Source organism: Arabidopsis lyrata, assembly GCF_000004255.2.
Source record: "Arabidopsis lyrata subsp. lyrata unplaced genomic scaffold ARALYscaffold_8, whole genome shotgun sequence".
NCBI classification, from domain to species: domain Eukaryota; kingdom Viridiplantae; phylum Streptophyta; class Magnoliopsida; order Brassicales; family Brassicaceae; genus Arabidopsis; species Arabidopsis lyrata.
Genome location: NW_003302548.1, coordinates 18,541,079 through 18,647,660, shown reverse-complemented (window position 1 = coordinate 18,647,660; position 106,582 = coordinate 18,541,079). Strand labels below are relative to the sequence as shown.

Genomic DNA, 106,582 nt, shown 5'->3' with positions numbered 1-106,582 from the left:
GCTTAGCTAGTAGAGCTGATTAAAAAATCTGGATGTCCCTAAAACCCAGCCCACCAAGATCCTTAGGAAGACACAGTTTTTCCCAGCTTTGCCAGTGAATCTAGTTCCCATGCTCAGAATTACTCCACCAGAAATCTGCCATAGCACTAGATAGAGTAGCACAAGTAGTCTTAGGTAGCTTAAAGTAAGACATGATGAAGACCGGCATCGCTAGAGCCACTGATTTTAAAAGAACTTCCTTTCCTCCTTGAGATAGAAACCTAGCATACCACCCAGAAAGCTTGGCTCTTAATCTGTCTTTGATAAAGCTAAGGAGTTCAACCTTTGATCCACTGAAACACTCCGGCATACCTAAATAAGTCCCTGCTCCACCTTCCTTGATGATACCCAAACTAGCTTGAATACTCATTTTAAGGCCAAGATTGACCTTAGAACCAAAGGTGATGGAGGACTTATTTAAGTTGATGAATTGCCCTGTAGCCGCCCCATATTTGTTAAGAGTCTCCTTCAGAAACAAACACTGATCTTCTGAAGCTTTACACATGAAGAGACTGTCATCCGCAAACAATAAATGGTGAATCTCCGGGCCTTCCTCATTGAATTTAATCCCCTGTAGCTTTCCTTCCCGCTGCCCTTTATTAAGTAGATGTGTTAATCCTTCAGTACATAAGACAAAAAGAAAAGGGCTTAAGGGATCTCCTTGTCTTATGCCTCGTTCAGGATTGATCATTCCAAAAGGTTGATCGTTGATAAGCACTGAAAAAGTGACAGTGGAGACACAACACATCACCCATTCAATCCACTTAAAATGAAACCCCATTGCCACCAACAGAGCTCTAAGATAACTCCACTCAACCCTGTCGTATGCTTTTGACATATCAGTCTTCACAGCCATGTAGAGGGAAGAAATCTCTGGATGAGTATTAAGACTATGCACCACTTCATGCGCTACCAGAATATTATCAGTAATCAATTTTTCAGAAACAAAAGCAGACTGATTTATTGAGACTATCTGAGGTAGAAATGATTGTAGCCGATTAACCAAAATCTTGGATATAGCTTTGTACAAGACAGAACACAAACTAATAGGCCTTAAATCAGACATCTCCAAGGGATACTGAACTTTTGGCAAGAGACACAAGTAGGTGTAGTTCCATTCTGCAGGGAAAATACCAAATTCAAAAAAATTCTGAATCTCTTTAATCATCTGAAGACCAACAATATCCCAGAATTGCTGAAAGAACAACGCCGTCATCCCATCAGGGCCTGGAGCACTTGATGCCTTAATGGAAAAAACTGCATCTCTGATCTCTTTAGGTGAAACCGCAGCAATTAATACTTCATTCATATCAGTCGTGACCATAGCAGGAAATCCTTCAAACCAGTCCAAGAAACTCTGAGGATTGGAAGATTTAAATAGAGAATTAAAGTAGACAGATGCTACTTCACCTTTGGCAGCCTCAGAATGCTGCAAAATTCCTTGAGAATCTTTTAATTTCGCAATCCTTTTTCTGGCCCTGTTACCTTTAACTGATCCATGAAAGAATTTTGAATTCCTATTCCCAGCTCTTAGCCATTTTTGCCTGCTTTTTTGGCGCCAGTAAGCTTCTTCACTTCTGTAAGCTTTAGCTAATTCTCTCTTCAACACATGCACTTGAAGCAGATTAGGCCACATTTCAGACTGAGCTTTTTCCAAAGCTTCCTCACAAAGATGAATTTTCAACTGAGAATTCATATTATTACATTTCTTCCAGGAGCTCAACGCTTTTCTGCAAGCTCTTAATCTGTTGGATACCAAAAATCCACGAGAACAAATCCCAGCCTTCCAAGCTTTCGCAATCGCTGTCTTCACCTCAGGTTTGTGAAGAAATCTCCTGTCAAACCTAAACTGGCATTTGTAAGAATCTTGAGAAGCCAACAAACAAATAAGCACCGGTCTGTGATCTGATCCTCTCATGTCTAAGAAGGCTTGATTGGATGCCGGAAAATGATTCAACCAATCTTTGTTTCCAAAAGCTCTGTCCAATCTGCATTGAACCCAATGATCACCTCTTCGACCAGCCCATGTAAATCTATTACCACTGCTAACTAATTCAACCATGTCACAAGAGTCCAACATCTCAGAAAAAGGTTTGAAGAAGCTTCCATATCTTCTGGGACCACCATTCTTTTCCCCATTATGAAGATAAGCATTAAAATCTCCAACCATGCACCATCTGTCTCTTCTTCCAACCCCAAACCTACTGAGTCTTTCCCAAACAACACTTCTCAAACTGCAATCCGGATCCCCATAAACGCAGGACAAGAAAAAGTTGAAAGAACCAAACTGAACCAACTAGCTCCACCGTGAAACGGGTGTAAAATAAATAAAATAAGAGAAGAAGAAATTAAGAAAAGAGAGAAGTGGGAGTAAAGACTAAAGAGGAATAATCACGTGAGGCGGGACCAACGAACAAAATGATTACTGTAACATTGAAAAAGTACAACCAAAGCTATAACAATACTAGTATTGTTTAAACTTATTCAGATCGCACTTATTCAAATCGAGTTTAGTGCTAACTGCTAACAAAAAGGTAGGAGTATTTGACAACTTTTTTTTTTTATTACCACAAATGCTCTAGCTAAATTAAGTTTTTCTCGGTCTATTATTGTAGCTTATTGTTTGTTAAACAGGCTAAATTCTTTATGCGCACATTCAACAAAAAGATGGGGAAAAAATTCTGATTTATTTGGAAAAAAAAATAATAGGGGAAGAGCCAAAAGGTACAGAACTTATAAAAGGTGATAATCTGGTTAAAAACTCAATAATTATGGATTGATGGTGGTACAACAAAAAGGGCACGTGGAGTGGTGGGTTCTGAAAAGCATCACGTGTCACCACTTTGACGAAAGCTAAAGATGAAATGTCTCCTTCTTCCCCCGATAACCAATATACGGATCATGTTCTTTTTTCCACATATACGTGTTTGTTGTATTTGTGGGTCTATGGATTCGCTTTGTAACGGGCCTAGCATTCAGCCCAACTCGTATAAAGCGTAGACTTATGGAACTGTGGTTTTGCAATTTGTTACCCCTCTCCAATCCTTCTTTTAATATTTGGGGTTTTGAATTTGTTATTTTGTTAGTTATCAAGGTACTAATATTGTATTTGTGATTGTATTATCAGTGCTTAATTAGGTCTCTTTCATTACAAGTTGTTGTTATTTATCAAATAGGAATCTAAAAGTCCCTGTCAAGTGTTTTTTACTTTCAAATCTGTTGGTTTTTGACTTTTTGTTTACTACACAATGCCTTTTACAAATGGTGAAAAATGAGCGAGATAATATTTTGCTCTATATTGAAGGGCATTACTTTCGGCCTAAAACAGACAAAAGAGATGGGTCCTCAAGGGCCACAACAACAAGTATCAAACCAAACCTACACGCACCCTTCCCCTTTATGTTTCCAACAGTTCATAATATCACCATTATGATCATTACATACTATAATATAATTACGATTTTAGTGTTACAATCTGAATGTACAATATGATCGTACCATATAAACGCCAAACTTAGCGTGAAACGGCGCGGAGCAATGTGTTATGGATATGAGAGAAGTTGGGGCGTTTGGAGGGGGAGTTGTTCCAGCAATTGATCATCAGAGTTCCCAGGGCTTGAGGGCATTCCTTTGGGATATCCGGTCTTAGGCCACAAGCCGCAATCCCAACCGCTGCCTGCACGGGCGAGCAAGATGCATAAGCTGCCTCTCCTGTCACCATCTCCCACAGTACCATCCCAAAACTATAAGCATTGCTCATCCAAGTCTCTGTCGTATTTTCCGGGTCACCAGCTATGATCTGCTTTCAACCATGTCATACAAAAATAGGTTCATCACACAAAATAAATTTAGTAACTTCGTGTTCAGATCCAAGATTTGAACTAAAGGCTGACTATATAGAACTAAGAACAAGTGTGAGGATCCAATAACTGCCCAGACAAATAGAAAATGGTAAATCAGATATGGCCAAAACCAAAAGCAAAGGAACTTATTTGTTCAAAAGGAAAAAAAATCAAAACAAGATGCAGTGGGTCATATGGGGACAGTAGAGATGAAGCACATAGGGCCTGCGATTTGTTTCAATGAGAATTATGATATGGGGCAGAGAAATTTATGAGCAAGCTTTCAGGTGCCTAGTTTTCTGTATCAATTGACTTAGAGGTAAAGAGGATCAGAAAATGGCAAACATGATGATGCTTAACAATCTAATTTTTCAAGTAAAATGTTGAACAAAGACAAGACTAAAAAGAACACATACCTCAGGTGCAAGCCATCGATAGCCATCAGTTTCGTACTCCACAGCTTCACCAAAGCTCTTACAAGCGGTGACTATTCCGATATCCCCCAAACATGCATTGCCATGCTTATCTAGTAGTATTCTTTGTGTGTTAAGGTCCCGATAAGCAACACCATGATCATTCACGAACTTCAGCCCTTCGGCTATGTCTATAGCAATTCGCAGTATCTGCTTGGTTTGAAGCTTCTTACTCTTCAACATCAGTTCATGGAGTGACCCGCCTTCCATCAGTTTTGTCACAACGCATAATCCATGGTTCTCATCAATGCAAACGCCATAAAATTGCAGAATGCTCTTGTGTCCACAAGCCATCAGCTCCAAGTAATCTTTTCGGAGCTCAAACTCATATGAATTCCCCTTATCACAACCTTTTAGCTTCTCAATTCCCACTCTTTTTCCTCGGAAAATTCCTTTGAAAGAAGTTGGTCCAATCTGATCACCGAACTCAAAACTATCAGAATTCAATAGCCATTTTCCAATCTCACTGCCACCCGATTGGATAGTTTGCCATTCATCTACTGATACAGCAAATGAAGAACTCAGAAGTGGAATGTGAAGCTGGATCGTACTATTCAAATTTTCTATCCCTAGCCTATTACTATGCTGAATGGATTCTTCTTCAACACCTCCAAGTTCCCCTACACCGCCGTTCTGTTCTTGACAGCCACAAAGCCCAAAAGGGAGCTTAACAGAAGTCGGTTTTGGCTTTTTGGTTGCAACCTTGAGGGCGTTTTCTACCCGGGTTTTAAAGAAATTATGTTGCCCAGATTGATCCAGAAGAAGCACAACCCCGAGAGTCAACCCCTTCTTCTCGAAAATTTGTATCTTCTTGCAACAAATCGAAGCACTATCAAGAGCGCCAGACATAGTTGACCATGAAAGAGAAGAGTTACAGGCGAATGTGAGTCTGAGGACTGAACCCCGAGGTTCCTCAGCAGATACTTCTTGAATCATAAACACAGGATTGTCATCTCCAGAAGCTTGTTCTATCAACTTGACGTGTAGAAATACTTCTTTCATATCCAAATCAGCCTGACTATAACTATTGAAACAACAAACACCAAGCACAAAACCAAGTTACCTAGATTGCTCCATGATTCACCAAATATATCCAGATTCAAACTCACACACGCTTACACTATCTTTAACTGTCCATAAGTAGAAATTCAGGTAAATCAGGTATACCTGAAGGGCAAGGAATCGTAATGCTTCTTGAGATTTGATACGAGCTTCTCCGGCAACTGGCTACCAGGATACATTCTAGCAAGGTTCCTCACTACAGTAGCCCAAACGAGCTTCCTTCCGCCGCCGCCGCCACCGACTTCCGCCTTAGGCGTCGTAGCTCCGCCGACAGTCTGATTATCCCGCGCGGAATCGAGATTAAGCGAGTTTTTAAGCGACGCAATCGCCTCAGACACGTTTCGGCTGAGACGCTGAAACCGCTTCTGCATAGCCGATGAGCTCTGATCAAAACCCGCCGTGGAACCTTCAACCTCCAAACTCGTCTCAGGCAGAGACGTAATTAAGGACTCAGACCTGTCGTGCGTTCGCATGAGTACCTGATCCACCAGATCGTCGTCGGGACCGCCACCACCTCCGGCACGACTCGACCAGCATTCCAAGGCTGCAGCCATTGTAGGTTGTCGTCGTCTTCGTCGACAATGAACTATGAGCTCTTGAGAGAGATGAAAATGGAAGTGTGCTTTGAGATTTCAGGGATTTTTAGATTTCTTCATGTTTGTTTAGCTTTAGTGAGGACGACTTCATTTATGTAAAGCAAGTACGATTTTCACACTCTCCTCTCGATCCACTACGCTCCTGTATTTTATTTTTATTAATTGTTTTTGCAAATTATCATTAATTTGTTATTATGTGTTGGACCAATTTCATTTAATTTCTTTCTGATAATTATCGTGGATTGTGGTCCCTGTATACATAATTGTGTTTTAAATGATCACAAATACAGATATATTCCAAAAGGTTAAAGTAATTCCGATTATTAAGAAGTTAGATAACAACAAAAAGATTAGATTAGTACTACTCTTGAATTTTTATTAATCATGTGAGTATGTGACTACTTAAATTTGACTATTGAGAATAAAGTAGTAATGGGCCAATATGTGGCCCATTTAGATTATTATTGGCCTTTTTGTCGTCGGACAGAGAAAAACTTCGCAAATAGAATGCAACCCGTTTTCTATCAAACCAAACGGCACGCGTTGTTCTTGCCGTTTGTCAAAGTCTCAAGTCAGATTCGAACGACGACGTTTCATCTGTAACTTTACCATCATCGTCGTTGTTCTTTACCCGAAGCGGATCTCTTCGTCTGTGTGATCGGAGGATCTGCAAGAGTTCCTTTACCCAGAAGAACAGAGAGAGAGTTTCAGGCACACAATGGTGGAAGACCAACAGGGGAAGCTGCTGCCCCGGCTGAGCTAAAGATCGAGTAACGACCGACTCGATGGTCTCTTCCTCTTCAGCTGCAGATAATCGTTGACAATTGCTTTGAGACGCATCGGAACCGATCACAAGTGACTTTCCCGGGAGTTTCTTTAGTATCTCCACAATGAGATCCAGAGGAAGTTGCAAATATTCTTCTTCACGGTAATTCTTTTCTTCATTTCCTTTTCTCATGACCTCTGTTTTTCTCCTTCTTTTGTAAACACTAAAACGTGACTGTAATCTAAGAAACATAACTGAAACTCACAAGAGTTGTGAAATATCGAGACGGCCAAGAAGACGATTAATATAGAGATGGTGTTAAGGACTTTAGGGTTTTGTGTATATAAAAAAAGTTAAGTTTCTCTTAGAGATAAGAATCCCAAAACCAGAAGTAATCTCAAAACGATTACGTCACAAGGACAGAGTAAAAGAACTTCCAAGAAGACGATTAATATAGAGATGGTGATATTGAAACTTCTTTATAGTTCTTGGATCATTATTTCATAAACTATACAAATATAGAATTCAAGATCTCACCATTTTCATCAATATTTACTAGGAAATACTGAAATTAACATTATCAAAAGAGACACAATATATCTTATAACTACATATAGTAATTAATTTTTTTTATTTTCTTGTAAGCCCTTTAAAATAATTATAATAAAAAAATTTCTGTGAGCAGTTATATTAACTAACCTTCCAGTTTAACTATGAAAAACAAATGAAGGATCGATTGATATTAACCTTACTGTTTAACTATGAAAAAAAATATTAAAGGAACTATTCATATTAAAAGGTTTAAAATAATATTACAACCACATTGTATTCTCGACAAAATCATGAATGGCAAATACGCGAATAATATCTCTAGGTTGTTTTCTTGTCTTTAGCCTAGCACCTTCTATTTCAACTCTTCTGTAGCTTTTTTGCTTCACGTTATAATAATGAACATACAATGGCATAATACAAGTATAACACATACTTTGAACAATAAATATCTCACCAGCAGGAGTGATACCTGAGAAAGTTCTGAAATCACCTCCAGGGTATTCAAGCAAGTCAAAAGTAATGTTGGACCATTCTTGTTTCTCAGCATTCTCCATAATCCACACACTTGTATTGTTTTCGTTATTACTTATGCATCCTAGCTTCCCTTGGTGGTTGAAAAGAGCTCGATCATTCCACTTGGGACTCCACAATGCTTCAGGAGTGCGGACATGATAAAATATTTCCGACCTCACGTCAAAACTCAGCATTATAGTTTCACCATAGTTGAACATTTCTTTTCTTCCAACTGCTACGTAATAAATAGTTCCGTCAATGCATACCCCCGCTTGGCCGTTTGGAATGAGTTCCTCATCAATATTGCCTCGGATTGTCCTCCATTGTTGACAATCTTTAACCAATGTGAAAATGTGAAAAGTTTGCGTTAACTCTTGTGAGTCAATAACCATGGCCAACACTTTGTATTCATTCATGACATGGTCGTATCCAAAGTAACAGTTTTTGTGTCTCTTTGGTGACGGTGCCATTGATTCGATCTTGGGTAAAGGAATGCATTGCCTCGTGGTAGGGTTGTATACCGTAACCACATCATATACTGGTGAAGAACAACAGATAAAGCCTTGGATGTATTGATACCTGAACGAATAATAGTTGTTTGGTCCAGGCATTATTGATACTTTGGGTTTTGTGCTTAGAGAGAATGTAGACGACACGGTGAAGGAAGTTTCAGGCGCACACCGGTGGAAGATGAAGACCGGAAGCTTATGAGGCGGCTGTCTCAAAGACCGAGACATGATCGAGTCAACGAAGTCTCTACGGTTGCTTATAATGGATGACCATTGCTTTGAGACACATCGGAACCTCATCAAAGATTTTGTCGGGAGTTTTTTGAGTATCTCCACAATTAGGTCAAGGGGTAGTTGAAAATCTTTTAATTTTGACAAAAGAAGTTGAAAATCTTCCAATCTTCTTTCTTCTTGTTTTGATGATCTCTGCTTTGTCAAATATCTGATAGATTTAGCAATGGACAAAAAGAAAATAAAGACAGAGAAGGCTTGTGTTCTTTTATTAACACTAAACATGGAGCCGGTGGTCTATGAAAACTTAAACTCAAAAGAATAATCGATATGTCATATGTGGAATAGAGGTGGGGGAAAAATGAAGAGAACAGCGTGAAGAATGAAGGTGGAGGAGATATAGGAAGTTATCAAAAAGGCGAAGTAAAGGATGATATATATCGTGTTAGAGAATTAGGGTTTTGGTTACCAAAAGAAAAACAGATTAGGGTATAATGTGTATATTTTTCAAAAGGTATAATTCAAGAACTTAGGATTTTGTATTAAAAAAAAAAAACTAAAGGGGTGTTATTGGTTTGTGATTGTTTATGACTTTTAATGACTTAAAATGTTATGAAAAATCTTTTATTATTCAATTAAGATTTTTTAAGACTCTTAAAGTTTGGTGTTATTAGTTTTGGATTTGTAAAAACTAATTTAAAATCTTCATAAATCTGGAGTTATTGGATACATATTTTAATAAAGTCATTGAAAATTTTGTGTTATTCAATTAAAACAAAAGTATCTTTGATTGTTAATTAATGATTTAAATTATTATGTTATTAGTTCATGATTTTAATACATTTTTCTTCACAAACTAAATCATGAAAGGCATCATAAAAAAATAGAGATTATGAATCATACTAGGATATGACCCGCGGTACACCGCGGGTTAATTATTTGATTTTTTTATTTTTATAAATTGATGAATTTATTGTGTATAATATTTTTTGTTGTATACCGCGGGTCACATGCGTTGTATCTAAAATAAAAAATTTTAAGTTGTATTTGTTTTGTTTAGTGTTTAAGATTGTATAATTGTATTTTGATTTGTTATTTATAGGATTTCACATGTGGTATATTGTCTCGTATTAATATTGACCCAAACCCGTCCAACCATATAATCTAAAATGAAATTAAACATCATTTTGTTATTTTTTTAATAACACTTTTATTTAAATGTCATATAATTCGAATTAATTTGAAAGTTGCTTTTAAATAGTTTCCATGTATATTTTTAAATTAGTGTGTTTTTGGACCAACCCGTAAAAACAATTTATAATTGTATCTTAAAATACTAATTAGGATTTCACCCGTGATATACTGTCCCATTTTAGATAATTGTAAAAATTAAAGAAAGATCCGAATGACTTAATTTTGGGTCTGAATAAAACAACGACATGATTAAATGCTCAATTTGTTCTTAAAAATGTTAATATAGATTACACACATATTTTTATTCATCGATTGAGTAATATATGTCCGTTTTAAAAAATTTGAATTGTAACATATGGAGAAAAAAAAAAACTAAAATTTACTAACTATTTATATATTTTATAATAATTTAAAATAATATAAATATAAGATCAAATAAAAGTGAAATAAGAATCATATATTTATGTTTAAATTAGGTAGAGAGGTTTTAGGAAATTAGTGCAAATTTGTTATATTAGCATTAAATCATCATATTTGATTTCTTTATCTATAAAAATCGTGGAGAATATACCATAAATAAAGCGTTTAAATATAGTAATTAGTTGAGAAAGTATATATATTTTAGATTTTATTAATTATTTTCGTTTTTTAATTTTGCCAAAATTTAAAGAAAGATCCGATTGAAGATTTCCGGGTCAAAATTAAACAAATTTGACCCGATTTGGGTACTTCAAAAACTGCTGCAAAAACTGCTGTCTCGTCTAGGAAGAAAGATATATTCCAAAAGGTTAAAGTAATTCCGATTATTAAGAAGTTAGATAACAACAAAAAGATTAGATTAGTACTACTCTTGAATTTTTATTAATCATGTGAGTATGTGACTACTTAAATTTGACTATTGAGAATAAAGTAGTAATGGGCCAATATGTGGCCCATTTAGATTATTATTGGCCTTTTTGTCGTCGGACAGAGAAAAACTTCGCAAATAGAATGCAACCCGTTTTCTATCAAACCAAACGGCACGCGTTGTTCTTGCCGTTTGTCAAAGTCTCAAGTCAGATTCGAACGACGACGTTTCATCTGTAACTTTACCATCATCGTCGTTGTTCTTTACCCGAAGCGGATCTCTTCGTCTGTGTGATCGGAGGATCTGCAAGAGTTCCTTTACCCAGAAGAACAGAGAGAGAGAGACCGAGAGATATACGCTACCTAATTTATATGGCTTCTATAAGCAAATCGAATCCCCTCGAAGAAGCTGATGATGCTGAAGAAGAGGTATGTCAGTTACTACCTCCTAAAACTTTGTGCTCTTCTTCTTCTATTCGTTTTTGTATTCATGGATCAGCAATTTTTTTGCAGGTTCAACATTTCGATGATTTCACTCTAGCTTCTTCCTGGGAAAGGTATTCATTTATCTTCACGATTTGAATTGCTTGGATTCAATTACTGCGTTGTTCTTTTCCGTTCTAAATGTCACCACTGATCCCGTCGCTTTAGGTTTATCTCAGACATTGAAGCAACTTGTCGTCAATGGTTAGCCGATGGTCCCAAAAACCTGGTGGTACGTTTACTTTTCCAAATGATCTCATCCATCTTCGAAATCTATAGGTGAACTCGTTAGAATCCCATGAATGCGTACTCTTCGACTTTACTATTTTGAATATTATTGATGATCAAAGATGGAGTTAGACGTATTTTGTGAAATCCACTTTAGTTTCGTTATCTGCTTGACTTCTTAGGCGTTGCCTGCATTGGGTGAGTGCAGGAAAAGGGTGCTGTTGCAGTGGAGGATTCAAAGAATCTGTTTACGGTCAAAAACGAACTTAAAAATGTTGCAAAGAGCTATTGCATGGAGTTCTACTTTCAAATTGAAAATAATGGTAGCCAACAAGGTATGTGATTTCACATTAATGCGGTTTTTCTTGGTGAAACTGCATTTTCTGTTTCATGATTCAGTATCTGACTGATGCAGCTGGAATTGGTAATTGGAACAGTAATTCACATGATCTCCAGCTTTGCTTTGGGGTGAAGGATTTTCTGGTACACTCTAAATCCACATTTTCTTCTTGAAAATAATTCATGCCCGTTTACATATCTGATATTTTATTGATTATTCTTGCGTCTTCTAGTTGATTGCTCCACAAAGTGCCAGTGGGGTGCTTCTTGATACACCAGAGTCTAGCAAGCTTTTGAGTGCGGTTGCTATTGCTTTGTCTAACTGTGGCAGGTACGATGTCTTAGCCATTAACGTCACTTTAGGTTTAGCATCGTCAAGTGAAATTCTTACAATCCACTGTTTCTTTGAGTTGATCCAAATCACCCACCAATTACTCCGAAGTCTTGGTAATCAAATTTGATAGAAATGTGTTATCCTTGTCTTTGCTAAAGAGATAATGATTAGGCGCATATTTGGTTGAGTTTGTTTTAATAATGTTTATACTACTTTGGTACCTAGCTTGTGGCCAGCCTTTGTCCCTGTGCATGACCCTTCACGCAAAGCATATATTGGAATCCAGAATATGGGCACTGTTTTTACGAGAAGATTTGAAGCAGATCGTATTGGCAGCCAAGTCCCCGTGAAACTCATGCACCTGGAAGGGCTATATGAATTGTTTGTTTCTAAATTTGTAAGTCTCTGTGGCTCCTAATTATTGATGTCCTTTAGTATGGTAATTGCTAATCAAAACGGACCTGAAAACTTACCAAGCATTAGCCATCTCTGGTGAAAAGCTTGTTTCCAATCTAGTTGCTCTTAATGTTCTTATATCTTTTTTCAAATACTATATTGCAGTATGTACTTTATACAACATGCTTCAAGCTTGATATTAGAAGAGAATGACAATTTTTAATGTTGCTTGAGATCCAGCTCAACGAGGCTTATTCTGTCATGTGATTAGATTTTTTTGCTAGATATTGTATTTATCGATGACGATTTATTGTTTGAAGGTTTATTCAGGAGTGGACTTCTCGATGCATAATTTCAAAGTCCATTTTATGATGAGGCTAACATACCAAACCTTCCCATATGACGAGGAGGATGAGGAAATTGATATGGATGAGCTTATGGATGACAAAACAGACGCTGCAGAAAACTATGGTTCTGAGTCACGCAACAAGGTGCTCTGGGATGATGACTGTCCTTGGAGTGAGTGGTACTCTGCTGAAGATCCACTTAGAGGTACATCTGTGCATCATATGAATAAAATTTAATCTTTTTGGTCTACAGTCAAGTCAGTACGGTACTTTTTGAATTTGTTTTTTTACCTCTCAGTCTTACAGATTAGTTAAGGCCATGTGTAATTTTCCGTGATTATATAACTCAGTTATCTAATACTAGCTACTCTTTACACCTGTACTCCAACACACGCACAGATGATAATTGATGTGTGATGACAATTCTGTATCGTTCTTCAAGCATAGGCTGGTCTTTGCTGTTGGTATATGCGATTTAAGGAATTCATTTTCTAACTTTGTGGTTGATATGGACAGGATTCGAATTGGTGGTCACATGGGCTGACAGGACTGTAGAAAGCACACTTGAGATGGCTGAACTTGAAAATGCTTCACCCCATGATGCTGAAAAGTGGATTTTACACCCAATCCTCTCACCGTATCTGTAAGAATGCTTCTCATAGTTTCTCAGTCTAAGACAGAATAGTAGTTTGCATGTCTTGTGGTGTATTATTTTTCCCTTTCAGTTTTATAACAAATATTGCTTTACCAGGGGTGATCCTTCACATGGGAAAAGAATTGATTTTGCTTCCCAACTACTTTGCTTGGTTGAAGCATTGGATACATCCTTCGCAGCTCAGTTTATGGAGGATTTCGTGTCAGGTCTGCCGCAATTTGTGCTTTTATTTTTTCCTTATGTTTCAAACACATGTAGTTAACGTCCACTAGCAAGGGATTGAGTTATAGCATATAATAATTTACAGCATTAGCTTTTCCTGACATATCCACTGTATAATTTTTTTTTTTTTTTTTATCTCTCGCAGTGGAAAATCCAAGCTCTGAAAATTTAAAGACCTCTGTGGTCATACCTCCTCCGTCAGTTCTTGATCGGGTGATTAAAGATCTCTTTCGTGAGGGTATACTTCCACTAAATTATGTGTGAACATAGGTGCATGTATACGTTCCTATGTCTACGGTAGCATAGATATAAGCTTGTGTTTTTGTTACACAACATTGGATATTGAATATCATTGCTGGTTCAAGAATTCGAGTTACCATATAGTATTATTCACTTTGAAACCTTCTAGAACTTGATTCATTAATTTTTAAATTTGCAGCTAAAAGGATTTGAAAATCCAGTTATGTGGTATTGTTTCATCTTTTTCCAATCTATTCTCGCAGGATCTAAACTCCCAGATTTTAATAAAGGCGAACACAGGCTTTCTCGAGCTCTCAAGGCTGCACCTCTTGAATCTCTTTTTACACAATTCTGTTTGCACTCACTGTGGTTTGGCAACTGCAATATCCGTGGTAGGTGCCAGTAGATCATGCCACATTTGGTCAGCCATGCATCATTATAAGCAAAATGGATTAAACTGCCAGTGCCGGGATGAAAGGAATTATCTGATTAATAAGATGTGATTGTGTTTTTCTTTTGTTTTCTGCATCCCATTTCTAGCCATTGCCTTCCTATGGATAGAGTTTGTCCGTGAAGTTCGATGGTGTTGGGAAGAGACACAGCCGTTGCCGAAAATGCCAATTGACGGTCCTATTGATTTGTCCACTTGTTTGATCAACCAGAAGTTGCACCTGGTAATTCTCTATATATCCTTAATAGGAAATGTCAAATTACTTGTAAATACTAACAATTTCTTCTATGTTGATCAGCTTGCAATTTGCATCGAAAAAAAACGTGAAATGAATGAAGAGTTCCTAGACTGTATAGGAAGTGATGACAGTTCAGACGCTTCTGTTTCTATGGAGGTGATTGGCTAAGTTTTTCTGTATTTTGTGCATTTGTTGTTGTGTGCTGCCAGTATGTGTTTCATTAAATTAACAAAAACAACGGAAAAAAAATAATATAAAAATAACTTATAAGGAGTAGGAGTTCCAAAATTCTTCAATAAACCCAGTAGAATTTCCTAACTCCTGCAGCGCCAGTGTTGTTGGCTTGAAACATTTCTTTGAATAAATTCTCAGGAACACCGTAAGGTTGACAAGAGAAGAAATGCATCCTCAGAAGCAGATCTGCAGAGGAAACGTGACAGGTGAACTTAGCAAGTGAGAGCTCTTAAGTTCTCGTTGTTATTAGATAGATGAAACCCTAATTGCCTAATATTACAAATACTTGTTCTCTTTCTTCTTTTCTTTCGTTTTCCATTTTAAATGATGATAGCTCTTGATTGATGTTAAATCTCATAGAGAGGAAATTTTGACTAAGGGTGTCTAAATCCCTTTTACTTGGATGCAGCTCAATTGCAGAAGATACATCTAATCGACTCAGATTTGAGAGGAAAACTGAACGCACAAATTCTGTGAACCAAAGCCCAACAGATGCCATCAGAAGAGGTTCAGCCGGACCAGTGGGGACCATGATGCTCCTGAAGTCACGTCAGCAACTCCATGCCCCATTTACCCAGGTTAGTATTCGACTTGACCTCGGCTGTTTCGTTTCTTATCGGTAACAATCTCATATTTCATGAGTTATGACGACAGGATCCACCTCTTATGACTGAAGACATGCATGAAGAAAGACTCCAGGCTGTTGAGGCGTTTGGTGATTCCCTTGTAAGCTTAACATCTTTTCCAGTAGAAGTGAATATGGTTTGGTTTTCTACAAAAAAAAAGTTTCTATAAACATAATGTTTCATAACAAATGTGTAGATGCATTACCTAGCTATATATGAATTTTTTTTCTATATGCTCTTGTGTTATACGTAGATCTTTAAAGAAAAAGAAAAAACATGATTGATTGCTTTTTTTGTTAAGTTCATTTTGTTGTTTGTCTAATAAAGAACACATCTTTTGTACTTGAATTTCAGAACGTTCCTGGCCAGTTGGAGAAAGACATCTTATTATCTGGTGAGGTTTAAAATTCTGTCTCTGTTGAATATAACGGAGAAGAACTGTTCATTAAATTTCTCTGTTATCTAATTCTAAGTTTGAGTAGAATGGAAGAGAAGGATAGGTGCTTATAGTTTTGTAAACCTATCATCCATACATCCCTTGCTTCTTATTTTCCTGATTTTCCAAAGGTGATTGCAGACATGTCAGCATTCAAAGCGGCAAACCCAGATGCAGTGTTTGAGGACTTTATCAGATGGCATTCACCTGGAGATTGGGAGAGCTTTGAACCTAAAACCACTGAACCGTCAGCAGGCCCCAGAACCGAAGGCTCTAAAGATGAATGGCCTCCTCGTGGCCGCCTTTCTCAACGGATGTCTGATCAAGGAAACTTGTGGAGAAAAAGTTGGAATGATGCGCCCGCTTTGCCAGCCGATGATCAAAAGCCTCTCCTAGACCCAAACCGAGAGGGAGAGAAGGTCTGTGTCTCATCCATGCTCATAACCTCTTGCGAGAGTTAGGTTTGACCTCAATGTCTTGAAAAATTTCTCAGATTGTTCATTACCTGGAAACAGTACGACCACATCAGCTTCTTGAGCAAATGGTCTGCACTGCCTTCAGAGGATCAGCCGACACTCTTAACCAGACAAACTTCGGGAACATGAGACAAATGACCTCTAAATTGGAGCAACTCTACCTCATCATCAAATCTACTTTGGGGGCTCTACAACGTAATACTTTTGTTTCTCCTTAATTATACCCTTTGAACCATTTTCTCCTTCCGTCCCTCTTGTTAATATATAACAGATATTTGGATGCAGGCAACAATCTTCCGGATAAAGCAAAGACCGTCAAAGACCTGAAACGTCTCTGCATGGTCTTTGAAAGCGTGGAGAAGTTGGTAGCGGTTGCGGCATCGATTCACAGAAAGTTCCTGGACGCATCACGCCTTGCTCAAGTAATATTCAGCGACTTCTACGGCATTTATGCTCCAACAATGGGAATGAGCACAAATGATGAAGAGAACAAAAGCAGAACGGTGAGTCGTCGTTAAAACCAACAAGAATTTCTCTGATTGGAATGTAATAATTGGCTAATGTAACGTAACATGTCTGATCATTTGAAACGCAGGAGATGGAAGTAAGTAGACAGGAAGTGAGTTTGAGAGAGAGACAAGTGGTGTCGAATCTGTTCTCGCCTCCATCGGCGAACCAGTCATGGAGAAAAGTGCTGAGTATGGGAAATCTTCTAAATGGACACGAACCCATTCTCAGGGAAATCATTTTCTCCACTGGAGACGATGTCAACAACGGAATCCATTACGCAGCAGCTGCTGATGTGGCGGCCACAAGTGACCGGATGGGAGAAGAAATCGAGACACACCGAATGTATGTGTCTGGAACATCTAACGATCTCCGGGTGGGGCTCTCTGTTACTTCTTGCGATTGATTCTTTTCATTTTTAATTTAACATTACGATATAACACATTTGTTCTCTAATAGAAAATTAGCAAATGAAGTTCTGCTTGAACAAGTTTCTAAGCGTAAATTTTTGCATTAATAGACAACGATCGATTTGCGAATCTGTGTGTTTTTCTTGAAACAAAGTCCCAAAGACTGAGAAGTATGTTTTATTTTTGCATTATCTAAAGATTCAATTAGATATATGGGCACAGAGAAGTCGGGACGACGTAAATGCAATGAGATCTCTCATTTCTGACGTCATAATTAAGACGAATCACGCAACCAAATTTTTAAAAGACGAAAAGAAGATTAGTTTTGTTACTTTTGCATTATAAAGGGTAACCATGTGATGATGCTATCTTTCTAGAAGCATTAGATTGAGTGGTCATTAAGATTATTTGTGCAAAAGAAAAAAGATAATGTATTTTATTAAGCTATACAGACAAACTGATCTACATTTGTATAGCTTAAGATGAGATCTTATTATATGTTGTACTTGTACACCGTTGTGAGAGTATGATTATGTTGTAGGTCCAAATAAGATTTAGAAGAAAACAAATCATCTGATGCGACGATGGTGAATTATGTAAATTTTTATTAGATTGATGATATATATACTATTGTTGTTATTGGTAGAGATGACGTTCTTATTATCTTGTTTCTAAATTTGATGATTGGATTGGATGTATATATAAGAAAATGATGAAGAATTAAGAGTTTTGTGCTATAGATTTTAATTAAATAGTTGCCATGACATGATCCTGCTACATACAAATAATTGTTTTCTCCATCCTAAGTTATACATATAAAAATAGGAGCTGGTGTGGGACTAAAGTGAAAAGGTGTGACAGTATAGGTATGAGACTAAGCACTAAACATTATAAAGAATGTTAAGTAAATGGCGATCGATTGAGTGATGAAATTGCGTGGATTAGATTATTAGAAATCAATGGCCAACACCTTTCTTCATTGATTCTTGACCCACTACCAACTCCTCACTATTTCTTTTCTCTTTTTCATTTTTCTATTTTATCAATTCCATCGCAATAAGTATATATATATTTGAAAAACTTGCATATATATTACCAAACCATATGGCGATTCCATGATTTCCTCAAATTGTGGACCTAATTGTACCATTTTATTCTTATCGCAACAATCATATAGAATGTTTAGTTGAAAGACTGATAGATATAAACTGAGAATTTAGCTTGCATAATCTTTGAGTCTCTCTATATGGTAGTTGGTGGTTCATTTATCATGAGTTTAATTGTTAAATAATTTAATAAGTGTGAATATTGATACTCTTTTTAGATTAAGACACAACGAAAACGATAAATCATTAAAGAAAATAAATAAACAAGAAATTATATTCGCCGTCAATAGAGCACTAATAAAGGAGCTTGTACATTTAACTAGACTCTTTGGTATAATCTTCGATGAGTGAACATGACAAAGAAATTAACGAGTTTCCATGAAACTGAAAGGGACAAAGTTGCATTTCCTATAATGGAATAAATATTGGACCGACGATCCATTGATATGATTTGATGTATCAACAAGAGATATATAAAGTTATGTACGTATAAATGATTAAATCCAATGAATCGCGGGATATATAAATTATACTATGTAGCTTTTGAATGATAATCACCTTAACGTCGTTAACTTGATGACTTCCCTTAATCATAATACTACTACTATACACTTCATGAAAAATATGTCCTTAACGCCGTTACTACTATTTCTGGATTCAAATATAAAATAGATGTGATTCTTTACTTAACAAAACGACCCAAAACAAAAAAAAAAACAAAAACAAAATCATTTAAAGCAATCAAAGTGAAAGCTAGTCTAATCAGAAATTAGTTGTATCTCGTTTTCCATTTTCTCTTATTTATTTTCTTGTTTCCCAGGTAAATAAATATTATGATGGGACGTAAAAAAAGTGAGAAACTACAATATGAATAATCAAATCCAACTTGTAGCTTCTGACGTGTGAGTTGTGACTGAACATAAACTCTTCCTCTCTCTCTCTCCTCTCTTTCAGGCACACGATCCATCCACACACACACAAAGACTTATAATAAAATCAAGAACCCTAATATCTAAAGAACGTCAGGATCAAACATGGAGGGAGAAACCGCAGCCAAAGCAGCGGCTAGTTCCTCCTCATCCCCAAGCCGGTACGAGTCACAAAAGAGGCGAGACTGGAACACTTTCCTTCAGTATCTAAGGAACCACAAGCCACCTCTGAATCTGTCTCGTTGTAGTGGCGCACACGTCCTTGAGTTCCTTAAGTACCTCGACCAGTTTGGTAAGACCAAAGTCCATGCCACGGCTTGTCCCTTCTTCGGACAACCTAACCCACCGTCTCAGTGCACTTGCCCTCTCAAGCAAGCTTGGGGAAGCCTCGACGCTCTCATTGGCCGTCTTAGGGCTGCTTTCGAGGAAATCGGCGGTGGTCTTCCTGAGTCAAACCCTTTCGCTGCCAAAGCTGTTAGGATCTATCTTAAGGAGGTCCGTCAAACTCAGGCTAAGGCTCGAGGGATTCCTTACGACAAGAAGAAACGGAAACGACCTCATACAGCCACAGCAACTCCAATCGCCGGTGATGGAGACGACGCCGGAGGAAGTGGTGCTGCTTTGGTCGTAACCACTGCAACTACGGTATAATCGAGAATATCGAGATACGCGACGCTAAGATCTTAAAAGAATTACGGTATAGTAATTCTTGAGTTCTTTACTTTCTAAAATTCGTATTTATAGATTATATATTTCGTGTAATTAATTATTCGAGATGTAAATTGCAATTTATATAGATGGAAAAGACGATCACCGATTATTAGTAAGATGAGATCTTAATATATTTAAAATCTTCCATTCATTTATTTTTCACCGTGATTGATATATAGATACATCAGTAATATATAGCATCACCAACGGTGAATCTCTAAAAATCAGATTCTTATATTTGATTTAATGATATTTTAATGCAATAATATTATCTAATTAAAATTTATTTTTTCTCAAAAGTATAAACCAATCAGATAATGACAAGTCAGTTGAGAAGTTTCTCAACTGTTTCTCACGGACTCTCTCTAAAGAAACTATCTCTCTATGAGACTCTCTTTTTCTTCACTGTTTTCTTTTTTTCAATTTTTTAATTCCTGAGAAACCCATCTATAACCCTCCATTGGGGCTGCTCTATAACCCTCTTTTTTTAATGGTGATGTGTGGATGTGCCAAGTCTCGGGTCTCACGTGAGTCGTGATTTCTCTGAAAAGTCATAAATCTTCAGGTGCTTTCTTTTAAAAGCTTTAGGAATGATGATCAACATCGAAAGAAAAAGAAAAAAAAACGATGATGATCATCTTCTTACTTTCACTTTATTTCATGTTCTTCTTTACATATTCAACCACTCAATTAGCTCCCTTCGATTGTTTCGATTTAGAATACTTTTTATACATTTGGTAGGCGTAGAAATGGGGACTATTTTTTTTTGTTTTTGTTTTTGCATTTACATGAGTGAAAAAGATTAGTGATATGAACTTACAAATAGAAACAAACTAACAAAAGAGGAATAATGGTACAAGCTCAAGAATTCATTTATCTTAGAAATAGCAATAACAACAAATAATAGTGGGTGGTCTTGATTAATCATACAAGTGCAAATTTGAAAAGGACTAGTGACCAACCAAGCATTAATTCTCTTGGTAACCAATAGTCCAATACATATATCTTCATCATTTCATGAAATCTGAAACTCAAAGGCAAAGCACTTCTTAACAATAAGAAACAGCTAGCTAATTAACAAAGGCTGGTAGAAATGATTACATGATCTTCAAATCCAGTGATACTGCTTTGGAACTTGCAAATTAGTAAGATGGTAGGCTGAAATCTTAACCATGCTGAAATTTTAATCATTTATTTGCAAAAGAAAGAGACTGATTTTGAAAATTCTTATAGTTGATAATTGATCATAACAGAAAATAAAACTTAAATATATTTTTGTTATTAAGAAAACTATAGAAATTTTATTTTAAATTCAACAAACATTATAAAATAAAAAACAATGCTATTTTTTTCAAAAAAATGCTAAAATTATCCTGGGAGGTAATTAAAGCAAATCATAAATGAGTAAGACATAAACGTGTGTATAAAAGGAAAATGGTAAAAGAAAACAAAATAGGATCGTCAACAGCAGGATTCGAACCTGCGCAGGCAAAGCCCAACAGATTTCGAGTCTGTCTCCTTAACCACTCGGACATATTGACATTTCGATACAAATATCACACTAAATTAAGATAGCCGCAAAATAAAACACCTAAAACACAAAATGACAGAAACATTAAGCACTCTCATATTTAAGAATCTTAGAGAGATTATCTATATTATTCACATTTCACACCATGATAAAAATTAGTTGGATGTCCATAACATAGGCTAGCTTATTTTTTACAAAAGCGTAAATCGTATATCATATGAAATGATTCTGGTTGCCTCCGTAAATTTTGTTCATTGCTAAAGTAAGCAGATAATTTAAGAGATAAATCCTTTGCTTTTAAGACTCTCCACACCTTCCTTGATGATGTCCTCCATGGAACTGAACTCTAACCCCAATTCCATCAGCTTCTTGGCTGCATTCTTAGCTCGAAGTAATCCTAGTTGAGTCTCTCTCGGTAACCTAAGAGATTTTTTCAATTCAAGTTATTAAAATCTCTCCCTCTCTCTCTCTCTCTCTCTCTCTATATATATATATATATATATATATATATATATATATATATATATATATATTTATGATGTGTTTGATAAGAGAGTTTGTGTCTTACTTGGGGACACTGTAATTGGGATAGAGCTCAGCAACTTTGGCTACAAAATCACCGTAGTGAGAGATGGCCTCGACGCACAGATGCCTTCCTTTCGCAGATGGATTCTCGTAGACAAGAATATGAGCTAAGGCCACATCCTTGAAATGCACAGACCCCATGAAGAAGTTCTCGTATGTCTCCGTGCACCCTAAGCATTCACGTCTAAGCAAATTCTAAGATGTTCCAAAGAGCTTAAGACAAATTCAATCAGCATTCATAGAGAAGAATATACCCTGAAGAAGGCGTAGAAGCATGAGCATGCTAGCGTTTATAGATGGCGGAATCACAGGCCCCATGACGGTGCCTGGATTCACCACAACCACATCCAATCCCTTCTGCTCTGCAAATTCCCAAGCTGCCTTCTCAGCAAGAGTCTTCGACAGTGGATACCATAACTACCAACAACACAAGAATCACACATCATCTATAAGAAGATAATCAAGAAGATGTTTGTAGTAAATCTTAAATTAAAGAATACATACTCCATTTTGCTTGCAGTAGTCTTGATCAGCCCAACATTCCTCATTCTTGATCTTATCGGCTGGCCAGTTGGGACTTGGAGTTATGGCAGATATCGAAGACGTCACAACAACCCTCTTAACACCGGCTTCTTTCGCCGCAGTCAGTACATTTATGGTCCCTTTAACCGCAGGGTCAAGTAGTTGCTTCTGTGAACACATATGAAGTGATCAAATTCACTATTGGTCCTTTTAAAAGCTAAGATTTTGGGAGTGGATATAAGAACCTGGGGATCTTGGACTTCATCGACGATACAGGGCGATGCGAGGTGGAATACGCCGGAGCATCCATTGACGGCGGCGGAAACGGTGTCGTATTGTAGGAGATCCATCTCGAAAAGATGGAGGCGTGTGGCAGCACCTTCAAGAGCTTCTAGATGTTTCGTTTCTTTCTCATCCTCTGCAACACAGATTTGATATATGTAAGGCAATTAGGAGGAGATATGGTAACCGGAGGCGTAATCGAATAGAGGAATTTGTAAAGATTACGGAGGTTTTTCACGGTGGCGTGGACGGAGTAGCCGCGATGGAGGAGCAGATGGACCAGCCACGAGCCGATGCAGCCACTGGCGCCGGTGACACAGACTACTTCTCGTTCCGTCGACATTGATGATTGATCAATTAGAGCTCTGTCTCTCTCTCTAAGTTTCAAAAAAATTCTATTTCAGACAAACACTACTACACTCTCTCTCTGTGTGGCTGTCTGAAACTCGAGATGATCCCACGTGGCCAAAATGGAATCAGGCAGAGATGATTCGTTTATGCGTGATGATGGATGTGAAGCCCAAATAGTAAGATAAAGCCCAATTTTAAACACCATGTCGTCTTTGGCAGACAGATAACAGTGGGATGCTGAGTCGTGAAACGGCACGCAGTCTTTTATTTTTAACATTGAATTTTTCGGTCCGACATTATCGTGGAACGAGAAGATTCACTGGATTTGATGGCTCGTCGGCTGTTTCTCCTCCTCCTCGCCGTGACGGTGGAGTTGAGCTTGTCGGGAACAATCGTCGTAGCATTCGGCGTAAACTGGGGGACGGAGGCGTCGCACCCTCTTCCTCCTTCAAAGGTTGTAGAGCTTCTGAAATCCAACGGCATTGCCAAAGTGAAGCTCTTCGATGCCGACCCAAAAGTTCTCCGAGCTCTCTCTGGTTCTAATATCGGGGTCACTGTCGGAATCCAAAATTCGATGCTCAAGAGCTTGAATGCATCCGTAAAGGTAGCAGAGAGCTGGGTCCATGACAATGTCACTCGTTACTTCAACGGCGGAAACAGAGTTCGAATCGAGTATCTTCTTTCTCCTTCTCTTCCGTTTATCTAGATTCTAGATTTGAAGCTGGAAGTTTCCTCTTTAGATCAATTTCTTGTTTTGTAGTGTTTTTCCCACGATTAGGCTTTGTATCTTGTGGGTTTTGTCAAAGTTAGTATCTTTCAGTTTCACAGAGAATTTACAAGCAGCTGCATAAAAGTGGAATGAGATTTCCTCACAATGTTTTGAAACTTACATTGAGAAACACATTATTTTCAATGGCAATCTTGGTGCATGTGTTTTTAACTTATAGAATTTGATGAGTCGGATTGTTTCAATGCCAAATTGTCAATCTTCTTATTGTGAACTATATCATTAGAGAAAAGAATTGTTTCTCACTTGAATTGATTTTCAGGTACGTAGCAGTTGGAGATGAGCCATTTCTCCAGAGCTATGGCAATCAGTATAGGCCTTTTGTCATTGGAGCAGCTATGAACATCCAAAATGCTTTAGCAAAGGCGAGCTTGGCAAATGTCGTCAAGGTTGTAGTCCCCTCAAGCTTTGACTCCTTTCTTTCTGAATCCGGTCGACCTTCATCAGGACACTTTAGGGCTGACCTCAACAAGACGATGATCGAACTCCTCTCCTTTCTCACAAAGCATCACTCTCCTTTTTTTGTCACAATATCTCCTTTCCTAAGCTTTCACCAGAACAAGAACATCTCTCTCGACTTTAGCCTCTTCAAACAAACAGCACAGGCTCACAAAGATGGGCGTAAAACCTACAGAAACAGCTTTGATCTGAGCTACGACATACTTGTCTCTGCATTGTCCACAATTGGGTTCTCAGAGGTGGATATCGTTGTGTCAAAGATCGGTTGGCCTACAGATGGAGCAGCAAATGCCACATCACCGACTGCTGAGACGTTCTTCAAAGGACTGATGGGTCACTTGGAGAAAAAGACGGGTTCTCTCCCGCGCCCTCCCGTTGAAACCTACATTGAAAGCCTGTTGGACGAAGATCAGAGAAACTTATCTTCTGGGAACTTTGAGAGGCACTGGGGAGTGTTCACATTCGATGGTCAAGCCAAATACAATTTCAATTTCAGCCATAACCCGAAGAAAGTGGGAAACGCGCAGAATGTTCAGTACCTTCCTCCTAAGTGGTGTGTGGTGAACAATAACAAGGACTTGTCAAACGCGTCAGCAAGAGCATTAGAAGCTTGTGCTGTCGCGGACTGCACATCGATACTTCCTGGCGGGTCGTGTTCCGGCATCAGATGGCCAGGCAACGTGTCATACGCGTTCAATAGCTTGTATCAGCAAAATGATCACAGTGCAGAAAGCTGCAACTTTGGTGGACTTGGTTTGATCACTACCGTTGATCCTTCTGAGGATAATTGCAGGTTCTCGATTCAACTTGACACTTCTCATTCAGCTTCGCAAATTCCTACTTTCTTTCAGAGGTGGCCTCTCCTCATTGTTCCTACTGTCTGGACTCTTTTAAAGTTGTAGTTATAGCAAAATTTTGGTGGATTTTGCCTCTAATTTCTCTCAAATTTGAAACTGTTATTGGGCTACGTAAAAAAAAAACTGCTATTGGGCTGGGCCTTCGATAAGGTTGGATGATTATGGGCCTTTAGAACCACGTCGTCTTATGATAAAAAAAGCAAGTCCAGTTATTTTGGGAAACCGGTCGGTAAAAGATAAAGATGTAAGAATTTAATATTTAAGATAAATGCAATAAAAAGGAAAGTCCACTAATTTATGAGAAAAATATAAATACAGCGAGATTTTTATTTAACGTCTAAAAAAGGGTCTCACACAATTCGTTAAGAAGTTTTGGGTCTGTTTTATCGCAAACCCTAGGTCATGGCTGGGATGTACAATCAAGACGGCGGCGGAGGTGCGCCTATCCCGTCGTACGGTGGTGATGGTTACGGCGGAGGTGGAGGTTATGGAGGTGGTGATGCTGGATATGGAGGGCGTGGTGTCTCTGGCGGTGGCGGTTACGGCGGACGCGGTGGTTATGGCGGTGGCGGTGGTAGTGGTAGAGGAAATCGAGGTTTGTGTTATAGATTGTTCCAGATCTGATTAATATACCCTTACGATTCTTTAGATTTCTCCATTCCTTGCTTATCTGCTTTTGTTAAATCTTTATTTTCTAACTATTTCGATGATTCGATCTGATTCAGGTGGTGGCGGTGGTGGATATCAAGGAGGTGATCGCGGTGGAAGAGGAAGTGGTGGCGGCGGCAGAGATGGAGATTGGCGTTGTCCCAACCCTAGGTAATGATTGCATATTATTTAGTGCATATGTAATGAAATTTGATTAGCTCTCGGGAATTATGTTTTGAAGTTGTTTACTCTCGAAACTGTTTGTATAGTTGTGGGAACGTGAACTTTGCAAGGAGAGTTGAATGTAACAAGTGTGGTGCACCTGCTCCTTCTGGTACTGGTGCTGGTTCTGGTGCTGGAGATCGTGGCAGTAGTGGATATAGCCGAGGTGGAGGTGCCAGTGATCGTGGGGGTGGTCGTGGAGGTAGAAACGATAGTGGTAGGAGCTATGAGAGTAGTAGATATGATGGTGGAAGTAGGAGTGGTGGTAGCTATGGTAGTGGTAGTCAACAGAGGGAAAATGGTTCCTATGGTCAGGCTCCTCCTCCTGCAGCTATTCCATCCTACGATGGTTCTGGAAGTTATCCTCCACCCTCTGGTTATGGAATGGAAGCTGTGCCCCCGCCTCCAAGCTATTCTGGTGGCCCCCCGTCATATGGTGCTCCAAGAGGAGGTTATGGCGGTGATGCACCAAGCACTGGTGGTCGGGGTAGTAGGGGTGGCGGCTATGATGGGGGTAGTGCTCCTCGACGGCAGGAAGCTAGTTATGAAGATGTAGGCACTGAAGTCAAGCAGTGCGATGCGGAATGTGATGATACTTGTGATAATGCTAGAATATACATCTCTAATTTACCTCTGGATGTGACTACTGATGAACTCAAGGATCTCTTTGGTGGCATTGGCCAAGTAATAACACTGGTCTTTTACTTCTGTTGTTTTTTTACATCTTGGGATAAGCTTTTGCGTTGCCATAAATTCTTGTTAATGTACATGTTTATTGGCGTGCTGATTGGGTGTGTATTTCCTGTTGGATCTATTATAGGTTGGAAGAATTAAGCAAAAGCGGGGTTACAAAGATCAGTGGCCCTATAATATTAAGATTTACACTGATGAGAAGGGTAACAATAAAGGTGACGCCTGTCTGGCCTATGAAGATCCTAGCGCTGCACACTCTGCAGGCGGCTTTTTCAACAGTATGTACTATGGAATTGCTGTTTAGCTTTCAAATTGTTTAAAAGTTCTGTTTGGTGAATGGTGGTTGATTGTTTTGTAGATTACGAAATGAGGGGGAACAAAATTAGTGTAACGATGGCAGCGAAGTCTGCGCCCCGTGCTCCTACCTTTGACCAGAGGTAGATCTTTTATCAGCACTTTACATTTTTTTGTTACCATTTAGCTGTCACCACTACTCCACCTTATAGGTTTCTACTCTAGTTATTTTAGGCTTTTAGCTGTATAATTTTGATGAGGGAATGAGTTTTTGGTATGCTAAGTTTGTAGAGACTGTATGGGACTTGTTTCCTACTTGGGATCTGCTTTGTACACTCATCTATGACATAAAGGGTAGGGAAGTTTGTTATGTCATGAAATTATGCCTTAGGTCTATGTTCATGCCATAGGAATTAAATCTATGTAGTTAAACATATCTTCTAACATTTAGCTGTGGTTTCTTTTGATTGTGAAGAGTAAAGTTTTTGTCCATGTTTCTTATAAGCTCCTAGTAATTCCCCATAGAAGTTGCATTATTAGCTGGTTTTTCGTGCTTTTTTGATGACTCGCCTTTGTTATGTTTGAGACACTTCATCTTCAGTAGTAAGCTGGTTTTAATTAGATGGTCTTTGTCTGATGTAATAATGTGGTCTTTGTTGTGAATGGCGCAGAGGCGGTGGTAGAGGAGGAGGAGGAGGAGGAGGGGGTGGCTATGGTGGTGGTGGGGGAGACAGAAGAAGAGATAACTATGGTTCAGGGCCAGACAGAAACCATCATGGGGGAAACCGGTCTCGTCCATATTGAGAGAAAGAGAGGAATCAGTGAATCAGCTATTATGTGTTCTAAGAGTTTTGTGTGTTGAGGGGGGAATTTTAGTAAAATGTTCTATGAGTCATCATATTGGAGATACAAAAAAAAAAGGTAGGTTTTTGTTCACTTTGACCTTGAGCAAAATTACCCCTTTTTTTCTCCCTACTTGTTCTGTTTCTTTGGGGATCTATTATTTATGCATCTGCGGTTTATCCTTCTTTTAGTTTGTTTTTTCACAATGTGAAATGTTTGTTTTTGTTTTTTTATTGAAGGAAGCTGACATTTAACTGCAAAATGCATTACAAATTGGTGCTATGATGATTTCAGGTGAGTGCATTCATCTTGATTACTTCTTTCTGCTGAACCAGAAGTCCCTTTATTGCTTCTCTTCTTCTTATTTTTTGACTCTGTTCAAGACAAACAAAACCAGTCATATGTTTCCATGTTGTATTGTGTATGCATTCATTTAGGCAAACTCACTTCCCTTCACAATTATCGGAGTTAGTATCTTTTTTTTTTTTTTTTCTCTCAAACTTCCTTTTAAAGCAGCATATGTTCCACAAGAAATGGCAGGAGTGGGGGATGGCTAGGCACTCGTCTGATCAGTTGTTCTGAAGTCTGCAGTGACATTTCAAAGATTAACTTGATTGCCAACATACTCGCTGAGGCTTTTAGTTAGGTTCTCATGAGTGGCCTTTTTTTTGGATAAAAGACAAGGTGATCATCGTTCAATCTAGATCCCAAAGACTAAAGAGAATGTGTCTCGTAAAAGTCTAGATGTGTTTGCGACCAATGATTTTTGGTTGTGCCGTTGAGGGTGTTCCCTGTAATGAAATTTTATGTCTTCATTCATGTAAAAAAAGAAAAAACCAAGCCATTTTTGGATGTTTCCGTGTACAGAAACTTCCAAATGCAAGTCTAATACATCAACAGAAATGATTGATGCCAAAAATCCCAAAAACATTTTATTGAATGGTTGTATGTAGAAAATGTGGAGAGACGAGAAAAAGAATCCTGGAAATTTGGAATCCTCTAGCATTGGTCTTCAAGATGCCCCTTTTCAATACGACATAGATCTATCTTCTAACATTGCATCTTCTAACATTGCATATTCACCAGTTCAATCGCTGGCTGGCTCCACTAGCACATGGCGATGCTACTTATTTACCATCTCTCACCCACACATATTGGGTACAAAATCGGATAATATACCTAAGAGTAGCAATGACTATAAGAATCAGCATAAACTTTACAACTTTTCAACTTGTAAGGCTTGTAGCAATGTAACTCTAAAACAAACTGCTTAGATGTGTAAAATCCAGATACGATTATATCAATCATGTGTGCTTAAGATCAAATTGACCATACCTGTGATTTTTTTCTCACTTTCGACACAACTTCTTTACGATTTGAACTCCATTTATAAGTCCCGTCTTATTATATAATAAAACTAAAGTGTAATACATACAAAGGACGTACTTACCCATTACCGTTTCTTGTATACACAAGTTGCTCAACGGAATGAAGTAGGATACACATATAAGCAAGAAGAAGCTATGGAACTCAGGATGGATAGCGCCAACAGATCTACATGCATGTATATACAAAACCTACAGTATTGGTGATTCATGGCGCTATCCCTCCTGAGCTTTATAGCTATTTTTCTACTATTCCAATCCATAGATATGCATCTTCCTCTACATATGTGTTTTGAATGTATGTTATATATATGTTGAAAAGTTAGGTACTTAAAGAGGAGCTTCACCTGGGATCACATTGCTGTATTTATAGTCTCAAGTGTCCCCAAACTACATATTTCGAAAATAGTGTACCAATTTTTATATATTCGGCACTTTTAATGCATTCCCATACCCACAATAAATGGATTTCTTTCTTTATTATTTACGTACATGCATTAAGATTTATGAATTGCCCTTTCAGTTAAAACTACATATAATAAACGTCGATTATAACTTATAACTTATAAGGTTAAGTGGACCATAGTACACTAAGTCGGACTATATGTCAATGATTTGCGTCTAAATATATAGTGTTGTGCGACTGCGTAAGATAGGATTTTATACGATACCGGGTTTTCGTAGCGAAAGTTTTGGTTTGCCTACGACGCAAACTCAGCAGGGCCACAAGTCTCGGCCTCTCCGGTTAGTGAAAATGTAAAAAAGTAAGTGTTGATGATCGATTAGTGACAATGTAGGAAGATAGAAAGATACATAAAATAATTGAGTATGTGGAAGAACGTAAAAAGCGGTGATGCATTCAATATTTGGCGTAGGTGGGATCTCCATTTCTCTTTTATGTCAAAATTTATTAGTACGTAGTGACTATTTTGTAATGTTATCATTTACAACTTACAAGATATAGATATATGTCCACAACAACAAAATTTCATGAAAATCTCTCCATTTCATTAAAGATGGGTTTCTAGTTTTTGCTTTTATTTCATGAATATTAATATTTATTTCTATGTATTCTACATTGATGTAAATGAAATGTGAACTACAAAAATATAAATGTAAGATACTTGAATTAATAAATAAATTCGTTGGTTTACAATTACAGCTATAGAGAAGTGTTTTAATGTGAAAAATGGTGAGTGTATGATTATTGTGAAAATTAAAAAAACTAAAAAGACATATATGAAATGTATTTTAATACGTAAGAAATTTTTTAAAACCAATCTTCAAGAAATATAAATCTTGTGTAAAACAAATAGAGAGAGTGGAAATAGATGCATGGGAGTTTGTGTTAGCCAGCTACCATCGCCGTACCTTGCACGTCCCGGCGGTCCCTTATGTTATTGCTTCTAAATTCATCCATCATTTTTTTTTATCGACTAAATAAAAATACTCATCCTATATAATGTAGAGCAACACATTTATTGCAAAGGAGTATAGCAAAATTTAAGGAATGAAGTGAGATTATAATTTTCCGACATATTTGACCTTACATGTGATTCTTAACACTGTAAAAACAATAATATGAAAGCTAGGAAATCGGTGGTCATATTCCCACATTTTTGTTTTAGTTTCTCATTTTTATCTATATCTCATAGTATAAACATACATACTTTTCATTTTATCAAAGTATGAATATATATATAAATAGGAGATATATTTTTGAATCATATTAGATAACAAATCTAATTTTAATCAAAGAGTATATATATACCTTTCTGTTAGAGAAAAAAAATGGTTCTTATAAGGTGTGTCACAAAACAAATCGTATAAGTTATATTTTTAATGAATTCTCTACTGATGAAAATATGCGTTTTTAAGAAGAGAGCGGCTATGGGTTACGCCGTAACTCATAACCGCTCTTGAGAAACAGTTTTTTTACAGTTACGCCGTAACTCATAACCGCTCTTGAGAAACAGTTTTTTTACAGTGACTGTTTCAGGCAGTAATCTCGATCCAAAATCGCCTAGTGTCCTTTCTTTTAAAAAGGTGAATGAGAAACAATTTTTCACGGTGACTGTTTCAGGCAGCAATCTCGATCCAAAATTGCCTTATTTGCAAACCTAATTTCGCCTGATGGCACACATAACGTGAGAAGTCTAATCGTTGTTTATACTAGCATCTTATGTTGCCACATCAATTTTACATCTTTCTACCATAATCATTACTACCGCCAATATATATATATATATATATATATTGGTTTAACTATCGTGAATATTAACTAGTATTGTTTGGTGTTGTTCTGTTTTATGTTGCTATGAACTTTTTTGTGAAAAGATGTTTCGTGAGTTCGTGTCTAGTATCTATGCTGTATAGGGATCCTAAGTATGTTAAGTGTTAACGTCAAAGAATATTTAAATGAGATAATTCAATTGTTTTTTTTCTCTAATGAACCTGATCACTGATGCGGACACCCTCTTCTTCAAATGGCCAATTTTCCAAAATTGTGTTAGAAGTTTTAGAAAGAGTACTAAAAATCCTTCGAAGGGAATTTAGATAATTATATTAAAATTGTGTTTATAACTCTTTTAATGTCTTATACTCAAGTTTGTATATTCCCAATTTATTTTTTATGAAATAATTATTTTTTCAAGTCGCCTTACAATAAAACCAGAGATATATTTCTCAAAGATGTAAAATACAATAGTATGATGCCGTTTTAGTCAACATATATACCATTATAAAAATATCATTAAGATACATGATGAATGGTATACCATTTGTTCACGTTAACATTTTTAAAACGTGTTTCTGCTATTTTTTTACCATTCGAAAGATTCATTACTTTTTCGCATTTTCATCTTTTGGAAAATGATTCCGCTATATACCATCTGCATGTTAAAAATATAACCAAAACAGACATAACACGTTTAATCTACTTAAGAGTTAACTTTCCAATGTTTTATATTTATTTTAAGAAAATTTTATCCATTTGAATTCGTTTGTTAACAGTTATTCTGTTATTTATCTGACATTACCAGTCAAACTCAAAGTAATACTACGTATTATTGTAATTACAGCAAGAATCAAGTTTTGGTCAATATACAACGATATATACCATTTGATACTATTATCTATTATCATCACTAAAATTTACTATAGTTGTTTATTTTTTTGGTGAATCTAAAATCTACTATAGTTGGTAATGGTTATTCTTATCGTGATTTACAAATAAAGAAACAGAATCAGAGGAATTTCATTAGAGGATTTTTTCCTTGATGGTTTAGGCATGAGTGTACTATTTATACATAAAACAAATTTGAAAGTTTATAGTAATTAACCTTTAAATCGTTTTGTAAGAAAGAGATGGCGAAAGGAGCAGATTTCTTTTGTCTCCTTGTCTTGTTTTTGAGTTCAGTCTCAGCAATCATAGATGATCCTCAATATAAACAAGTGAGTTCTCATAAGATTACCGAGTATATTAATCTCTATATAATAATTATCAATATATATTGCTTTTCCCTAGTAAACGATCCATCATAGCTAATGATAATCCTTGAAGGTGTATGTTGTCTACATGGGCTCACTTCCGTCTCAACTAGAATACACACCAATGTCGTATCATATGAGTATTCTTCAAGAAGTCACCGGAGAAAGGTGCGATTTAATTTATTCATTCTCTAACCATTGATTAGTTATAATAAGCTTACGTTATAATAACCATTGTGTGATATATACGTATGTACACTCTAGTTCGGTGGAAGGTCGTTTAGTGAGAAGTTACAAGAGGAGTTTCAACGGTTTCGCTGCCCGACTCACTGAGTCAGAACGAGAAAGAGTAGCCGGTTAGTGTTCTTTGATCGAGACATATTTTATGTTGAGATGTTTTTAAGGTTAAAATATTTGAAACCCTTTTGTGTTGTTACTTGTTAGAAATGGAGGGAGTTGTGTCTGTGTTTCCGAACATGAACTACAAACTCCAAACGACGGCGTCTTGGGATTTCTTGGGGTTGAAGGAAGGAAAGAATACAAAGCATAACTTAGCCATAGAGAGTGATATTATCATCGGCGTCATCGACTCTGGGATTTGGCCGGAATCCGATAGCTTTTCGGACAAAGGCTTTGGTCCTCCTCCTAAGAAATGGAAAGGTGTTTGTTCCGGCGGCAAAAACTTCACTTGCAACAAGTAATTCACTAAATTTCTCTAATATAAGATTAGTATTGTTTTAAGCAGAGATTGATGTGTTGACAATGTTTCAGCAAGTTGATCGGAGCAAGAGACTACACAAGCGAAGGTGCTAGGGACCTCCAAGGGCACGGTACTCACACAACGTCCACAGCTGCTGGAAACGCAGTTGAGAACACAAGTTTCTATGGAATCGGTAATGGAACGGCTAGAGGCGGTGTTCCAGCCTCTAGAATCGCAGCTTACAAAGTCTGCTCAGAGACAGATTGTACCGCGGCATCTCTACTGTCTGCCTTTGATGATGCGATAGCAGACGGTGTTGAGCTCATCAGCATCTCTCTCTCGGGAGGCTATCCCCAGAAGTACGAAAAGGACGCGATGGCGATTGGGGCTTTTCATGCTAATGTCAAGGGGATTCTTACTGTGAACGCAGCCGGTAATTCTGGTCCGTTTGCGGCCTCAATCGAGAGCGTAGCGCCGTGGATGTTATCGGTTGCAGCCAGCACCACGAACCGTGGGTTTTTCACCAAAGTTGTTTTGGGAAACGGTAAGACACTTGTCGTAAGTATTCAAGTAACACTCTTATTTCTTGTCATCATTGTAGCTCTGTCCCTGAAAATATCCTTTTGTCTTGACAGGGAAGACCAGTGAATGCTTTTGATCTGAAAGGAAAGAAGTATCCTCTTGTCTACGGAGATACTTTCAACGAATCTCTTGTGCAAGGAAAGATCTTGGTTTCCGCATTCCCAACTAGTTCAGAAGTAGCTGTTGGATCCATACTTAGAGACGAATTTCAATACTATGCTTTCATTAGCTCCAAGCCCTTCTCTCTTCTACCACGAGAAGAATTTGACTCTCTCGTCTCTTACATTAACTCCACAAGGTAGCTAACGGTCTTCTCGCTAAAATCTCTATATTCTCCTTCTTTGTCCTGATACTCTGTGCTTGTTTTCTCAGGTCCCCGCAAGGGTCTTTTCTTAAAACTGAGGCATTCTTTAATCAGACAGCTCCTACAGTTGCTTCCTTCTCTTCTCGCGGTCCAAACACTATTGCAGTTGATATTCTTAAGGTATAATATTTTTTATGCTCTTGATTCTGTTTTTTTTTTTCTTTCCTGGCCTGAGAGACAATGGTTGGTGGATGGATTGCAGCCAGATGTATCAGCACCAGGAGTGGAGATTCTCGCTGCGTATTCACCTTTGAGTTCACCATCTGACGACAGGATCGATAGAAGACATGTAAAGTACTCTGTTCTGTCAGGAACTTCGATGGCTTGTCCACACGTTGCAGGCGTACTTTTCATCCTGAATGGTCTCCTTCCGTGATCCAATCTGCCATCATGACAACCGGTAGACAAAACTCATAATCAACCTTTTACTTTTTTGTCCCGCTAGTAACCTCTGTTTTAAACTCTGTTCTTATAAAGTCTCTTTATTAATCGTTGCAGCTCGGCCAATGAATCCTAATACACCTGGCTTCGCATCAACCGAGTTTGCTTATGGAGCTGGACATGTCGACCCAATAGCCGCTATTAATCCTGGACTCGTCTATGAATTAGACAAAACAGACCACATCGCCTTTCTTTGCGGTTTGAACTACACTTCGAAAACCCTTCAGCTCATCGCCTGTGAAGCCGTCGTCACTTGCCGTGGAAAGACCTTACCAAGAAACCTCAACCGTCCTTCAATGTCAGCTAAAATTAATGGATATAATAGCTCCTACACCGTGACTTTCAAAAGAACCGTCACCAATCTCGGTACCCCCAACTCTACGTACAAATCAAAGATCGTCTTAGATCTCGGAGCTAAACTCAGTGTCAAGGTCTGGCCTAGTGTTCTTTCTTTTAAAAGGGTGAACGAGAAACAGTCTTTCACAGTAACTGTTTCAGGTAACAATCTCAAATTAAATCTACCTTCATCTGCAAATCTAATCTGGTCTGATGGAACACATAACGTGAGAAGTGTCATTGTTGTCTACATAACGTGAGGCATTATCAGTTCACCATAGTCATCATTATCATAATATTGTCGCCGATGTGTTTCTTTATTCTACATTTGTGTTTCTATCTTTTCTGATGATTGGTTTTTGTGTTTCTTAGTTCACAGTTTCAGAGCTTTGCTTTTATTCGAACTAAATTCATCCACATATCCTAAAATAAATAAATTAATTGATTAATTTAAGCTTTCTGTATCTAAGAGCATGTACATGGGTGATACCCATATAGTATCATTAGGAATTTTTTAGTATTATTTATAATGTTTGTTTATTATTTGAGATTCTTTATGATACTCCTAGTAAATATGTTTGCATTGGTGATACCGGTTTAAGTATCATAAAAAAAAAAAATTTACAAAATCAAAAATTAATATATTAAAACATAAGATTACAAAAGGTAATATTACAAGAAAAAAAAAAGTAGAATATACTTAAGCAAAATAAAACATAAAATTCAAAAAAAACTGAAAAAACATGATGAAAATAATAATTTAGTCGGTTGTAGTCAATTACCTTGGCCCCATTTTTGCCAAATATGTTCAATCAAATCTTCTTTCAATTGTCGATGTGTTTGTTCATGACGTATTTGAGCTCGATTGGCCATCAAATTGTTCACATTTGTAGCTGTCTCTGTAGAAAAAGAGTTGTCTACTTGAGAAGTCCCGCTTCCTTCGCCTTCTACGAAATCAGATAAATCGAACTGAGTATTTTCGTCTCGTTCATCTTCTACAATCATATTGTGCAATATGATACATGCTCTCATTATCTTGCCCATTCGCTCTTTATCCCAAAACAGACCTGGGTTTCGAATAATAGCAAACCGAGCCTGCAAGACTCCAAAAGCACGCTCGACATCTTTTCTCACTGCTTCTTGACAACTAGCAAATAATGATGCTTTCGGTCCTTGTGGGCGGGTAATTGATTGGATGAATGTTGCCCACTTCGGATATATACCATCTGTGAGGTAATAACCCATTTTGTATTGATGTCCATTGACTTCGTACCTGAGTTGTGGAGCTCGACCTTCTAATATATCATCAAACACCGGTGAGCGGTCAAGAACATTTATATCATTACACGTACCTGGAGCCCCAAAAAAAGCATGCCAAATCCATAAATCTTGTGATGCCACGGCCTCTAAAACAATAGTGGGTTTTCCATGTCCGCGTGAATACTGTCCTTTCCAAGCCGTAGGACAATTCTTCCACTCCCAATGCATACAGTCAATGCTTCCTACCATTCCCGGAAATCCGCGTTCCTTTCCAGAATGAAGTAACCGTTCTAGATCCTCACGTGTAGGCCGCCTCAAATATTCGTCTTGGAATAAATTTATTATGCCATCTACAAAATTCTCTAGTGCTTGGCTCACAGTGGTTGCGCCCATGCGGAGGTATTCGTCCATCGCATCGTTTGCAAGACCATATGCCAGACGCCTAATTGCGGCAGTACATTTCTGTAGGGCAGATAGTCCTTGCTTCCCAGTAGCATCGTCCCTTTGTTGGAAATATGGAAATTGAGAAAGACTTTGAACAATACGAACGAACAACGGCTTGGTCATTCGAAATCGCCGTCGGAACATGCGATCATGGTAAACGGGGTCATCCGAAAAGTAATCGTTCCATAATCGAATATTTCCTTCTTCCCGATCTCTCTCTATATTAGCAGCCCTTTTTTTCTTTTTTTTTCCCGCTATACGTCTACTGTAATTATCTAAACCATCTTCAAAACAATTTTCAATCCTTTCCTCTATAATATCATCAAAAGAGTCATGATCATGAGAATGTGATGCCATTACTTTTTAAGAAGCAAAACGTCCAAAAAAACTAAAAAGAGATTTGTGTTTTGAAAAGGAAAACAATTGAAAGAGAATTGGTTTTAGAGAAGAAAAACAAATAAAAGAAACTTGTTTATAGAGAAAGAAAACAAAGAAATATTTTTAGAGAAAGCAAACAAATAAAAGAGACTTGTTTTTAGAGAAATAGAAGAAAGACTTGTTTTTAGAGGAATATGAGAAAGAGGAAGAATCGTTATGAGAGTTGTATTGAGAAATATGAGAACACAAAGACATATATATAAGAGAATATAAAATCATACATTGTGCATCATACAATATAAAGTAAAACATTGCCGACCATACATTGTCGACAATAATACATTCATTCATACAATACAAAATAAAAACAACTAGGTTCTGACCATAGAAAAACAACCACTTGCGACCATACATTGTGCCATACCAAAACAAAAAACAAGTGGCTTCTGCTTACAAAGTACATCCGAGTAAAAACAGACACAGTACACTACAATAAAGCAAAAGAACCACTCAATCCATTCCTTGCCGACATCACTAGCTTCCAAGAGGAGGGCCTGCACATAATTAAGCAAAAGAAAATGAAATCATACGACATATTAAGTAAACAAAACAACTTAACTAACAACACATACCTAAAGACCAGAATATTCATTCTCAGAAACAAACACATTGCTTCCAGACAGATACTCTTTGATAAGAGTGTTCTTAAGTTCAATTTCCATCTCACTCAATCCATCAGACCTTCCAAGAAGGCTGTCAAGTAGCTTCTGCTTGGAGAGTCTCTCTTTGAAAGCCAAATCTTTCTCTTTCACTTCCCACAAAAGCTGAAGTTCAGCAGCAGAACCAGCGTCAGCTCCTTCAATCTTTCCCTTACCTTTGGACTTGGCTAAAGCCTTGGCTGCCTTGACCCCTATTGGCCTTTTAAGACTATCTTCTTCTACTTCAGAAAGTTTAGCTTTCTTCTTAACAGGAAGTTTTGTCTCACACCAATTGCACCATTTCTGATCAGTCTTGAGGATTCTCCATACATGCTCAAGACTGAACTTGGTTTTTTGATCCTGGTGGTACAGCTTGTAGGCAAGCACAAGAACGTCATCTTCAGTCTCTCCACTGCGAGGAGTCCGAGAGGCAAACTCATAACAGCCTGCAAACTTCATGACAAGCTCATTCATTTTTTGCCATTTCTGCTTGCAAGTGTTGGCCTCTCGGATGGTGAGCTTAGAGACAGCAGGACATGCAGCATAATATACTGCAACCCTATCCCAAAAGGCAGCAGATCTCTGCTCATTCCCTACAACAGAGTCTTTGGATGTGTTGAGCCAGGCACTTGCAAGTGCCTTCTCTTCAGGAACACTCCATCTCACTCTAGGTTCCCTAGCTACTGCTGTGGGTGTTTGGGATTCAGAACAAAGAGGTTGTGAAGGACTGAGAGGAGGAGGCTGTGAAGGACTGAGAGGGGTTGGGTTTTCTTCTTGGCTAAACAAGAGATTGGTAAAGGATTGAGAGGAGGAAAAGTTCAAGTTGGAAGCCATTTTGTGTTTTAGTTCAGTTTAATGGTTTGTTTAAGTTCTCAGAAACTTATTATAAAGACAAACACTCATGACAAGATCAACCAAATTTGTATTGAATACGAGTCATTATAGTTCAGTTTAAGTGTTTGGTTTACTAATTCAACTCACTGAGACACTTCCCATCTCATAACTTCAGTTAAAAAAGCTAATGTCTCATCATCATTTTAATTCCCTTTAATTTTAAGTTCAGACTTGCATTTAATACAACCTCATCACCAACAATATCTAGATCATTAAAAAGACTCTATACACAGAGAAAATATTCTTATACAGATGACATTAAATTCACTCTCAACAATATCTACCTAATCACTATTAAATTCAACTTATCAGTTTCTAGTCAATTCAATTGTTCAAAATATCAATTCAAATCAATTGAATTCATTTAAGTTTCAATTCATTGTTCCTAATCTCTATTCAGATAGGATGCAGCTTTAACACACAGAAACTGGAAACTGATAAGTTTTACCTTTCACCTTTGCAGCTTCTCATCGTTTCAGGATCTGACAATTCTCACCATCCTTGAGTGACTCCACAGCTGCAAAACAATATTTATAAAGGTCAAAATAATGATCCTGTGATCAAAATATTGATCCTGTAAACCAAAATCTTAGTTTACCTGTCCATCAACAATTATGAGAAGAACATGGTATTGCCCTCCACTTTCTTCCACAATTGTCATCGTCCTTTCAATAATGGGTGCAAAAGAAGTTGGCCTTGTGACAGAAGCAACCATTGCTCTTAGTGACATCAATACCAACAATCAAATTCGATGACTCCAAACCAGTATGAGAAAGAGCACCTATAACCTATAAAAACACAAGAATCTATAAAGAGCACATTCAAGAAACATAACCAACAAACACAAGAACTCACAAGAATCTCATAAACATGACCAATCTGTGGAAACTTCTTCTTGCCTTGATTCTTTTGCGGAAGAAAAGGCGCCTGAAACCCAGAACTGTATGATGAAACAGGAGCCGGTACCACAATCCTTTAATGTAACCTATAAAGAAACAAGTTTGAATTTTTCAACGCAAATATCAGAAAATAATCTAAAAACTGAGGAAAGATCCAATCTTTGTTGACTTGTTCAAATCAATCAAGAAATTTAAAGCCCTAATATGTGTTGAAGAGATAAAGGACGGAATATAGCTCCTTCAAAAAGGATTAATCATAATCGAATTGAAGCAGATCTTACAAAAGAAAGTCTCACAATCAATTTCAAAGAGAATCAGCTCATTTTTCAGTAGATCGAACGAAGATCGGATGAAAACCGACAGAGCAAAATGAGAAATGATGTATAAGATGAAGAATAACCTCGGAGAGAGACGGAGTTGGAGCGGTCACTGCTTTCGCCATTGAAAGTGTGTGGTCAAGAGAAGCTCGAAGAATCTTCAGATGACTGGAGAGCGACGAGGATCGGAGACAAGAATCTGTTTTTTTTATGATGACACTCTGAGAGAAACCCTAGACGGCCGGAAGAGAAGAGTAGGTACCGAAAGCAAGATCGTGAAGACGAATCGGCGGAGGAGAGGGAAACTCGAAATCGGCGGAGGAGGAGGAGTTCTAGGTTTTCTCGGGAGAGAGAGGTGAGAAATTTTTTTTTCTCTGCCTTTAGCCAAAAACGCGTTTGCAGCACCAATCAGCACGTGCCACGTCGACTGATACCCAGTATCAGAAGTATCAGTCTACTGATACGGCTCAGGCCCAAAAAAATTGTTTGGTCTATTAATTAATATTTTCTGGGCTTATGATACCCATAATAAATCACCGCTGGGCATGGTCTAAGAGGGTATCTGAGAATTAAAATAAAAGACAATTAAGAAAAAAGAAAAAAGAGACAAATGAAAAGTTCTCGCGGGCCGGCTTCTCTTTTAAGAAACTTTCACATGGATATTACCGTTACGGAGTGAAAAATATAGATCATGAAGTAGATACCACAAAACATATACGTTTTCACAATGAAAAAAATCATAATAAGGAAAAAAAAAAAAAAAAAAATATGAAGAGTAAGCGAAAACTACAACTACAATTGTTCCCAAAATGACGCACGTCCACATCTGTTGAAAAAAAACACATATCAATCATGGATCTATCGTCTTGTCTCTCTCTATGGTATGGATGATCATTATCGTTTGTTTTATGCCAAATATCGGAGAGAATAATCTGCATGCATGGTTAGGTATTTCCCAAGTGATGACTGGAGTGCCCTGCCTACCCGTTTCGGGTTCTGGCCGGGGAATCCAACCACCACCGGAGTGGTCAGCAGCCGTGTTTTCTCTGCTAGACTTCCGGTGGTTTGTCGACAGATTCACGATAAGCAGCCGTTCGGAATGTTCAAAGGCGAAAATGGCATGAACTACACATTTTCAACATTTTTGATCGAAGCAATACTCATCATTTTGTTCATCAAAATTGTTTACTTCCTCCTTCGACCTCTTCGTCAACCTCGTATAGTCTGCGAGATCATTGTTCGTCTTCGATCTTATATATATTTTCTTTTATATATATGAATAATAAAATCCATTGATGGAGCTTATTAATATTGAGACAAAATTGTTTTGTGTTTTGAAGGGTGGGATGATGATAGGACCGTCCATGCTTGGAAGAAGCCGAAACTTCAATTACTATCTGTTTCCTCCAATTGCGAATTACATATGCGCGAACATAGGACTGTTGGGATTCTTTTATTTCTTCTTCCTCACGGCTGCCAAGACGGACGTTGCAGAAATCTTTAAAGCACCAAGAAAGCATAAGTACATTGCTGCCATTAGCGTTTTGGTGCCGATTGCTTGCGTGGGGGGCACGGGGGCTGCCTTGAAAGAAAAAATGGATGTAAGATTGCAGAAATCTTCTTCCATTGGAGGGGTCACGTTCGCCTTGGGTTTCACTTCTTTTCCAGTCATTTACACTGTTTTGAGAGACATGAACCTTCTCAACTCCGAGATAGGAAAGTTCGCCATGTCAGTGACTCTCCTCGGAGACATGGTAGGGATCTACGTGCTTGTTTTGTTTGAAGCCATGGCGCAGGCTGACGGTGGAGGAGGAGCATACTCTGTCATATGGTTTCTCATCTCATCGGCTATCTTGGCCGCTTTTTTGCTTTTGGTTGTGAAACGAAGCTTTGAGAGGATTGTCGCCAAAACGCCTGAGGGAGGACTCGTGAACCAAAACTACATAGTCATGATTCTCATGGGTGTCCTTGTCTCTTGTTTCCTCACCGACATGTTTGGTATGGCTATAGCCGTTGGACCCATTTGGCTAGGGTTGGTGGTCCCTCATGGCCCACCGTTGGGTTCCACGTTGGCTATTCGGAGCGAGACCTTCGTTAATGAATTCTTGATGCCTTTCTCTTTTGCTTTAGTGGGACAAAAAACCAATGTCAACTTACTTAGCAATGAGACTTGGCCTAAACAGGTCTCTCCTCTTGTCTACATGAGCATCGTTGGCTTCGTCACCAAGTTTGTCTCCTCCACTGGCGCTGCTCTCTTCTTTAAAGTCCCCACTAGGGACAGTCTCACGCTTGGCTTGATGATGAACCTGAGAGGCCAGATCGATATCTTGCTCTACTTGCATTGGATCGACAAACGTATGGTAGGCTTACCCGGTTATACTGTCATGGTTTTGTATGCCATTCTGGTCACGGGTGTAACAGCGCCGCTCATCAGTTTCCTCTACGATCCCACTCGGCCTTACAGAAGCAGCAAGCGCCGCACAATCCAGCACACTCCTCAGAACACCGAGATGGGACTAGTTCTTGCAGTCTCCGACCATGATACCTTCTCTGGCTTGATCACCTTTCTCGACTTCGCCTATCCCACTAAAACTAGTCCTTTTTCTATATTCGCAATCCAGCTTGTGGAACTGGAAGGGCGTGCCCAACCGTTGTTTATTGAACACGACAAGCGAAAGAAGGAGGATGAAGAATACGAGGAGGAAGAGGAAGAGCCGGAGCGTATGCGGAGGAGCAGGCGAGTAGACCAGGTGCAGAGCGCCTTTAAACTGTACCAAGAGAAAAGAAGTGAGTGTGTGAAGATGCATGCCTACACCGCCAATGCTTCAAAGCATCACATGTATCAAGATATTTGTGGGGTGGCCTTGACCAAGAAAACCGCTTTCATTGTCTTACCTTATCAGAAAGAGCGTCTTCAAGACGCAGCTCTTACCGAGCTACGTGACTCCGGCATGCTATCTGTGAACGCAGACGTCTTGGCACACACACCTTGCTCTGTCTGTATCTATTATGAGAAGGGACGACTTAAAAACGCCATGGTTCGGTCATCCATGGACCCGCAACACACAACAAATTCAAGCCATATGAGGCAAGAAATGTACCGTTTCGTGGTTCTGTTTTTAGGAGGAGCTGATAACAGAGAAGCTCTGCATCTGGCTGATAGGATGACGGAGAACCCGTATATAACCTTGACAGTTATTAGGTTCTTGGCGCACAACCACGAAGGAGAGGATGAGAGGGAGAAGAAGCTAGACGATGGGGTGGTGACGTGGTTCTGGGTCAAGAACGAAAGCAACGAAAGGGTTAGTTACAAGGAGGTTGTTGTCAAGAACGGTGCTGAGACATTGGCTGCGATTCAAGCAATGAATGTTAATGACTACGATCTGTGGATAACCGGGAGGAGAGAAGGGATCAACCCAAAGATTCTGGAAGGACTTTCTACGTGGAGCGAGGACCACCAGCTTGGAGTCATCGGAGACACAGTGGCTGGGAGCGTTTTCGCCTCGGATGGTTCGGTGTTGGTGGTGCAGCAACAAGTGAGGAACCAGAAGGGTGGTGATGGTTTCTTGAACGGCAAGTTTGATTACAAGAAATTAGTGTCTCCTTGGTCTCACTCTCATAATTGATTTTAATTAGTACCATTTCTTGATTGATAGGTTTCTTAATTTTCTTTAAATCCAAGTTGTACAATCTGTATTATTGTTGGGATTTGCTTTTTATTTGCATCCCAATCTATAGACGATTTAATATTATTCCAATATAGAAGCAGCTTAATTAGCTAGCTAAATCATGTTTCATTTTTTTTCTCTCAAAATGTATTGAAACATCAATCAATCTCTGTTCCTGTCATGAATGTATTCCCAAAATGAAATGGCCAAAAAAAGCAGAGATCTTTCTCTAACATGTTAAAATGATTCGAGATCAAACATGGGACATCTGTTGCTTGAGCGTTTCCAGTAGCTTTCTCTTAGATTCACAAATCTGGAGAAACTCACGGAGAACTATCTGTTGCGCCATAACTGTTTTACGTGCGGTATCTGCCGTGTTCCACGATTTCAGTGCTTGAAAGATGCGATTTCCAACCTCCGATTCTTCGCTGGATGCGATGAAACTCTCTAATACCCCAAGAATCTGTCCCGGTCCTCCTGCTGCATCTTCATCTCTCTTCAGAGTTGACAGAAATCTCTCCACTTGTTCATCTTCTTGATGGTTCAGTTGATTCAGTAGCCAGCTAGAAACTTCTTGTATTGTGCTGCATAGTGAATGTATAGAATCTTTGATTGCTTGCGACATCGGGGAGGAAGATAATTGATCTGAATGTTGATTTTTCTTCTTCTTTTTCCCAGATGGGAGAGACGATCGGGTACAGGCCTGAATTATAAGACTGTGCCACGCCAACGGTTCAGTGACGATCTGGATCAAAACCTGGACATCAGAATAGCAAGAACTCATGTCTAAAGATCCCATTGATCTGACTCTATCCAGAATAAGCCTCTCAAACAGGGAGTTCAACACATGCCAATGCTCATGGGAACTTAGGCTCCACGCATTCCAAAACACCGCAAAATTCAACCAGTCCACCAAATTTGAACCAAGGCTCTACAGAGATGTTCCAACAAGGTTACTAACGGTAAGACCAGTTAACTAAACATGAGTGCAGGTGGAAGGAGAAAGGAGTAGAAAAGCTAACCTCGGAAGTCCTTACACCCTGTGAGATCCCTGTGATCATTTCTACAGCGTCATTGAGAGAACATCCCAACATTTTTGTGTATTCATCCAGCAAACACTTAAGTTCTCCACAGATTTTGACGTCACCTCCAGACCCATTGGTTTCAGCACTCTCCTTTAATGCCGTTGACGTGCACTGAATAGAGAGATATATCATCCGAGGTAGTAGGGATTTTCTCTGGATGGCTCGTTTCATATTTTCTTCACGATCGTCTTTCTATACACAGCCAACAAGTACAAGTATATTATATTAGATTGCATCCTTCCACAAGAATGTATGGATAATAATAGACACACGTACCACATCCTCTTTGGGGCAGTAAGAAATTTCTTCAAACGGACCTACAAACGTTGATAGATATTAAGAATAACACCACAATCATAAACAACAACTAATGTGAAGGAAATACTGACCTAGTAGATAGTTTTTCTCAGGACAAGGTGTCCACCATGGACGTGTTTGCATATCTTCATTGAACCTCAGTGTCTTGGAACCAATGTCATTTGAGAGCTCCACAAGTTGAACTCCAGATTTCAGGTTTTCAAGAATGCGCTAGAAAAAAAAAATCACAGGCAAAGTTAGATATATACTATGGTAATTTACATGATAAGAACTTGGATGAGTTACCTCTTCTTCCTCGACACTGTCTGCGTTTTGCTTCAATTGCAAGACAGCCGCTTCAACTCTTGCAGCTTGGTACTGGTTTGAGTGCTGCAAGCGTTGTTTGAATAGGACAAATTCGATAACCTGAGATTAGATAATCCAGATAAGTCACGACAGTAACCGGTTGCCCACAAGGATATGGTAATGACAATTCTGGGAGAGAAATCTAATTGTTTACTTTTGAGTAATTTCTATGGCGGTAAGCAAGAAACGTAAGGTCTGCAGACTCTCTCAAATGATCATCCATAAACTTGAGATAGTCTTTTAGGAGGTTACTTAAGTCCACCCACATGGGAGATTCCAACATTTGACGTAGAATATGGTGTGAAACAGTTTCCGTCAAGATGTTCTTCACATCAAGAGCTTTATACCTAACAGAAGATAAACAGGTGGTTCAGTAAAACGAGCTGAATGAGGGTTTTTCTGTTTCCAGGCAAAAACAAGTAAAGCTGAGAGCTATAAATACCGTTCAAATGCAAGCGGTAGAGCACCAATATATGAATATATGTGCAACAGCAAGATCTTGTACTGCCAGACATGTCTGTGGAAACAAAAAGTAATAATCAAGTGAGACCTATCAAAGCCATGTTGAATCCTTCGCATTTAAAAAAGAAGCAGATGGCAAAAATATGGCATACTGACCCTCTGATGGTCAAGCCCAGCTCAAGAACCATTATAGCTTCAGCAAGATAGCCAAAATCTCGAGTTCTCCAGAATAACTGGAACCAACAGTAAGGTGCATTAATAAATAACAATTACAAAGGAAGTGAGTCTGTTGAACACAGCCCAACGTACCTGGACCAACATGTTGCTAATCAAAGATAAAAGTTCTTCCCCAAACATGCTCTCTTGAGGGTCCAAGTCCTTAGAAAGAGAAAGATTTTGGCAGTATAACTTTGCCAGTTTGACAGCAGAGGCTTCAATTTCTAGACATTGGAAGAAAAAATCGAATTGGAAATAGATCCAGAAGAACGCATTAAAGAGGCTTCTCACAAAAGAGTAAAATGGCTTGTAGATTTGGAATTCAATTTTATAAGCAGAAAAAAGTATGTAAGCTAAGAGAACACACCGTCGACAGGGAGCTCAAAAATGTTTCCTGTCAGTTCTTGGACTTTGAGAATTGTTGTTGTTTGACCAAGCACTTTGGTTGCTGACTCAGAAAAGGAGTCGGAATTTTTCACTAACATTCCCACAAATTCTGCCTTTTTATTTGGGGATAATACTTGTAAGTATGCTTCAACGTCCGAGGCATAGCAAGCTAAATGACCAAATCTGCATGCAAAGCGATACAAGCTCAGAGGGATGTAAGAACCATACTGATAAACAACTAATCAACTCGAAAGGGTTTCATACAGCGACATACTTAAGAAAATATTGCAGTAACGATTCTAGTAATTTGTTTTCGTTCTTCTTCCCAAATAGGAACTTTCTCTTCTCAATTTCAAGTTCTGCCAAGTACGGACCCCTTAAATTACTATTTTCATTGTCCCTCTGTAATTTCTGCACCAAATCTGAAGCACTTGATATACGAGAATCAAACTGCATGGTGGAAAAGAAAATAGAGTATATCTAAGCCAGAAATTATGATAAAAGTAACGAACACACGAACTGAAACATTAAGCCATGCAAGAGGGTAATATGATCACCATTTCTTCCGTAAGGTGAGAAAACTTGCATTCTATGTGCTTTGTTGGATGAATTTGATCAATATTGTCAAAGTATTTCCAGATGCTGTCATCTTCAAGCAGACAGCCGAGATAGTGTAGGAAACACTCCCAATCATCTGGACTGCCAAGTGAACAGAAATTCAATGTTAGCATACTGGCATGATATGATTGTATAGAAACAATCGAATGACCAATCAGTAATCATACTGGAAACATTCCCAACTATAAAAACACTGAGATCTGAGATGCTCATGCCTTGCAAACATACCTCAATTCTAAGATTTTTTTATAGACATCAACAGCAGCAGAATAGTCATTAGCCCTAGCAAGGAGTCTCCCCTGTCAGCTTAAAGTGAGAGAGTTTGTGTGAGCATACAGCAACAGACTCAGCATATATATATCGATAGGTTCAACTTAAAAATAGGGAAAATGAACAATTTCTGAGGTGTACGGAGAATATAATAAAAAACCATGAAGTTTAGTGTTCTTTCCGGCCAAAAATCCTTATAACCTACCTGTATCCGTAGTTTATCAACTTCAATCATCAAAAGAGATCCCAAATCTCCAGAAAGGACTTCTAAAGCATCATTGTATTTGGATTCTTGTTCCAGCAAAGAGATATACACCATGAGAGCTGAAAATACCATACTTCCATTAGTAGAAGAAAGGGTGAAGAAATCTGAAATAGTTCGACAACACTTGTACAAGAGAAGACATTGGTGGAATTTACCTTCTGGCTCATGCATACTATGAGAGGCAATGTGCTTCTTAAGAAAACCCTCAGCCAGAAGCAACAGCTTCTCCCCACTCTTATCGCATAGCACCTGTCAAAAATGGTCACAACTGTAACCAACAGAGAAACCAAAATGCTCAAACAAAAAAAAGGGAGGAAACGATGGCAGTACTTGTAATTGGATGCTACAAACAGCCCAAAGTAAGAACCTTTCTTCTCCGGCAAGTTTGTACATTTTGATGGCTGTCTGTCACAAAGCAAGACATAAGAAGCAGGGAAATAAAGACTGATACCAGATCCCAGAATCATGTTCATCAGAAAGACCAACCTGTTGCTGCTTCACAAAAGAATATTCACGAACATAGCAATTGAAGAGCCCCATCATAAGCTCCAAATTATTAGGGAATTTGCCACAGGCATGAGCATAACAACTAGTAGCCAAGTCCACTGATCAAATTAAAACAAACGATTTAGATATATAACCAAGAAGTTAAACAACAGCTCTTTTACGAGTGCCACTTACAGTGATCAAGTCTCTGCAATACAATTTGCAATGTACTAAGAGTGAGATCATCCATCAACGCTAAATCATCGTTGTACAAAAGCTCTTTAGCATCCAAACAAACAGAGAGTGCCTCATCTGGTTTCCCCATTCTCTCATGAATCAGAGCTTTAAGCGCCTGTTAAATGCAACAACATCATTCCAATCAGATTACCCTCTCGTTTACATATTAAAGAAAGAGGCAAACAAAACCAAAACAAAAAACAATGATGGATGGGTTACACTTACTAAAGCATAAGGTGATTTAGGGTACTTAGAGAGAAGCGAAGTGACAAGCTTGAGAGCATTTTTGAACTGACGAGAATCGATTGCATCCCAGATGGGTCGAACACGGCGCTCCGGTATCCCACCCGCTAACCCGAATTTGGAAGACATCTGAGAAGATAAGAAGAGTTCTGTCGGAAACCTTTTCAAGTGTCTTTATGAGTTGTTGACCTTACACATCCACAAGACTCAGTTCCAGTTAAACACAGGATTTCGACACGATCAGGGAGTTCTGCAGCTGCTAATCGAAACCTAATCAGAATGTTTGGATGCCGCTATATGACTATCCCCGTCGAGAATTAAGATTGGGTCTCTTTCTTAATGGGCCTAAAAAAGCCCATCGGTGACTTCACGTTACTTAAAGATTTAGTCAGATTCTTCACATCACATGTCACGCATTGGCAGATTTGTCAATTGACGAGACTTTAAGCCATTATCACGTGCCACCCCTAACCCGCCACGGTGTGCACGTTAGTCTCCTGCTCCCGTAGCCCCACCTGCGCATTTTAGTCACTCCAGTTTCTTTTAATTCGATTAGCCACCGTCGCTCAGCGTCACATTTCAGGGGATCTCCGTTTCTTCCCAAATCATCAAACCCTAATTTTCTGTAAATTCTGATTTCAATTAGTCTAGTTCATCGTCCAGAGAAGTCGAAATGATGGGCTCAGAGAATGCCGATGGATTCGAAGAGACTAATCTCAACGCGACGAGGGAGGATATGGAGAATCTCGACCTAGGAGTTGATGGCGATGACGATCCTCTGAAGAAAACCGATGTCAACGGTGATACATCGAACTCTGGTTATCGTAGCGCCATGTCAACACTCTCCAACGTTCGTGACCCACTCTCGCCGCCACCGACCGTCATGATTCCGGCTGATTCTGATCCACTCCTTGCGCCATCCTCCTATGAAGATTTTCGCAGCAGCTTCAGCTCTAAGCCGATCAGCAGCGATAACTCCTACATCGAACCTCCGTCTTATGCAGATGTTATCTTCAGTCCCTTTGATGAGAACTCAGATAGCGAGATTAACGGCGCCGATGATAGTAGCCTTCATAGTCAGTTCTCAGATTCACTATCGAGATCTCCTTCTTCGTCTAGCTCGGATTACATCAAGATCACTGTATCTAACCCTCAGAAAGAGCAGGAGACTTCAAATTCCATTGTTGGAGGAAACACTTACATCACCTACCAAATTACGACCAGAACGAATCTCCCTGACTTCGGTGGCCCATCGGAGTTCAGCGTGCGAAGAAGATTCAGAGATGTTGTCACATTGGCGGATCGATTGGCTGAGTCGTATAGAGGGTTCTGCATACCACCACGGCCGGACAAGAGCGTCGTAGAGAGCCAAGTAATGCAGAAACAAGAGTTCGTGGAGCAGAGAAGAGTTGCATTGGAGAAATACTTGCGCAGGCTAAGTGCACACCCTGTTATTAGGAACAGTGACGAGTTGAAAGTGTTTCTTCAGGTGCAAGGGAAGTTGCCACTACCAATGAGTACTGATGTGGCCTCTAGGATGTTGGATGGCGCGGTGAAGCTTCCAAAGCAGTTGTTTGGTGAAGGCGGAGCCTCTGCAGTGCCAGTGCATGAGGTGGTTCAGCCTACAAGAGGAGGTAGGGATCTGCTGAGATTATTCAAGGAGCTGCGACAGTCAGTTTCTAATGATTGGGGTGGATCAAAACCTCCCGTTGTTGAAGAAGATAAAGAATTCTTAGAAAAGAAGGAGAAGATGCATGATCTTGAGCAACAAATTATCAATGCCTCACAGCAGGTAAAATTTCATCCTTGTTAGTTGAATTATGCATCATTCTGTCAGTATGTAGTATCCTGCTTGGAACAAACCCTTTTGTGGATTCTTTTTGTAGGCAGAATCCCTTGTGAAGGCACAGCAAGACATGGGGGAAACCATGGGTGAACTGGGATTAGCATTCATTAAGCTGACTAAGTTCGAGAACGAAGAAGCTGCTTACAACTCTCAAAGAACTCGTGCTAATGATATGAAGAATTTAGCCACTGCGGCTGTAAAAGCAAGCAGATTTTATAGGGAGTTGAATTCCCAAACTGTCAAACACTTGGTAATAACTACAGAAACACACAGTTACCTCCTTACTTTGAATCAGATGAAATGTTGTTTTCTTTTCCTCATCTGAAAAATGATCATTTCAATTTAAGCCATTGACATTAGGATTTCTGAATTCTCTCCATGCTTAGCGTGTATCCTCATTATTAACTAGTGGACTCTTGACAGATTGTCAGCTTATATATGGAGATTGTGCTGGAATTTTAGCTTCACTTAGAGCTGTTCTTTGTTTGAATTGATCATTTCAGGACACACTCCATGAGTACCTTGGCATGATGATGGCTGTCCAAGGCGCATTTGCAGATAGATCTAGTGCTTTACTGACTGTTCAGACGCTTCTGTCAGAGCTTCCTTCGCTGCAAACTAGAGTCGAAAAGCTAGAGGCTGCATCGTCGAAGGTATTTGGCGGAGACAAATCAAGGATCCGAAAAATAGAAGAGTTAAAAGAAACCATCAAGGTCACTGAGGACGCAAAAAATGTTGCCATCAGAGAGTATGAACGAATCAAGGTATTCAGTAGTAATCCTATGCATATCACAACTTGTGCTATTTAACATGATATGAATTGTTTGGTTGTGCTCTGTGTAAATTTGTATCATTGCAGGAAAACAACCGATCTGAGGTTGAGAGATTGGACAGAGAAAGGCGTGCAGACTTCATGAACATGATGAAGGGTTTTGTTGTTAACCAGGTACGTTATTATTATGCAGCACATTAACATTAGAAGGATGAAGCCTTTCCTTATTGCCCAATAGAAATTTGTCTGTGTAGATAGAATGATAAGGAGATTGTTTAGTTTAAGCACAAAGTGTGTGATTCCATTCTTAGTGAGATTTCAAGAGTGGAGAGTAGAAGATGGTAGGCAAATAAATATGAGTACTTTGAATGATAATGCGGAAGAAGAGAGAATAGGAGTATAGAAATTTGCTAGTAATCAAATAGAGTCCAGAGTTTTAAAGAAACAGTTGTGTTCTTGAATTGGATGCAGGTTGGATACGCAGAGAAAATGGGAAACGTCTGGGCAAAGGTTGCAGAAGAGACCAGCCAATATGATAGAGAGAAGCAGAGCAGCTAACAAACACAGAAAAAAAAAAAAAGAGAGTGAATGATGTTCATTTTGGCATAACCATATACCAATTCCATGTTTAGCAGAGAATCACATTGCGTAATAATGGGTGTCTGTAGTTTCCTTTTTTTTACCTATGTTGTATCTATCTGATAGAGTTTGGTAAACGTTCTTCTTTGTTGTTTTTAGTCTCTGTAAATTAGATTTCTAGAAGCATCTCTGACTGATTATGCATTGGCCTCATACCCATTGTTTTCCCCAATCTTATAAAACCACTTCGCTTTAGTGAGTTGATCGACAGTGAAATTGAACCATCAGTCTTACGCCCTGTCCGGTTAGAAGAAACAAATAGAAGCGAGACCAATGAGGCAATGACAGAAAAGTCACGGAGACGTCAATACGCGAAAGCGAAAGAGTTCACAAAAAGACAGCAGAAATTATCGGAAATTACACGACCGTGCCATTTTCAAACAACGCGGCCAGGTCAAAGATCACGTCTGTATTAAAGGGTATTTTCGTCATTTTACAGAAGATTTCTATCCATCCAGTCTTCTTCCTTGCTAGGAACTTTCTTCGTCTTCGATTCCTTTCCTTGCTTTCCCCGTCGATCTCGCTGTGTGACCTTTTTATATAGTGACCTCGAGATTTCAAAAAAGCTATCTACTGATTCCACCTGTGTTCAATCATGGCGGAGAATGGTGAAGAGAAGTTACTTGCTGTTGCGCGTCACATAGCCAAAACACTTGGCCATAACGAATCCATGGCCGATGATATCTTACAGATCTTCTCCAACTTCGACGGCAGATTTTCTCGCGAAAAGCTCGCTGAAGGTCAAGCTGGAGAAGATGGATCCGGAGTCGCCACACTCGAGCGAGCTCTAAATTCAATAGACGGTCAGATCTCTCGCTTTGTTGCCGCGGATCAACCTATTTGGGCTGATCCTGCTGATTCAGCTGCTTTCCTCGACACAATCGATGAGCTCGTTGCTATCATCAGAGAGTGGAGTCCCATGGCTTCAGAGAAACCTATCGGCGTCTGTCTAGCACGCGCCGACGATATGATGCAGCAAGCTATGTTCCGCATCGAAGAAGAGTTCAGGTCGCTTATGGAGCGTGGAGCTGAGTCGTTTGGCTTAAATCCTCAGGGAGACGCTGGTGCGATGAATCATCGTTTCGACTCTGAGGAAGAAGATGATGATGACAGAGACTTCAACAACGGTGATGATATTCAGATCCCAGTGGCACAGCCACTCACTGACTATGACCTTATCATCGATGCTCTCCCGTCGGCGACAATTAACGATCTACATGAGATGGCTAAGCGAATGCTTGGAGCTGGATTTGGTAAGGCGTGTTCTCATGTTTATAGTTCTTGTAGGAGAGAGTTTTTGGAAGAAAGCATGTCGAGGTTAGGGTTACAGAAGCTGAGTATTGAAGAAGTTCATAAGATGCCGTGGCAGGAGCTAGAGGATGAGATAGATAGGTGGATTAAAGCTGCTAACGTCGCTCTAAGAATCCTCTTTCCGAGCGAACGTAGACTCTGTGACCGCGTTTTCTTCGGTTTCTCCTCTGCTGCTGATCTCTCATTCATGGAGGTATGTCGTGGTTCTACCATTCAGCTTCTGAATTTCGCAGACGCGATTGCTATTGGAAGCCGATCGCCTGAGAGATTGTTTAAAGTGCTTGATGTGTTCGAGACAATGAGGGATTTGATGCCTGAATTCGAGTCTGTATTCTCGGATCAGTTTTGCTCAGTTCTTAGAAACGAAGCAGTAACCATTTGGAAACGATTGGGAGAGGCGATAAGAGGTATATTTATGGAGCTTGAGAATTTGATCCGGCGAGACCCGGCCAAAGCTGCGGTTCCAGGCGGTGGTCTCCACCCGATCACTCGTTATGTGATGAATTACCTCCGTGCGGCGTGCAGATCCCGACAAACCTTAGAGCAAGTATTTGAGGAAAGCAATGGCGTCCCTTCTAAAGATTCAACTCTGTTGACTGTACAGATGTCTTGGATCATGGAGCTTCTAGAGAGTAACTTGGAAGTAAAATCCAAAGTGTACAAAGATCCAGCCTTGTGCTATGTGTTTCTGATGAACAACGGGAGGTACATTGTTCAGAAGGTGAAGGATGGAGACCTAGGATTGCTCTTAGGAGATGATTGGATTCGGAAACACAATGTCAAAGTGAGACAATACCATATGAATTATCAGAGAAGCTCATGGAATAAGATGCTGGGGTTACTGAAGGTGGACAATACAGCGGAAGGCATGAGCGGTTTGGGGAAAACCATGAAGGAGAAGCTGAAGCAGTTCAATACCCAGTTTGATGAAATATGTAAAGTGCATTCGACGTGGGTAGTGTTTGACGAGCAGCTGAGAGAGGAGCTGAAAATCTCACTGGCCAGGCTTTTGGTACCGGCATACGGGAGCTTCATCGGCAGGTTCCAAAACCTTGGAGACATAGGGAAAAACGCGGACAGGTACATCAGGTATGGAGTTGAGGACATAGAGGCGCGAATCAACGAGCTTTTCAAAGGGACAACCACAGGAAGAAAATGAAGGTAATAGCCACTTGTAACATCTTTGTAACGAACCACCTGCTAATGGCCAATAGCGAAGTCTTGCAGGGTGGATTTGTAACATGTATTGTATCCTTTTAGACAGTTTAGCTCAGCTTTGTTGTGTTGTTGTGTAATGTTGTATTGTACTGGATCACTTTTTTTGTCATTGTAAAAAGAGAGAACAGTTGAAAAAGATGACATGTTTAGGGGCTTGGTACTCTCTCCACCCTGAGTGCATATTTTATCTTAACATGTTCTTACTTCTTAGTCTCCCCGTTTAACAAATGAAGCAGGTGGCTAGACATGAATAATTGTATAACTGATCACCAATATCAACTCTTGAAGATAGTAGAAAACAAGAAAGGACACAATGGATGTTTGAAGTTTTTAACTCTTGAAATAAATAATATAACATAAGTTTCAAAACTGAGCAGAGTACCAAAAGAAACGAAGTGAGTCTAGGAAATATGAAACGTCTAAGGAAGCATAAACGAGAGAACTGGAAATCACAAAATTAAGCAACCTGTTGACCAGCAAGCCTCTTCCTGGCCTCCTCAATGATAGTCAGCTTAATACCTTTACCCTTGGGAAGAGACACCCATGGCTTTGTGCCTTTGCCAATGGTAAACACATTCCCCAACCTTGTTGCAAACTCATGTCCTGTTGAGTCTTGGATGTGGATAGTCTCAAAGCTTCCCTTATGCTTCTCACGGTTTTTAATCACACCAACACGCCCTCTGTTTCTACCTCCTGTAACCATCACAACATTGCCGACATCAAACTTGATGAACTCCACAATCTTGTTGGCCTCAAGGTCGAGCTTAATGGTGTCATTAGGCTTGATGAGCGGGTCAGGGTAACGGATGGTGCGACCATCGTATGTGTTCAGGTATGGAATGCCCTTCTGTCCAAACTGGATAGATCGGACCTTGCAAAGCTTGAACTGTACAGACAGAATAAACAATGTTAGAAGGCAAATTAAAGAACTTATTCAAATAATGTCAAGCATCAGTCTTCAAGACAAAATTAACCAATGACAAGAGGAGAGCAAACAAACCTGTGCTTCCTCATCCCTGATGGAGTGGAGACGGAAACGGCCCTTGGTATCATAGAGAAGACGGAAGTTCTCATTGGTCTTAGGGATAGACACAACATCCATGAAACCAGCAGGGTAGGTCTTGTCAGTCCTGACTTTCCCATCAACTTGGATATGCCTTTGCATCAAGATAGAAATCACTTCACGGTAGGTAAGAGCATACTTCAACCTGTTCCTGATGATAAGGACGAGGGGAAGGCACTCCCTCGACTTATGTGGTCCAGAAGACGGCTTTGGGGCCTGTGTGGAACCAAAAATGAACATACTCATTAACACAAATCCAAGAGAAATATATATCAAAAGTGAGCCAAGAAGAGAGAGTAAAGGACATACAAATGCACCACCAAGTTTGTCAAGCATCCAATGCTTAGGCGCATTAAGCCTCTTCAAATGCTTCTTCAAACCCCTCGCCTGTAAAATGACCAAACAAATGTAAAAGAGAAATTCTATTAAGGACATTTCTAAATTTGAGATCTAGGAGCTCAGATCTAAGGACAATCACCGTGATGCATATAATATCCACAAGTTATCGAATCAATCCAATTGCTAACAAAACCATTATCTAAGTCACTCTTAACACAAACCCCCAGGAAACTATCTACATGTAAACAATCACTAAGCTTAGAACAGAGATGCAGAGAGAGGGAGAGGATGACGAACCATGTTTTGAGATTTGCAAGCGTAGCTCTGATCCGAACTACTTGTCTTGTTTTCCTAAGAACAGCTCCGAACGACTTGAGAGAAGAAGTGAGAGAAGGAACAAAACCCTAATTGGCCATTTATATACCCTCTTCCATCTACTACTTGGTGTTAGGGTATTATGGGCTTATAAAGTAATAGGCCCATTTCTTTATTTGGGCACTAAAGTTTTTCGGGTTAATGGACGATGTTCCCTTTTAATTGGACCCACGTTACATATTTCACGAAAGAACATAACATTTTACATTTGCTGTCAAAAATAATACTAACATTTACATAATTGAATGATTGTTCCTTACTTAATAATACTAAACTGTAAATAAGAAAATTTTAAGTCTTCTAACCGGAAAAATGTTAATTTTGATGCCAAAGTTTATAAATTTAACAAATATTAGTGTATGACTTTATTCTACTTTACTTATGTAGTTTTAGTTTATTACTGATTAATCAGCCGCGTCATAGTGTGAGAGTGTTAGGCTTTACAAATGAATATCTACGTGGGAGGACGTCAGTGTTGAAAATTCAACAAGAATTGAGAACCTTAAAAATCTAACAAGTTCTTGAACCCTCTCTGCTCATTTCGTCAGAATTGAATATTCAACAAGATTTTTTTTTTTGTTTAGAGATGGGTTGGTGGTGGAGGAAGAGGAATAAGAAGCTAATATTGGAGAGAGGAGCCAAGTTGTTAGAAGATCTCATCGAATTCGGCCATGGCCAATCCAATCCCATCAAATTCTTGTCTGCTGATGAGATCCTCAAAGCCACCAACAATTTCAGCGACTCTAATCGTGTTTCCTCCGATTGGTATTCAGGTAAGAACGAGAACCATCCCATGATACTCATCAAGAAAGATGTTGGCTTGTATAGCTTGAGAGTAGATCTTTTGTGCCGGGACATAGCAGTTTCATCGATGGTGAGTGGTCACAACAACTTTTTGACATTGGTTGGATGTTGTCTTGAGTTGGAAAAGCCAGTCATGGTTTATAATGGTGTAAAGAAACATTACAAACTAGATATTACTAGTAAACAGCCGTGGAAAAGGAGAATGAAGATAGCAGAAGATAAGATATCGCTACTGCTTTAGCTTATCTTCACACTGCGCTCCCTAGGTCCTTCGTATATAGGAATATTCATCCTTGGAATATCTTATTGGATGAAGATGGGGTTGCGAAGCTGACTGATTTCTCTCTCTACGTCTCAATCCCAGAAGGAGAAACATTTGTCCAGGTTGACGAACCAGTGAGATTCTCTACGTTATTGGATAATAATTACAAGAGCATAGTCTCAGAGAAAACAGATGTCTGTTGTGTTGTGTATAGACGTTGTATCTCCGGGACGTAACGAACGTGAACTTGGATAGAGATTGAATCGCGCACGAGAGCACTTTCCTTAAAGAGTATTTCGACCCTTCTCAAGCCTTGGGTTACACGAAATCCCTTCTAGGATAAGACAATCAAAGTTCTCTCTTGTTCTAGGCTAAGACACAAGAGAAACAAATAGAGCTTTTTGTGTTTTGTTTTTGTGTTTTGCACTAAAGATTAAGACAATCTTTAGTCTCGTGAATCTCTCTTTTCTCCTCTTCTTCTCTTTTTGTGTTGAGCGAATTGGCCTAGGATGCGAAGTAATTCATTGTATTGCTCCATTACCGGCCTTGAATCGGACATCTTGTAATTATTAAAATCACTCACAAGGAACTTCTTACTAGAAGCATCCTCGGCCATGTACTTCGATTCCAACGCATCCCATAGTTCCTTTGCGGATTCGACATTTTGATAGACATCAAAGAGAGAATCAGACATACCGTTGAGAATGTGGCCACGACATATGTAGTCATCGTTTTCCCACTTAAGTTGCTTCCTTGTCTCCTCCACGGACTCGTTCTCACCATTCTCCGACACGGTGGGCATTGGCACACTTAGAACGTGAACCACATTGAGCGTTGTGAGGAGAAAGTGCATCTTCTTTTGCCATCTTCTAAAATCAACTCCTTCAAACTTATCCAATTTGCCAAACTTTGACGTCATCTCACGCACAGAAACATTAGCCATTGTTCACCGTAAATACTCTTTAAGATTGTTGTGTATAGACGTTGTATCTCCGGGACGTAACGAACGTGAACTTGGATAGAGATTGAATCGCGCACGAGAGCACTTTCCTTAAAGAGTATTTCGACCCTTCTCAAGCCTTGGGTTACACGAAATCCCTTCTAGGATAAGACAATCAAAGTTCTCTCTTGTTCTAGGCTAAGACACAAGAGAAACAAATAGAGCTTTTTGTGTTTTGTTTTTGTGTTTTGCACTAAAGATTAAGACAATCTTTAGTCTCGTGAATCTCTCTTTTCTCCTCTTCTTCTCTTTTTTTTTGACACAAGAGAAACAAAGTTTATATATGGTTCAAAAGTTGTGACGTACGTTTGCAACCGTACGTTTAAATAATAACCATAAATTGAATAGTTGCAATAATAATTACAAGAGCATAGTCTCAGAGAAAACAGATGTCTGTTGTGCCTTTGGAATGTTTATGGGTCAAACGCTTCTATTAGGAAACAAAAGCATTTTGATTAATGGGTCAAGATTAATGGAAGACCGACGAATCGAAGAGATTGCAGATCCAAAGATGATAGAAAAGATGGGTCAAATTTCAGAACAAGAGCTTTGTCAAATGGAAGCTTTCCGAATGCTCTCACTGAGATGCATCGGTCCTAGTGAAGAAGTTCCAACGATGGTGGAAGTGGCCAAAGAACTTAAGAAGATCCAAACATCTCTTCAAAACGACTCTTCTTCTCCTTCAGGTGTTAATATTGTCAGATCTCACCTTAGAGCTTGTGTATGTATTGATAATATATTGATGTCTACTCGTGTATTATAAGTCGGGTAACTATTATATTCTAAAGTTTACATAGTGAGTTGGGAAACAGGGGTTCGTTGATGTAAGTTTGCAAATTCGAGCAATTACATATGAACTATGCGATCAATATTGAACTGTGAACTCCATGATTGTCTGGTGGATTTGGGCCTCTATTACACTAAACATTCGTTCAAAGGTGACATTCACATGTATAGTAACGAGAAACATGATGTTGCATCTATCATGTTTACACTAATAAATGTTTATAAATTTCACAAATATTTAGTTTATTCTACTTTACTTATGTAGTTTTAGTTTATTACTGATTAATCAGCCGCGTCATAGTGTGAGAGTGTTAGGCTTTACAAGTGAATATTTAACTAATGTTGACCCAGATTAAGTTAGCCTAAGTAACTTGAGCAATAGGGTGAGTTGAGTGACGAGACAATCCATGCGTGCACCCAAAGCCACAACAACGATTGAGCCAAAGGCATGACACAGAGACACGTAAATTTTCTCTATTTTTTTACTTTTTCATTATCTTCCACATATATTGAATTGAATCATTAGGACAAACAAAACTCTCACATATCATGTATATATGTATATCAAATAAGTTCCACCTACGTTCCGTAAACCCTTTTCATTGCTTGGAAAGTAAAAACTAAGAAGAATGTTGTTAGGGTTAAAGCAAAACTCACAGACTACTAACGTCATAAAATGCATATCCTCTAGCTCCGTTATTGAATCAGCAAGGAGATTGGCACAAGGGGCAAAGTTTCTTATGAGACGTGTAGAACCACTTGTCTAAACATGCTTTGTGAAACTTGTACTTGCACGTCACGCAAGCTCGCCTTGGAAGGCTGTGATTCCCTGTGTGTATCACACTGTAACATATCGGGCAGTCCTCTACTCCTTCAAATTCCTTGTCCGAGTTTCGCTTCCATATCCTTATCGCCTCCGCCAGAGCCCCGTTCTGCTTTCAGTAACAACACATTAGACAGAAAGTAAAACATTCAGCCAAGACATGCTACTCAATTATTAAGTCAACTATGTTGATATGGGCTTAGATGGAGAGAACAAGATTAATCATATATGGTCTACATGATGGAACCGGATATCATTCAGGTTAACAAAGATCTATGTGACTCATAAAGTACAGTACCTGATTACGAACAAACATTTGCATAGACATCAACCACTTCCTCTGCTTCGCATCGCTTATTCCAATACTTTTTGTGCAATTAACGTCAACAGGCCTGAGTGGGTAAGAAACTGGAAGCCGGATCACGAGATCCATCCCCGTTTCATCCTTCGTATATGTCGCAACTACTTCATTTGCCGCTTTACTTATGCTGACTGAAAAGCTCTCATCATTAAAGTCTGCCTTCTTTATCTGCAGCTCACATAAAAAATGAACAGAATAATTGCAAATGCATTAGTGGATCTTCACTGCAACTCTCAGAAATGAGAAAAGGTTTTTATTGTACATACCTGAGACAGTTCGTTTTCGATTAAAGAAGGGCTGCACCACGATCTTGTAAATGCTTCAATCAAAGATGATGCAGAACGGTCACGCATTTCGCTGAACCATTCTCTAACATAAGCTGGAAGTACACGTAGCATCAGACCATATATCGCCCCAGCAAGCGAAGCCATCTTTCCAGTTTCAATAGGCCAAAGTGATTCAACCGTTGACAGGGACGAACCCGTCACAATCGCACGAGTGGCTGCAGAAGCTACCACAGATAACTCAGACGGAATATCCCCATCTTTTTTCTTCAAGTTCTGTCCCATGTATAATTCTAGAGGAATGTGCTGAAAAAGACTATCTAATATCAACCGATTTGCAGTTTTCTCTATATATTGCACCAGTCTCTCTCGTCCTTGTGTTAGTGAAGGTAAAGAATTAACATGCGAGAGCAACAAAGACCATGCCAGGAACGTTTGCACCTGCCATTAGAAGTGATTAAACAGTGAATGGCTTGCCCAAAGAGGGAAAATAAACCAAATAAAACTTTTGAAAAGTAAAATTTACCCTTTCTGGCGCAGTTAAGTCTGTATCAAGAAGATCATGATTTAACTTCTCAACCATACAAGATACTTCATCTCTTAGCAGTAGCTTCTCTTCAGATGGCAAACCAGCATTGCTTGAGTCCTGATCATTGAGAGACTCATCATTCAATGGGGCATTCCCATCAGCAACTATGGCCAGCCTGGAAACAGGTTCGGTAGACAAAACAGTGTATGCAGCAAGTTGCAATGACGGGATTGGATTGGAAGAGTACATTATTGCATACAAAGAGCTTATGGCTCCCTTGCTTAGACCCCAAAATTCCACTGCTCTGACAGCTCTATCTCTTGCACGTGGAGAAGAGTCAACCACAAGTTGAGCCACCAACTCCCAGAACTGCAAATGATCAACTCGAAATGAAGCAACAATAGATGCTGCCTCTGGGGAATATGAAGCAGCAATAGCCTCAGCAAGACCAGTGCAGAAGAAAAGACGCAGAACACCTTCAAGTATCCGATCCTTAACTGGATCCCATATTTCATCTGCCAAGGATTTCAGATTGTCTTCATATTCAACCGATTTATGCTTTACTAACGCATTAAGCAACGAAAATGCGTAGAGAGCATTCTGAGCATTGTTTATAGAAGGATCAGAAATAAAAACAATATGCCCAAGTCCCTCAAGAGTATCATTTTCCTTCTCCATGGAAGAAACACCACTAATGAACTCATTGACGTTCTCAGCAGTTTCCTCCATCACAACTACTGCAGACTGAATCTGACGCTTCAAATTAGAAAAGACAAAATCCCAATCATCCTCGTTAAAATTGTTTCCACAGTAACTAACTGCAATCACAATTAGTCTTGCGAGCAGAATTTGGACAGCTGGAAGATGGGTAACTACACTTGATGCACCAGGATCTTGATTTTGCTTGCGGAACAAGTCAAGCAGGAGTGTTCTCTCTTCATTACTCACATGCCTCTGTATTTCCTTTGCTTCTTCAGCCTTTTCACTTACGGGATAACAAGAGATAACAAGCTGAAACCAATCCTGTATATCTGATAAAGACGGGAAAAAAAAAAATCAGCTAGCATGCAAAGTAAAAGATAAAGAACAAAACCTCAGTCTTAAATTGCTTCCTAGACTGTCAATCTAATGCCAACTATGACCACTTTTCAGTTGAGGACTCAGGAATATCACTAGGACAATGTTATTTCATAAGTAAAATACTTGCTCTACATCCACCCCGAGCCTAATCCTCATTCAAACCTAAACATTGTTCATAGGTTCAAGATGAGATTACTACCACTTAAGAAAAAAATTAAATTGGTCCTCACCTTCCCCACTTTGCCAGAGCACCAGAGGAGGAAACGACAAAGACCTCTCCAGCCAACTTCTAAGCAAAACTTCCAGTGGCAGCAGAGTATCTTTACCAGAACCACCAGATTTTATTTTTGTACGTAATGGTGAAATTATCATGCTCATAATGCAAGGAATAATTCTCAAACAGTTTTTGCTTGTCTCTTCTCCTATGAAGAGTTTATCTGTGATCATTTTGAAAGCAGACATGGCTTCTTCTTCTCCCCAAAGGTCTTCCTTGAACAAAATGTGAAGGAATGACAATAGAGCTCTCAAAAATGGTTCTACGACGTCCACTATGTTATTATTAAAGTCAACCCACATGTTCCCTAAGCCCTCTTCCTCATCCTTTACATGCACAAGAGCACCGTTGAGTAGAATGTCAAAAATGGAATTTAGTAAACCTCCACTCGATGGTTCACCCTTACAAAATGATACAAGAGTTGGCAGGAAAGAAGTTTGAACATTACCCCCTGGCCACTCCCACGTGCAGAGTATTTCTACGGAAAGCCAAGCTTGAGAGGCAAACCCATTATCTTTGTGGCCAACAAGAAATCGGTGAATTCCCAATTTCATGATCAGGCTGTTAATGAAAGAAACATATCTTTGACTCTTGGATTTCCTCAATTCGCACAAATGAACAGGCATACCATGGGTATTTATGCTAGCTGACGAGCTGGGGCTGACCCAAATAGGCCATACATCTCTCTCAAGCAGGAGCAGGCCACGGATATTTTCTTCATCGCTTTGATCCAATGAGAGATATTCCAACACCTCGGTCATCCTTGAAGCACACAATAATGCAAGTTCAAAAGGTTGCAGATCATCCTCAAGTAGGACAACTGACCTAAGGAACTGAACCAAAATGCTTGCTGAACTCTTCCGGACATCATAGTTTATGGATTTCCAGAACTGATTATCCATCTTAGAGCAAACAGCATGAATATAATCACACACAAGATTCCGATCCTTTCTCTTCTCTTTGGACTCAGATAGCGTACTGTCCACTAGTGATGTCATTCTACTCTCCAAGTCAATGATAAAAATAGAAGACAAAATAGTTGAAAGTAGAGTGGTGTCCTGATTCAGAGACTTCAAACTGAAGAAACTACCATCAATAACTTCAGCTGCAAACTTAGCAACCACGATCACATCTACAGAACTGCTCAAATCAAAATCTATAGCCTCGACAATAAGAGACGAACATGTATCATTGACTGAACATAATGGTGACTGTTTGATAAAAGATAGCAGTTTTTCGAGGATCCCCCTATATATCAAGACCAACGAGCTTCTTGACACAAAAGAAATACTGCTGTCTTGGGTTGAACCACCCAGAACTGAACTGCATACAAAAAATATAGAATAAGAACTGGGAACAAGCAAACAAGCAACATAAAAGACTTGACTGAGAAATATAAATGCAAAATATTGGATGCGAGCCTGAAATCCAGTGATATGAATATGCGCTTTGTTTGATACTGTTTATAGATATATTGACTAACTTACCACAGGAACTGAGCAGCAGAGGTTGTAGTCGCTGAGGAGGAATGGACCAGACTTATAGCAGTTGATTCTATGAGTGTATGGTGCCAATGGTCTGGCCGAGAACCTATTCTTTGATGCAACTCCTGCCCAGAACTTCTTTTTGTAATTTCATCCCTTGCCTTCTCTAAAAGCATTTTCATAGCGGCCAGGTTATTGAAGCCCTGATGTTGTTGATTAAATACATAAGAAATGACATCACTCCACTGCTGAGTGAAACATTCATCATCGAGCAATGAAAATAGGAGATCTTGTCTAGCTCCAGTCGAAGAGTCATATCCATCCATACACCAAGGAATAAAAATTTCTTGAAAAACTTTAATAAGCTTCTCTGGGCTCATATTCTTCCCTTTTTCAACAGAGAGAAGGGTAGAAGTCTCTATATCATCAATTAGTACTGGAACTATCTTTCTTGGTCCAAACACTGATACTGAAACTGACAAAAGTTTCACACCTTCGATCAATTCCTGAAAAGAGAAATACAGCCACACGAGTTAATCAAGTAAAAACAGCATATGATCTACCATGACAAAACAGGGGTAACAAAACGTGGACAATAACTTACAGATGATCTTATCCACAGGAAAGCCTTGGACAAAAGTGGCCCCATAAATTGATCCAAGGGCCAACTCTCACCTTCCAAAACTGAACATCTCTCCAATAATAAGAGAAAATCAATCATTTTTCTCATGCTTCCCGTAACTATCTCTAAATTTCCCTGCTGAAGCATGTTCAAGAAGCTCTCTTGAACAGATATACAGAAAAAAGACAGCAGGTTCTGTTCGAGCAAATTAATCCCTGAAAGAATTTCTAAGATGCATCTTCCTAGCTCTTGCAGATAACTAGCTGAATTACCCATGCCAAGATTTTCAGTTGACTTCCTCTGAATAGGTGGAATGCTGCCCTTAGATAGTTCAAAGAAGTCCGCCCATAGAATCTTCACGAGGACTTTATCAATTAGATCAACCTGGAGATCATGAATAGAATTGGGACCATCGCAATACCTTGAAGCATTATGTAATCCCCAGAGGAAACATTCAGTGGTTGCCCGAAGAAGTGATAATTGATCCGTACTTGAAGATTCACACATACTCCTCCCAGCCAATAAGTTTTTGAAAAAATTCACAAAGAACTTATCAGCTTCTACAGATTGTGTTGGCATAACTTCCAGGAACAATATCAGTGCAGGATAAGAAACCCGTGAGGATCCATAGCACCCGTTCCTAAGAAACTGCCATAAATGACTTAGAACAGATTTATGAACATTTAAGTAGACCCAACTCTGAGGAAATTTTCTAGAGAACAGTAAGACAGCCTCCCACATTGATGAGTGGCAGGTTGGATTATTTTCTCGAAAAACGCCAAGCAGAGCTGGTGCAAGACATCGGACGTCTCCTTCGCCAAAGACTTCAGGAACATTTTTAATGAAGCTGCTTAACAAAGAATAAGTCGCTGACCGAATACTAGGGCTTTCAGATTTTAGAAAGTTCAGAAAGCATTTATGGGAAGAGAACAACTTCTCAGCTGAGGAGGATGCTACTGCCCTAGCCTTCGATGCAAGTTTTGATTCAGAATTAATGTTTGCAGAGCCAACTTTATCAGGTTTGTGGAGCAAAATATCTAGAAGTGTAGCCAACCCCACCAGAGATGACGATATCATCTGAAAACAACAGAAAATAAGACATTGTAAAAGAAAACCCAAAGAAGGAAAAATTTCACCATAGCATGAAGAATCACCGAGATGAAGTACCTGCTGGTACATTTCTTCTAATTCATCTGATGCAAGTGCTTTATCAGATAAATTTTGAGGTGTAAGTTTGAGATTTTCCTCCAGATAAGCAAAAATCTCAGCTGAACATAGAATCAAGGCGTGCAATCTCTTTTCCTGGGTAGGGAATGCTGCCTGTTTGAACATTAGACAGCTAATTTAAATTCTGAATATTGATGCTATAACAAGGCGCCCCCTGAGCAAAACTAGAAGGTTAATGGTCTAATAAAACGACAATAGAGTTTATACTAGAAAGTGGGGCATTTAAACATAAAGTAAAAATAACCTCCACCAAGAAAACTGAATTACGAAACGAGGAGCCAACCTGGAAAGACGACTTTGCTGCTTGAGAAACTTCAGATGCCAAATCAAATTGTGAAATCCACCAGGGCCCCATTATAGACTTTAGATGAGGAGCTAAATCTCTCCTAAGTAACACGTAAGAAACAAAGAATTAATACAGAATACAAAATAATAGTGGGAGAAAGCATAAAATAGAAGTATCGCATGCATGCTAAGACAAGCTTCTACAGCACTTAGCAAACGAATCATTCCAACAAAATAATGAAGATAATTTTGATATAGATGTCAGGAGAACCTCAAAGCTAAATCATATCACTCATGACACGAGAAAACTACATACATCCAGGTGTATGATACTAAAAAAAAAAGAAGTAGATGAGAAACTGCATCACGGCAAGAAAAAGGGCATGCATTAGAAAATTGAGAGTCAAACCCGGCACCAGTGACAACATTAGTCATGACATCATGCGTAGCTCGCCGAACATCTCTATTGTAGTCCAGTATCAGCTTCTTGTACTCAAATGTCTGGAGAAGTATGAAAAATATAGTCAATCAATTGTGGAATAATGAGCAACCAAATGCACCGCAACGTGGGAAAATAGTGATCAATATGCTGCAAGACCAAGACTAACTCGAGCTAATTCTATCAGCGTGAGTGATATTCCAATCCTGATTAACCTATCTTGAACATAAAACTTAATACAACTTCTGAAGCTACAGATTTCTTCCTTGTTAAAGAAAACATCCATCTAAAGGTTCATGCCTAGTATGTTACAAGGGAAACATTACCCATTGTGGGATTATTGGGAAAAGTTCCTTTCCTTTCTTCTGCTTAACCAGTTCTGACAGGGAAGCAAGAGCTTTAATCTGTTGAAACAAGCAAATCACAATCAAGAAAACTCAGAAAGAACAGCTCTGGTAGTCGATTGGATAATCAGTAAAGCCATTACCTTTGTTGTAGGATCCTTCCTTGAAAGCCTTTGCAAGTGCTGGGCAACCTCACTATCCAAATCCTACAATTCATTCACAAAAGATTAGAGATTGGCAAACAAACAAGTAAGCAATATCGAAGGAAGAGGGACAAACATACCAAGAGGGAAGCAGAGTCTTCGTTTGACAGAGACGTTTCGAATCTAGAGCTACCGACATACCCGCCAAAACCTACGGCGGCTGCAGAGCCAGACGGCAACAAAGAAGCTGCCAAGCTGTTCAGAGAAAGCTCAATTCAATACCGAACCAACGAAGCATAGACTCAAAAAAAGATAAAACTGGAAGAAATTAAACGCCAAGGAGAGATTGAAGGAACGTATTTCACCTGCTGCTGGATGGACGAGCTTTGCTTCTTGCAGCATCTCCTTTGGGTTTGCCCATCTCCTTCTACTCTAGACGGAAAAGCTTCAGAGAGAGAGAGAGAGAGAGAGAGAGAGAGAGAGATGGGTCTGGTGATCGGTCTAGCAAAGGAGCAAATAGGTGAAAGTCAAGAGTCGGAGAGGGAAGGCGGTGGCGATTCGGTCGTCGCCGTCGTGGGCGGAGGCAAAGAGGTTTGTCGGGTCGACGAGGGTGTATACCCATTAATATTGGGTTCACTTAGTTAAGGCCCAATTATTTATGGCCCAAATAGTACTCCTTAATTTTAAACCTTGGAAAATATGGAATTATCGTCGCTTTTATAAAAGTTCACAAAAGTTCCTCAATATTTTAGTTTCTTTCTTATCAGACCCCGATTTTTTTAATTTCGATAATTGTGTTATATGACCACCGTATATTTATGTGTAATTGTGTTAGCCCGTGGACAACTATTTATGTTTCTTGTTCAAATTTAAAATCATGTCTAAATAAATATAAGTATTTTCCCAGGAAGCATGCTTAGAGACCCACAATGGTGCATGTGGGTGGGTGTGTGTTAACAATATATTTATTATAATTTTTTTAAGAGAGAGAGAGATTTGGTTAGTGGAGAAAGAGAGAGGAGAGAGAAAGAGATAGATAAAACATAAAACATTAAAATAATACTCACACCCAAATGTTATCTCACACTCATGTTACACTATTTTATTATTTTCCTTTTTAATAATACTCACACCCCACCAAAACATACACCACTGTGTATGGTCTTAGTATTTTCCCATGAATTACTCCTAAAATTTAATAAATGCTATCAATATGATTTGACAGGGGTGTGAGTTGTGACGGATCCATACTATTGGACGACACACCGTCATTTTTGGGAGAGAAAACCGCGGGACCCAGCAATAAGACTGTGAGGGGATTCGAAGTGATCGACAAAATCAAGTTTAAGATTGAGAAAATGTGCCCAGGCATCGTCTCATGCGCAGACATTCTCGCCATCACTGCTCGTGACTCTGTTCTCCTCGTTAGCACCTCTACCGTTTAACTATTTGTCATTTATAAATGACTCCGCCTTCCCTACCGGAGTTCGACTCCACTAAATCGCGTTACCCCGCGTAGTAGGAATTGACTATGGATCGGGCCTTGTCGATCCAAATATGTTAAAAAAAAAAAAAAAAGATGCGTTCTGATGCAGCGCATCTTCACTACTTGTTGGGCCTCGTTAACGTATCTCGTGCCCATCAAGATATTCAGTTGTAACAAGATCATTTCCTTAGTTTTCGAGACATTATCACTTCGTTTACGTTTTGTTATCATAGGATATTCTTAATATCTTTTAGGATTAGGATTAGTTTTTGAAGATGTAGCTGCAGTCTGATGAAGTTGTTGAATGAGTCAAGAAGTAAAACAAGATTTTGTCTGATGGAGTTTCTGAATGATTCAAGAAGTATGTCAAGATGCGACTGTTTTTGTGTGAGTGTCGGTTTCTAGAAGGTTTGAGAAGATGTGTTTGGAGCGTGTTTAGAGGATGAATCACAAAGGAAAAAGGACTTAAAGAGATTTGGAAGACTTGATGAAAGTGGAGTTTGAAGAGAAAAAGGAAAAGTATAAAAGGAAATTTACTTTTTCTTATGGAAATTGGAAATCTTCTCCTATGGTGATTAGGAAATCGTTTTGGCTATATAAGGAGGAGCTGAGGACGTCTTTGAGAGGCAAGAGAGCTGAGGCATAAAGAAGAAATCTTTGAGAGCTTTCGGTGAGATTGTGTGCAACTTAGTTTTGCGGATTTGTGCTTGTGTGATCAAGTGGTTTTGTTTTGAAGTGTAGGCTCAAGGGGAGTTTAGCTCAGGGTTAGGTTATCCTGATTAAATCTAGACTCAAGGGGAGTTTAGTTAAGGGTAGAGATTATCCTTAAGGTTTCACGTTATAGAAGGGAGCGGTAAATCAAGAGGGTTGGGCTTGTTTTACGCGTTTGCGAATTGGTTGTAATTTGCTTTCTTGTTCTAGTGGAATCGAAATCTGGACGTGGTCCCGGGGAGTAGGAAAAACCGAACCTCGTTAACAAATTTCTTGTCTCGTTTACTTTCTACAATTTATCGTACCTCATCCGCACTTACAATTGGTATCAGAGCGGGTTCTCGATAGAGATTTAGTCTTGTTTCGGGTAGATCAGGGTGAGGTTCAGGAGATCGTTCAGAAGATCGTTCAGGAGATCATTCAGAAAGTAAGACAGAGCTGAGAATCGTGTGAGATGGAGTCATACAAGGAAGGTACGTCTATGACAAGACCACCACTTCTTGATTCAGCGAATTATGGATATTGGAAGGTTCGTATGCAAGCTTTTATTAGTAATCTTGATGAAGATTGTTGGAATTCAATTGAACTTGGTTGGGAGGCTCCTAAAGTTACGGATGATGATGGAGTTGTAAGTCTCAAGCCAAGAGATAAGTGGACTGCTGCAGAGAAAAAGCTATCAAGTTGCAATTCTAAGGCTAAGACTGCGATTTACAATGCTATTGATTCAAGCCACTTTAAGTTGATTTCTCAATGTGCATCAGCTCAAAAAGCATGGAAGACATTGGAGAATATGTTTGAGGGTACTACAAGCGTTAAGAGAACGAAATTAGATATGTTAGCTTCGCAATTTGAGAATCTAAGGATGGAAGAAGAGGAAAATGTGGCTGATTTTAGTGCAAAGTTATGTGACATATCTAATGAATCGTTTGCTCTTGGAAAGGTCTACAAGGACAAAAAGCTAGTGAAGAAGTTGAAGAGATCATTACCTGCAAAATTTGAGTCAAAGATTTCTGCAGTTGAAGAAGCTCATAATCTAGATGAGATGGCTTTTGATGAGTTTGTTGGGATTCTTCAAGCTTTTGAGTTAAGCAAATCATATGAAACTAAAGGAAAGATGAAGAAGGTAGATGAAGTGAAGAAGGAAGTTGACATTGGAGTTGCTCTTAAGGGAACATCAACTGAAAACTGAAGATTCAATGGCTATGTTGTCAAGACAGTTTACTAAATATCTGAAACGAAAGGGAAAAGAGAGGAGAAGTTCATCAAAGAATGTGCAATGTTTTGAATGCAAAGGATATGGACATGTTCGTTCGGAATGCGCCAATATGTTCGTTCGGAATGCGCCAATCTACAAAAGCATAAGAAGAAGGCCATGAATGTTGTCACTAGTGATTCTGAAACTGATTCAGATGAAGAAGAAGAAGATCTGAAGAATTTTGTGGCTTTGACAACTTTCAATTCTAGTTCAGATATAGATTCTGCGTCAGTTTCTGAATTAGTGTCTGCATCAGTGTCTGCAACAGGGTCTGCATCAGCATCTGCAACAGGGTCTGCATCAGCATCTCCAACAGGACCTGCACTTAAAAGTGAAAACGATGAATGCGAGAGTGATGCAGAGAGTATTGATGATGAAGAATTTGCTGAGAATTACAGAGTTTTATATGAGCATTGGCTTAAAATGGTTGAGGAGAATTCAATGTTAACTAAGGAGAAACTCAAGTTAGAGGCTAAAGTCATTGAAGTACAGAAATATGCTGCAGAAAAAGAAGAAGAAGCATCACAAGCCAAAGTACAACTTGAAGAAACTCAAAAGAATTTGAGGATGCTTAATAATGGCACAAAGAAGTTGGATCATATTCTGAATATTGGCAAGATTGATAAGTGTGGCCTTGGATTTGAAGGAAAACTTTCAAAATCAGATCCAGTGTTTGTTTATGGTGGAAAAATCACATCTGGATCAGGAAGTGTGTCAGAAACTGCAACTATGGCAGAGACTGCGTCAGGTACAAGAACTACTACGAGAACTGGTACAGAGTCTGATACAGGAAAAGGTAAAGAACTGCAGAGTGCACCTCAACGAATTTTTCGACCTGTTTGCCATCATTGTGGTATTGTTGGGCATATTAGGCCAAGGTGTTTCAGATTATTGAGGGAGAGAAATCGAATGGAGAATGCTTATGATAAGAGATTTCATGGTCCTACATGTTATCATTGTGGAGTTCAAGGGCATATTAAGAGGAATTGTTTCAGATTCATTCGAGAATCCAGTCATGAAGGCTTAAGGCGCAGGAAGATTTGGGTTAGGAAAGATGATTTCTATGGAGGTGGTGTACTAGGCTATCAACCTCGTGTTGCAAAGCGGGGAGAATTTTCTAAGTAGTTTTGACCATGTTGTGACTCATTCAGGGGGAGAATGATGATGTGTTTCGTGATGTTGTTTTGGAGTTAGAACTGTTGAGTTCACAAACATAGTCAAAAAGGGGGAGATTGAAGATGTAGCTGCAGTCTGATGAAGTTGTTGAATGAGTCAAGAAGTAAAACAAGATTTTGTCTGATGGAGTTTCTGAATGATTCAAGAAGTATGTCAAGATGCGACTGTTTTTGTGTGAGTGTCGGTTTCTAGAAGGTTTGAGAAGATGTGTTTGGAGCGTGTTTAGAGGATGAATCACAAAGGAAAAAGGACTTAAAGAGATATGGAAGACTTGATGAAAGTGGAGTTTGAAGAGAAAAAAGAAAAGTATAAAAGGAAATTTACTTTTTCTTATGGAAATTGGAAATCTTCTCCTATGGTGATTAGGAAATCGTTTTGGCTATATAAGGAGGAGCTGAGGACGTCTTTGAGAGGCAAGAGAGCTGAGGCATAAAGAAGAAATCTTTGAGAGCTTTCGGTGAGATTGTGTGCAACTTAGTTTTGCGGATTTGTGCTTGTGTGATCAAGTGGTTTTGTTTTGAAGTGTAGGCTCAAGGGGAGTTTAGCTCAGGGTTAGGTTATCCTGATTAAATCTAGACTCAAGGGGAGTTTAGTTAAGGGTAGAGATTATCCTTAAGGTTTCACGTTATAGAAGGGAGCGGTAAATCAAGAGAGTTGGGCTTGTTTTACGCGTTTGCGAATTGGTTGTAATTTGCTTTCTTGTTCTAGTGGAATCGAAATCTGGACGTGGTCCCGGGGAGTAGGAAAAACCGAACCTCGTTAACAAATTTCTTGTCTCGTTTACTTTCTACAATTTATCGTACCTCATCCGCACTTACAGTTTTATTTGCTTTTATCTCACGACTCTATATAAAGAGATCGTCTTCCCTGTAATCAAATCATCTTTGGCTTTAAGAATTCATTTGAAAACCTAAAGAGCTTGCTTTGTGCGAACCCTGAGAGGAGGACTCTCGCCTTTTGTTTCTCGATCTCAATTCATCATTGAGCTCGTTTATCTCTGTTTCGTTGCAACCTTCACCATACTCTGTTTTGACTTCACTAAAACAGAGCCCCCTTCCACCTAACCTTGTTCTAAGCTTCCACTTCTAATCTCTCTTTAAATTGCTTCCGCTCCCTCTATCAGTTGGTATCAGAGACAAAACGTTTCTGAAAAGTTGAAATCTCGACCATGCCACCAAAGAAAGACGACGAGATCGCCGCCGCAAATTGGGCTGAACTGCGAGCCGCCCTATCCACCCTCCTTGCGTTGCAGGAGACGATGCAGTCCAACATTCAAACCACCATTCAAGCCTCGATACGTGAACTTGGAGAAACTCTGACTCAACACTTACAACCACGACAACAGGCCGGAGACCAAAGAAACGAGATCGCAGAAGTGAACCCGTTTGCTCCTGATGGCAATCGCGAGTTGATCGTAAGGAGACCAGATCAGCGTGATTCACGATGGGAAGCTGGCTTCAAGGTTGATATTCCCGAATTCAGCGGAGGACTGCGAGGTGATACCTTGTTAGATTGGTTGGTCGCCGTAGAAGAGGTCCTGGATTATAAACAAGTACCAAACAATCGTCGTGTACCTCTCGTAGCCACAAAATTTCGCGGGCACGCAGCATCTTGGTGGCAGCAACTAAAAGCCTCTCGCAATCGCGACAATAAAGCACCGATCGACTCTTGGGAAAAATTGAAGAAGAAGCTGAGGCAAACTTTCTTACCTCACAATTACGACCGCACCATGTACACGCGGCTTCAAAATTTGAAACAAGGGATGCGTTCTGTAGATGAATATGCTGAGGAGTTTTATGTCCTACTCACTAGGAATGAAATCAATGACAATGAGGTGCAGCTCGTGTCTCGTTTCATCGGTGGGTTGCGAAGTCAACTCCAGAATTCACTACCTCAATTCGATCCAACCTCCATAGCCAAAGCTCATCGTCGTGCAGCCTCTTTTGAACAACAACAACGCTCCGGAAATTGGTCCTCTACCTCCAATCGTGGACGGGTTCAAGAGATGAATTCTCCCAAATCGGAGACTGCAACAAAAGAGAATACGGATACCGCTACGCCAAAACAAATAGAGGATCCAGCCTTGCGCCGTTCCAGTCGCAATGCCCTGCGGTGTTTTAATTGCGGTGAACCAGGACACAGGCAGACCGCATGCCCACAACAGACAAGACGCGGCCTCCTTGTTGATGAACAACCCAACGATGATGAGCCACTGTATGACTCTGAAGAAGAAGATCGGAGTAACAATGACACTGTGTTACACCATACACATGGTGATAACGGACCATTGTTGTTAGTAGGACGTACTTGTCTCATTCCAGAAGCAAAAACAGAGTCTTGGTTACGGACTAACATTTTTCGCTCCACTTGCACCATCAAAGGACGACTCTGTACCGCCATTTGCAGCTTCATCATAGACTCCGGCAGCTCGCGCAACGTCATAGCAGAAGAAGCAGTTCGAAAATTAGGCCTACTGGTTGAAGCACATCCTGCTCCTTACAATATTGGTTGGCTTAGTGACAAAGTGAATATGCGTGTCACTCATCGCTCTATGGTGCCTTTCTCCATAGGACCTTACTACAAGGACCATATGTATTGCGATATCGCTCCTATTGATGTTTGCCACTTGTTGTTAGGAAGACCTTGGGAATACGACCGCAAGATCACTCACGACGGGTTGAAAAACACATATCGATTCGTGTGGGAAACTCACCAAATCTTACTCATGCCATCACGAGAACCAGTAGCAGCTGAACCTCCTCCCACGCGATCAGTCCAAAGCCGTTTGTCTTTCCCTCCAAAAATTACCGACGCAACACAAGCTCATACACCACGATCAGTCCATAGCCGTTTAACTTTTCCAGAAATGGCTCCCGAGTCGACACTCCTCTGTTCTTACTCCATGTTTGATCAAGAATTTCGTAAAGAGGGCATGGCTTATGCACTCTTACTTGCGGGAACAAAGGAGCAACGACCAACGGTGTTGTCACCACAATTTGAGCCGATCCTTCGGGAATTTACAGATGTGTTTCCAAGTGAGTTACCACCAGGGCTTCCTCCACTTCGCGACATTCAACACCAGATCGATCTCATCCCGGGGGCCACACTCCCGAACCGTCCTCATTATCGAATGAGTCCACTTGAACATGAAGAGCTACGACGCCAGGTAGAAGAGTTACTCCATAAAGGCTATATTCGGGAAAGTCTAAGTCCATGTGCTGTTCCCGCGCTCTTAATTCCAAAGAATGATGGTTCTTGGCGAATGTGTGTGGATAGCCGAGCCATCAATAAAATCACAACTCGCTACCGTTTTCCGATTCCACGCCTTGATGACCTACTGGACCAAATTGGACAAGCGACTATTTTCACCAAGATTGATCTCAAGAGCGGTTACCATCAAATTCGTATTAACCCGGGTGACGAATGGAAGACAGCATTTAAAACCCGAGAAGGACTTTTTGAATGGCTAGTAATGCCTTTTGGGTTGTCTAATGCTCCAAGTACATTCATGAGGGTCATTGAATCAAGCCTTGCGGCCTTTCATTGGCACGTTCGTAGTGGTCTATTTCGATGACCTTCTCATTTTTAGCTCTTCGGCGGACGCACATGCTGATCATTTGCGTGAGGTTCTCCAAGTCTTGCGCAAAGAGAAACTGTTCGCGGGAAAACAAAAATGTGAGTTCGGTGCTTCCGAAGTTTTATTCCTCGGTTATGTCATCTCAGACAAGGGTCTATCAGTTGATAAATCAAAGATCGAAGCAGTCCGGTCTTGGCCCACGCCACGTACAGTGACTGAAGTCCGGAGTTTCCATGGTCTCGCATCTTTTTATCGCCGGTTCATAAGTCATTTTAGCTCTATAATGGCCCCCATAACAAGTTGTATGAAGACGGGTGCCTTCACTTGGACCAAAGAAGCAAACTCGTCGTTTGAACTCATCAAGGAAAAGCTGACAACAGCTCCGATTTTAATACTACCAGATTTTGCAACCACCTTTGAACTCCATTGCGATGCTTCTAAACTCGGGATTGGAGCTGTCCTAAGTCAACACGGACGTCCGGTAGCATACTATAGTAAAAAGCTTGCTGGAGCTAGAAGTCGCTATAGTACCTATGACATCGAATTCTACGCTATTGTTCAGGCCATTAAACATTGGAGGCACTACCTTGTACATCGTGACTTTATTCTGTTTACCGATCATGATGCACTACGCCATCTAGATAGTCAAGCCAATGTCTCTGCCCGACATGCAACTTGGATAGCGTTCTTGCAACAATTCACTTTCTCAATCCGTCATCATTCCGGCAAGTTAAACCGTGTAGCCGATGCCTTGAGTAGACGTCACGGACTGTTAACAACAATGCATACTACGGTGCCTGGTTTTTCTACTTTCGCTGAGCTATACGAATCTGATCCTTTCTTTGCTCGTATCCTCTCCGATGTCGAGCAAAACCTCACTTCCGAATACACGTTGCAAGACGGCTTTCTCTTCAAAGGGCTGCGTATTTGTGTTCCTATGTGTAGTCTAAAGTTACAAATAATTCGTGAGCTTCATTGTGAGGGTCACGTCGGCCGAGACCGCACCTTGCATTTGGTCACCACGTCGTACTTTTGGCCATCTCTACGAAAAGATGTAGAGCGCTTTGTGGAAAGGTGTCGGGTTTGCCAACAGGGCAAGGGGAAAGCTTCCAATGCGGGACTTTATTTACCACTACCTATTCCTACACAACCATGGACGGATGTTAGCATGGATTTTATTTTGGGCCTCCCACGTACCCAGCGTGGTCACGATTCCATTTTTGTGGTGGTGGATCGTTTTTCAAAAATGGCTCACTTCATTCCCTGCAAAAAGACTACGGATGCGGTGACGGTGGCTGTGCTTTTTTTCCGGGAGATTTATCGACTTCATGGTCTTCCGTCTTCTATAGTTTCAGACCGAGATACACGTTTCTTAAGTCACTTTTGGAGATCTTTATGGAAGCTTCTCGGCACAAGTCTTGACATGAGCACGGCGTATCACCCACAAACGGATGGCCAAACAGAGGTCACCAACCGCTCATTGGGCAACTTGCTACGCTGTTTAGTGGGAGACAACATTAAAAGCTGGGATGGCAAGTTGTGTCAAGCGGAGTTTGCTCACAACCACGCCCTTAACCGAAGTCTCGGTTTTTCTCCTTTCTGTGTGGTTTACGGCTTGGTTCCACGCGGGCCACTGGATTTGTCTACATTCCCGGATAAGGCTCGTTTTCACGGTCATGCTATTGATTTTGTTAGTGACTTGCAACTGGTTCATCAACAAGCTCGTGCGAATTTGGAGGTTTCCACGGCCAAATACAAGAGTGCCGCGGACACTAAGCGACGTGAAGTTTTATTTGAGCCAGGAGACATGGTTTGGGTCATCCTCACTAAAGACCGTCTTCCACTCCGAGAGTATAACAAGCTGAAGTCCAAGAAGATTGGTCCCGTAGAGGTGCTTGAACGCATTAATTCCAATGCGTACCGCGTTCGTCTACCATCTCACATGAACACGTCCAACGTCTTCAATGTGAAGCATCTCATTCCTTTCCACGGGGACAATGACGCGCCGGATTCGTGGCCGAATCCTCTCCCACCTGGGGAGACCTGATGCAGCGCATCTTCACTACTTGTTGGGCCTCGTTAACGTATCTCGTGCCCATCAAGATATTCAGTTGTAACAAGATCATTTCCTTAGTTTTCGAGACATTATCACTTCGTTTACGTTTTGTTATCATAGGATATTCTTAATATCTTTTAGGATTAGGATTAGTTTTATTTGCTTTTATCTCACGACTCTATATAAAGAGATCGTCTTCTCTGTAATCAAATCATCTTTGGCTTTAAGAATTCATTTGAAAACCTAAAGAGCTTGCTTTATGCGAACCCTGAGAGGAGGACTCTCGCCTTTTGTTTCTCGATCTCAATTCATCATTGAGCTCGTTTATCTCTGTTTCGTTGCAACCTTCACCATACTCTGTTTTGACTTCACTAAAACAGAGCCCCCTTCCACCTAACCTTGTTCTAAGCTTCCACTTCTAATCTCTCTTTAAATTGCTTCCGCTCCCTCTATCAGTTGGTATCAGAGACAAAACGTTTCTGAAAAGTTGAAATCTCGACCATGCCACCAAAGAAAGACGACGAGATCGCCGCCGCAAATTGGGCTGAACTGCGAGCCGCCCTATCCACCCTCCTTGCGTTGCAGGAGACGATGTAGTCCAACATTCAAACCACCATTCAAGCCTCGATACGTGAACTTGGAGAAACTCTGACTCAACACTTACAACCACGACAACAGGCCGGAGACCAAAGAAACGAGATCGCAGAAGTGAACCCGTTTGCTCCTGATGGCATGGTTGCCCTCTCTGGTGCTCACACCATTGGACGAGCCCAATGTGTTACATTTAGAAACCGTATCTACAACGAAAGTAACATCGACACCTCTTTCGCTATCTCAAGACGGAAGAGTTGTCCAGCCGCCAATGGCTCCAGAGACAACAAGGAAGCCAATCTTGACGTCCGCACTCCTGATAGGTTCGACCACAACTACTATAAGCAACTTCTCAGCAATAAGGGTTTGCTTACGCCAGACCAAGTCCTCTTTAATAACGGTCCCACCGACTCGATCGTCGTATCCTACAGCCGGAGTGTCCGTTCCTTCTACCGCGATTTCGTAACGGCGATGATAAAAATGGGCAACATCAGCCCACTCACCGGATTAGGCCTGGGCATTCGGTTTCGGTTCGGTTGCATTCGGTTTCGGTTAGTTTGGATATGGTAATATAATAACCATTCGGATATTTTAGAAATTTTGGTTCGGTTCGGTTACCTTTCGGTTCGGTTCGGTTTGGATATATAAATAGATAACCGTAACTAACCATACTTTTATCACGTTCGGTTTGGTTCGGGTTTTTACCCAAAATAACCAAAATTTTCCGAATATAACCGAAACTAACCGAAAAAATACAAAAATAAAATACAAAAAAAGAAAATTATTAGAAAGAAAATTAAAATTTGATTCAATTTTGTAAAAGAGTATTTAACTTTGACAAATATAACAAACAATATTTGGATATTTTGATTATTTAAGTATTTGATTGTTTTGATTCTTAAAATAATTAATATTTTGAGTTTATAATTATAATTTTGGATATCTTATAGGTTTTTGAATATTTCGGTTAACCGTTTGATTATCGGTTCGGTTCGGCTTCGGTAGTTTGGATAGGAGATTTTACTAACCATTCGGTTATTTTAAAAACTTCGGTTCAGATATAGTTCGGTTTTTTTCGGTTCGGTTCGGTCGGTTATTTGGTTAGCGGTTTTTTTGTCCAGGCCTACACCGGATCCAATGGGCAGATCCGGCGCCACTATCGCAGGCCCAACAACTGAAAAAGTCTCTACTATACCAAGCCCATATTGAGCCCAATAACCTCTTAGTGAACTGTTTTTTCTTTTCTTGCGATATGTCAATTAATTAAACCTGCAATGAGAAGCACATATAATATACTATCTACTAGGATCGGACCTGCGGTACACCGCGGAGGAATATTGCTTTACATACATTGAGTTTAATATTGTGTGTGTTTTTAGTAGAGTGAATCGTGTAGTATACTTATAAATATTCATAATAACGAATTGTAGAAAAATGTTAAATTGTTTATAAACAAACACATCGTATTAATTATGATTTACAAAAGCACTCCCATCTTTCAGAGAGAGAAAACGTTTTCCGATCTCTACTTTTCCGGTCTAACCGGATTTTTTGTTTTGTTTATAGATCTGGTTCTTCTGATTCAAACTGGAGATTGATATCATATTGATTTCCAGTCTGTTTCGGATTTTAAATTTCCTTCTTAGTTTAGCTAAGTTTGGATGTTTTTGTCTCTCATCTTTCTACAAAGCTTGAAGATTCAATCCCGCTAGTTATCAACTTAACTCTTCTCTTATGTTGGAGTAATATCCTCGCTGTCTCTCTTATGAAGTAGACCTCATCTTAGGTCTTTGGCGTGGCTTCCTTCTAGGACTATGGGTTGAGAAGATTCAGATCTGACTTTATTAAGATGGATCCGAGCAAGAGGCAATCAGATCTATTGCGGATGATTACGTAGAAGGATGGTTCAGAAGAAGTGATTGAAGCCTTCATCTGGTTCTTCAGGATTGTCATCGGAGTTGTCAAGATGGCAAACTCAAGATCGGCGATGAGCAACTGACGGTGTTCCGGTGGTTTTCTCATCTGCAACATGAACCTAGGTCTAGAATCAAACAAGTGTATGTTTTACGTGTCATTTCCTTATGTTTTCGGATTCATTTAATATTTGGGCTTCAAAAGGCTTTTGTATCACTCTTTTTCTTGTAAGTTGCCCTTTGGGCTTTCTAGTAAAAGCTTTGGTCGACAAAAAAAAAATTATGATTTACAAAATAGAATTTTGCGTTTTACCATTATAAAATTAGACGATTCATGGGAATTAGAGCAGTCACTTTAGGTCAATAACCGCGGATCGAACCAAAATCATCTCACTATGGGGCAGAATTGGGAAAATATATTAAACCCGCAAATAAGCGGGCCACAAGGATTAATTTGCAGTGGGTCATAGGTTTAATCGGTTTTTATCCGCGGGTTGGCGGATCAGCTCGCATGTTAGTATTTATTGATAAAATTATAATTTATTCAACATGTGGTAATTTAAACAAACTCTTAATAGTATTTTTATTTATTTATTTATTTTAGTAGTATTTTAAATTTTGATTACTTTAAAATTATTTAAACAAAATCCACGGACAATCCCGCAAATCCGTATACATTCGCGGGATGGCTTTGTATTTCATATATGCTATCCGCAGGTCGTACGGACCGACTAACTACAAGTCAAAATATTTTTTGCCTTTTCGCAAAACAGGCTTAACGGGACGAATCAACTCGGTTTGACAGCTCTAATGGGAATATTATTTAGTCATACAACAAAATGAAATTTGGACATAGGAATAATAGAATATGTATCTTATTTGTTAGATGAAAGATTGAAAGATGAAATATAATGATTAAAAAATAATTATTAATTTTCATGATTCACAAAATTTAATAAATACTTATCATCTTGTTGAATAATTCTAAATGATATTCGAGAAATCTTTATAAATTGAAAATTAAACTTCTTTGGTAAGCTATAGGTATGAAAATACCATAATTTTGATTTATTCTAATTAAAATAAAAATATCAATTTAATTTATGAAACAGATGAGTTATTTACTTATTTGTGATAAATTTTTTAGATATCTTTAGAAACAAGTAAGATATCTTTCAATTAATGATAATTGGCTAAAAGGAGCGAAATTAATGACAAAAATGTTGATTGTTATGGAATTAGTTCCAAAAATATATGAACCAATTTATTATACGTAATTACTGTATAATATAATTAGTTACCATAAATACAATAAGATTTTATTTTGTTTCCATAAATATTTGATTTTTATTCGATTTATCATTATTAATTCGAATTTATATTCCCAAAAAAATTTCAAAGATTCAATTTCAGAATTTCGGGTCAATTTTCTGATTTTAACCCGACCCATTTTCATTTGTACTTCTCTTTTAATAGTATAGAGATACTAGTATTTTTGCAACACTTTGGTGATGGGTGGGTAAAAATGCTTCCGGATATATCGGATACCCGACCCGCATTTAAAATTCCTTCACAAAAAATTTGTTGGGTCGGGTTATATTTAACCCAACTCATATATCGGATATTCCATATTTAATAATTTAGATATTTAGAAGATTTGATTAATATTTATAATTATGATTTTCCTATCATCTTTGTTTGATTTGTTTTTAACTGTTTTGAATCATCATATAATACATAAAATAAAATAAAAATCAATTTTTTTTCTGCATATACTGTGATTCGAAATTTTAAAAACGGACATATATTATCCAATTGACAAAAATGTGTGTTCAACGTTCTACATCGATTAAAATATTTAGACAATGATTCAGAATCATATCATAAATAAGAACATTAATAAAATAAATGAGTTTTTTGCCTTGACGGATTTGGCGGGACGAGTTTTTGAATCAACAATAATAAAAAGATTAAAATATCATTAATCCGCCGCTTCAATACGGATTAAATCCTTTTTTTAATACCAATTGTCCCGTGGTATAATGTCTCGTGGTCTTAGAGGATGATATGATTTGTAAACTTTTATATATAATAAATAATTATTAAATATTAAAATAAAAACAAAACACGGGATGGGTTAAGAAATTACGGAACGGGTTATATTTCAGAAGGATTTATATGGCGGCCGAATTTGAATCAATATTTATATACCGCTTTAATACGGGTTAAATCCTCCGTGTATTAATAATTGTCTCGTAGACTCGTGGTATACCGTTACTTAATAACAATTATAAACTATAATATAAATAAATATGTTATAAAGAGATACAATTTATAAAATATTTTTATACTAACTTTAAAATTATATTATCCCGCGGTGTACCGCGGGTTAAAATCTTGTTATTTAGTAAATTAATAGAGGTAAACGAGTTTAATTAGTACAGGGCTATGAATCGTATTCAATTCTAATTTCGCCGAGATTTGAGTTCGTTTGACGAATGTTCTCTCCCAATCTATCTATTGTTCTCCTAAACCATAATATTCCATGTTACCCATATCTATGGGCTCAACCTCTGAAGTCACTAAAAAAAATATCAGTGCAAAGTGAAAACAACATAAGTCCTTTCATCCATTTCGCTTAGTTAAGGCCCAATTATTTATGGCCCAATAAGAGGACGATCGCGTTTATAAAAATTCACAAAAGTTCCTCTATATTTTAGTTTCTTTCTTATCAGACCAGATTTTTATAAATTCGATCATTTGATTATATGAGACCGGAGATGTGCCTTTAGTCAAGTGGTTAAGTCCATTTGACTCCGCTTTCCCCACCGGAGTTCGACTCTAGTAAGTCGCGTTACCCCGCGTAATAGGGATTGGTTATGGATCGGGCCTTGTCGATCAAAAGATGTCAAAAAAAAAAAAAAAAAATTATATGAGACCACCATAGACATTGTGTTATTCCGTAGTCATTATTTCTGTTTTTTATTTAAAAAATGAAATCATTATTAGAATACGGGCTTCCAACTCAAAACCAATTGGCAATGAGTGGAGAGGCTCATATATCTTATATACTAGTCAAGATCCCTTGTCCTTTCCAATGTGGGATAATATTATCCCTAATACGCCCCCTCGAGATGATGGCTCTAGCCATTGATCTCGGTATGCTCGGGCATGGATCGGCGGGCCAACTATTGGGCCGGGCCGATGGTGGATTGGATTTAGACATGTACGGATCGGGCTCTGCTACCATATTAGAATATGGGCTTCCAACTCAAAACCAATTGGCAATGAGTGGAGTGGCCCATATCCCTTATATATTACTTAGGATCCCTTCCAACTTCCGATGTGGGACATTATGTCCTAATACGCCCCCTCGAGATGATGGCCCTTTGGCCATTAATCTCGGAATGTTCGGGCTTAGATCGACGGCATCAATTTTGGGCCTTCTCGATGATTGGACCATCTTTTGGTCGGATCGGGTTGGGCATGTGTGGATCGGGCTCTCATACCATATTAGAATATGGGCTTCCAACTCAAAATCAATTGGCAATGAGTGGAGTGGCCCATATCCCTTATATATTACTTAGGATCCCTTCCAACTTCCGATGTGGGACATTATGTCCTAATACGCCCCCTCGAGATGATGGCTCTTTGGCCATTAATCTCGGAATGTTCGGGCTTAGATCGACGACATCAATTTTGGGCCTTATCGATGATTGGACCATCTTTGGGTCGGATCGGGTTGGACATGTGTGGATCGGGCTCTGATACCATATTAGAATACGGGCTTCCAACTCAAAACCAATTGGCAATGAGTGGAGAGGCCCATATATCTTATATACTAGTCAAGATCCCTTGTCCTTTCCAATGTGGGATAATATTATCCCTAATAATCATGTCAATATATAAAGTTTAATTGTATTTTGCATCTAGTCTATATATATCATCATTTGTTACAAGATTCTATCATTTATACAAAATTACAAATTATGGTCTACCGTAAAATGTAAATGACCATTTATTATTCACGATGGACTAGTTTTATATATTGTTAACGGATGAATCACCTAAGAGTGCGATACAATGACCGAATGACGAACCACATTCATAATCAACAATACTTTACCTATTGTATCTCCACATAAATTGATTATCGTAACTCTTATTTTTTTGTCGATATATTTGTAGCTGCTGAAGTTCAGAATATGACTCATGAAAGGCGGGAATTATAAATTAATGTGTAATTTTTGTTTTAGAAGAGACAAATACATTCTTACTACGTACATACATGAATAATAGATGTATAGTGTTTAAATTAAACATTTGAAATTACATACAATCATATATATGAAAGGAGGCTATCTCTCTCCATCCTTCCGCCACGTCAGCATTTTTGGCTCTTCTGGAGATGACACATCAGCTTTTATTCGTCCAATCAAAACATTTCATTAATACACATCAGCTTCTAATTATAAGTGTCAAATGGAATAAAGAAAATAACCCATAACGGATGGACCATATGTGTTTTAGAATCTATTAGAGTGCAATATCTATGGGTCGAGCCCATTTCATTGATGGCTTAATGCTTTTAAACCCAACAAATATTCTAATTTCCCACAAGACTTTAACAAAATAAATCTCTCCCACTCTCTGCTCGATCATTCAATATAAAAGAAGAAAAATCTCAAGGCAAATTTCTCAACTTCGTAAATTTCATCATTCATAGTCTCCCTTTCTGTACATCATCTTTCTTTAGAACAAACGTTTTTTACGTTCTAACTGCCAGAATGGAGGCCACGGTAGAAGTTACACAAATACATATTCACACTCACAGCTTATGGAATTACAAACTTTCACTACTATAAACTCTATAAATACTCAAACAGACATTGTTTATACCGGATTATATGTGTTTCAGACAACATCAGTAAATGTTTACCAAGGTGCAAGGAACATAAAGACGATACATAACCACCATCATGTACAACCTACACGAGAATTATAAAATGAAAACATCAGATACAACTCAAGTTGACAATATCGATATACACAACATTGAATAGCTACTCACCTGAATTATCACTGAGGTGGCGGTATTTGTAACAACTGTCAAAACACAAATATTCTGTAGCGTCCTTTTCAGTATCGTTTCATACTCCCTTTCAACTTTGCTATCAATATTCAAAGCAAAATTAATTCAGATCTAAAAACCAAGAATCACTTGTACGTCATACTCAAGCAACAAAACACGCCTCCTGATGAAAAACTAAACGCATTTACGATTACCAATCTATCCGGTTTAAAGCTTCCTTATGACTTCAAAACAAGCCTTCTCAGCATTTTCGTTCTTCTTCTTTCCTGCTTTAGGTCCGTATTGTGCAGATTGAACTTTTGTATCCCCTGAAAATATAAACGAGAGAGTTCAATGAATCCCATTCAAAAAGGATAAAATAAAACTTTGTACCCATAATAGATATTGAGAAAGCTGATAAAGTACCTTATGACCAATTAGCAGAGCCATGAGGACGATGAAGGATATTACGGGAACAAGCAAGAGGTCTCAGCTAACAAGTAAGTCTTTTTCCCGGGTTATATTTCAAGTCAAAAAATAGATCTAATCTTAAAAAATGTAACTACATAAGATAGATTTAGTTTTATTTTTTTTAGGTAGGATAGATTTAGTTTTGAACAATCAATAATTTTTTCTTCACAATTTTCAAAACAAACCCCCGCGTAGCGTGGGTATTCATCTAGTATATATAATTAAGTAAGTAGCAAATTAAGAGAGGCTAAACAGGTTTAGTTTGCCGAGATTTAAATAATGATTCTCTACCAACAATATACATTTTGTTTTCCAAAGCCATAATATTCCATGTTACCATATCTATGGGCTCAAGTCACTCTAAACTATTAAACAAAGAAAAAAGTCACTCAATCCTAAAAAGTGGACCTCACTTCAATGAAATTGAAAAAGAAAAATAATCAACAAACTCGATCGATCTACCAAGAGAATTAAAACAAACACTCCAGCAAAAGTTAATAATCAAACACAAGTGGACCTCGCTTAATCCAAACAAAAACCCTTCACGTAAATTAAATACAATATGGTGGTTCAACTTTTCAACAATCCACATGAAATATTTTATCTTTTTTTGTTTGTTCTTATACATTTGATTGAAGTAATTGGGAGAGAGAATGCAAATTGTAGAGAAGGGGCACTGTAAGTGATGGAAAACTCCACCTAATAATAGTTCGTTTGTTAACCTTTCACCATCAGTTTTTTTTCTTCATTCATGTTTTAGAAATCTATTTTATTTCACCAACCTTTGAAAATTCAACTTCTTACTTCTTGCAAGCTAAACGCACTGTTTTTCCTCTGTGACTTAGTCAGAAATTCGAGGTGTTTATCTTGGATTTGAGTTGTAGGACGTAGATAATTGATTTTGTCACGAGTATATGATCAACGATGATATTATTCGTTTTTAGTGGTCTAGTTTCTCATCTGATAAACTTTTCAAACAACATGTCATATAGTTGTTGCTTTTCAAACAACATGTCATATAGTTGTTGCAAACGATTAAACTTATAAATTATATTGATTAAAGTCAGAGCGAAAAAAAATCGTTTAGGTTATATAATTTTCCATTTTCTAACGGTTAAATTAGTGGCGGCCGGTGTTAGACATTGTTTTTGTTTTCTAGGGTTGGTAAGTACAATAACAATACATTTCCTGGAGTTAAGTAGTTGTCAAGTAGATTTTTAGTTTTGAACAAATTAATCCTTGAGACTTTTTATGTAACTATTAATTTATATGATAAATAATGAAAGGTGATCAAGGGCTGGGAATGTCGTGGTTGCATGCATGGAACTTGGAAGGTCAGCTGCTTCTGCCTAACTTATCCTCCCCGGCTCCCCCAATGATATGACCTATCTGCCCTCACATTATTTCAATCAGATCCTTTATGTCCACAATTATTGTATGAAACAAAACTGTTGCGAGATGGAAAACCGAGATTGATCGAGCAGAATCACTAACCGATCGATATCAATCAACATTGTAGAAAGACCTAGCAGACATTGTAGATGTAGATGTAGATAGTTTTGAATAAATAGTCGTTTATATTTCTAGCTAATGAATGTATTTTGTAACTTCATATTTACAAAAGTTCAATGTAATTATTTTACAACTCTTTTTGCGTTCTTAGAAATATATCATTAACATACGCTCATGATGAATTTGATCTTACCCAAAATTGGTCTGATTAATCTGATCCGAAAAATCATTTTGTTCCATCCATCACCTTAAGAGAACATATATATCAGAAATCCAACATTGAAAATAAAATGAGACCAAAGGTAATTTATCAATAGATATAGATAGGGATCAATCCACTTACCAACTGTAGGTTTTGAGTAAACCCCAAAAGTTTAAAATGTAAAACTTTGGATCGAATCAGTTTGGGTTCAAATTAGATGGCACATCTATTTTGATATCATGTGAAGATTCATGCATGTGCATTCAAATCAAAACCAATGTGTGGATTGATTAGCGTCCTTTTTCTTTTTTACAACGTAACTTTGAATTATGATCAGTGTCCTATAACTATATTACTCCAAAACTATAACTAAAATAATAACTTTGAATTATGATTAGTGTATGTTATATAGTATATCGCTAATCTTGATATGGTGGCTATAAATATCAAGTTTAATAATGTGTGCGCAAATTAAAACGTGTTATATAATGATACCTAGCTTTTTCCGACGAATAATGAACATGAGTTTTAATTTGTATAATAAGATATGTTTGGTAAAAAACAAAAATGGGAAATGTGCTGAAAAAAGGGAAATGTGAACATGCATGAATTTGGTAAAGGTGGCGTAATTAAGGAGTAATAAGGACCCAGTAATATAGTGGATATTCGAGAAGAAACTTTTCTTTGTGAACAAAAACTACCTACGTGTAAGGAAGTTACCCTCTCTATAAAGCCCACATCGCTTGAGTCCTTCCACGACTCATAACTCATAGCAATATCTAGTTTAAAAAAAAAAAAAAAAAGCAAAGAGAATGGAGTACAATAAGCAGAGAAGTATGTTAAAGGTGGTGTTGTTGATGATGACAATGATGTTGGCGTCCCAATCCGAGGCTCAGCTGAACCGTGACTTTTACAAGGAAAGCTGTCCGTCATTGTTCCTTGTGGTGAGACGGGTCGTGAAACGGGCCGTGGCCAGAGAGCCTCGCATGGGTGCTTCTCTCCTTCGTTTGTTCTTCCATGATTGTTTTGTCAATGTAAGTTTTTTTTTTTTTTCAATGCAAAAAAGAAGCATGCTTAGTATTTTCCCATGAATTACTCCTAAAATTTAGTAAATGCTAACAATATGGTTTGACAGGGGTGTGACGGATCCTTACTGTTGGATGACACACCATCTTTTTTGGGAGAGAAAACCTCAGGACCCAGCAATAACTCTGTGAGGGGGTTCGAAGTGATCGACAAAATCAAGTTTAAGATTGAGAAAATGTGCCCGGGCATCGTCTCATGCGCAGACATTCTCGCCATCACTGCTCGCGACTCCGTTCTCCTCGTTAGCACCTCTACCCTTTTACTCTTTAGAAACCCTTAGAACTCAGACCAAAGACGAGCATTTTATAGGGTCTTCTCATCAATCTCAATATTTAACACTTCTTAATATGACTAAACAGTTAGGTGGACCGGGGTGGAGCGTGAAACTTGGAAGAAGAGACTCCACAACAGCGAACTTTGCGGCCGCTAACTCTGGGGTCATTCCTTCTCCGATCAGTACCCTCAGCAATCTCATAAACCGTTTCAAAGCCCAAGGATTGTCCACACGTGACATGGTCGCCCTCTCTGGTGCTCACACCTTTGGACGAGCCAAATGTGTCACATTCAGAAACCGTATCTACAACGAAAGTAACATAGACACCTCTTTCGCCATCGCAAGACGGAAGAGCTGTCCCAGCGCCAACGGCTCCGGAGACAACAAGGAAGCCAATCTTGACGTCCGCTCTCCTGATAGGTTTGACCACGGGTACTACAAGCAACTTCTCAGCAACAAAGGTTTGCTTACGTCAGACCAGGTCCTCTTTAACAATGGTCCCACCGACTCGCTCGTCATAGCTTACAGCAACAATCTCAACGCCTTCTACCGCGATTTCGCAAGAGCTATGATTAAGATGGGTGACATCAGCCCCCTCACTGGATCCAAAGGTCAGATCCGCCACAACTGTCGCAGGCCCAATTGAATATCTTTACTATACGAAGCCGATTGAGTCCAATAATCATCTCTCGTCAACTGTATATTTTTTATGTGCTATCTTCTTCGTCAACTGTTAAAATTAAAATCTACATCTTCTTTATATAAAATAAAACTATAAACATGTACAAGGCAATATAGAGCAAATAGATAAAAGTTTGTGGCTATGCAGTTTTCCATTTTACGTTACTGTCTATATATATTCTCTTCTTACATTGGCTGGTTCAAAAAAGTAAAAATTTTAAATTCAATTGTGAAAGCTGATTTGTTCTAAACTTTATGCTACATAAAAAAAAAAAAAACTTTAAGCTACGATTTATTCAAATGTTATTCACCCAATCAAGCATATGAGTAGATAAAATATGGTGGCAAAATGTGAGCCGTTGGATGAAAAGTGAATTGGCGAATGAGAGGACAAGTGTGCAAAGTCATAAGGTAGACAACGACACAGAGGAACAAGTGGCCTCTGCTCTTCTCCCTCAATTAAAAAAAATTAGATTTTTTTTTTTTTTTTCTGATGTGCGTGGACCGCCAATGACGTTTAACTTGGTTTTCATCTCTTCTTCTTCTTTCTTCTTCTTTCTTCTTCTCCTCCATTTTTTTGTTGGAAAAAAAAAGAAAAACCCAGAAATAAATAAGGAAAGAGAAGGGGCCTTTAGGGGCGGATAGAGAGATCTACACGTCTTTGTACTAGAGATCTCGGATTCATTCCCAGAATCCTCTATCGTCACCGGTGATTGTCTTTTTTTTTTTTCTCTTGATCATATATGTTTTGTTTTCTCCGTGCGAATTGTCGATTACATGTTGAAATTTTGGGTTTTCTGATTGTCGATCTATGCTTTTGTTCTTGATATAGAGGAAATGCGGTCATGGGGCAGAATTACATAACCGGAATGATTAGTTCTGGTTTAGGGCTTTAGTGTTGAAAGTTTGTGTTTTGACTCGTGATCGATATTATCAGCTTTGATTTTCGTTATGATCGAGATTTAGTAAAAGTATCCCATTTGTGTGAGCAACGTTTGTTACACTGGTTGTAGTAGAAGAGAGATCTCATTGTTTTGTTTTTTTTTTTTTTTACTTGACAGGCTCAATTTTCTACCAAGACTCTGGGAGGTTTATTCATATTCGGCACTCTCTTGTTTTAGAAACTCAAGAAATGCTGGATGATGTGTCCTCCTATCACTAGGGCATTAGCTGCACGAGCTCATGAGGTTATGATGACTCATGAGCTACCACAAACTCTGAGCTATCTCTGGAGCAACTAGTGTTTTTTTTGGAGCCTGATAAGTTTGTAGATTAGATGGAAAATAAGCCAAGTGTCTTGACTGATAAATATGATGTTGGGAGGTTATTGGGTCAAGGTACTTTTGCCAAGGTGTATTATGGAAGGAGTATTCTTACTAACCAGAGTGTTGCTATCAAGATGATCGATAAGGAAAAGGTTATGAAAGTTGGTCTTATCGAACAGATCAAGAGAGAGATCTCTGTTATGAGGATTGCTAGACACCCTAATGTTGTGGAGCTATATGAGGTCATGGCAACAAAAACAAGGATCTACTTTGTTATGGAGTATTGTAAAGGTGGAGAGCTTTTCAACAAGGTTGCCAAAGGGAAATTGAGAGATGATGTTGCTTGGAAATACTTTTATCAGCTTATCAACGCAGTTGATTTTTGCCACAGCCGAGAGGTGTATCATCGTGACATTAAGCCAGAGAACCTATTGCTGGATGATAATGAGAATCTCAAGGTATCTGATTTCGGGTTAAGTGCCCTTGCTGACTGCAAGCGACAAGATGGCCTCCTCCACACTACTTGTGGCACACCTGCATATGTTGCTCCCGAAGTGATCAATCGAAAAGGCTATGATGGTACTAAAGCAGATATTTGGTCTTGTGGGGTGGTTTTGTTTGTCCTATTGGCAGGCTATCTACCTTTCCATGACTCAAATCTGATGGAGATGTACAGGAAGATAGGGAAAGCAGATTTTAAGGCACCAAGCTGGTTTGCTCCAGAAGTACGGAGGCTGTTGTGTAAGATGCTAGACCCTAACCCTGAAACTAGAATCACCATCGCAAGAATCAGGGAGAGTTCTTGGTTCAGAAAAGGTTTACATATGAAGCAGAAAAAGATGGAGAAACGAGTCAAAGAGATGAATTCTGTGGAAGCTGGTGTCGCAGGCGGTCCAAATGAGAACGGAGCAGGTCCAAGTGAGAACGGAGACAGGGTCATCGAGGAAAACCAAACAGACGAACCTACAAATTTGAACGCTTTTGATTTAATTGCCTTGTCTGCTGGGTTTGATCTGGCAGGACTTTTTGGAGATGTGTTTAACAAGCGAGAATCTAGATTCACATCCCAGAAACCTGCTTCAGTGATCATATCTAAGCTGGAGGAAGTAGCACAACGATTGAAACTGAGCATAAGAAAGCGGGAAGCAGGTTTGTTCAAATTGGAACGATTAAAAGAAGGAAGAAAAGGGATTCTATCGATGGATGCAGAAATATTTCAAGTGACGCCAACCTTTCATCTAGTGGAAGTGAAGAAGTCTAACGGAGATACTCTGGAGTATCAGAAATTAGTGGCAGAGGATCTTAGGCCTGCTCTGTCAGATATTGTATGGGTTTGGCAGGGCGAGAAAGATGAGCCTGCTTCACAGCAAGAGACAGAACAACAAGAGGAAGAACCATAGTAGTTTTGATATATGTTCTTGTCAAGTTTTGAATTTTGCTTAACACTGAATCACTGATGTGAAACGTATATGAGTTTCTTACATTTTTCGTTTGTGAAAAAAAGGAATCCTGGCATAATATAAAGAAGAAGTCGTTAAATGAAACTCAATGGCAAGACTTTCGAATTGAGAACTTCAATTGCTTTCTCTATTACAGGACGAACAAGAACGTAATAAGCATCCTCCATTCTTTTAGAAAGTGGGATGATAAAGACTTGGACTTTATTGAGATTTAGTAGTGAAGACAAGATCTATAGTAGAGTACAGAGACAATATGTGAATATGGTGCCGTCGATTGCAATTCCATTACACAGTTACAGACAATAGAGACAGATAGAGAGAGTAACAAAACTCAAGAAGAGCGTTTGGAAACAGAAGAGAGATTGTTCCAGAGATAGCGACCACTTGCCATGTCAACGCATGTCCAAAATCCAGACTTCATTGCCATTCCCACCTGACCCCATAAAATCAGAAACCCCCATTAATCCCCCCAAATTATAGATACAATGAAGATCGGAGGAAAAAGAAGAAACCTTGGAGAATCCGGAGACTGAGTCGTCGTCGGCGGGTTCAGCGTCGGTGAAGGAATCGTCGAGAGGATCGTCAGAGGTAGAGTTGAGCTTCTGGAGGACGAAGAACCCAGCGAGAGTCGCTGAAAGGAATATGAGGATAAGCCTTAATGGACACATCTGCTTCTTCTTCTTCTTCTTCTTCTTCTTCTTCTTCTTCTCTTTTCTTGATTTGCTTTTTCCAGTTTTTCTATGAAGGCAACGAAGAGAGAGAGAGAGAGAGAGAGAGAGAGAGAGTTGATGAAGAAGAAGAGAGAGATAGATGAGGAGGGAAAAAAAAAAGGTAAATAACAAAAAAAAAAAAAAAGGTAAGACGAGAAAAATTCAAAGGGTGTAGTTGAAGAAGTGTCAAATTAGGTAGGCCATTCCCTAAAGTCATCTCGAATTTTCAATTTCATATAGTACCTAATTTAACCTTAGATTTCTATTTTATATATGAAGTTAACTTCTTTTTATTTTCTTGTGTAACATTATTATATTCCGACAAAAAAATAATTTGGCCTACTATAATTTTTTGTTGACTAAAGAAAAAGTTAGTGGTTTGGGCAAACCTAATCTGTCAGAACGTGAAGAAAGCATTTTATTATGCTCATTGCTCTTCTTAAGTGATGGCTTTGACAAACAAAAAGATAATAAACAAATAAAAACAAAAGTGATTGTTGACAGTTTTCACTAACTTAGTCGGATCATCATCGTCACACCCATTCACCATCTCTTCCTTATCTCAACATTTTGATTTCTCCCTTCTCTTCCACAACACACATCCTTTATTTTGCCATCAAGAAAAAACAAGCCAAGTAATTCTTTCTAAGAATCTGAATCTTGATTGATCATTATTACTATGGAAAGGGTTAAGAGACAATCCTGACCTTGGTTTTGAGAATCTAGAACTTTGCAAACCTTGCAATTTTGGCAAGGGCAGTTCTTAAGCTTCCTATGCCTGCTCCTGATCTTGAGCTCACCATCATCTGCAATCATTAAACGTTAACCACTTGCTCCTTAGGTCTCATCTTAACAAATTACGTGAATCATATTCATACATACCAGAGGCTGGACAATTGATCTGTTTGCCTTCAACTTCTGCATTTTGTAAATGTTGATATTAGTAAGAACATGACCAACAGATTATTTTTTTTTATTCATTGGCGTCACTATATTCATTTAGAGTATAATGACTAAGACCTCTTCGATTTGCATTGCCCGACGTGCCACATCCATTGGAAAAACCACATCTGTCTTGGTTAAGACTATCTGATACTTTGTATTCGATCTGCAATTCAGTTTTCAGCTGTAAGGACACTTAATCACACCGACATAAACAAAAAATAAGAGCAGCATCGATGATTATACCTCTCCATTAGATTAATAAGTTCCTGGTCTCTTGGCTTCATACCCCATTTGGTGTCAACAAGGAGGCATACCCTTTTAAGACTAGTTCTTGTCGAAACATATTCCTTTACCTGCATTGATCAAAGTTAAACAGATGGGGATCATTGACCTGTTTAGTAATACACAAAACTGAGCAAGCAAAATAGACATAATAAATTCTCTGGCCAGGGGCAGATGCTCACAAGATCTTCCCATGCTTCCTTAACTTCATCTTTTGCAAAGGCAAAGCCGTAGCCTGGCAAATCAACAAGGCGAACCTTCGGACCAAGACCGAAGAAATTGATGGTCTGCACTTAATAGACCCTTTGTTATTACAGAAACATGTATGCCATACAAGCAAGTAGTTCTCAGACAGGGGAATACCTGGGTCAGTCCTGGTTTGTCAGATGTTCTTACAACACCCCACTGTCTGGTCAGAGCATTTAGCAGAGACGATTTCCCAACATTTGACCTTCCTGATCAGAGTTAAGACACCGAATATCCCCACTTTTTAATATAAGTTTGGTGTTACTAAAGTAGTTTAACATGCATACTCTAAAACTCAGAAAAGGTTTCTTGTTGATATTTCTATTATCCTGGTGGGGACAACAATTTGAACGCAGTACCTGCAAACGCAATCTCAGGTACATCAGGAGGTGGAAATGAAGATGAAACATTTGCAGCAGCAAAGAATTCCAATTTATTCCTAAATACCTGCAAATGGGCAAGTCAACATTAGCTTAATAGTCTAGCAGAGAAGGCTTATTATCATGAGGTATTAGAGAAAGGGAATGAAGAATAAGCACATACACTTTCTTCTATACGTTCTCTCTCTGTGCTGGTTGACTGTGGAATATTATCTAATGGAGCAGGAAGCTCTGTGTTGTAGCCGGCCTTCTTTAGCTCAATTAAACGTCTACGCCCCAACAGCTGCCATAAAATGTATGTTACTACCTAGGTAATGAAAATATGCATATTGCGTAAGACACTATAAAGGAGATAGTCATATAAATTACATTTTCTTCCACATAGGAAAGGATCGAATGACTAGGCTGAATTGCACGAAACTGTGCATTTTTCGACATTTCTACGCTTTTCACTGCATCTTTTATGTTCTTGACTCTAAGGCCTTCTGAACAAAAGAAAAGAAACAGCACATTAGGAAAGCAGCAAAGAGATGTAGCCGGTGAAACAGTTTCAAGAAGCACAGAGAACTAACCATCAAGAACGACATCGTCATCTATTCTTTTATTTGAGGTATCATAGGGATCCAGTCGTATCCTCTTTCTCTTCCTTGGTTTATCCTCCTGAATATCTGAACCATCTCCCACAACTCTCTTCTCTGAAAACGCTTGTTTTCTAGCCTTAAAAGACGGCACATCCAAGCTTTTCCTTCGGCTCACATCTGCATTATTATCCAAATCATCTCTCTTCCTGTAGCTCTTTCGAGTAGCATCATCTACCCTCGGTGACTTTGTTTTAAACACACTTGTTGCAGCATCAGTAGAGGTCTTAAAACTAGAAGTAGACCGTTGGTTTCTCTTTGAGGCAGCCCACATGGTGCGTGGGATTTCGTTCACATGGTTATGCTCAGCCTTATTAGGGTAGACCCTCTTCTTCTTCATATACGAAACCGTAGTCTTACTAGTCTTCCGAGAGTTAGTGTCATCATCACTGCGTTGAGTAATGGATCTACTCCTTCCTTTAGAAGAAGAATTAGAGCTAAGTGATGAAAGCTTCAGCCTTATCTTGAGCTTATGACCTAAAGAAGTATCTAAAGACATTCGATGATAATGGTGCTGAAGCAGAACAGCAACTGTGGAGCTACCAACTTAAGACAGCTGCAAATAGTTACACAGAGCAATAAGGCCAAGTCAGATTGCAAAGCCAATCAAATTGTCAGCTTTTTCCACAATTCAAACACAACCCATAGTTTCCGTTTCTGTTGTAGTTAAAAAGCGCATGTCAATTCAATTCAGAGAGTTTCGAGAATTGAAGACGAAACAGAGAGAATCAAAAACACTTTCTAGTTTTCGGTTTGAAAAACAAACCTCTCGGAGACAATGTCGAAGAAACAGAAGAAAGAAGCTTCGTTCCCTTTGCGACGAACGCGATCAGAAAGAGGCTTTGGATAAATTGAAAGAAATGAGATTCCCCAGGGTTTAGTTGTTTTGTTGATGCTCTGCCCTCTGAGGGTTTTGGAGCTAATGTCTCTTATTGGGCTTCATCTAAGTAATGATGGGCTTTGTTGGGCCTGCGATGGATTGTTGAAGGAGAATGATTTATTGGTACCAGTGTTAAGTTGACTTTTAATTCACCAATAAGAGACATTAGCTCCAAAACCCTCAAAACCTTCAAAATAAGACAATAGCTCCAAAACCCTCACTGGGAAATGCGATATAGAGGAAAGAGTTTTACTTCTAGAGGAAACTGCACGATTTTCAATTGAACCAATTAGTATTAGTTTGGTGAAGACAAGCAACCAAAATAAATTGAGTTTAACGAAAATAAAACGACAAATAAAAGGGGAAAAGCCAGAACAAAAGTGAGGAACATGACAAGAAGTTGTAGAGAATAGAGTGATAATGACATCACCGTGAACAATTATAACACATAACAAATATGTATTAAACCAACATATATGTTCATGGGAGCTCTCATAATCTTACTTAGCTTTGTATCTAATGAGGGTCTAAAAGTTCGGGCAATATCTAAGGAGGGTCCGAATGTTAATATGTTACTACATATTTGACTACTGTTTTGTTCTGGTTTAGATGTTAGTTGACATGCGCAAAAGAGAGAGAGAGAGAGAAAAAAAAAGGTAACATATTGAGACACTGACTACAAAGGTTGCATCTAGAACTACCCCACGAGCATATTACTATTTTATGCTCATTCATCATTACCATTTACTACACAAAATGTGAAAGATCCTTTCTTTGAAGTTGATAAGTCACAAAGGTAAAACTCCACAACAATTTAAAACCCATTGCGTAAGATTAACAAAAGATGTTACCTCTACCCACGGACTAAGTTCCTCCGATATATCCTTCAAATCCACCTACGAAGTTACAAACTTCATATTACTCAGACTTCGCATATAAATTATTTTAGTAAATGAAGTGAATTTTGAAAGAAGATGCTCACCTCTGTTCTCTCCGCAGGGTTTGTATTCTTTATATCTTTCCATGATTTACCATACCTGCACACCAACAGAGCCAACAAGATGATGTGATATAACCTAGATGTATCGCTATAGATAATGATAATACGGGACTTGGCAAAGAGTGTTGCATACTCTCTTTAACTCTTTACCACAGAGCTTCCACTTCTTCAGGCGTCCAGAATTTCTTTGGCCTTGTGAAATGGGGTTTCGCCAATCCGCCCTTTCTCTACATTCAGAGGTACCAGGGTTGGTAAATGAGGCTGAACTCTGCCAGACAATGTTCCCTGACTATACGAATCTTTCTCATGTACATTATCTTGTCTCTTCGCAATCAAACCACAACTTCATGAACCAAAGAAGAAGACTTTAAGAAACCATCTTGAGGGAAAATTCACCGGTGCTTCATTGTGGATTGCATTGCCAGGTTTTTGTCCTTGACTAGTGGAAGGGTCAAGTGTCCTTGAATCTATAACAAATAATCCTGCAGCTCTTGAGCAACCATTTGATCTCCGTTATCAAGACTTGGTTCATGTGCCTGTTCTAGTGCACCCGTTGTCTGCTGCTCGTCCCCTGCATTCACCTTATCCATCCCACTCCTTGAATAAAGGCCTCGTGCTTACATCAACAGCAGTTGGATCCCCTCTCTCTTGTCAACAAAATCGACCTCGAGAGGAACTCCCAAGAAATGCCCGTTCTTTAAGAAGCTGAGTGTGAAAGGAAACGGCCATGTAACCTAATGTTAGAATCTCGAATTCCCTGATAGAGCTCACGATCCTCAAGCGCGCCTTCTTCAAATCACGGCTCACCGAATCTCCATTAGTAACGGAATGTTGCTGCAGCAGAAGCTTATCCCATTGATAAAATGATTCTCCATTAATCTCGAGGAGGTCAAGCGTTGGGAGTCGGAGGAATCTACCAGTTGCAGCGCCGAAAGCACATTCACAGGGGAAACCCTAGGATTGTGTTGTCGAAGGAGGAAAAATTTAATAACCCATTGATCAGTAACTAACTTCCATTTTGATAGCAAAGTTGTAACCTTTTGCTGATGCAATGTCGCCGGAGAAGACAGATAGATTTTGTTAATGGGCCGATAGTTGGGCCTGAAGTCAAAGCTGATCAAACGGTGCGGATGACAAACAAGTGTCATTAACAAGTGCGTATGTAACAAGAGAAAACTGTTGATTCCTGCAGATAGGAATGAAGACATAATAGTTTCCGTCCTTACCTACCAAACAACTTTAGATCATTTCATCCTCGATTATAAGTAACTGAAAATTCAACTTAAAATGTAATTTCATAATATAAGTAGGCCTGGGCACAAGTACTCGTTACTCGGTTGATACTCGCAGCTCGCTACTCGGCTCGTACTCGCCTTGAAAAAACAAGTACCCGGTGTTGTCAAGGCAAGTACCAAGTAATATAATTTCATTACTTGCAAATAAGGGTCAAGTATCAAGTATCATAATTTTTTTTGATACTTGGCTCGTTACTCGCCCCGTTTCGATACTCGCCCCGTTACTCGCTCCGTTACTTGCCCCGTTACTCGCTCCGCTACTCGTCCCGTTTCATATTACAAGATATAAAGACCATTAAACATTTAAACCCAAGTCTAAAATTATAAAACCCAATTTTGAATACCCGCAAGTACAAGGCAAGGATCAAGTACCAAAAATAATTCGGTTACTTGCCTCGTTTCTACCCGTTACCCGTTTTGATAGTGCCAAAATGTGAAAATATATCCCATATCTGAGTTTCCAAAGAAAAAAAATCTTTGAATTTGCCTTTTTAATAAACAAACACACAAATTGGACTTGTTTTAGTTACCTTATTAAGAAAAAGGCCCATAAACGAAGCCCAAAATACTAAGTTAATTTTTTGATAGTTACCATTGTCCCACATCGACAAAAGATGTACGATAACTAGAAACTTTTCCTTATATAAAGAGTAAAATTATTCATTAAAGATAACAAAATTTGTAGGCTTTTACCATTTGAAGCCCACAAAATTTGTAATATTACGGGTACCAAGCCAAGGCAGGTAACTCGCGGGTTTGTCATATTTTGACAAGTACCCGTCACTGCAAGTACTCGTTTAGAGCGGGTCAAGTACGGGTCTATTTTGTAGATACCCGGACGGGGCGGGTCGGGTCACGGGTATAGCCAAAAACCCGGGTACCCGGCTTGTGCCCAGCCCTAAATATAAGTTCATCATCTGATTTAGGCATAAATTATGAAACTAAATAGCAAGTGTCACATAATACAAGTTTTCTTATAAAACATATATATTAAAATAAACTGGTAGCGGCAATTGTAAAACGACCATTCTTAGCTCTGGTTTTCCGCTTCAACTTTTTCATGTGCATTTTTGCTTTCCACTTTTCTACGAAGCTCATCTCGAAGGAGGATGGACTCAGGTGACCTGCAGTATCAAGAGCAAAAGATAACAACAAATTAATAACAAGTTACGTTCTTAACTACGATTCAAATGACCAGGAGTGTACCAGGGGTGTATATGACCACGGCAAGTTCTCACGTAGTTGACGTATCTGCGGTTGGAAAGAATACCATGACAACGTTTACACCCTTTAAAGTTAGGATAGGCAACATATTCGACTGTACGTTTAGCCATCCTAACCTCAAGCCTCAAACTTCCCAAGTAACTTCCATCTAGTGCTAACGCCTTCTCTTCGTCCTCACACAGATCAATGAAAGCAAATCTGAAAAAAGAAAAGGAGTAAATATTCTTCTCGTTTGCATTTAACTTTTAAGTTGTCAGAAATTGGAGGAACAAGTCACAAACCCTGCGGGAGAACCAGTTTGACACTCTATCGGAACAAAAACCCTTGAGATCTCTCCACATGAACCAAAGTATTTTTTCAATGCGCTCTTGACATCATCCCTAGGAAGGGAACAATCGAATCCCCTAACCAAAATGGTTCTCTCATTGTTTCCAAATGCATCTTTATCTTCAAAACAGCAATCATATTCTTCCACCTTTTTTGGGTCAAAACAAGATATTTTTGGAGTCAATTCCCTAGGAGGTTAATATTTTCAGGTTTATAAACATAAGGAAGCTCTTAAAAATACTAATATAAGCTCATTAAAAAAAAAAACAAAAGCTAGATGAATCTTCACTGCTTGGAGACTTCTTAGTAGCGAATTCATTTTCATAAACACATATTTAGCGTAACTATTGAAGACAAAAAGCCTTTAAGAGGTTTGTGAATAACTGATTAGCAATCTTTTACCAAGAATAACAAAAGATGTTTTGCTTACTTTTTTCAATGCAGTTTTTTCATCTTCATCAATTTCCTGCACAAAATAGATGTCGTTCAAGGCAATAATGAATGAAATATCCTATGAAAAATTCATAAAGAGAAAAGTAGAGCCAATGAGGTTTAAGAGGAAGAAGTTCTTAAGTTTCAAAGGCACACGTCTTAAGTTCTTAAGTTTAAAACAGGTTAAGTTAAAGGCTGCCTAAACTTGATGATCAGTTCATAAAAATACAGAAATTAACGAATCTGAACTGCTTTAATTATCATAAACAACTAAACAAGTAACTAGAGAGCCTTTTGAAATATACGTGAGAAGCAACTATAGCAGTTAGCACAAAGGATCATGGATGGGTAAATTTGTAGATAGTGTAAACTTTCTAGGTTCCCAGAATTTAATCTTCAACATGTAAATCCGCTTTTGTGGGCATTAAATCCACCAATACGTAAAAAAAATTCCTCCTTGCTTATAGCCATCTTAGTAGCAGGATTTGATTTTCATAAACAAGTAAAGTGTAAACTTATTAGGTTCCACAGAAGATTACCTTTTTTTGCTTCTTCAGAGTTACTTCCAAATCATCCAAAACTTTCACACAGCAAAGGAAAAAAATTAAAATCTCATTCAAAAATCCATAGATGTCTGTTTCTTCTACATAAGAAGAAACATAAGCAGAGCACTTATAGTTCGAATTGCAAGACACTATATGACTGAATAAAACACATGCATAAAAATAAAGGATAGTACATAATTACTTACCATTCTGCGAAGGCTCCGTGGTAGATTCAGCCTAAAAAAATATCAAAAACAAAAGTAAAGTCCATTCAAATTGAGAAGAAATCATTAATACAGAAAATTGGTTAAAGACTGAGTAAAGAAGAAGGTCATAAGGAGAAAAAGATTACATCTGTGGATGCGGAGCATTTCTTAAGCCGCTTGCCCATTGAGAAGTTGAGATGAAAAGACAAGAGCTAGATGACTAGATCTGAACTGCTAAGAGACGAAAACCCTAGACTGCATTTTATTAGCCTGGTTTCAGCTGGGCTTTTGTGGGCTACTTATTTTATCCCCGTAATGTGACAGTGGCCCATCGAGGGGGCGAAAACTGCTTACCAGAACGAAAGCATTCGTGAAATCTCAGCCGTCAATGTTTTGACTCCAACAAATTGGAACCATTAGATTTTCTTTTCCTATATCTATACCGGAATCACTAAAAAATAAATAACCTTTTTGTTGTAGAATATTGGAAAAAACCCGAAAAAACCGTCATCTATTTTTTTTTTGCCGTTTAATACGTGTACTATTAAATTTGGAATAAAAATACCTCGTTTAATTTTGGTTGTCTTTTAAAATCTTCGTTTTAAAAAATTGGTAAAATCGTACCCCCGAGTTAACGACTGTTAACTTTGCTAACGGAAACACTAACTGCGGTTAAACCTTAACGCATGGTGTTTACGTATATATATATAGAATCGCTTTTCCAACTTGCACAAATATATTATCTTAGTCTGGTGGTTATACGTGTGTTGAATATTCCTCTCGAACCTCACCTCCGTCACTTTAAAACGTTTTTTTTTTTTTTTGGGTCTTCGTCTTCTTTGTGAAGTATATGCGCAGACTAAGCATCTCCTTTTCAATCCTCGATTTTCCTCAGTTTCTGAATCTTAATCCATTGTTTGTTTGATTAGCGCCTCTGCAATTTGAGAAGTTCATGGAAAAAGTTTGGATTTTTTCGAGAAAAATAGTATTTAGGGATTTGGAATCATACCCGAGTAAAAAGAAACTTATGGGTTTAAGGAGTTTAGGAATCTTAAATCACTTGTTTGATTTGATTATATATGTCTGACTTTGGGTTTTGAATGTTGTTTGATTAGATCCAATTGTGAAGTTTTTGATGGAGCAAATGCAGATCTGAGATTTTGTGGACACTTTTGGGTAGATCTAATTTCTGGAGAGAGATCGAGAATTGCTTTTGTTTTATTTCCAGATTTCGTTGAATATTAAGATACATCTAACTAGTGTTCTTCACATGTGAATAGATTTGCATTTTGTTTCAAGAATTTCTCAATTGAGTGCTCTGATCTCTGAGTTTCTGGGTTTTGGGTTTGGTCTGGAAGCCATTGAGTAGGAGAAGAGGAAGACAAAAGAGAAGGAGAAAAAAAAACTAAAAAAAAAAACGTCAATATGGACAAAGGGGATTCGAACCCAGGTTTAGTTGGGAAGTGTGCCCATATTTAACCATCTGGCCACAACAATATATTCGTAAGTCTTCGGACAGAGAATGTATATATATACTTAAATACCATGGGTTAAGTTTTAACTGCAGTTAGTGTTTCCGTTAGCAAAGTTAACAGTCGTTAACTCGGAGGTACGATTTTACCAATTTTTTAAAAACGAAGATTTTAAAAGACAACCGAAATTAAACGAGGTATTTTTATTCTAAATTTAATACTACACGTATTAAACGGCAAAAAAAAAAATAGATGACGGTTTTTTCGGGTTTTTTCCGTGTAGAATATTACATGGACTACCATTAATATTTTTAATTTGAAAAACAAAAAATCGGAAAATGGTGTTTGTGTCCATTTGATATTTGTTTTTTTATATTAAAAAAAAACCGAAATTAAATCAATAAATTATTAACTACCCAATATTTATGAAAATCATTTGAAGTAGTTTCTATAAAATTAAAAATTTAATAACTACCCAAAATTTATAGAAATTTTTTAAAATAGTTTCCATAAAAAAATCTAACTATTAATTTCAAAAATTGTCTATATGTAAATTTATTTAATTTCGTATTATATTTTGAGATATTTCCGGAAACAAAAAAAATTTAATATCATCATATATTTTAGATTTTAATCTATTTCTTTAAGAAAATATACTAATAAATTCTGATTCGTATAGATGGAAGGAAATTTTTTTGAAATTGTATATAGGTTGACTTATTTAATTTGGCAAGCTAATGTTAGATATTCCAGAGACAATCTAATTTAATATAATTAAAAATAACAAAGCATAATTTATTTTTGATTTTTAAAATTTCCATAATAATAAAGTGATATCAACGGACCCGTAAAGATTGCTATGTATTATATAAATTAGGATCTTAAGCTTCTTCTCCAAGGTTAGCTCAACCTAAACCGGAAAAAAATGTCTCTCTCTTGCGAAGCTCGGGTTTTGCTCACGGAGGAAGAAGATGTCAGAATGGAGGACGTGGGCCGGCGACCGGATGAAAAAACTCGTGGGTGGCGAAGGCTCATGGATCCAATGAAGGTGGGAGTCACGCGCCGGAGAAGGTCTTGCGGGATGGTGTTGTGGAGGATCGGACGGAGAAGCTCGCGGGGTCTTCGTCGTGGCGTGGTGAAGGCACAAGGATCGATTGGTGGTGGGAGTCAGGTGCCGGAGAAGGTTGCACGGGATGGGTTGATGGAGGCTCGGAGGGAGATGCTCACGGGGTCTCCGTCGTGGGTGGGGAAGGCTCATGGATCGATTGGAGGCGGGAGCAAGGCGGTGGAGAAGGGCTCGCGGGGTGGTTTGGTGGAGGATCTCACGGAGATTCTCAAGGAGCCACAGTCGTGGGTGGAGAAGGTTCAGGGATCTAATGGTGGTGGGATTCAAGCGCCGGAGAAGGTTTTGAGGGATGACTTTGTGGAGGCTCGGATGGAGATGACATTTCCGAATGGGATAGACGGCGAGGCTGCAATCACGATAGGGCAGGAGGTGATTGAGGCGATGAATGGCTTGTACCGACAGTGCATGATTGTGAAAGTATTGGGTAGGCACATAACGATTGAAGCGTTGAATCGGCGATTGCGTGAGCTTTGGAGGCCACAGGGGAGTATGTTGGTGCTGGATTTGCCGAAACAGTTTTTTATGGTAAGGTTTGAGATGGAGCAGGATTATTTAGGGGCGGTGACGGGCGGTCCATGGAGGGTGTTGGGTAGTATCCTCATGGTTAAGGCCTGGTCTCCGTCTTTCGATCCGATGTGTGATGAAATTGAAACGACTCCGGTATGGGTACGGATTTCAAACTTGCCAGTGAACTTTTATCATAGGGCTATCTTGATGGGAATTGCAGCAGGGGTAGGGGCTCCGATCAAGGTAGATATGACAACGTTGAAGGTGACGAGAGCAAGGTTTGCTCGGGTGTGTTTGGAGGTCAACTTGAAGAAGCCATTGAAAGGGTCAGTGTTGGTCAATGGTAACACGTACATAGTGTCTTATGAGGGGCTGAATAATATCTGTCCTATTTGTGGAGTTTTTGGGCATGCTGTGAGTGTATGTCCAAGTCGGGTGTCGGGACGGATTGCTCAGCAGAAGCAGAAGGAAGTTGGTCCGAATCGGGGGGGGGTGAAGAGTTGGGTGTTAGTGTGGATGGTTTTACGGAGGTGCGGAGACAAGGGAGGCAGGCATTAGCTCCACGTGTGGTGTTTGGGGCTGGAGGGTCGGGTGGAAGTGTGGGGATTATAGATAATTCTCAAGGGAATGGGCATGTCTCTGGGGAGTTAGTGACTTCCAATAGATTTATGAAGTTGGGAGGAGAGGAGGAAGTACCGATGATGCAAGAAAGAGAGAAGGCGGTGGCTGAGAATAAAGAGAATGAGGCTTTTCAGAATTTGTTAACCACCGGGATACCTTTGGTCCAAGGTCAAGGGAAAGTGCAGGAGGGGAAGATCACGGGTGAAAGAATTGGATTAAGAGGAGGTGAGTTTAAACAGAGGAGTATGGGAACAAAATTTGTAAGGAAAGGGAAACCAGGGAAGCCTAATGCATCCATGAAAGGCCTGGTGTTTGGGCCTATAAGAGGAGAATCAAGGGTTTTTAATTCTGGGAAACGACTAAGAGTGGAACAGGAGAATGTTGGCAGACTAGGTGGGGTTTACAGTATTGGCAGTCCGGAGATAGTAGCAGGGGAAGGCCAAATACAGGACAGAAACAGCTAAACTGCAATATCAGGGCAAAAAGAAAACAACAAATAAATGACAAGTTTCCTTCTTAACTAGGATTCAATAATCAAGAACAAATTAACGTACTTGGGCATCCTAAGACCTCCATTAGTTGCAACGAAATGGTCATGGAAGCGCTTCCTTTGAACAAGGACACAACGTTCACACTTTTTAAAGTTAGGAAAGATATCAGAACCGCTTCTAGTATTATCCATCGCAACCTCAAGCTTCATACTTCCCAAGTAACTACCATCAAGCTTCATATAAAGTTACAAAATTGGTATCACTCACACTTCGCAGATATCTTGTTCAAGTAAATGGTGAGTATTTATTTTTGAAAGGAAATGCTCACCTCTGTCTTCTCCGCGAATACTGCAGGGTTTCCATTCTTTATATCTTTCCATGATTTACCATACCTGCACAACAACATCAACAACAAAACGACAGTGCTATAATCTTAATGAGGTCCTAGATATATCACTAATGAATATTGATAATAGAGTACTGGACTAGGCAAAGAGTGTTTGCATACTCTTTTTACTCCTTCCCTCAGAGCTTCCACTTCTTCAGGCGTCCAGAATTTCTTTGGCCTTCTGACATGGGGTTTTGCCAATCCGTCCTTCTTCAATGGAGATACATTCAGAGTTACAGGGGTTGGTAGACGAGGCCGAACTCTGCCAGACCACGTTCTCTGACTATCAGAACCTTTCTCATTTACATTATCCTGTTGGTTCACAATTAAACCAAACCTTCATGAACTAAAGAACAATACTTTTAGAAAGTATCTTAAGGTAAAATTCTCTAACACTTACTGTTGCTTCATTATGGTCTTGACCGCGTGTTCCAGTCCTATTCACCCGAGTAGGCTGAGGAGTGACATCTACTGAGTGATTAATTGCAGTGTTAGGTTCTTCCCCTCGCCTAATGGAAGGGTCGATGTGTCTTTGAATCTCTAACAAATAATCCTCCAGCTCTCGAGCAACCATTTTGTCTCCCTTATCAAGACTTTGCTCATGTTCCTGTTCTTGTGCACTCATTGTGTGCTCCTCCTCTGCTGCATTCACATTATCAATCCCATCATTCTCCAGACATTCCATTCCATCACCATCAGTAGCGTTCTCTCTATCAATCCCATTAACGTCCTCCCTTTCACCACGCGACTCGTCCCCCCCAGCCCCCTCTGTTTTCAACAACATCACCCTCTACGTTCACAGCCTTGCCTAAAAGAAACCTTCTTTGAGAAACTGATTCAAGAGAGAAACTCCCAAGTAATGCCCACTGTTCTTTGAGAAGCTGAGTGAGAAAGGAAATGGCAGTGTACCTGATATTA

The 106,582-nt window shown here is 39.0% G+C and overlaps 22 protein-coding genes, 1 non-coding gene and 3 pseudogenes across 32 annotated transcripts; 13 read left to right on the top strand and 13 right to left on the bottom strand.

Annotated features, from left to right (window-relative positions):
* Positions 1 to 3,311: 3,311 nt before the first annotated feature.
* Positions 3,312 to 6,154, bottom strand: LOC9302347 (probable LIM domain-containing serine/threonine-protein kinase DDB_G0287001). The gene is made up of 3 exons (XM_021028815.1): positions 5,522 to 6,154; positions 4,298 to 5,378; positions 3,312 to 3,838 (listed from the first exon to the last, which is right to left on the bottom strand). The coding sequence occupies exons 1-3, from the start codon at positions 5,968 to 5,970 to the stop codon at positions 3,554 to 3,556; spliced, it is 1,815 nt and encodes a 604-aa protein (XP_020884474.1). The 5' UTR covers positions 5,971 to 6,154; the 3' UTR covers positions 3,312 to 3,553.
* Positions 6,155 to 6,585: 431 nt separating this feature from the next.
* LOC9302346 (rab3 GTPase-activating protein catalytic subunit) lies at positions 6,586 to 17,394 on the top strand. 3 transcript variants are annotated; one of them, XM_021028804.1, is made up of 23 exons: positions 6,586 to 6,717; positions 10,964 to 11,052; positions 11,137 to 11,180; positions 11,275 to 11,338; positions 11,543 to 11,669; positions 11,750 to 11,817; positions 11,907 to 12,004; positions 12,233 to 12,404; positions 12,724 to 12,955; positions 13,267 to 13,393; positions 13,502 to 13,611; positions 13,773 to 13,865; positions 14,131 to 14,259; positions 14,408 to 14,541; positions 14,617 to 14,712; positions 14,929 to 14,996; positions 15,200 to 15,368; positions 15,445 to 15,516; positions 15,771 to 15,810; positions 15,994 to 16,271; positions 16,346 to 16,523; positions 16,614 to 16,831; positions 16,924 to 17,394. In XM_021028804.1, the coding sequence occupies exons 2-23, from the start codon at positions 10,996 to 10,998 to the stop codon at positions 17,239 to 17,241; spliced, it is 2,892 nt and encodes a 963-aa protein (XP_020884463.1). In that variant the 5' UTR covers positions 6,586 to 6,717; positions 10,964 to 10,995; the 3' UTR covers positions 17,242 to 17,394. The 3 variants fall into 3 exon arrangements, with proteins under 3 accessions (XP_020884463.1, XP_020884466.1, XP_020884458.1); XM_021028807.1 differs by lacking the exon at positions 6,586 to 6,717 and having other exon boundaries at positions 10,821 to 11,052; positions 11,772 to 11,817; XM_021028799.1 differs by lacking the exon at positions 6,586 to 6,717 and having other exon boundaries at positions 11,024 to 11,052; positions 11,286 to 11,338.
* Positions 7,222 to 9,129, bottom strand: LOC110229210 (F-box protein At1g52495-like). Its single transcript, XM_021028827.1, has 2 exons — positions 8,464 to 9,129; positions 7,222 to 8,422 (listed from the first exon to the last, which is right to left on the bottom strand). Exon 2 carries the CDS (start codon positions 8,311 to 8,313, stop codon positions 7,591 to 7,593), a length of 723 nt encoding a protein of 240 aa, XP_020884486.1. The 5' UTR covers positions 8,314 to 8,422; positions 8,464 to 9,129; the 3' UTR covers positions 7,222 to 7,590.
* A 1,769-nt stretch (positions 17,395 to 19,163) lies between the features above and the next one.
* Positions 19,164 to 20,142, top strand: LOC9300654 (protein LIGHT-DEPENDENT SHORT HYPOCOTYLS 5). Its single transcript, XM_002866225.2, has one exon. It carries the CDS (start codon positions 19,386 to 19,388, stop codon positions 19,929 to 19,931), a length of 546 nt encoding a protein of 181 aa, XP_002866271.1. The 5' UTR covers positions 19,164 to 19,385; the 3' UTR covers positions 19,932 to 20,142.
* A 1,308-nt stretch (positions 20,143 to 21,450) lies between these two features.
* TRNAS-CGA lies at positions 21,451 to 21,532 on the bottom strand. Its single transcript has one exon. It is a non-coding gene; the product is annotated as a tRNA-Ser (tRNA).
* Positions 21,533 to 21,621: 89 nt separating this feature from the next.
* Positions 21,622 to 23,342, bottom strand: LOC9302345 (cinnamoyl-CoA reductase 1). The gene is made up of 6 exons (XM_021028527.1): positions 23,137 to 23,342; positions 22,875 to 23,047; positions 22,612 to 22,797; positions 22,362 to 22,524; positions 22,091 to 22,277; positions 21,622 to 21,942 (listed from the first exon to the last, which is right to left on the bottom strand). The coding sequence occupies exons 1-6, from the start codon at positions 23,252 to 23,254 to the stop codon at positions 21,798 to 21,800; spliced, it is 972 nt and encodes a 323-aa protein (XP_020884186.1). The 5' UTR covers positions 23,255 to 23,342; the 3' UTR covers positions 21,622 to 21,797.
* A 174-nt stretch (positions 23,343 to 23,516) lies between these two features.
* On the top strand, positions 23,517 to 25,464 carry LOC9302344 (glucan endo-1,3-beta-glucosidase 9). Its single transcript, XM_002866224.2, is given in 3 exon segments — positions 23,517 to 23,934; positions 24,312 to 25,373; positions 25,375 to 25,464. Coding segments are annotated over 3 exon segments (1,434 nt in total). The 5' UTR covers positions 23,517 to 23,590; the 3' UTR covers positions 25,403 to 25,464.
* A 225-nt stretch (positions 25,465 to 25,689) lies between these two features.
* On the top strand, positions 25,690 to 28,999 carry LOC9302343 (transcription initiation factor TFIID subunit 15b). Of its 4 annotated transcripts, none has more exons than XR_002332632.1 (8): positions 25,690 to 25,960; positions 26,091 to 26,184; positions 26,283 to 26,919; positions 27,056 to 27,206; positions 27,287 to 27,365; positions 27,894 to 28,143; positions 28,305 to 28,359; positions 28,606 to 28,999. XR_002332632.1 is itself a non-coding variant. In XM_021028512.1 (6 exons), exons 1-6 carry the CDS (start codon positions 25,768 to 25,770, stop codon positions 28,024 to 28,026), a joined length of 1,287 nt encoding a protein of 428 aa, XP_020884171.1. In that variant the 5' UTR covers positions 25,690 to 25,767; the 3' UTR covers positions 28,027 to 28,541. The 4 variants fall into 4 exon arrangements, 1 of the variants encoding a protein (XP_020884171.1); XR_002332631.1 differs by having other exon boundaries at positions 28,597 to 28,999; XR_002332629.1 differs by lacking the exon at positions 28,606 to 28,999 and having other exon boundaries at positions 28,305 to 28,554.
* Positions 29,000 to 32,816: 3,817 nt separating this feature from the next.
* LOC9300653 (subtilisin-like protease SBT4.7) lies at positions 32,817 to 34,979 on the top strand. Its single transcript, XM_021015426.1, has 8 exons — positions 32,817 to 32,903; positions 33,013 to 33,107; positions 33,204 to 33,295; positions 33,384 to 33,636; positions 33,711 to 34,197; positions 34,275 to 34,519; positions 34,594 to 34,705; positions 34,788 to 34,979. Exons 1-8 carry the CDS (start codon positions 32,817 to 32,819, stop codon positions 34,959 to 34,961), a joined length of 1,545 nt encoding a protein of 514 aa, XP_020871085.1. The 3' UTR covers positions 34,962 to 34,979.
* An 84-nt stretch (positions 34,980 to 35,063) lies between these two features.
* LOC110225634 (subtilisin-like protease SBT4.7) lies at positions 35,064 to 35,757 on the top strand. Its single transcript, XM_021015427.1, has one exon. The coding sequence runs from the start codon at positions 35,092 to 35,094 to the stop codon at positions 35,620 to 35,622; it is 531 nt and encodes a 176-aa protein (XP_020871086.1). The 5' UTR covers positions 35,064 to 35,091; the 3' UTR covers positions 35,623 to 35,757.
* A 1,929-nt stretch (positions 35,758 to 37,686) lies between these two features.
* On the bottom strand, positions 37,687 to 40,680 carry LOC9302342 (glutathione S-transferase T3). The gene is made up of 5 exons (XM_002864530.2): positions 40,336 to 40,680; positions 39,892 to 40,021; positions 39,635 to 39,824; positions 38,077 to 39,553; positions 37,687 to 37,998 (listed from the first exon to the last, which is right to left on the bottom strand). Exon 4 carries the CDS (start codon positions 38,974 to 38,976, stop codon positions 38,077 to 38,079), a length of 900 nt encoding a protein of 299 aa, XP_002864576.2. The 5' UTR covers positions 38,977 to 39,553; positions 39,635 to 39,824; positions 39,892 to 40,021; positions 40,336 to 40,680; the 3' UTR covers positions 37,687 to 37,998.
* A 200-nt stretch (positions 40,681 to 40,880) lies between these two features.
* Positions 40,881 to 44,009, top strand: LOC9300652 (cation/H(+) antiporter 25). The gene is made up of 2 exons (XM_002866221.2): positions 40,881 to 41,489; positions 41,593 to 44,009. The coding sequence occupies exons 1-2, from the start codon at positions 41,193 to 41,195 to the stop codon at positions 43,876 to 43,878; spliced, it is 2,583 nt and encodes an 860-aa protein (XP_002866267.1). The 5' UTR covers positions 40,881 to 41,192; the 3' UTR covers positions 43,879 to 44,009.
* Positions 44,010 to 44,026: 17 nt separating this feature from the next.
* Positions 44,027 to 49,151, bottom strand: LOC9302341 (N-terminal acetyltransferase B complex auxiliary subunit NAA25). Of its 2 annotated transcripts, XM_021030698.1 has the most exons (19): positions 48,835 to 49,151; positions 48,568 to 48,724; positions 48,373 to 48,491; positions 48,217 to 48,291; positions 48,042 to 48,135; positions 47,827 to 47,945; positions 47,580 to 47,650; positions 47,291 to 47,432; positions 47,008 to 47,183; positions 46,714 to 46,916; positions 46,440 to 46,570; positions 46,287 to 46,363; positions 46,111 to 46,185; positions 45,823 to 46,015; positions 45,609 to 45,728; positions 45,395 to 45,533; positions 45,282 to 45,322; positions 44,943 to 45,197; positions 44,027 to 44,851 (listed from the first exon to the last, which is right to left on the bottom strand). In XM_021030698.1, exons 1-19 carry the CDS (start codon positions 48,979 to 48,981, stop codon positions 44,174 to 44,176), a joined length of 3,012 nt encoding a protein of 1,003 aa, XP_020886357.1. In that variant the 5' UTR covers positions 48,982 to 49,151; the 3' UTR covers positions 44,027 to 44,173. The 2 variants fall into 2 exon arrangements, with proteins under 2 accessions (XP_020886357.1, XP_020886364.1); XM_021030705.1 differs by lacking the exons at positions 48,568 to 48,724; positions 48,835 to 49,151 and having other exon boundaries at positions 48,217 to 48,287; positions 48,373 to 48,461.
* A 97-nt stretch (positions 49,152 to 49,248) lies between these two features.
* Positions 49,249 to 52,253, top strand: LOC9302340 (sorting nexin 2A). Its single transcript, XM_021030734.1, has 5 exons — positions 49,249 to 50,644; positions 50,739 to 50,948; positions 51,202 to 51,462; positions 51,558 to 51,644; positions 51,942 to 52,253. The coding sequence occupies exons 1-5, from the start codon at positions 49,526 to 49,528 to the stop codon at positions 52,026 to 52,028; spliced, it is 1,764 nt and encodes a 587-aa protein (XP_020886393.1). The 5' UTR covers positions 49,249 to 49,525; the 3' UTR covers positions 52,029 to 52,253.
* Positions 52,254 to 52,507: 254 nt separating this feature from the next.
* Positions 52,508 to 54,831, top strand: LOC9300651 (exocyst complex component EXO70B1). The gene has a single exon (XM_002866219.2). The coding sequence runs from the start codon at positions 52,705 to 52,707 to the stop codon at positions 54,577 to 54,579; it is 1,875 nt and encodes a 624-aa protein (XP_002866265.1). The 5' UTR covers positions 52,508 to 52,704; the 3' UTR covers positions 54,580 to 54,831.
* Positions 54,832 to 54,956: 125 nt separating this feature from the next.
* LOC9302339 (40S ribosomal protein S4-3) lies at positions 54,957 to 56,471 on the bottom strand. Its single transcript, XM_002864528.2, has 4 exons — positions 56,338 to 56,471; positions 56,011 to 56,088; positions 55,639 to 55,917; positions 54,957 to 55,524 (listed from the first exon to the last, which is right to left on the bottom strand). Exons 1-4 carry the CDS (start codon positions 56,338 to 56,340, stop codon positions 55,096 to 55,098), a joined length of 789 nt encoding a protein of 262 aa, XP_002864574.1. The 5' UTR covers positions 56,341 to 56,471; the 3' UTR covers positions 54,957 to 55,095.
* Positions 56,472 to 56,917: 446 nt separating this feature from the next.
* On the top strand, positions 56,918 to 59,364 carry LOC9300650 (annotated as a pseudogene).
* Positions 59,365 to 59,735: 371 nt separating this feature from the next.
* On the bottom strand, positions 59,736 to 68,016 carry LOC9302338 (E3 ubiquitin-protein ligase listerin). Its single transcript, XM_021016240.1, has 14 exons — positions 67,528 to 68,016; positions 67,303 to 67,417; positions 67,163 to 67,225; positions 67,002 to 67,079; positions 66,646 to 66,737; positions 66,235 to 66,337; positions 65,892 to 66,044; positions 64,707 to 65,801; positions 64,106 to 64,608; positions 62,575 to 63,941; positions 61,262 to 62,295; positions 60,718 to 61,176; positions 60,389 to 60,619; positions 59,736 to 60,199 (listed from the first exon to the last, which is right to left on the bottom strand). The coding sequence occupies exons 1-14, from the start codon at positions 67,581 to 67,583 to the stop codon at positions 59,972 to 59,974; spliced, it is 5,577 nt and encodes a 1,858-aa protein (XP_020871899.1). The 5' UTR covers positions 67,584 to 68,016; the 3' UTR covers positions 59,736 to 59,971.
* Positions 68,017 to 70,674: 2,658 nt separating this feature from the next.
* LOC110225799 lies at positions 70,675 to 71,739 on the top strand. Its single transcript, XM_021015804.1, has one exon. The coding sequence runs from the start codon at positions 70,675 to 70,677 to the stop codon at positions 71,737 to 71,739; it is 1,065 nt and encodes a 354-aa protein (XP_020871463.1).
* A 13,037-nt stretch (positions 71,740 to 84,776) lies between these two features.
* On the bottom strand, positions 84,777 to 85,448 carry LOC9302336 (annotated as a pseudogene).
* Positions 85,449 to 87,863: 2,415 nt separating this feature from the next.
* Positions 87,864 to 89,413, top strand: LOC110228651 (peroxidase 67). Its single transcript, XM_021026567.1, has 3 exons — positions 87,864 to 88,217; positions 88,319 to 88,510; positions 88,629 to 89,413. The coding sequence occupies exons 1-3, from the start codon at positions 87,996 to 87,998 to the stop codon at positions 89,187 to 89,189; spliced, it is 975 nt and encodes a 324-aa protein (XP_020882226.1). The 5' UTR covers positions 87,864 to 87,995; the 3' UTR covers positions 89,190 to 89,413.
* Positions 89,414 to 89,771: 358 nt separating this feature from the next.
* LOC9300648 (CBL-interacting serine/threonine-protein kinase 10) lies at positions 89,772 to 92,033 on the top strand. The gene is made up of 2 exons (XM_021026559.1): positions 89,772 to 89,933; positions 90,286 to 92,033. The coding sequence occupies exon 2, from the start codon at positions 90,501 to 90,503 to the stop codon at positions 91,887 to 91,889; it is 1,389 nt and encodes a 462-aa protein (XP_020882218.1). The 5' UTR covers positions 89,772 to 89,933; positions 90,286 to 90,500; the 3' UTR covers positions 91,890 to 92,033.
* Positions 92,034 to 92,049: 16 nt separating this feature from the next.
* On the bottom strand, positions 92,050 to 92,743 carry LOC9300647. The gene is made up of 2 exons (XM_021026577.1): positions 92,462 to 92,743; positions 92,050 to 92,382 (listed from the first exon to the last, which is right to left on the bottom strand). Exons 1-2 carry the CDS (start codon positions 92,615 to 92,617, stop codon positions 92,281 to 92,283), a joined length of 258 nt encoding a protein of 85 aa, XP_020882236.1. The 5' UTR covers positions 92,618 to 92,743; the 3' UTR covers positions 92,050 to 92,280.
* A 311-nt stretch (positions 92,744 to 93,054) lies between these two features.
* Positions 93,055 to 96,041, bottom strand: LOC9300646. 2 transcript variants are annotated; one of them, XM_021026555.1, is made up of 12 exons: positions 95,917 to 96,041; positions 95,085 to 95,706; positions 94,882 to 94,994; positions 94,676 to 94,795; positions 94,492 to 94,579; positions 94,250 to 94,341; positions 94,069 to 94,173; positions 93,848 to 93,957; positions 93,680 to 93,767; positions 93,542 to 93,577; positions 93,367 to 93,465; positions 93,055 to 93,262 (listed from the first exon to the last, which is right to left on the bottom strand). In XM_021026555.1, exons 2-11 carry the CDS (start codon positions 95,647 to 95,649, stop codon positions 93,382 to 93,384), a joined length of 1,401 nt encoding a protein of 466 aa, XP_020882214.1. In that variant the 5' UTR covers positions 95,650 to 95,706; positions 95,917 to 96,041; the 3' UTR covers positions 93,055 to 93,262; positions 93,367 to 93,381. The 2 variants fall into 2 exon arrangements, with proteins under 2 accessions (XP_020882214.1, XP_002864570.1); XM_002864524.2 differs by having other exon boundaries at positions 94,882 to 94,997; positions 95,917 to 96,040.
* Positions 96,042 to 99,226: 3,185 nt separating this feature from the next.
* Positions 99,227 to 101,313, bottom strand: LOC9300645 (polyadenylate-binding protein 2). 3 transcript variants are annotated; one of them, XM_021015469.1, is made up of 8 exons: positions 101,206 to 101,313; positions 101,060 to 101,090; positions 100,848 to 100,888; positions 100,307 to 100,387; positions 99,831 to 100,024; positions 99,666 to 99,747; positions 99,532 to 99,576; positions 99,370 to 99,449 (listed from the first exon to the last, which is right to left on the bottom strand). In XM_021015469.1, exons 1-8 carry the CDS (start codon positions 101,242 to 101,244, stop codon positions 99,441 to 99,443), a joined length of 522 nt encoding a protein of 173 aa, XP_020871128.1. In that variant the 5' UTR covers positions 101,245 to 101,313; the 3' UTR covers positions 99,370 to 99,440. The 3 variants fall into 3 exon arrangements, with proteins under 3 accessions (XP_020871126.1, XP_020871127.1, XP_020871128.1); XM_021015467.1 differs by having other exon boundaries at positions 99,227 to 99,449; positions 99,532 to 99,747; positions 101,206 to 101,312; XM_021015468.1 differs by having other exon boundaries at positions 99,227 to 99,449; positions 99,532 to 99,747; positions 100,307 to 100,342; positions 101,206 to 101,312.
* A 3,992-nt stretch (positions 101,314 to 105,305) lies between these two features.
* LOC9302334 lies at positions 105,306 to 106,575 on the bottom strand (annotated as a pseudogene).
* Positions 106,576 to 106,582: the final 7 nt, after the last annotated feature.

Coding starts and splice junctions, on each gene's coding strand:
- LOC110225799 (XM_021015804.1), top strand. CDS start 70,675: ATGCGCCAATATGTTCGTTCGGAATGCGCCAATCTACAAAAGCATAAG.
- LOC9300645 (XM_021015467.1), bottom strand. CDS start 101,244: ATGGGCAAGCGGCTTAAGAAATGCTCCGCATCCACAGAT. Junction 101,091..101,205: donor AATGCTCCGCATCCACAGAT/GTAATCTTTTTC, acceptor ATATTTTTTTAG/GCTGAATCTACCACGGAGCC. Junction 100,388..100,847: donor CTCTGAAGAAGCAAAAAAAG/GTAATCTTCTGT, acceptor AATTTTTCATAG/GATATTTCATTCATTATTGC.
- LOC9302347 (XM_021028815.1), bottom strand. CDS start 5,970: ATGGCTGCAGCCTTGGAATGCTGGTCGAGTCGTGCCGGAGGTGGTGGC. Junction 5,379..5,521: donor TACGATTCCTTGCCCTTCAG/GTATACCTGATT, acceptor TTGTTTCAATAG/TTATAGTCAGGCTGATTTGG. Junction 3,839..4,297: donor ATCGATGGCTTGCACCTGAG/GTATGTGTTCTT, acceptor GGTTGAAAGCAG/ATCATAGCTGGTGACCCGGA.
- LOC9300648 (XM_021026559.1), top strand. CDS start 90,501: ATGGAAAATAAGCCAAGTGTCTTGACTGATAAATATGATGTTGGGAGG.
- LOC9300654 (XM_002866225.2), top strand. CDS start 19,386: ATGGAGGGAGAAACCGCAGCCAAAGCAGCGGCTAGTTCCTCCTCATCC.
- LOC9302338 (XM_021016240.1), bottom strand. CDS start 67,583: ATGGGCAAACCCAAAGGAGATGCTGCAAGAAGCAAAGCTCGTCCATCC. Junction 66,045..66,234: donor CAGCAAAGTCGTCTTTCCAG/GTTGGCTCCTCG, acceptor ATGTTCAAACAG/GCAGCATTCCCTACCCAGGA. Junction 60,620..60,717: donor TCGAAAACGAACTGTCTCAG/GTATGTACAATA, acceptor TGTGAGCTGCAG/ATAAAGAAGGCAGACTTTAA.
- LOC9302345 (XM_021028527.1), bottom strand. CDS start 23,254: ATGTCGACGGAACGAGAAGTAGTCTGTGTCACCGGCGCCAGTGGCTGC. Junction 22,525..22,611: donor ACTACTGCAAGCAAAATGGA/GTATGTATTCTT, acceptor TGTTGTTGGTAG/TTATGGTATCCACTGTCGAA. Junction 22,278..22,361: donor GCTTCTACGCCTTCTTCAGG/GTATATTCTTCT, acceptor GTGAATGCTTAG/GGTGCACGGAGACATACGAG.
- LOC9302339 (XM_002864528.2), bottom strand. Junction 55,918..56,010: donor ACAAACTTGGTGGTGCATTT/GTATGTCCTTTA, acceptor GGTTCCACACAG/GCCCCAAAGCCGTCTTCTGG. Junction 55,525..55,638: donor TCAGGGATGAGGAAGCACAG/GTTTGTTTGCTC, acceptor CTGTCTGTACAG/TTCAAGCTTTGCAAGGTCCG.
- LOC110228651 (XM_021026567.1), top strand. CDS start 87,996: ATGGAGTACAATAAGCAGAGAAGTATGTTAAAGGTGGTGTTGTTGATG. Junction 88,218..88,318: donor TCCATGATTGTTTTGTCAAT/GTAAGTTTTTTT, acceptor ATGGTTTGACAG/GGGTGTGACGGATCCTTACT. Junction 88,511..88,628: donor CTCGCGACTCCGTTCTCCTC/GTTAGCACCTCT, acceptor ATGACTAAACAG/TTAGGTGGACCGGGGTGGAG.
- LOC9300647 (XM_021026577.1), bottom strand. CDS start 92,617: ATGTGTCCATTAAGGCTTATCCTCATATTCCTTTCAGCGACTCTCGCT. Junction 92,383..92,461: donor CAGTCTCCGGATTCTCCAAG/GTTTCTTCTTTT, acceptor TTATGGGGTCAG/GTGGGAATGGCAATGAAGTC.
- LOC9300653 (XM_021015426.1), top strand. CDS start 32,817: ATGGCGAAAGGAGCAGATTTCTTTTGTCTCCTTGTCTTGTTTTTGAGT. Junction 33,296..33,383: donor AGAACGAGAAAGAGTAGCCG/GTTAGTGTTCTT, acceptor GTTACTTGTTAG/AAATGGAGGGAGTTGTGTCT. Junction 34,706..34,787: donor TTGCAGTTGATATTCTTAAG/GTATAATATTTT, acceptor GATGGATTGCAG/CCAGATGTATCAGCACCAGG.
- LOC110229210 (XM_021028827.1), bottom strand. CDS start 8,313: ATGGCACCGTCACCAAAGAGACACAAAAACTGTTACTTTGGATACGAC.
- LOC9302346 (XM_021028804.1), top strand. CDS start 10,996: ATGGCTTCTATAAGCAAATCGAATCCCCTCGAAGAAGCTGATGATGCT. Junction 11,053..11,136: donor CTGATGATGCTGAAGAAGAG/GTATGTCAGTTA, acceptor ATTTTTTTGCAG/GTTCAACATTTCGATGATTT. Junction 11,818..11,906: donor TTGGGGTGAAGGATTTTCTG/GTACACTCTAAA, acceptor TGCGTCTTCTAG/TTGATTGCTCCACAAAGTGC.
- LOC9302343 (XM_021028512.1), top strand. CDS start 25,768: ATGGCTGGGATGTACAATCAAGACGGCGGCGGAGGTGCGCCTATCCCG. Junction 25,961..26,090: donor TAGTGGTAGAGGAAATCGAG/GTTTGTGTTATA, acceptor GATCTGATTCAG/GTGGTGGCGGTGGTGGATAT. Junction 27,366..27,893: donor GCTCCTACCTTTGACCAGAG/GTAGATCTTTTA, acceptor TGAATGGCGCAG/AGGCGGTGGTAGAGGAGGAG.
- LOC110225634 (XM_021015427.1), top strand. CDS start 35,092: ATGAATCCTAATACACCTGGCTTCGCATCAACCGAGTTTGCTTATGGA.
- LOC9300646 (XM_002864524.2), bottom strand. CDS start 95,649: ATGTCTTTAGATACTTCTTTAGGTCATAAGCTCAAGATAAGGCTGAAG. Junction 94,796..94,881: donor TTTCCTATGTGGAAGAAAAT/GTAATTTATATG, acceptor ATTTTATGGCAG/CTGTTGGGGCGTAGACGTTT. Junction 94,580..94,675: donor GAGAACGTATAGAAGAAAGT/GTATGTGCTTAT, acceptor GCCCATTTGCAG/GTATTTAGGAATAAATTGGA.
- LOC9302342 (XM_002864530.2), bottom strand. CDS start 38,976: ATGGCTTCCAACTTGAACTTTTCCTCCTCTCAATCCTTTACCAATCTC.
- LOC9302340 (XM_021030734.1), top strand. CDS start 49,526: ATGATGGGCTCAGAGAATGCCGATGGATTCGAAGAGACTAATCTCAAC. Junction 51,463..51,557: donor GAGAGTATGAACGAATCAAG/GTATTCAGTAGT, acceptor GTATCATTGCAG/GAAAACAACCGATCTGAGGT. Junction 51,645..51,941: donor AGGGTTTTGTTGTTAACCAG/GTACGTTATTAT, acceptor AATTGGATGCAG/GTTGGATACGCAGAGAAAAT.
- LOC9302341 (XM_021030698.1), bottom strand. CDS start 48,981: ATGTCTTCCAAATTCGGGTTAGCGGGTGGGATACCGGAGCGCCGTGTT. Junction 46,571..46,713: donor TTTTGAGCTCCCTGTCGACG/GTGTGTTCTCTT, acceptor TCCAATGTCTAG/AAATTGAAGCCTCTGCTGTC. Junction 44,852..44,942: donor AGGGTGTAAGGACTTCCGAG/GTTAGCTTTTCT, acceptor ACATCTCTGTAG/AGCCTTGGTTCAAATTTGGT.
- LOC9300652 (XM_002866221.2), top strand. CDS start 41,193: ATGGTTAGGTATTTCCCAAGTGATGACTGGAGTGCCCTGCCTACCCGT. Junction 41,490..41,592: donor GTATAGTCTGCGAGATCATT/GTTCGTCTTCGA, acceptor TGTGTTTTGAAG/GGTGGGATGATGATAGGACC.
- LOC9300651 (XM_002866219.2), top strand. CDS start 52,705: ATGGCGGAGAATGGTGAAGAGAAGTTACTTGCTGTTGCGCGTCACATA.